This window comes from Cibotium barometz, chromosome 66 (genome assembly GCF_041138505.1).
Source record: "Cibotium barometz isolate CiBa-2024 chromosome 66, ASM4113850v1, whole genome shotgun sequence".
NCBI classification, from domain to species: Eukaryota; Viridiplantae; Streptophyta; class Polypodiopsida; order Cyatheales; family Cibotiaceae; genus Cibotium; species Cibotium barometz.
Window position 1 is genome coordinate 7128775 of NC_141111.1, and position 144179 is coordinate 7272953.

Below are 144179 nucleotides of genomic sequence, written 5' to 3' on the forward strand. Positions count from 1 at the left end.
TGTAAAGAAAGAGAAAAGCATGGAATGGAGCCTATAATTTCTATGTACTTGGTGAAGGCCTAATATGACTCAAATATCATGTGTACTCCATTCAATCTTTATGGAAACCGTCTTTCAAGAATGAGGAAAGCATGTAAAAGGCATCATGCCTCTATTCATCTCTACTTCATTCACTCCTGATGGACAGCGTCCATCATGCAAATTGAGCCTTGAATTTCTATGTACTTGGTGAAGGATTATGCCTTTGTTAATGTAGACTCTATTCACTATTGACCGACACCAAGTCCATCAAGAGTGATGAAATCATGGAGGATTCATGCCTCTATTCATATTTATTTCATCCATGCTTGATGGATATCATCCTATGTTCATGTAAGCTCTATTCACTATTGATGAACATTGTCCGTCAAGAGTGAAGAAATCATGTAGGAGCCATGTCTCTATTCATGTTGATTTCATTCATCCTTGATGGACAACATCCATCAAGAATGAGAAAAGCATGGAGTGGAGCCTATAATTTCTATGTACTTGGTAAAGGACTAATATGACTTAAATGTTATGTGTAACGAATCGAGATGGTAAAGCTCAATCTGCTTAAAAATTGGTATTTCATGCTACTTGTCAAGACACCTACACAGGCATTAAGGGCTATGAACAACACTTCTTGGACAATTAGGGGGATCTCGATGCATTTGATACCGTGGTCAAGCAAGCTCGACAATAATGCTCCTAAGCCTTTCAAAGTTTCAGTTTGGGTGAAACTGCTAGGTCTTCCTTTGGCTTTGCGACCTTTTGTGGGTAGAATTCTATCAGCAAAAATCAGAGAGGTTCTTGCAATAGAGGAAGATAGGTTCCTCACGGTGGTTAGACCATGGCCAAGGCATGCATCATGCTTGACATAAAATCAACTCTTTTGCATCCCATTTTTATTCAACTAGAGGATGGGTTAGGGTATAACCAAGCTCTAGAGTACAGGAACCTCCCTAACCACTGCTTTAAGTGCGGACTAGAAGGACATTTTTCTAGGAACTATGAGGAAAGGGTGACCAAGGATGTTAATGAAAAAAATGAGCCAAAAAATTAGAACAAAGCAGAATCAGCCACTAAAGAGGAAGTAGATAAGGACATGTAGGGGGCCAAGCCTAAGACAGAAGATTTAGAGAGACAGGGTGAAGACAAGGGAGACCTTTTTATGTCTGAAGAAGATTCTTATTACTCGGGCTCCGAGGAGGCAATAGAAAACACTCCGGGCAGGGAAGAAAATGGATGACATAGAATCACTTGGGATAGAGGAGTTGAAAATACAAAAGGAGCACAAAGGTAGATCAATTTTTCATAGTGCAGAGGGTGAGCAGGTGATGGGTACTCCTCTGGATACTGTGGAGATAATCCTTGATTTACGGAGAGGGAAGAAACAAAGAAAATCTTGAGTCCTATAAAGAAAATTCTATTTCAAGAAATAGATGGGTGATTGGAGGTAAATGAAAAGCTGGATATTGGAGAGGCAGGGTTGGACATTTTGGAAGGAGGAGGAGCACCTTTGAAAAGTCCCATCCCCTCTCTATCACCAAAACAAAGTGAGAAAAAGATAGGAAAAAAATAAGCAAGGCTAGCAAATCCACGAGTTCCTCGTTTCAGAAAGGAGGAGTAGTAGAGAAGAAGAAGAAGAAATAATTGAAACATAAGAAATGAAGTACATCATAATTACTTATAACATCATAGGCTTGGTGGATATGGATAGAGCAAGGAGATTTTAAGATTGGATGTTAAAACAAGGAGTAGACTTTTCCTTTGCCTGTAGGAGGTAAAGGAGAGTGGAACTGAATTGATGAGAAGGCTACAAGAGGTGGACAAAAATTGAGATTGGATAATATCAGGGCATCAGAGACCTAGAGGGGCTCTTTAATTCGATTTAAAAAAGGATTAGTTGACCTTATATCCCATAATGGAGATTCTAATGAGAGTTGGGTAAGGGGTCTCTTCAAATTAGGAAAAGAGGAGGTAGAAGTCATATCGGTCTATGCTCCAACTACTTATAGAGAAAGGGCAGAGTTATGGTCTAATATCACAGCAACAAGAGATAATACCATTGTAACAAGAGAATTTAACATGGTTGAGTATGCCAGAGACAGAAGTGTTGGAAGTTTAAAAACTATTGGTGGAAAAGATTTTTTGGAATGGAGCAAGCTGATAATCTTGTTGAAGTCAATCATGCAAGTCAATTCACTTAGATAGGAAGTGGGGGAGAGGAAAGATTAGTTTAGGCCAGACTGGACAGATTCTATATCAACAATGACTTGAAACAGGATAAGACAGTGCAAGTGGTTTATTTTCAGACTATGGTTCTTTCAGATCTTTGCCCAATATTGTTGATAGTCAATGATAGTCCTTAAGTCCAAGAGGATAGAGTTTTCAAGTACATGTTATGCAAGGTGACCTAACTCGAGATAACATGTCGTGGGGACAAGATGCTATGTTGTGGAGGCGCTCAAGGCCTCCGTCAGCTTGCCATAAGTCGACCCTCCGTAGTGCTCCCATCTACGGGTGTCACGCCTGTGGCCTCCGGACTCTCTCTCGCTCGTTGCTCCACAAGAAGGGGAAGGCGGGGAAGGGGACGGGTGTCACGCCTGTGGCCTTCGGACTCTCTCTCGCTCTTTGCTCCACAAGAAGGGGAAGGGAAGGGGGGGGAGAGGATGGGAAGGTACGTGAGAGCATGATGAAGGGGAAGGGGGAATGCATATATGTAGCAACAACGAGGAGGCAAATGAAAGCAAGCACCAAACAACCAAACACACAAGAGGGAGTGGAGGGAAGTAGGGAGCTTGTATTCCTTGCAAATTAGAATGAAGACCAAAGTCAAGAGACTTAGATTTTATACATGACCTTTTCCAAAGAGAGGTCCAACCCTAACCCTAATTTCCCCTACTAGACCTAATTTATGTAGAATGGTCAAAACTGACCCAAACTAAGATCTTATTGGTGCAGCCTCTTCCTAGTAGTATCAGGAACATCATACAAGGCTTCTCTACTTCCTCTACTTTCATTTCAATTAAACGGACTCCGCTATATACAATAAATGATGCATTTTTGTATATGTACAAAAGAGTAGCACAAAATGTAGGTAGGGCCCATTGGCTATGTTAACCCTTCACAAAGTAGTTAATAGTGCAACAATTCACTCATGAGGTACTCATGGCTTAAGATAACCCTATCACAAATATTTGGGCAAGCTCAATCTCAAAACTGATGACACCTGGAGATTTCTGGGGAGCTGCTCTAGAAGACACTAAACAAGCTTTCCTTGCTTGTGGGTGGATGGTAAAAAAGGCAAGACTTAGAAGGATAAAGGAATTATTTGATGAGAGTAGAGGGAGGATAGGTGTCAACTAGAAAGGAACTACTAGAGCTCAAGAGTAGGCTGAGAGTCTTGGCAGTGAGGGAGTTTGTAAAGAAAAAGATGCAACTAAAACATCGGTCATTAGGAAAGTCTGAGAGACCCACCAAAGAGATGTTTAAAGTTCTGAAAAAAAAGAATGTAAAGGCTCAGAGGTCATTGTTGAACACTTCAGGGGATTAATTGGTAAATAGATTCGGGAAAGTGATTAAAAAAGTTTAGTAAGACCTCTGATGCATGATAGCAAGGAAGCATACAGTTCCTAGTGCCCCGGCCATGAAACTGGATAGACCTTTGGAGCTAGATGAGCTTGAGAGTGTAGTTAAGCAAATGAAGAAGGGGAAAACTTTAGGGGTAGATGGATTTTCAGTTGGGTTCTACCAGGAGTTTTTGGATGTGATAGGACCTCACTTGTTGAGAGTTGCCAGGGAATCAATGGAAAGAGGGTTCTTTAATAAGGAACTTAATGTAGGAACAATCAAGCTGATCTTTAAAGGAGGGGGCACTCAAGAAATTGGAAATTGGAGACCTCTGACAATTATTCTGTATCATATAAGATCATAGACAAGGTTCTAGCTATGAGACTTTCACCTTACATGTCAATGATTAGCATGGGAGAAAAAAAGGGTTTTATTAAGGGGAAACACATTCTAGAAGCTATAATCAGTTTATGGGAGGGTCAAGAGTAGGCCAAGGATAGTCAGCAGGATATTTGCTTTCTGAAGGTTGATTTTGAGAAAGCTTATGATAAGATAGAATGGAATTTCATCTTTGACAACATGAAGATTGGCTCCTCCTTCATGATAAGAACTTTGTTAAGGAACTCATCTACTAGGGTTAATGTGAATGCCACTCCCTCGGAACCTATTAACCTTACTTTCTCAATAAGACAAGGTTGCCCAATATCTCCATTACTTTTTGCTATTGCAGCTAATAGCCTTGGCTAGCTCGTCCAAAGAGACATGGACAGTAATAACAGGATCAATGGGATCAAAATTCCAATCGGAGATGGGGAAAATCATGTGGTTAGTGAGCTCTTTGTTGCAGATGACACTAATTTTGTGATCAATAGCAGTGATGGAAGCATCCATGCTCTGTGGAAACAAATTGATGTTTTTTCATTAGCATCTGGCTCTCTCTCTCTCTCTCTCTCCCTCCCTCCCTCCCTCCAAAACTCACTGTCTTGTTCAATCATCATGCACATTTCTCTTCACAGATTAGGGAAAAGGATAAATTGGTGCACCCAAGTATTTTTCATGTCCATTATTGTCCTCCTCACCTCATTGTTCCCACCAATTGTTGAATTTTTAATAAGCATTTGGTTGTAATTAATTGTCTGTTGGCGAGAAGACACGAGACAAAGACACATGTAGAGGTGGAGTGCAACAAAACTTATGCCAACTAGCAAAGTACAAAAGGAGAAAAGGTGCTTATGTGCATCACATATCTAGGGAGGGAATCCCGAAGGGAACAAGGTGGTTTTTAAACAAACCACTAAGTCCCTATAAGGGTGCAAAGTAGCAAAATTGACAATAAAACAAAATCTTCCAACAACATATTAAAGGGAAAGACCATTGAGTAAATTGAGAGTGAAAAAAACAAGTGAAGGTAAAGCACATATGGGAGTAGAAGATGGATGAAAAGGGAGGAGGAGAGAGGATGAACTAGCTTTAATAAAATTTACAATAAAAATTTCCAATAAGTTGTAAAGAAGAAAGAAAAGGTATAATTTAGAAGGAGAGGGAAAGAGAAAAAAGTAAGTGAATGTGGATAAATATGGGGAAAGAGGTGAAAGTAAGGGTGGACCATTAAATAGGAGTGGGGACATGAGAGGAAAGAGTTGAAAGGGGGGAGGGATGGACCATTAAATAGGAGTGACAGGAAAGAGTTGAAAAGGGGGGATGGACCATTAAATAGGAGTGGGGACGTGAGTGAAACCCTCCTCATACAAGACAAAACAAAGCAAGCTACAAGACAAAAGCAAAGAAAGCTACAAGACAAGAGAAAGGATTAAAAGAATTAAGTACTAAAGTAGCTCTAACCTAACATTTAAGTATAGTTAACATTGTCTAAGCCACCCTTAGTAATGGTCAACTTGACCCAATACTCGCGAAAGAGGCTATGACCAATGATTAGCGAAAAACTTGTGCACCTTTCCATAGTCTCCCTTACGGGGACAAAAAGTATGAAAGGAGAGAAGGTGTCTTATGTACACTCGATGTACATCAAATATCCGCGGGGGGGGGGGGGGGGGGGGGGAACCCTAAGAGGAAAAGTACCCTGGTAAGCCCATGGTCACACTAAGCACTATTGCAGTATACATAGGTACTCATATACCTTTAAATCCCCCTCAAACCCCCCCATACTAAGTGTGAACCTATATAGGGTAACATATCACCACCTATAACGAAGCCTAAAGCTTTGCAAAAAAACTTCTCTCAATATAATGCTTTTATAAATAGATACACAACCTTATCTTGTGTAAGAAAATAGGAGAAACTGATCTCCCCAACATATGCAATCTTCTCTTGACTTAATGATAATGTATGTGCATAGGATAAATTGAGCTCCCCAACATATGCAATCTGCCCTTGACATAATGATAATGTATGTGCTTGTTGTGGGCACGAAAGATTAGATTTCATACCACCACCATAGAAATCTGACTATTAGTGAGTCAACACTCGCACAAAGACCAGCCAAGATCAGCCAACAACCTCCTTGGCCATACACAATCTATTGTAGTGGTAGTGAAGGCTGCCCTAGACTCAACCTCACAATAGATGTGGCAACAATGGGTTGCTTTTTAATCAACTAAGACATGCATGAGCTACCAAGAAAAAAATAGTTTCCATTGACCATCGATTGGTGGGTATCATAATGTCCAGCCTAGGGGACGCTACAAAACTTTCACCTCTTTTTGACGTTTTTATCGACTCAATTTACATTATTATTATTATTATTATTATTATTAAAGTTATGACCGTCGATATAAGCGTTGGTATAAGCGTCAAAATGGATGAAAGCATGCACATAGGGTTTAGGGAGGAAGTAGAGATGAAAGCATGCACATAGGGTTTAGGGAGAAAAGCAAGCAGGATCAAGAAAAAGAGCAAAGCAACCAAAGCAAGCGAAGGAGTGCAGGAAAAGCAAGCGAAGGAGCAAAGAAAAGAGCAAAGCATTCCAAGCAAAGCGCAAAATGTATGCTCCTTTTCTCAAATTCAAACTCTTTTTTGCATTCAAACCCATAGTTTTTGGCATGCATGCATGAAAAAGAAGAGGGGCAAGGGAAAAACGGGTAGGAGAATCTTGTTTTGACATTCATGAGTGAATCAAAAGGGGATACAAATGCAAATAGAAGCTTAGCAATGGAGAAAACAGCACAATTATAGCTTACTTGGAAGGGATACGTCCAATAGAGAAGAGGGAAGTGGCCAAAACCTAAAAAGCGAGCAAAAGTCCCACCACGGCTTCAAGCTTCCAACAAGCAGCAAAATGGAAGTCTACCTTGATAGAAAACGAGAGGAGAGGGTGGGAGAGTGATAGGGAAAGGCCGGTGAAGCACTTGACGAGATCGGGAGTGACGAGGATGGGAGAGGAGCAAGGAGAGCCCAAGGGTGGATGCAAGGATGAGCAGCAAAACGTGAATAGGGTTGGGTTTTCTTACTAATAGCATCGATATAAGTGTCATTATTACCGTCAAAAGTAGCTCAGTATTATCAACGCTAATAGCAACTCTTAAAACATCGCTTATATCGACGTTGTCAAGCATTTTTCAAGGGTAAAATAAATTACTTATCTACAAATATATGTTCAATTACAAAATTTAGAAATTCCATCAAATCAGTATATAGTATTTTTTTGCCCTTGAGGGGTTTCCTTTAGGAGCAAGGGCAATAAAAATTACAAATTCAGATATTCCATCAAATCAATTTTATAGTTGTTATTGCCCTTGAGGGGTCCCCTTTAAGGGAAAGGGCAATATGTTTGTCAATATGGCCCTTGCTCCTAAAGGGGACGCCGCAAGGGCAATATTGACAAACATAGTACCGATTAGAGCTAACACTATGACTGATTGGAGCATAGGGATTAGGGTTTTCATATGGTTTATGAAGAATCTTTCATAGGCTCATCGGAACATGATGGTACTTGGTGGGCCTACTCACGTAAATGGTGCAAATGTGTGTACCAACCTTCATTGAAATTGGAATTGTACTTGACCATGCTAGGGTTTAGGGTTTTCATAGGATTTAGGTTGGGCTTTGACTCGCTCACTGGAACATGGTCGTTCTTGGTGGGTGTTGACCCCCTGGTCAGCATGAAGGCGGAGTCCAAGCTTACGAGGGATTCTAAACCTCAGCAATAGTCTAGGAGACAAAGTCCAAGCTTACAAAAGATTATGTACCTCAACAATAGTCTAGGAGTCAGTTCAAAGTTCGAGAAACCGTCAGCCGAGGAGCCAGTAATCGCAAGAGTTCCAGGTTCCCCAAGCAAGCAGGAAGAGTCAAAACAAGTGTCAACCAAGGAGTCAGCAGTCGATCCAAGTGGCAGCAGATTATTGGGCCACTGACCACAACCGAGAATCTCGAGAGGCAACAGCTCTTGGAGCCAATGATCCAAGACCTTTCACGTTTTTATGTCTACTTCTCGCAAAAGCACCAATAGGCGTGAGAAGTGCTCACCGCCACTTTTACCCCTTCTTGGAAGGCGGAAATTGTAACACTGATATATGAAGCATTGTAATTCAGAGAGAGTATCTATGCAGTCTCTCAGTTCTAGTCGCACTTGCTCTGAGCAATAGTTAGTCTCTCATGCGTGATAGAGATAGCTAGTCGCAAGTGTCTTTGATGATAGAAGGTTGAGTAGTTTTGAGTGCATTTATGTGTGTGTTTTCATTCCAAGAGAGTGTGAATAGAGCAAGCCAAGGCGTACCTGGCTTGGTTGTATACAATCATCATTTAATACAAGCATCAGCATCATTCTGCCATTGTTTGTTATTGTCTATTTGACTTCTCTTGTTCTTTCACCCTGTGCACAATACCTTGTTTTCCCACAAAAGTGTCTAGTTCTCTGCGTGTTTTATTGTTGGCACCCGGGTTCTTGTTCACCAAGCACGCTAAGTTCAGTCCCAAGTCTGTCATGTGCCCGAGAACCGAGTTTGTTTTCCAACCCAAGTTTGTTAGTCCTCAAGGTGCGCAAACTAGACCATCAACATTTGGCGATCCTCCTAGGGAAGGTCAGTCAAAATTCTTTGAGTTGACGAGTTAATTAGTGGGGAGTTCTAAAAAGTGAGGTAGAAAGCCTAGTAGATAGATTTTCCAAGTTCAGCAATGGCAGATACTCGATCCGAAAGAAGAAGACGATATGCAGCACGGCGAGAGGAAATTCTGAATCAGAGAGATTGGTTACATCCAACAATGAGATCTAAAGCGGTCTTAGAGCCAAATTTCATTGTCTGAGGTAGATTGGCAGCTACATTGACTATCCAACAGGAGAAGAGACCACGGCAAGAGGAGATCGGCCAGACTACCCAAGGGTTGTAAGTCGAGTACTCTGAAATCAGAAGCGCACAATCCTGGTTTTCGGTTGCGATGCCCTAGATGATGGGAAGCAGGCCTGTCAAGACCAGAGGAAGCTGTAGACTTAGCAGTAGAGAGTCTGAATGTAGAATAGATGGCCATCTCATCTTCAGTATATCAACATCCTCAGAACAATCAAACCAAGAAGTGCCAAACGGAATCTTATTCCACGATCGATTCATATCCCAGCCAAATACGAGTGGGTAGGACCAGAAGATGAGTGAGTCTCAGATAGGGAGAGACATCGTTGAGTATCCGAGGTAGCAAAAGTAGAGCATTTTTAAGAAGTGGCCCGAGCTCCAGCCAGCCCAGCCAGAATTTCAATCGGAGAAGCAGAAGTATAGTGTTTTGCACCACTTCGACTTGAAGATATGTCGGTGCCATGAGTACACGTGAATTCATCATGGGCTCGACCACCGCAAGAAGAAATATATGACAGGAGACCTGTCGAACCAAGGAGACCGGATTATGCCGAGTACCTTGGTGACCCAGTGATCCTGAGCAGAAGACCTCTTCACCCAATTTATGGCGATGAGACTATTTTGCCAAACCGAGTAGCTGTTCGACCCGAGTTTCATGAAGAACGAGTCACAACACCATTGGAACGTGACAGGAAGCTCGGTTCCAGTATCAAAGTTAAATTTCACAATTATAAGGGTATGGATGATGATCCATATAGCCACTTGCAGAGCTTTTTGCAAGTGTGCCACATTAATGGAGCTACCACTGACGAGGAGTATATGGATTAGATAATGAAGGAGATCAAGTGAGGAAGGAAAAAGAAGACTAAAAGAAAGATGAGGGGCTTCATACCAGATGTACTCTTATTAAAAAAGCACAAAGATAGTTTAACTTCCAATTGGCTATTTCTGAGACTGGAGGTCTATGTGGGAAGCATTTCTGGGGAGATTTAGGCAAAAGATAAATGAGGAATATGTTTGCACCAAATTGAGCGAACTCAAGCAACATAAGGGTGAATCAGTGCAAGATTTTGTGCTGCAGATGAGAGCTCTGATAAATCAATCGATGACAATTCAATGCAAGCCTGGTTGATTACTGGATGCATCCAGATTGACCTGTGCAAGCCCGAGATCATGAATGTGACACGATCTTATGAAGAATTACTAAATTGAGCCATTGCTCTCGAGAAGAGTGAAGGCAAGGTCAAACCCAAGAAAAGAGGTGAAACTGAGAGTGACACTGAGGAGCCTACTATTTTAAGGATAAGTTGAAGACCGAGCTACGCAAGGCTCTGAAGGAGATGGATGTTCAAGGCAAACCAAGTAGCACCGAGAAGTGGTGTACCAAATGTTCGAGGAGGGGGCATATGGAAGAATAGTAAAATGAAGTATTGTAATACCTACATGAAGTTTGGGCATGATGACTTCGAGTGCTGGTATAACAAGAAGACTCGCTCAGTATCAACAAACCAGGTGAGTATCAAGACACGACCTCGGAATGAAAGACCACCTCAGCCAGAACCGACAATGAAGGGTAAGGAGAAGACTGAGACTTCTAAAGTCAAATTTTTATGTTGTGGTGAAGCAAATCATGTTCGTTCTGAGTGTTCTACATGGGCTGAGCATGTAAAATTCAAGTCGAACCTGGAAAGGAAAGAGGTGGACAAGCAGTGGCAACTAAGACACCTAAGGAAGTTGACGTAGGTGTGGTAACCCGGTCATGAGGAGCAGTTGATACTCTGGCCGAGGAAAATATACCCGAGAAGCATGCAAGTTGGAAAGATGAGAAGGATATTGCTGCAAAAATTGCTCAAGAACTGAAGGGGAAAGCTCTAATGGTGGAATTAACATGTGATTCATTACCAACTACAATCACCGAGCGATGTGAATCATCTAGGGAAAAGGAGAATGAAGACATTTTGGATACGCATGTTGAGGTTAATCCCGAGATAGCAAATGCATGGGAAACATTTAAGAATATGAAGGTGAGTCTTACTTTTGCTGAATTAATGAGGATTGCTCCCTATTGCCGATAATTTTTTTCTTAGCGAATCAAGGCAACTGCTGTGCAAAAGAGGGAGGTAGAGCTTTATGTTGAACAATTAAATATTGTAAAAGAATTGTTCATGAAGTACAAGGATGTATTTACCTGGAATTACACCAATCTCCGAGAAGTACCCCCAGAGCTTTGTCAGCACCGAATTCCTCTGATTCTATATGCTAAGCCAATTCGTCAATAAAGATGCAAAATGAATCCTAACTATGCCAATAAGGTAAAAGTTGAGTTGGATTAGCTGTGCTGCAAGTGGGATTCATATATGCCCTTGATCGAAGTGATTGGTTGTTTCCAATTGTGGTGGTGCCTAAGAAGAATGGCAAACTGGAATTACACCGATCTTCGAGGAGTACCCCCAGAGCTTTGTCATCACCGAATTCCTTTGATTCCAGATGCTAAGCCAATTCGGCAACAAAGATACAAAATGAATCGTAACTATGCCAAGAAGGTAAAAGCTGAGTTGGATCAGCTGTGCTGCAAGCTGAGTTGGATCAGTTGTGCTGCAAGTGGGATTCATATATGCACTTGATCGAAGTGATTGGCTGTTTCCAATTGTGGTGGTGCCTAGAAGAATGGCAAATTGGGTGTCTGTGTTGACTACATAAAATTGAATGCACATACTGTACCAAATCCATTCCTAGTTCCCTTTACATATGGTATCTTAGATGAGGTAGCTGGTCATGAAATGTATTCTTTTATGAATGGATATAGTGGTTATAATCAAATCACTGTGGCACCAGAAGACCAAACAAAGACGGCTTTTATTACTGATTGCATATGCCCCTCGGGTTATGCCATTTGGATTAAGAAATGCTGCATCTACTTTCCAGGAGTTTATGGTGGAAAATTTCCTAGATTACCTCATCGAATTCATTGCTATCTATCTAGATGATTCCTATGTTTGTTCTTCTGAGAAGAATCATTTATGTTATCTCAAGAAGGTATTTTAGAGATGCCGAAAGGCACATATTTCTCTAAACCTGCTAAGTGTGTCTTCTGTGTCAAGTTGGTATATTTCTTGGTCATGTGATTTCATAGGAGGGAATCAAAACCGAGCTAGGTAAAATTCGAGCAATCAAGAAGATGTCGAAACCCGAGAATCTTACTCAACTCCGATCATTCGTCGGATTTATCAGCTTTTACCAGCGGTTTATCAAAATTTTTGCAAAGATTGCAGCCCCACTGTTACAAGATGACAAAGGACACTAAATTTCTATGGACTTATGAATTGTCCAATGCATTTCATGAATTGAAGAAGCAGACAACATCAACACCGATTTTGAGGCAGCCAAGATGGAATGTGATTTTTCATGTGCATGTAGATGCGTCTAGTTAGGCATTGGGAATAATATTGGCTCAACCTGATGGTCGATTGGATTACCATATTTATTATGCCAGTTGTTTATTGACCCCTACCGAGTCAAACTACAACACAACAAAACGCGAAGCATTGGGGATGATCTTCAACGTTCAAAAGTTGCGGCATTATTTACTTGGGAATGAATTTATGTTTTATTTGGATCATCGAGCCTTGTTGTATCTCATCACTAAAACTATTATTCAAGGTCACTCAGTGAGATGGATGTTGTTATTACAAGAATTTAATTTCAAAATTATCCACAAACCAGAGAATTCTCATGTGGGAGCAGATTGTTTATCTCGGCTTCCTTCACCCGAAGAGTCCCAAGGAGTTCATACAAAGTTACCAGATGCTGATATCTTTGCTGTTGATTATCTTGAGTAAGAATATGTTGATTTGATGAATTATCTATCTTCTAGAACATTTCCTGACAAGATGCCTCGAGACAAAAGAACACAACTCACCCTCAAAGCATGGAAATATACATTGATTGGAGGTTATCTGTACAGACAGTGTGCAGATGGTGTCCTCAAAAGATCCGTGTTGCGACACGAGAGAATTGTTATTTTGCAGGAAGCTCACTCAGGACCTGCAGGAGGTCATTTCCAAGGTGAGCTGACAGCTCGCAAAATTTTACAAGCTGGATTATGGTGGGAAAGTTTGTTTAAGGATGCCCGTGCACAATGTGATGTATGTCAACGCACTGGAATATTGCTACCCCATCAGCCCATGCCTTTAAACCCCACTTGGCCTTGGGAGGCTTTTAAATGTTGGGGTCTTGATTATGTTGGCCCATTCAAACCAGCAAGGTTTACACAGAACAAATATATCTTGGTTGCAACTGATTATGCTACCAAGTGGGCTGAAGCTAAAGAACTCTGAGAAAACTCAGCTCGAAGCACAACAAAATTTATTTTTGAGAATATCATATGCTGATATGTATGTCCAATTGAGTTGGTGAGTGATCAAGGATCACATTTCATGAATGAGTTGATGCAATCACTCACTGCACAATTCAAGATTTTTCATACATTCTCATCCAGTTAGTATCCCCAAGGAAATGGTGAGGACGAGGCAACAAATAAAATTATGAAGACTATTCTGACAAAGATACTGTGGACAAATAAAAGTTATTGGGACACAAAGTTGTTTGTTGCATTATGGGTTTACCAGACTGCCTACAAGGTAACTACCAATCTTACTTCTTTTCGTATGGCTTTTGGTTTGGAGGTAGTCGTCCCACTTGAATTTGTTGTCCCGAGTCTCCGAGTGGCCACCGAGCATCACTTGGGTGAAGAAGAAGCAATCAAGGGACAATTGCACCAATTAAGTCACCTAGATGAGATGCAGCTTCGGGAGTCGCAAAACACGCAGAGAAACTGGGTGTTGCATGTGGGAAAACCGTATGATGATGGGAAAAGCAAACTACGTGTATAAACTTGAAAACACAAGCAAGAGAGAACACCACACAATTATAGACAATTGGTAGAATAGTGTTGATGATTATATCCAACGATGCCTGAATACAACCAAGCCAAGAACGCCCCGGCTTGCTTTGTTCACACTCTCGGAAATGAGATTCCACACACAATGGTACTTGGAACTTCTAACTTAACAGAACAACGGTACAACCATTGAACTGCTAACTAACAATGAACTATCAACAGACCTATCAACCAGCGTATCAACAACAACAGAGCTAACAATAGAGAGACTCTCTTTGAATTACAAGGCTTAAATAGTTGCGAGACAATAACCGCCTTCCTGGAAGGGGCAAGAAGCGATGGTGATCGCCGCTCACACTTATTGGTGTATTTGCATAAAGTAGCTGCCCAAAACATGAAGGGTCTGGGAGTATCGGCTCTCAAAAAGCTCGGGGGGGTCACTCTTCATAAACCCTACATAGCACGTGCGAGCAAGAATGCATTAAAAATACCCCTATTCTTGCATTTTTTGCATTTTTTCATGTAATTGATTAACCCCCTCTTGAATGTATACGTTTTTGAAATTTTAAATTTAGGCACCCCTCTAGAAATTTACACACATAAACTACACTAAGTTGCTATTTTATAAACCCCCTCATGCATGTAAGTCCCCCTATCAAAAAATAATCCCTCCATATCTTTTCCTTTTCCTACTTTGATAGCTTTTTTGGTTTTACCGGAACACAAAATGCTCTGGTTTCATGTACGATTCCTCATTGGGGTACTCGATTTGCACTGGCTCTTGCTCATAGCCATCCCATTCAGGCACCTCCTTGATTGTAAGTTGGTTCATTGGGGTAACACGAGGTGGTGGTGGTTGTGGTGGAAGTATTGGTGGGGGTAATGATGTTTTTGACACTCAGTACGTGCCCCGCCCCTTAGTTGTTGACTAGGGTCAGGATTTGCTCCTTGTCCTTGGGTTGCCACATTTGGTGGTGCGGGCAAAGCTAGGGGAGCTCTAGGAGGGTATGTCATTAGGTGCGGAGGTTTCATAAATCGACACTTTCGTGTCTCATGATTTGTCCCTCTGCCACAATGAGCGTAAAAGTATGGTCTAGCCCTAACCTGATTACATTCATTAGCACGGTAGTTTCCATTGCATATTGGGCACCAAACGTTGTCTCTCCTTGGAAAAATATGAGGATTCACTGGGTTTTCTCTCCCTTGCTTTGGCTGACCTAATAGGATCGTGATTTGAGATGTCAATTCTTCCACTGTAAGTTGACTAATCGGAGTTCCTTCTTTTGAAGATTTTTCCTCTGATGTGCCCGTGGACTTAGAGGCTACGGATGTAGTCGCTGGTGTAGCCTCCGAGTTGTTTTCCATCATATTGTCATCTAAGCGTATTGCATACTTGCAACATAGCTCAAATGACTTTAGATCCTTGCTTAGTAGGAGGTCATGAAGCTTTGTATTTCTCAATCCTAACAAGAATTGAGGTAGCATTTGAGCATCATTAAGGCGCTCAACCGCTTCACATCTGAGGTTCAGTTGCTTCATTTTTGCGATATAATCACGTAACGACTCTCCCTTAGCTTGCTTCACATTGTAAAGCCCGATGGCGGGACTCCATTTGGCACCACTAGGGGCATATACCGTGATAAATTCAGCTTTGAGCTTTTCTACAGGGGTTAAGGATCAGAACCAATCACCGGCCTTCCCACCCATGCATAAGCTAAATGCTTGTACCTTGTTGAAGTCACTGACTTCTCCAAAGGATTCACGTACTTGTTCGAAGTGTTCAATTTATCGGTGTGGATCACCCTCTCCAGTGAATTTGTTCATGAGTTTTAATATGTGGTGCGGTTTGGTCTTAGAAGACCAAGGCTCTTGGCCTGATGTGGGAGCCGTGGCCTTTCCTTCTGCCACTCCCCTTTCTAGTGCTTGCACGTCGCTCTTCATTGTTTCCTAAAGAGTGAGTTGCATGGAATTGAAATTATGATGCAAGTTGACTACTAGGTGGACCTACTTGCGGGTCTTGTGACACCGCAATCCTTCCCTCTTGTGTCTCTGAATTGACTTCAAAGAGTGTCCCTAAGTCATTAAGATAACTTTATGTTGAGACTGTATGGGTAGATGGCACTATTGTCGCTTGGTCTTGGCCATTTGGCACTTGGGTTCGAGGTTGCAGATCCATGCTCTGCGACTCCAGACTCATTGAATCGTCGGTGCTCAACTCCTTAAGAAGGACTTGTCTATGGAAGGAATAAGAGCTTAGGAGGGATTCCCCTAATCTCAGACTTGACACGCTAGGAACGTAGCTAGACAACATGTTTGACTCACTATCCTCAACCTGTAGGCTTTTCTCAATCACTTGTCCTGATCTCAAGTGCATGTTTTTTTTTTCCACAATTTAGGTCACAAAATCAAGGTTATGTCTAGCTTGACGCGAGGTCGAAAAGGCAAATTTATGTGCGCTCCGGATGCAAGTTTCAATGTCTTTTGGGGGCCCATGGGCCAGTTTTCATATTTGAAAAAAATATCTTTTTTTAAAAAAAAATCTGCAGGCAGGAATAAATAAATCCATCATCGCTAGAATAGGCTAATTCAGCGTTGACTTTTCAAAAAAAAATCAAAAATCAAAACCCTAAACCCTAAACCCTAAACCCTAAATCATAAATCCTAAACCCTAAAGCCTTAGCACTGACACGGTCGACCTCTTTTTTCCTAGATCTACTCCTAATGCAAGTTTCTGTCAAAGTTTTGATGGTTTGAAGGGTTCTAAACTACCCGATCTATCTTCTCATTTAAAAAACAACAAAAAACGACATTTTTTGGCAATTTCTGGCCGATCTCCTACTTTTCCACAAAGGTGCCTACTTTGCAGATTTCAGAAATCAACCCAAAAACTCGATTCTAACTAGTTTTTCTTGTCATTTGTCACAGCCACAAGCTTAGAAATTACGTTGCCTTGCTTCTCCTATAATTTCAACACATTCTAACGCTTAAAACACTCTAAAAATGCAAAAAACCAGCCCTTCGGTTCCCTACAACTCCACTTCCAACGGCCGTTCGATAAGCTACTAGGCGTTGAGCAATGGATAGATAACGAGAGAAGCAATCTGAGTGTAAAGCATACCTCTTTTCCTCGGCAACGGTGCCAAAAATGTCAAGGGTCGAGCCTCCAACCTCTCAATGTGTCATGGGGATTTCGAGGTGTTGTCGAAGAAGAGCTCACCTCCTCCTAAATGTCGAGTGAGAGCATACTTTCACACTACCATCCACGGATGTCACGTCCGTAGCTCCCGGATCGCATCTCACGAGTTGCACCACAAGAAAAGAACGCGGGGAAGAGGGGGAGGGGAAGAGGGGAGAGTGTGAGCGGGGTGAATGGGGAAGGGAACATAGGCGTGGCAGCAACAAGGAGGGAGAAGAAACAAGGCACCAAATCTTAAAAGAAAGAGAGCTTGTAACCTCCACATTGCATTATGAGCTCAAAAATCCTAAAAGTTGGGCTTTTATACATGTACCTGTCCAAACCCTAATTTTGCCCTAATTCTCCACTAGCCTCTTTTCTCACTCTTTTAGGCCGATGTGACCCAATGGCTCTATTCTCCGCTATTCCTAATGGCGGGAAAATGTTACATGGCTCCTCTACTCAATTATATTACATGCATTTTCCACAAATCATGAGATTTTACAAGTGTTTTCCACAAAATGCAAGCAAAAGGACATGTTTTTACCCAATCGATTAACACAAGGTGAGTTGACAACTCGCAAAATTTTACAAGCATGATTATGGTGGGAAAGTCTATTTAAAGATGCTCAAACCAAGTGTGCACAATCTGATGTCTGTCAATGCACTGGAAGATTGTTACCCCATCAATCCATGCCTTTAAATCCCACTTGGCCTTGGGAAGCTTTTCAACATTGGAGACTTGATTTTGTTGGCCCATTTAAACTGGCCAAGTTTACACATAATAAATATATCTTGGTTGCAACTGATTATGCCACCAAATGGATTGAAGGTAAAGCACTCCCAGACAACTTGGCTCAGAGCACAGCAAAATTCATTTTTGAGAATATTATTTGTAGATATGGATGTCTGACTGAGTTGGTGAGTGATCAGGGATCACATTGCATGAATGAGGTGATGCAATTACTCACTGTAGAATTCAAGATTTTTCATACATTCTTGACCACATATTATCCCCGAGGAAATGGTGAGGCCGAGGCAACAAATAAACTCTGAAGACTATTCTCACAAAGACGGTGCAAGCAAATAAAATTGATTGGGACCCTAAGTTGTTTGTTGCCTTATGGGGATATCGCACTGCATACAAGGTAACCACCAATATTACCCCCTTTTGTATGGCTTTCGGTTTAGAGGCCTTCATCCCACTTGAATTTATTGTCCCGAGTCTCCGAGTAGCCACCGAGCATCACTTGGGTGAGGAAGAAGCAATCAAGGGACAATTGCACCAGCTTAGTCACCTAGATGAGCTGCGGCTTCGAGCAGCCTGGTCGCAGCAAGTAATTCAGAGGAGAAGAAAATCTTGGCATGACAGGCATATTGTACCCAAGAATCTCGAAAAAGGTATGTTGGTACTGTTGTACAATTCCAAGCTAGGGCCTCTGAAGAAAAATTTTAAACCTGGTTGGATTGGTCCATTCTAATTAGTTGAGGTTTTTCCAAATGGAACAGGGCAACTTGAAGATCTGGAAGGTAATAAATTTTCCGAGTTGTTTAATGGAAGCAAGGTGAAGCCATACCAAGTAGTCGGTGACTCGGTTGGAACAAACTCAGACAAAGGGCACTCGGACAAAGAGCACTCGGTTTTGAGAGTCTCGGATTTGATTGTCTCAGTTTTGGTAAGCTCGGTTTTGGAAGAATGTTTGTTTAGAAATGCTTGGTTTGGAAGAGTGTTGCATGCACGAGAAGTGACTCGAAAGGAGATGCAACAGCAAACGAGGCAAGTGCAGGCAAGTGGATGTTGAACAGTCGTCAAACAGTAGTAGGAGTGCAAAAAGCATGGTGGTGTGACACGTGACAGATTAACGATAGAATCTGCATTTATGATGAGTGACCATGTAGTGTGATTATCCCATACACGTTGATCGAGGCATGCATCATCACAACGGAATGGATATTCTCAGTAATGATGGCGGATGAACTTCGCCATTTTTATCAAACTTCATCGTTCCCACTCCTCATTCTTCATCTACTCTCCTACTTCCTCCATCTCCTCATAGCTCCCATGCTGTTCTCTCCACCTTCTACTCGAACTGCTTTGGAGCCCATTCTCAAAGCCAAACCTCATCGAAAGCTCCAGGCGTTGCACCCCATCGCTTACAATGGCAAAGCGGTAAGGTTGCTGAAATGCAACTTCCTGTCAGCATTTGCATCTCTGCCGTGGAAAGAGGTGTGGAACCCAGAAGTTGCTGAAGATATTATCACCTCGTATTCACTGGCAAGCCACAGGATTGCGGTTGTAGAAAGAAAGGTGAGGGTCGATCGAGAACTGTTGCAGAGTGTGTTTGAAATTGCTCCAACTACAAACCATCCCAGAAAAGGAAGGCACTAGGAATACCATTGCAACAATGCAATGAGTATTTCCTGCCTGGCAGCTTGAGCTCAAGCAAGGGATGTATCATAAACAAGATGGTCGATCCTGAGGTCTGACCCTTTTTCATATTGTTGTCAGAATATGTGGGTTTGAAGAAAAGCATATAGACAATCCCAAGAGCCTAGATTGCGAAGGCTGTAGCAGCTTACAAGAAGCAGAAGGAAGCGGGCTGGCTTGCGATTTTCCATAAAACCTTTGATGACAACTCATAGCAGTCTCGGCGAAAGGCCAAGCGAACTACAAGGTAGCGGGTGACCTTTGCATGATCCATCATTAGCTTAGTAGAGGTGAAGTGCCATGGCCTGAGGCAGGTAGCTCAAAAGCAGGTGCCCACCTGGCGTGGAAAGAAGTGCGGCCACCCAAGAAATCTAGCAAGAAGCAGAAGAAGGAGCCCACCCCACCAGTTTCCAGCTTGTCATCGAAGAGCAGAGATAGCGGTGATGAAGATAAAGGAGGAGGTAAGATCTAGGAGGAGCAAGAACAGTAACAAGGCAATGGGCAGACAGACCAAGCCAAGAAGGATTAGCAGCATTAGGAGGCAGAAGCCGAAGAAGTAACGAAGCGAGAAGCCGAAGCTCGAGAGGAAGCCGCCCGAGAAACTGCCAAACAAGAGGCCACCTGAGAAGCTGCCGAATAGGAAGCAGCCCCAAGAAGCAGCAGAAGCAGCGAAGCAAGCTTGACAGGAGGCCGAGAAGGAGAAGGAGAAAGAAGAAAGAACCAAGTACATTGACCGAGAAGACCGAGGAGACTATACCAAGAAAAAGAAATATCCAAAGTCGCCGCTGCTAGTGGAGAAACTCAGAATGACGAACTGGGATAATATCCCACCACCATCTCTTTGGGAGGCAAGAGATGGGACTGAGAGATAAGAAAGCATTAGTCAGTAGTGGGAGAAGATTTGAGGAGCAGTGTTGCATGCGACCCGTAACCTTCTTCATGTAGAAAAACAATAGATTCCTCCTGAAATAGATAAGTCCAACAAGAAGCAACATATTCGCTACTTGGAGCAACTAGAGGAGTACTATATTGAGCAGCTCAACTAGGAGGAAGACAAGTACACCAGACTGTTTCCTCACTTCAGACAACAAAGTGCATATCTTGCAAGATGCATCAACATGAACGAGCAACAGTTGGTCAATAGCCGCACCCTCAGAGCCGAAGTAGACGAAGCCAGGGTCGAGGCAACTGAGTTACGAGACAAGTTCACCCGTCTATGTGCCCGTCACCAAACTAGAATCTGAGCAACAAGAGCAGACGGAGCTACAACAAGAAAACACACAGATGCGTGATAGGTTACAGAAGTGGGAGCAAATCAATGCACTGCTGCAGTAGCTTAACCCACCAAGCAAGCTTCCTAAGCCATCCACTCAGTAGAAGAAACTAGGAGACGGAGACGACGCTCCACAGGTTGGAGGAAAGGGAAAGGAGATAGCGGGGACACACACCGCTGCAGAGCACAGGTGACATCGAGAGCAAGGACACCGATCACCAAGAAAAGCAAAAGCAGGCACGTCAAGGCAGACAATGCCTGAGACCTATAGCGGCATATAACAATTAAGACTCGGAGGCATCGTACCGGGTTTTTATCCACATGGGAGTGCAGACCTTGCCACTAGGAAGCCCCGTCCGAGCCCTTCCAATTGCCAAGTTAGTTGAAGGACAAGAGGTCCTACCCACGGAAGATACCACCTCGGCCCCAGTTTTGAAGGTAGTGCCACAGTACTCTGATTTTGTGACAAAGTACAAATTTGTTTAGACACAGTATGAAAGTCTAACAGCTCTTTTTGAGTCTTTGGGGAGTACACCTATGCTTGATTCTGGTGAACCCGAGCATCTCTATAGCAAAATATTCATAAGACAATTTTGCAACAGGCCAAGCAACAATAGAGGAGTTTACAAGGAAATTGTAAAATCATTTTGATTCGTATTTAGTAGTTGTCCCCTCTTGCGTCTTCAACTCTTCCCCATTTCTGTGCTACACTAATTCGGTTTTCAGAGCAGTTGCTTTGGAACACTGTCACTGAGGCACAATTTCTTTTCCAGTTGCTCCATCAAGAGTGCACCATTCCCCCCAATCCATTGAGCTACCTGCACCTAGACAAAGACGGCAACTCAAGCTCAGTCCTCTCGGATCGAGAAGTTTGGGTTTTTAGGAGGCTTCCAATCAATGGGAGCCATGAGAAGCCTCGGCCTCGCCATACATATCTGAGCTTCATCCTTCGCCTCACCCCGAGTTCATCCCAAGACTAGAGACAATGTGCCGAGTCCTCTCGGACATGGACCCAGTTGCACCTATACCCCCTCCAACCCAATGCTACAGCAAGAAGAGGAAGAAGGCAAAGCCCTCCTACCCACCTTCATTCGAGGAGCAATTAGTTCCAGAGCCCTCCAAGTGATGAGGAGATGGGATTCTGTCACCAATTGGCCGACCATTTGGTCCATCTCCAGTTTTCGCGTCTCGTTCACTTGAGGCTAGGCCGGTGTCTCATGTGAAGAGGCCAATATTTTGTTGACATGGACGGGAGCCAGACTGGTGCCACCCGTGTATGACCTGGACTATGCTCGACCCATGGGATTGTCACGCCATGGAAGAGCCAGTATTCGTGCCGTGTTTTGCCTATGGGATTGTCACACCATAGGGAGACTCGTGCCTGGAACTGCGTCTTACCTATGGGACTGTCACTCCATAGGAAGACTAGGTTTTTATGTTTTACGTCGTGCCAGTTTTGTGCCGACAGATATTTTGTACTTCTTCCATGAACGGGAGATATGTCCATGTTACTATTTGCACATGCACACATGTTTTGCATGTTTGAAACTGTTTTCGCATGACATGTATTTGTGTGTTTGCCTGCTTGACGTGTTACTTACTGAGCGGGGACGCCTGCCAATGAGTCGTGACGTCTGCTCTGTTTCCAGACGAGTTTTAGTGCATGTGAACAGGTGGTAAGTATATCACACATGTTGTTTTTAATATTTTATTTCTAACCTTTTGTTTTATAAGGTTAAGTGTTCACATTCATTTAAAAGTGGGCACCCCCTTTGGGCACCCACTTAGGGGCCAAGGTGGGGAGCCCCACTTAAGTGAGTGTGGGGGTGGGCATGGTCACCTGCCCACACTAATCACCCCCATGCAAGCGTGGAAATCACTAAAGTGTAACACCACTTCAATTTTTTTATAAAAAAAACCTTCTCCTTCAGCGTAGAAACCACCCAGCGGCCATCTTTTGGCGACCATCTCTTGCGCTCGTACTCCTACAAGCGGCTGCCATCTTCAGCAGACTACGCATGCCTCTTCTGTCCAGTAGGCTGCGCCTGTTTACTGCAGTCGACTAGGCATCTCTTCTCTTTTCAGCAGCCAGGCGTGTGTGTGTGCACTCTCTCTTCATAACAGGCTGCGCATGCACTCCTACAGGTGGCTGGCTGGCAGACAGCAGGCGGTTCCATCAGTAGGCGGTTGCACAAGCACAGGCTGCACTGCCCTATCCTCTGCGCTGGTGTTACCTGCAGGCTGCCCACCCTCTACAGGCTGCGCCTGTTTTACCTGCAGGGCTGCCCACCATCCTCATAGGTGGCTGCCCTTTTCTCTTGCAGGCAGCTGTGTGTCCACTTCCTTCATAACAGGCTGCTCCTCCACGCCATCTTCTTCCCACGCTGCAGCCAAGTATCTTCTCCCTTGCAAGTGGGTACTCCTCCTCTCACAGCAGGCGGCTGTGGTCTTTTGCGGTGGTACTTGTCTTGGTGATTCACCACGAGGTGAGTGTTTCTTCAACAAGGTGTTATATCTTCTAAGGCTGCCTCTCTATTTCCTACTTTGAAAGAGGTTGCTCATCTTCTCCACCGGCGACTACAAGAAGACTTCACATCTCCTGGGTGGCTACTGTTAGAAGTCATCTCCTGTCTAGATTTATACACCAGGGCCTTTGTTGTGGGTGTGCCCGCCCTTATGAGGTGTTTTCCCATTTTTCCCCACTCTCCGTATTTTTCCCCTATTTTTTCCCATTTTTCTGAGGCTTGGGAGGGCTGCCAGAGGGTGCCAGGAGCAGTACAGTGCTGGCCGACTGGATGTTTATCAGTCGTGGGCACTCTTGCTGCTGGCCGACTGGTTTTGATCAGGTTTTGGCACCAGATAGCTGGCCGACTGCATTTATGCAGTCGTGGACTTCTTTTATCAGTCGTGGGCTTCTCTTATGCTGGCCGACTGCCCTCTAGGGGAGTATATATAGGTCCTCAGCCCCCATACCTCACTTGTATCATACCTCGGGATCTTCTTGTGTATATAGAGCAGAGTTACACGCCTACATCTCTCTCTCTCTTGTGCTGTTTTTCTGCCTGCGTTTTTGCTCGTGTTCCCAGATTTGGTCATCATCTCCGCTGCATATTCTGACATGGTATCAGAGCCCTAGGCTCTAGATAGGTCTTGGGATTTGTGTGAGCAAGAGGGGGGCTGTTTTGTGGCTGATTGGTGGACTGTTTTGGGCTGATCGGGAAGAGGAGAAGCAAGAGGAAGGCGGGCTGATTTGCTGGACAGCCACTTGCAAGTATCAGTTCTTCTTTGTTCCCACCCACCCACCCTTTTCAGAGTACATCTCCGCTATGGCAGATCTGTATGAGATGGCCGAGAGACATGTGAAGATCCCGACACTCCCCACGTTCCCGGTGGACCGTCAGTTGGACGGGAGCAACTACAGCATATGGAAGGTGATGATGGAATCCGTTCTGGAGTCCTACGATCTCGCCGATTTCGTCGTTGTTGGTGTTCCACGGCCGGAAGTAGAGGAAGGGGAGTTACCGTCAACCCGAAAGGACCGGGAGGCCCAGACGCAGATGTGGGATCGCGTCAACGCCAGGGTCCGTTCGTTTATTTTCCTCAACTGCACACCACAGGTAATTAATCATGTAAAGCATATGACGCTGGCCAGAGGTATATGGCAGCATTTGGCCTCACTTTACAACAGGGTATCGCCCATGAAGAGGATTTCCTTGGAAGTACAGATGCGGGTTATGAGCCCTGCAAAGTCGTCGACGATGCGGGAGCATATTAACAAGCTGCAGGCTCTTCAGCAGGAAGTTCTCCAGGCTGGGAAGGAGATATCGTCAGAGGACATGGCCATCACGTTGCTGTCACATTTGCCCTCTTCGTACTCAGCATTTTACTCGTCGTTGATTACCAGTGGCAGGCTCAGCACCATCACGTGGGAGGAGCTTGTGCCCATGGTCCTGGACCAGGAGGAACGATTCACGAACCCTCCTCAGGGTGGAGGTTCGGAGGCTTTTACTGGCCAACGGTCGAAAGGCCGTAACTCGGGCAAAGGGAAGGCTTCATCGGAGAAGTCTTCTGAGAAGATGTCCGACGCTCACCGCGAGAAGCTAAAGGCAGAGAGGACCTGTAATGATTGTGGCGAGAAAGGCCACTATTGGAGGCAGTGTCCCAAGCGGAAGACCGAGAAGGGTGAAGACTCCTCAGCAGCAATCATGAAGACTCCGGCTTTTGTGCACCTGGAGGTGATGGACACCGATGCTTCATTTTCTTCAGGCAGGGAGGAGATTGGAGGACTCTCCGCAACGGATACTCGGGAGTGGATTCTCGATAGTGGTGCTTCCAGGCACATGACTCCTTTCCGTTCCGGTTTACAGGATCTTTGCAGGCTTTCTGGTCATATTCTTACTGGGGATACGTCCACTATCCCAGTTCACAGTGAGGGCAGGATGGAGATAGTTCCCGATGGCAGAGGGGGGAAGCATTCCTCCCAGGTGTTGTATGTTCCGGCACTTGGTTTTCATCTGTTGTGTCAGTGCATCAGGTTTGCAAGACTGGCGTACGGGTGGAGTTTGATGAGCATTTTGTTGCTCTCCGGGACAAAGCAACAGGCCAAGTGGTTTGGGAAGGTGGAGTGGAGAATGGAGTCTACAGGCTTTCAGCACTCTCTCTCCCAGGTCCTCAAGATTGTGATGAGTGGCAGTGTGGTAATAGCTACTCAAGTGTGGATACGCTGCAGGTGCGGGCTTTCCGAGACCAGATGGTGGATAGCTTGCCAGTAGATGGCAGCAGTTGGCAGGAACTATCAGTACTGAGGTTGGTAGTTCTTGTGTTCGTGAGTCAGAGGAAGCTGAACAGGTCACTTATGCTCTGATGTCTCGTCGTGTTCGGGACATAGAACTTCCAGTAGTTGAGGATGTTCTTTCCACGGGGACCTTTCGGAAAGCCAGGCAGGTGGCAGGTGTTTACTTGCAGAAGGAGGTGTTTTCTCCGGGCTTTGTGGTTCCGGATTCAGAGGGGGTGGTTGACAGGTTTCAGAAGGCCTTGCATGGTCTTCAGAAGGTTTCCAGGACTTGTATGTGCACCGTAACAGGTGTTGATCCTTGTGAGCAGTGTGATGTCTCTGTGACTCAGAAGCTGTATGGTTCATTGATCTGGTTGATGGACACCGGATTGGACGGGAGCTTCCTGATGAGGCAGTTGAGCTCTTGGTTGCAGATGTCTCCTCGGGAGGCAGGATTGCGTTTCCTGTGGTTTCTGCGACATGCGAAGGATCATGGACTCTTGTACACAGGAGGGGGATTGTTGGATGGAGTCCGACTCCGCGGTTGGAGTGACTCGGTTTGGGGAGGAGATCCGGACACGAGGAGATCTACTTATGGCCCAGGAGCAGTTTTACGAAGCAGGAGGAGGTTACATTGCAGGTTTGGGGTTCCACTGGAGGAACCCATGGTCATCGAGAGGCACTTTGTTCGTGAACAGATTGTTGCTGATGACATCTTGCTGGAGTTCTGTTCGACGGAGGACAGTACGGTGGACCTCTTCACGAAGTCGCTCTCAGGATTTGCTCAGGCGGCACCCCAGTTCCCAGTGGTTGGTTACACAGCCAGGAGCTGAGAGGGGGTGTTAGAACTCATCTCCTGTCTAGATTTATACACCAGGGCCTTTGTTGTGGGTGTGCCCGCCCTTATGAGGTGTTTTCCCATTTTTCCCCACTCTCCGTATTTTTCCCCTATTTTTTCCCATTTTTCTGAGGCTTGGGAGGGCTGCCAGAGGGTGCCAGGAGCAGTACAGTGCTGGCCGACTGGATGTTTATCAGTCGTGGGCACTCTTGCTGCTGGCCGACTGGTTTTGATCAGGTTTTGGCACCAGATAGCTGGCCGACTGCATTTATGCAGTCGTGGACTTCTTTTATCAGTCGTGGGCTTCTCTTATGCTGGCCGACTGCCCTCTAGGGGAGTATATATAGGTCCTCAGCCCCCATACCTCACTTGTATCATACCTCGGGATCTTCTTGTGTATATAGAGCAGAGTTACACGCCTACATCTCTCTCTCTCTTGTGCTGTTTTTCTGCTTGCGTTTTTGCTCGTGTTCCCAGATTTGGTCATCATCTCCGCTGCATATTCTGACAGCTACATCTTCTACACAAATACCACGGGTATTGGTTCTCTATGAGCCATCCACAAGTAAGTGAATTTCACATTTAAGTAAAGTATTTTGTGTTTAAATCTGATAAGGGATTCCCGACTCCCTATACGGCCAACACCCGTTCGGTGCCGGGTTGTCCAAGCTCTATTGGAGAACCTCGGTCCAAAGGTGCTGAGATTGGGAGAGCCAGGCGTTAGTACGAGAGCGCCTGTTTGTGCGTGGTCTCGGAACACCAGTGAGACGCTCTCCGCGGAGTCCAGTGAAAGCACAGGACCGTAGAGATTGGACCACGCTAGTGGTCGTTCTGCTTCGAGCATCTACATCAAATTTCGACTTCGAGCCTATTTGTTTGGTACTGTTTTCATATGTACATGGACATCATCTGGTTCTTGGAACCCATGGAGCATTGTATTCGTTAAATACTCCCAATAAATATATCATATATTGAGGGGGGGTCGGCCCGTTCCGGCCCCAGTGCTGGTGTCCATCTTTCCATTTCATTTCATTTTAAATTCAAGTTGTTTTAAGTTGTCCATTTCAAATTTGTGGTTTTAAAGTTGTGCTATTAGCGTGTGGGAATTACAAGGGATTCTACACCTCAACTTGTGTTAGGAGCCAAAGTTCGCAATCCGAGCCACACCAGTTGCAGGAGTTCCAGGTTTCCCGGGTGAGCAGGAGTGTTAACCAATTGGTTAACACCATGTACTTTTGCTCGCATTTTGTAGAAAACACTTGAAAAATCGCATGAATTATGAAAAAGACATGTAATATCTCTGAATAGAAGAGCCATGTAACTTTTTCCGCTAGTAGGACTAGCAAAGAATAGATCCATTGGGTCACATTGGTCTAAAAGAGTGAGAAAAGAGGCTAGTGCAAAATTAGGGTAGAATTAGGGTTTGGACATGTACATGTATAAAAGCCAACTTTTAGGATTTTGAGCTCATTATGCATTGTGGAGGTTATATTCTCTCTTGCTTCCAAGATTTGATGTCTTGTCTCTACTCCCTCCTTGTTGCTGCCACGCCTATGTTCCCTTTCCTATTCACCTCGGTCACGCTCTTCCCTCTTCCCCCCCTCCTCATTCACGTGTTCTTTTCTTGTGCAGCAACTCATGAGATGCGATCTGGGAGTTGCGAATGTGACATCCGTGGGACGACATTGTGAAAGTATGCTCTCGAGCGAGGGTTAGGAGGAGGTGAGCTATTTTTTGGCGACACCTCGAAGTCCCCATGACACATTGAGAGGTTGGAGGCTCGCCCCTTGACATTTTTGGTGCCGTTGTCGGGGAAAATAGGTATGCTTTACACTCACATTGATTCTCTCATTATCTACCCATTGCCCAACACCTAGTAGCTTAACGAACGGTTGTAGGGATCCAAAGGCTGGTTTTTTGTATTTTTGAAGTGTTTTAGGCATTAGAATGTGTTGAAATCGTAAGAGAAGCAAGGCAACGTAATTGCTACACTCATGGTAGAATCAAACGGCAAGAAAAACTAGTTAGATTCGGAGATCGTCCTTAAAATGCCCAAAAAATGTTGTTTTAATTATTTTTTGTTATGAGAAGATAGCTCGAGTAGTTTAGAACCCCTCCAAAACATCAAAACTTTGACAGATAGTCACATTAGGAGTAGATCTAGAAAAAAGAGATCAGTGACACAGTGTCGATGGTAAAACAACACACACTGTTATAGGCTATGTCGGCATGTTGACATAGGGTGCTAAGTCGACGCGTTGAGGGAAAAAAATATTTTTTTAATTAATTTTTTTTCTTTTTTGATTTTTTTTTAAAATTCAACATTGTTATAGTCTATGTCAACGCATTGACTTTCATTAATTTTTTTTTTAAAAATTAGCTCTATGTCAACGCATTGCAAAAGTTAACTTTGACCAAAAAAGTCAACGTTGTTATAGGCTATGACAACGTGTTGACATAGAGCTAAAATAACACCCTTGGTTTAGGCCACCCCTGCCAAAAATCCAAATCTTCTTTCAAGCCCTAAACTCCAGGAGTCGATTAGAACTTGAAAAATCACCCAAATCACCCACCCTGCTGACATAGCTAAGTCATCAGCACTGAGACAAAAGTCAACCTGGACCTTAGAAAGTGCCACATCATCACTTGGGAAAACATCCTAAAGCGCCAGGACTTGAAAAAATTCAAGAAAACAAGTGTTGTGTACCACCCCACTAACATAGCTAAGTCAACAGCCCTGAGAAAAAGAGTCAATGTTGACCTAGAGAAAAAGGTGAAAATTGAAGTGGAAAAGTGAATTTTTTGAAGAACTTGAACATTTGGACAAAGTGAAAAGTCAACACTGACATAGAAAAATTCAACGTTGTTATATATGTCAACATGTTGACATAGCCCAAAAAAAATAAAAAACAATTGAAAAAAAAAACTTTTTTTTTCCAAATCTGAAAATTGGCCCTTAAGCCCCCAAAAGATCTTGAAACTTGCGTTCGGAGCGCACTGAAATTTGGTTTTTTGACCTCGTGTCAAGCAAGACAAAATCTTGATTTTGTGACCTAAACTTTGTCGAAAACACATACACTTGCGATCAGGACGATTGATTGAGGCGAACCTACAGCATGAGGATAGTGCGTTGAACAACGTGTTGTCTAGCTACGTTCCTAGCGTGTCAACTTTGAGATCAATGGAATCCCTCCTACGCTCTTATTCCTTCCATAGACAAGTCCTTCCTTCAGGACTCGAGCACCGACGATTCAATAAGTCTGGAGTCACAGAGCATGGACCTGCAAACTCGAACCCAAGTGCCAAGACCAACCGGTAGTAGTGACATCTACTCGTATAGTCTCAACATCAAGTCATGTTCATAACTTAGGGACGCTCTTTGAAGTCAATTCAGAGACACAAGAGGGAAGGACTGCGGCATTGCAAGATCTGTAGGTAGGCCTATCTAGTACCCGACCTGCATCGAAATTTCAATTCCATGCAACTTAGTCTTTAGGGACCAATGAAGAGTGACAGAGGTATAACCAGTTCTTGGAATCGACCCAAAGCGGGCATGATGAGCAAGCTCATTAAGTGGAATCCTATTTTCCCACCGTGCCAAAATATACTGCTTTGTCACCGACGCCACCCTATCACAATGTGACAAGAGCTCAACCAAACCGGACCACACACTTTTCAATCGTGTCAAATGAGGAAGAGTCCAGTGGTTTAGCGCAAAATTAAGGAATTAGGCAACCTACATTTCGGGAAGCAAGTGTCGATCTGCCTTAGACGTGGTGGGGAATCATAGATTTTATGTCCGAAACCCTCAGAGAACCACATTTTGGAGTGGGTGATTACACCAGTTCCTCTAGTTCTATATCGTCGATAGGCATGACAGGAGTTAGTATGGCTCCGAGCTTTATGCCTACATTCACAAATCCAAGCACATGTGCAAGGCAAGCAGCTATACCTCCTTCAGGGATTCCATCATCACCGCATCCAATAGTTGCTTATGAACCTAGGGGTCCATATATACCGCCCATAGGGCCGAGACGCCCAGTTCCTATGCCTTTGACCCCACAGGATATATGGATCCCCAATTCACATATGGAAACCCATGTACTATCCTCTACCACCAACCCCTCAATCAGCAGTTACACACGATCTTCTAAGCATGGTGCAAGCACTAGAAAGGGGAGTGGCGGAAGGAAATGCCACTGCTACCACATCGGACCGAGAGCCTTGGTCTTCAAAGACCAAGCCGCACCACATATTAAAGCTCATGAACAAATTCGCTAGAGAGAGTGATCCACACCGATATATTGAACACTTCAAGCAAGTATGTGAGTCCTTTGGAGAAGTCAACGACTTCAACAAGGTACAAGCATTCAGCGTATGTATGTATTTGCAGGTCGGTGATTTATTTCGAGCTTTAACCACTGCAAAAAAGGTAAGCTAGGAGATCCGCAAAGCTGAATTCATCATGGGTAACATAATTCTACAAATTTTTGGCAACAAGCGAATTCCTCACCATAAAACTCCACGAGGAGTAGTTGGTGCCATCCAACTTGTCCTCCTGTGTGCAGAGACCAAGCACATTGCCTTCATTTGCATTTTTGTCTATGCCATTTCTGAAAAATGCACAAAGCTGAACACGGGCTTTCCCTTGCTGGGAAGTGTGTTGCACACAATATAATCCCTTCTTGGGATAAAAGGCAGCTTCACGAAGGTCGCTGCCCACTAGTGCTCCACAAGCAAGATAATCCTTGGCTGAATAGGCATCAACCAATGGCATAACCGAAACTAAATTCTGAACGCACCTGAAAGGCAAACCTAGTGGCACGAGGGCCAACAAATGTGAGCAAAGGAGAAGATAAAGAGCTCCATATGCCCCCAGTGGTGCAAAATGGAGTCCCATCACAAGGCGTTACAATGTGAAGCAAGCTGAAGGAGAGTCGCTACGTGATTATATTGCAAGAATGAAGCAACTAAACCCCAGATGTGAAGCGACTGAGCGACTTAACAATGCTCAAATGTTACCTCGATTCTTATTAGGATTGAGAAATACAAAGCTTCATGACCTCCTAATAAGCAAGGATCCGAAGTCATTCGATCTATGTTGCAAGTATGCAATAAGCTTAGATGACAATATGATGGAAAATGACTCTGAGGCTATACTAGAGACTTGATCTAAAGCCTCTAAGTCCACTAGCGCATCAAAAGGAAAACCTTCAAAAGAAGGAACTCTGATTAGTGGACATACAGTGGAAGAATCGCGAGCTCAAATCGCGAGCCTATTAGGTTAGCCAAATCAAGGAAGAGACAATCTAGTGAATCCTCATATGTTTCCGAGGAGAGACAACATATGGTGCCCAATATGCAATGGAAACCATCCCGCTAATGAATTCAATCATGTTGGGGCTAGACCCTCATACTATTATGCTCATTGTGGCAGATGGACAAATCATGAGACACGACACTGTCAATTTTCGAAACCTTTGGACCTAATGAGATACCCTCCTAGGGCTCCCCTAGCTTTGCCCACCCCACCAAACATGACAACCCAAGGGCAAGGAGAAAATCCTGGTCCTAGTCAACAACTAAGGGGTATGTACCGAGTGTCAGACACACCTTTATCACCACCAGTACGTCCACCACAACCACCACCACCTTGTGTTATCCCAATGAACCAACTTACAATCGAGGAGGTGCCCGAATGGGATGGCTATGAGCAAGATCTAGTGCAAATCGAGTACCCAAGTGAGGACTCATACATGAAACTAGACCATTTAGTTTTCCATAACGACACTTACATTCCAGTCTATCAGACAGCTACTACTCAGCGAAGAGGTTGGGACATAAATAGCCCATCTAGGAGGCCTGCTCCCGCAAGTTGGCAATGCCAAGGACCACATCGCATAGCAGAATGCCCCAACAGGCATCTTCTAGCAACACAACCCACTACTACCATAGAACCATTGTGCAACGGTTGTGGATTTGACCATTTGTATAAGGATTGTCCCTTGAGGCAATCAGAGTCTCCTGCTGAACCCAAAGTCACTAGTTTGAACTTGTTGAGTATTCAACAAGGAAAAATTGCTAGAATACCCTTGAATGCAATTGCAAGGATGCAAGCACGAGCCATGAGTAAAGAGACAAATAAACAAGAAAGAAAGGCTAAGGCTAGCACATCCCAACCCTCAGGGGAAGGAATGCAAAAGGCTAGTAAGACCAAAAAGGTAGTCAAAGTAGGAAAATAAAAAGATAGTGTCATCATACAGAGTGGTTTGGACGAAGATACAGCCACAGTGTCATCATCAGCCTCATCCGAGAAAGAACAAGATATTTGCCCCAACCCACCTACACATGATAGGGGACAAACCATTGCACGACCATCAACTCCTAAGAACTTGGTTAGTATCCAAACCCCCTTGTGGAAAATCAGAGGTTGGTTGATGCAGAAGCTGTGGTTCACGAGAGCCAATTGAAATTCAAACAAAGGCTAAGAGAGAGTAAGGGGCTTGACACAGTTCACCCCAATTATGCACCCCACTCTCAACCAAGAAAGCCACTAGCTGTACCAGAACGAGTGATAGATGATAACTACGTATATGCTAGTGAATCAATGCCTGACTTAATGGCACGAATGTTTGAAGATGATCAAATCATGCAAGGACTAGAAGAGAATGAAGAGGAAGGACAACACACCTTCTATGGCTTCCAAGAGCCAAATCATACCATTATGGGCTATGTCGAAGGTCCAAGAGACATTGCAAGCCTAACTTCCTTCTTGTCCACTGAGATAAAGATGCCCATTGCCACACCTGGTTGCAAGGGAACCCTACCCTTTGGAGGGACCTATCGGATTGGATGAATGGAAGAATTCCCTCTACACCAGCACCGATAGAAACGAGTGAACCACCTCTAGAATAATAGGACCAAAAAAGTATGAATACAGCCACCACAAAAGATAAAATCCCAAAGGTGCCACTGAAAAAATTGGGGCACTACTTTGAGAGTGATGATTCCAACATTGTCCTCCCCATATCCTACCAGGACCATAAAGTCACAGTAATCTCGGATGGGGGAGACGGGGTGAGCATCATCACCAAGCAATGTTGGTAAAAGTGGGGAAAACCTCCTATGGAGACAACCTCACTAGTGGTCAAACTTTTCAATGGGGCAACGGCAAACTTTCCGATGGGGCAATGGCCAAGCCAATTGGAATCCTGAAAAATATAAAGATCAAGACATTCAGCTTGTCCTACAAAGTGTTCTTTGTAGTGATGGATTTCCAAAGACAGACTAATTCATATGAAATCATCTTAGGCAGGCCATTCATGAGAATTTCTCAGCTGGTCCATGATTGGTGCTCCAACAATATTTATTTGAGGAAAGGAGACCAAGTGCTTACAATTGATCTTCAAACATGGAAAGCTCATCCTATGAGCGGACACTTGTTTGCTGCAAAATCCGACACAACTGATAGGACCATACCAGTGGATGCACTCCATATCACTGGTTGTCAAGGCCAAGATCAAAATTTCAAAGATCCTTGGTATGACTCCCTTCCTAAACCTGAATATTCAAAAAAATGGGTGCATCTATTGGCAACACTTTACGTGCCAGTGACTAGAGGAACACATGTCACAATTCTCGAAGAGGAACGATGAAAGGTTTTGTCCCCTCTAAACATGATTACCATCGTAGAACAAAAGGCTCGAGAAAAATATGTTGAGGGAAAGGCAAAATCGAAAGGTAAACCATGCATAAATGTAAATATGGCCAACTCAACCAGGTTAGACAAGGAAGAAATCCCTACATAATAGAACATGCTCACATACTAATCCATCTTGAAGTGCAGGGAAAGAGGAAATTGTACAAGGCTATGCTCGACACAGGTGCCAGCCACAATCTCATACCCTATGAAACATGGGTCGATCTAGACCAGGTAACCCTCATGCCCACATAGTCTCAAGTATGTGCAGTAGATGGACGACTAACACGCCCACTAGGCTGGATAAATTTGTATACATGCTTGCACGATAACTATTGTGTTGCCAAGTTTTTTGTTATGCCAACTGGAATAATGAAGGAAGAAGCCTTGCTTGGACGCTCTTGGATGCAAGGTACCTCTTGCCAGATTGATTGGTGCATGAAGACCGTGAAATTGAGCTTTCCAAAAGAATGGCTCAAGGTGGACTTCTATCGTGATGTCCAAGCTCCTGCTACAACCTCCAAGACCAAAGTATTTCAAGCAACTTCTCAACCTCAAGGTGGACTTCTATCGTGAGGTCCAAGCTCCTGCTACAACCTCCAAGGCCAAAGTACTCCAAGAAACTTCTTAACCTCTGCACCCCTCCCCAAGTGACTTAGCCAAACCTTTTCCGGATCATCAAATGAAAGCCCCACATGGTACCAAACGGCGGGTCCAAAATGACTTGCTTGAGGCCCAGGGTTATTACGACGGTGAACCATGGATCTGGCTTTCCAAGAAGCTGCAAAATCAGAAGAGCAACCATCATCTACAGCGCCGACCTCATCATCGACCACCACCCCGACCCAAAGTGCATTCTCACTGGGTAACCACTCACTTGCTCCGAGCTCAAGGTTATTATGAAGGCAATACTCAAATTTGGGTACCAAAAAAGACAGTCGCAGCATCGCTCGTGCTACCAAGGCCACTCAACGATAATAAAACAGGAAGGCCAAGTACCAGGATGCAGTGGATGCCAAAAAATCAACGATCCGCATCTTTGACAACTTCCCTCAACCCCAATAAGGCAGAACCACAAGAACCTACCATTCACACGGTAGAATCACAAGAACCTGCTTTGATTGACAAGGGTAAAAGTCAGATGCGCATTATCTTTGAAGGGTCCAAATCTTGCATGATTATTGGAGTAGAACCACAAGAACCTATTCCCCAAAAAGGAATAGCTCCACAAGGACCATGGGTCCTTGTTGGAGGTCCATACTTTGGGAATCCAAACTCATGGAATCCTCAAAACTTGAGTTAGCGCTAAAAAAGAGCTCAGTGTCGACTTGGTCGACCTCTAGGTTGTGAAGCTTAGTGCAAAGATGGACAAGGCGTAATTGGAGGCACTATCTTCAGGTTTGAGTTCATCTCCAATAACCTTTCTTGACCTCAAGTGCATGTGAACAAACGGGTTGTGTGAGCGGGATTATGGGATCGATCCAAATGTCACAACACATGTAAAACATGTCTTTTGTTAGATTTGTTGTCATTCGTGTGGGGGTTACTTTCACTTTTAGGTTCCTTGTGGGGGTGGTGGGTTCAAAGCAAGGGTGCCTTATCTGTCAAAAAATAATATGCAAGAAAAATTTCTTGGGGCAAAGTTTCACCCCGTCCCCCCATTTTGCCCCGTACCTCCATTATGCCTCGTGTAGAGCATTACCCCAAGCACAGTATTGCCACGAGCAGAGTATTTCCCCGCGCCGTGGTTTACCACGTGCTAGTTTGGCCCTGAGTTGTTTTTGCCCCTTGGCTCGTTTTGCCCCATCCCCCAATTTTACCCCGTGTTGGGTTTGACCTCATGAACAGTTATGCCGCATCCCCTTGTTATGCCACATCCACATGACACCATTTTGCTCCGTCCCCACAGTTTTCCACAAGTAGATTCAAACTTTTGACATGTTAGAAGTGGTAGGTGGTGATAGTTGTATGTCTGTAATGTTTTCACCTACCTTGTCATCTCAAGGGACAACATTTTATGGTTGACTTGGGGCAAATTTTTGCCTCACGGGGCGGACTAAGTTTTGCCCCATTACAAAATTGTTTTCTTCGGTGGTTTTCGTCCGATGATTGGGTCACTTTTTTTTTATGTTTTTGAGTTTTTCTCAAGGATTTGATAAGTGAGAGAGCTGATGTGACACCTCTAGTGCCTAAGAATCCTAAAAAATGGCAAAGAACAAGCTCCTAACTAAATTTTTAGAGAGTTTTTCAGATTTCTAGAACTATTTTTCCTACCAAAATGCAACAAACATCAATAAGAAATCGGTGACTAACCTCGAAGTTCCGTTGATTTGAACTCGTGAGGAGTTTAGAAATGTTCCTCCGCTCGCCTTGCCTCAATCTCCACACAACCAACTAACCAAATCACCTTAAAAACAACAAATAACTTTCTCCTACACTTCACAACTAGCCACATTTTGCTAGTCTACTCGATGGTGGGCAATGGGTTGATAACCAGAGAGACAATGCTTGGAAAAGTGTACCTCAGTTCCCCACCATATGGCGACACAAATGTTAAGCCTTTTCCTGGACTCAACGTGTCCTAGGGTACTTGGGGGTGTCACCGATGGAACGTCTGCAACCACTCGACCTTTTTGGAAAGCAATCCTCACATATGTTCTCTATGATTGTCAGTCGTAGCTCCCAGATCAACAACTCCTTGTGCATTCATGTATTATAGGTCTTTCCCACAAGGTTATTTTAGCTAATTCTAGAGGTGGGTACAACAATGTATGGATCTTCTACAAATGATATTACATGTCTTTCCCGCAAAGGTACAATGTTACAAGGTTTTATCTGTGCAATTGAGCCATAGGTGTTGGTGTTAACCAAATCGATTAACATCTTATTGACCTTGTCAATTTGAAGGTGACCACAGGTCCTCGATTAATGACTAGCTCCATTGATGCCCTAGTGAACAAGGTCTCAACCAGATTCCCGAAGTTATAATTGAAGCCCATGTTTTGAAGTAGTGCTACAATATAATCCCACTGTACTCTATCATACACCTCCTCAAACTCCATCCTATTAAGATCAAATTAGATTCTTATTGATTTGTCTAGTCAATGCTTATTACCACATTTAGCAATTGGTCTAGAATGCGTCGCCTGTGAATAAGCGCAAACTACTCATTTCTTACCAGACTTGGAACCTTGAATTTGATTCTTATGACCAACGCCTTGGAGATGATCTTGGGTTAATCTTGTAAAATGTATTCATTAGAGAAAATTGCCACTGATCCCTTGATTGGATTGGGACATCTTTCTTTTTAATCAATTGATTAAGAACTTATTTGTAAAGGTGGAGAAACCATCTCCCAGCCAAGCAAAGCTGGCCTTATCTTTGAGATCATCCTTCAACTCCTCCCAAAGCGCTTTGTATACCTTAACGAGCAGTCCATCAACTTCGCATGGTTTCTCTTCCACCATCATTAACATTTCCCTCTCAAGTTTTGAACTAGAAAGGACCACCTAGCCACAAGGCATGCCTGGTCATCACAAAATTGTGAGGCAAATTTAGGACTATGGTCTATACATAACAAATTTTTGGGGTCATTGAAGGATCTTCTCCATTGACTCAACTTAACATCTACAAGTCTCAAAGGATCTCTTGCCACAGTGTTAAGCTTTGTTCACCTGCCTGAAAATCCATGTCTCCCTCAGGTGGCATACTATCTGGAGGGGTTACCATTGGAAAACCAACTGCTACTTGTTTATCCTCTGGATCACCTTCAATTGAGGTGATTGTTCTTTTTCTGAGCCATGGAATCCTTGGATATGACCGCACAAATGATGTTCTCTTTTTGTATGTAGGAGTAGCCAAATCGACCATGGATCGATTTGGAAGCCGAAACTCAATGCAAACATGCACTCAAGAAAATATCATCCTCCAAATGAACCCCCGATTGATTTCAAACAACTAGTCCCATGATCGTACCATATCTTTTACCCACCACCTCCCTAAGACTAGGCAAATCGACCTTGGGTTGATTTCAGATGACCAGACACATGATTGCTCTCTTTTTGTACCATGCACCTAAGAGTAGCCAAATGGAAGTTGGGTCTATTTGGAGGCTGGCACTCAATACAAGCATGCAGCACAATGAATATCATCCCCAGATGGACCATGGGTCAGTTTTAGATGACTATCCATATGGTTGTTCCCTTTTTGAGCCATGGAAGCCTTGGGTCTATTTTAGATAACTAAACAAATCAATGTTGCCTTTCTTTTTCCCACCACCTCCCTAAGACCAGCCAAATTGACCTTGGGGTGATTTCAGCTGACCAAACACATGTTTGTTCTCTCTTATCTCGGGTCTATTTTAGATGACCAGACAAATCAGTGTTCCCTTTCTCTTTTGCCCACTACCTCCCTAAGACCAGCCAAATAGACCTTGGGTCCATTTCAACTGACCAAACACATGTTTGTTCTCTCTTATCTCGGGTCGATTTCAAATGACTGGATAAGTCATGTTCTCTTTTTGTACCTAGGAGCATTCAAATCGACCTTGGGTTGATTTGGAAGTTGGGACTCATGATTGTTCTCTTTTTGTACCATGCACCTAGGAGCAGCCAAATGGAACTTGGTTCCATTTGGAGGCTAGCACTCAATACAAACATGCAACATAGTGAATATCTTCCCCCATAGGTCAGTTTCATATGACTAGCCATATGATTGTTCTCTTTCTGAGCCATGGAAGCCTTGGGTCTATTTCCGATGACCGGACAAGTGGTGTTCTCTTCTTGTACCTAGGAGTAGCCAAATCGACCTTGGGTCGATTTGGAAGCTAGTACTCAATACAAACATGCACTCAATAGAATATCCTCCAAATGGACCCCCGGTTGATTTGAAATGACCAGTCCCATGATTGTACCATATCTTTTACCCACCACCTCCCTAAGACTAGCCAAATCGACCTTGGGTCGATTTGGGATGACCAGACAAATGGCATTCTCTTTTTGTACCATGCAACTAGGAGCAGCCAAATGGAACTTGGATCCATTTGGAGGCTGGCATTCAATACAAACATGCAGCACAGTGAATACCCCTAGATGGACCATAGGTAAGTTTCAGATGACTAGCCATATGGTTATTCTCTTTCTGATCCATGGAATCCTTGGGTCTATTTCATATGATCGAACAAATGGTATTCTCTTCTTGTACCTAGGAGCAGCCAAATGATTCATTTGGAAGCTATCACTCAATACAAACATGCACTCAAGAGAATATCATCCTCCAAATGGACCCAAGGTCAATTTCAAATGAGTAGTACCATGATTATACCACCTCTTTTTCCCACCACCTCCCTAAGACTAGCATATCGACCTTGGGTTGATTTGAGATGACCAAACACATGATTGTTCTCTTTTTTTACCATGAACCTAGGAGCACCCAAATGGACCTTGGGTCCATTTGGAGGCTAGCACTCAATACAAGCATGTAGCACAGTGAATATCATCCCCCAGATGGACCATAGGTCAGTTTTAGATGACTAGCCATATGATTGTTCTCTTTCTGATCCATGGAAGCATTGGGTCAGATGTCTGGACAATTTATGTTATCTTCTTATACCTAGGAGTAGCCAAATCGACTTGGGTCGATTTGGAAGCTAGAACTCAATACAAACATGCACTCAAGAGGGTTTCATCCCCCAAATCGCCTCAAGGTGGATTTCAAATGACCAGTCCCATGATTGTACCATATCTTTTAGCCACCACCTTTCTAAGACTAGCCAAATGGACGCTGGGTCGATTTGGGATGACCAGGTGTTCTCTTTCTGTACCATGCACCTACGAGCAGCAAATGGACCTTGAGTTCATTTGGAGGATGTCACTCAATACAAACATGTAGCACAATGAATATCATCCCCCATAGGTCAGTTTCAGATGACTAGCCATATGATTTTTCTCTTTCTGAGCCATGGAAGCCTTGGGTCTATTTTGGATAACCGGACAAATAGTGTTCTCTTCTTATACCTAGGAGTAGCCAAATCGACCTTGGGTCAATTTGGAAGATACAAACATGCACTCAAGCGGCTATCATACCCCAAATGGATCCTCGGTCAACTTCAAATGACCAATCCCATGATTGTACCATATCTTTTGCCCTCCACCTCCCTAAGACTAGCCAAATTGAACTTGGGTCGATTTCAGATGTCAAGACACATGATTTTTATCTTTTTGTACCATGCACCTAGGAGCAGCCAAATGGACCTTGGGTCCATTTGGAGGCTGGCACTCAATACAAACATGCAGCACAGTGAATATTGTCCCCCAGATGGACCATAGGTCAGTTTCAGATGACTAGCCATATGGTTGTTCTCTTTCTAAGCCATGGAAGCCTTGGGTATATTTTAGATGACCGGACAATTGGTGTTCTCTTCTTGTACGTAGGAGTAGCCAAATCGACATTGGGTCGATTTGGAAGTTGGCACTCAATACAAACATGCACTCAAGAGGATATCATTCCCCAAATCGACTCAAGGTCCATTTCAAATGACCAGTCCCATGATTGTACCATATCTTTTACCCACCACCTCTCTAAGACTAGCCAAGTCGACCTAAGGTCGATTTGGGATGACCAGACAAATGGTGCTTTCTTTTTGTACCATGCACCTAGGAGCAGCAAATGGACCTTGGGTCCATTTGGAGGATGGCACTCAATAGAAACATGCAGCTTAAAGAATATCATCCCCCAGATTGACCATAGGTCAGTTTCAAATGACTAGCCATATGGTTGCTCTCTTTCTAAGCATGGATGCCTTGGGTCTATTTAAGATGACCGAACAATTGGTGTTCTCTTCTTGTACCTAGGAGTTTCCAAATCGACCTTGGGTCGATTTGGAAGTTGGTACTCAATACAAACATGCACTCAAGAGGATATCATCCCCCAAATGGACCCCCGATCGATTTCAAATGACTAGTCCCATGATTGTACCATATCTTTTACCCTCCACCTCCCTAAGACTAGCCATTCAGATGACAAGACACATGATTGTTCTCTTTTTGTACCATGCACCTAGGAGCAGCCAAATGGACCTTGGGTCCCTTTGGAGGCTGGCACTCAATGCAACACAATGAATATCATCCCCCAGATGGACCATAGGTCCCCCAAATCGACCTTGGGTTGATTTCAGCTGACCAAACACATGTTTGTTCTCTTTCTTATCTTGGGTCTATTTCGGATGACTAGACAAATGGTGTTCTCTTCTTTTACCTAGGAGTAGCCAAATCGACCCAAGGGTCGATTTGGAAGCTGGCACTCAATACAAACATGCACTCAAGAGAATATCGTCCTCCAAATGGACCCCCGATTGATTTCAAATGACGAGTCCCATGATTGTACCATATCTTTTACCCACCACCTCCCTAAGACTAGCCAAATCGACCTCGGGTCTATTTCAGATGACCAGATACATGATTGTTCTCTTTTTTTACCATGCACCTAGGAGCAGCTAAATGGACCTTGGGTCCATTTGGAGGTTGGCACTCAATACAAATATGCAGCCCATAGAATACCATCCCCTAGAGGGACCCAAGGTTAGTTTCAGATGACCAATCCCATGATTGCTCATTAGCCAAATCAACCTTGGGTCGATTTAAGAGAATTAGACGCATAATTTTTCTATACCATCGCAGACCGGCCAAATTGACCCTGGGTCATTTTCAATAACCAGACACATGATTGTTCTCCTTTATTGTACCATGCATGCACCTAAGATGAACCAAATGGACCCAAGTTCCATTTTAGTTTTAGGGTTTCAAGTTTTGAATTCAAATATCAAGGTTCGGAAATTAATGAACGATTCAAATTTCAAATTTTGTTGACATCATCTTAGGAGATTCAAATACCCAAAAACTATGTTTTGGAGACCAACCAAATGGACCGAAGTTCCATTTCATTTTTAGGGTTTTACATTTTGAATTTCAAATATCTAGGGTTCCAAAAGTAATGAAAGATTCAAATTTCAAATTCTATTGACATCATCTTAGGAGATTCAACTATGTTTTGGAGACCAATTTTCAGACTTCATTGAAAGAAATTCAAGCAAGGGAGAGCTTGAAAGAGATAAAGATAGAGAGACAACAAAAAGAGATCAAGCTAGAGTACCTAGCAAGATTGGGCCTACTCGTAGAATCAACTCCAAGAACTTGCTCCGCGGATAGCTCGAGGAACCACTGGAACAAGAACCGCTCCTAAACTTGCTGTAACTACTGGTATGTCATACTTATGAATTGTTCTTCTTCGATTGTTGAAGTGAGAGATGCAGTATGGAGCAGAGGGTGATAGGAGAAGGTCATGTTTGAACAGAGGGCTGGTGGAGGGATGTTGAAGAGAAGAGGGTGAGGAGGGTGAGGAGGCACGTGGAGGAGGGAGGTCGAGAGGGAGGTCGAGAGGGCAGGGAGGAGAACAGGTGGAGAGGGATGTTGTCATGAGGGATGTAGGTGGAGAGGGAGTTGATCAGAGTAGAGTCAATTCGATTGAATCACGAGAGAAAGGTGATGAAGAGAGGTCGGAGAGATCCTCGGGGGGGTCACTCTTAATAAACCCCGCATAGCACGTGCGGCAAGAGAGCGACACTGGTGTTGTTCATTAGTGATGCCCAATGTGATGCATTGTTAGTGAATTTGAAATCTTCATTGTTCAGAGGAGTGATTGGAAATGTGATGCATGGAGTGGTGCTATGGGATGATCACAATCGTGTAGGTGACTTTGCCATGCAGGTCCTACAGCCCTTCATGCTTGTATTTGTGCATAGGGGTGATGAGACTTTGCTACACATTCCAAATAGAATAGTCACCCTGTTATTTGAAGAGCAAGAAAAGGCGAAAACAGATTTGGCAAAGCTACAATATCAAAGACCAAAGCATCCGTTGGTGATCGAGGATATGGTGGAAGCATACCACATGATGGGTTGAGGAGTAGCCTTATACGGAATGGGATTAGCTTCAGAGATTGTGTTGCGTAATGGCGTGGATGTCATTATCATCGATGATCCTCATCGAATCAGGTTCTTTGATGCATATTTCAGCTGCCTGCATCAATTTGAGGGTGCCAATGAAGGGGAAGCGGAGGAAGGAGAAGGAACGGAGGAGTCAGAAATGGAGGGATCAAGAATAGAGGGGTCAGGAAGTGGATCCGAGGATGCATAAGAGGAAGGACATTTGGAACACCGTACAAAAAGTAAAATGGATCAGAGTTCACACAGGCAAATAGAGAAGGGCATAACCATAAGGGAAGCTGGGAGTGAAGGATAAGGAAAGGTTGTGGAAGGCAAAGGAAAGGCATTGGAGGTTCCAGAAGTGTGCAAGAAGCCCGAAAAGGTGTTCCTGTTCAAAGGAGATGCAAGTGGAGAGGGTGGCATGGATGGCATGACATTGGAAGGAGAAGAAGTCGGAGGTGTAGAGGGTGACACAAGATTGGAAGGAGGCATAGATGGAATTGGAGAGGGAGGGTCCACATTGGAAGGGATTGTACAAGTAGAAGCTGATGTCCTCGATGACGGGACCACCAACAAATGAGCCTATGACAAAGAGTTGAATAGCTGAGCTACGGACCCATCAAAGTGAAGGAGGAGATGAGAATAAATAGTAGAGTGATGTGCAGTTGTAAATGCACTTTTATAATAAATAGTTGATTTCTATTTTTCGGTGATTAATCCACTTTTATAATAAAGAGTTGATTTTTTTTTCCAGCGATGAGTTTGCAATTTTCTTGAAGTGTTTGTTTAAAATAACAAAAGTTGTATATTGACACATGAATGGTGTATATGTACACCATCTATCCTAGAGAACAATCACTTAGTACGGTGTATTGAGAGCTACTAGCTGAAACATCAAACACTGGAGCATGGTCCAACTTTTCTTTTTCGTTGGGTGATACCTGCACAACACTATCAGGACTGCCATATGACGATTCACTAGATCTCAATCTTCCTATCAATGCATTAGATCCACTAGTAGAGGACTCTCCAGGTCCACTCAAGGCTTGACATTGATGTTTTGCATTTGCTGCAGCATTACCATTTCCTGCATCTGCATTTGCTAACTCTATAGTTGGCGCATACCAACTGCTCATTTCATCAGAAACAACATCTCTGCTCACTTGCATTTTGTGAGTGGAAGGGTTATAACAACGATACCCTTTGTGATGCAGAGTATATCCAATAAAGATGCATTTTTTAACCTTTGGATCCAGCTTTGTTCTTTTCTCATTAGGAACATGAACATAAGCTATGCAACCAAATACCTTCAAGTGAGAAATATCTGGTTTCTTACGTGTATACATTTCTTCAAGCATCATGCCATGGACAACTGCAGTGGTGGGGGTTCTGTTTATAATTTAAATAGCAGTCGCTATTACTTCAACCCAAATAGGCAGGCATATTTTTCTCATTTAGGATCGCTCGTCCTACTTCTGCAATGTGCGTGCTCTTCCTTTATGCAACCCCATTCTACTGACGGGCAGGCCTGCATGAGTACTTCCTTTGAATTCCCTATTCTTTTAGATATTCATTCAATTCTTCTGAAAAATACTCTCCCCTTCCATCGGATCTTAGCTTCTTAATATCACACCTTTCTCTTTTTCAACCATGGCCTTAAAAGCCTTGAAGTGGCTGGACACTTCACTTTTGTGCTTCGTAAAATAAATCCACACCTTCCTAGTGTAGTCATCAATAAAGGTCACAAAGAAATGGCATCCACCAATAGAAGCGGCTTTGGTTGTCCACACATCCGAGTGGATCACTTCCAAAGGGCTTCTGCTCACCTGAGCATTTTTCGAAAATGCATGTCTGGCCTGCTTGCCCATTTGGCATGCTTCACATACCTTTTGCATTCCCTCAACTTTGAATTTAGGCAAACCTGCAACAATGTTTTTTGTTTGCATAGATTTCAGCCTTTGTATATTCACGTGCCCAATGCGCTTGTGCCATATCTCAATATCTGCAATGACACCTCTCCCATGCGCAAACATAGCAGCTTTCACCTCAGACATATCTACATCCAAGGTAATCATTCTACCATTTTTGTTGCATTTTGCAACCAAGCGGCACTTATTTTTCAAGTCCTCAACAAAGCATCCATCAAGATTAAATTTGATTTGCAGACCTTGCTCAACCATTTGGCCAATTGAAACTAGGTTCTTGGTGATGTTTGGAAAATGAAGTACATCTGCCAAGTACTTCGTTTTGCCATCCTGCCAATGGCACTTTACCAACCTACGTAATTGGATGCGCAGTCAGTATCATCACCTGTTTCAACATAACCTAGCTTATTCAAATTTTTAACATCACGAAACCACTCACTATGACTGGTCATGTGGTTAGAAGCACCTGAATCAACATATCAAACATCACTGCAAGTTGCAGCATCTCTTGTCATGGAGTTAACCATATGCTGCATCACAAAAAGGTGCTCATTTCTATCATCACCATGCCTGCTTGATGACGCATAGTTGCTTTGCTGCAATTTCCCACTTTTGATGTCACTCTGCTTTTTATAAAAGGTCTTCTCCTTGTGTCCAGGTTCTCCACAATAATAGCATTCTGTGCTGCTATTTACTTTCTGGTTCCTTTTCCATGAACCACGGCCTCTTTAGCTCTCCCTTCCTCTAGAACTACCATGTCCTCCTCCGTAGGACTAGATTTTTTGTTGTTGCTGTTGGTTCTAATTTCCTGTGTGGCCACCAAAACGGCCTCTTCCTCTACCCCTGCCTCTACCTGTATTCGAGTGGAAGGCAGACTCTTGAGAAGTTGATGTGGTTGAACCACCATTCCTTTGCTCTTCACTCAGCAAGAGAGCAATAAGTTCCTGAAAATCAAGAAATGTTTCATGGACTCCAATCGATGTCCGGAACTGTGCATAATCCTTCCCAAGACCATTCAAAGTCACGGACTTTAAGTCCTCATCATCAAGTGCTCCAATTGAGACAAGAGAATCTGCAAGACCTTTCATCTTCAAGGAATACTCATTTATACTCAGATTTTTCCTCTGCACATTATGCAACTCCTGCTTAAGTTGCATCTTTCGTGCATTTGTATTTGTGCTATACAGCTTCACCAATGTATCCCATGCCTCCTTAGGCATCTTTACATCTTGTATATGCACAATCATGGAATCTAAAATACTCACAAACAATCAATACAAGCATTTCCTGGCTTTTTCATGCCATTCTTTAAAGGCCTTTACCTCAGTAGGAGTGGAAGCACCTCCCAAGACGGGTTCTACACTTTCCCCGCTGATGTACTCCCAAACTCCCTTTTCCATGAGGAAGTTTGTCATCCTGAACTTACATGCTTGGAAGTTATTCTTGTCAAGCTTTTCACTGACAATGGTAGATAGATTCTCAGACATTTTACAAATCAGCAAACTGAAACAACAACCTGTAAACCCAGCAAATGCCTCACAAGGGAAAACAACAAGAATTCTGCAATCAGCCTCAAAGGGGCAGTGGCAAGCAACCACGAGTCACTCCAAGTGACGAATATGCATAAACACAGGAACCCAAACTGGCCTCTATTTCTCAGAATCTCTGCATCGGTGTCACACAACAACCTCTCTGTTACAAATTGCGCACAGGTCAAAATACGGCATACATAGTCAAGAACATCCACTTCTCCCGAGTGCATGTGGAAACTTTGCGATGCCAAAACGAACCTCGAAACAGTCCCGAATCGCATTTTTAATGCGTCAAAAATTGCTTCGCAATCAATTTTTCTCAAGATAATGCACCCGAGCTTCATATCAGAGGGCGTTTGAATCAGTGACAATGCACCTTGCACTTACGATTGTGTGCCTACAGAGATATGCTTCCTAGCATCCAAAATGAAAGGAGGCGCAGATCCTCTTACCAGGGTATCACGACCTCTACTTGCTGCTTGAGCTCCTCACCATGAACCAAGCTCTGATACCATGTAAAGATTATAGGAGAGAGGGAGGAGACTCGATTGTAGCTTCTTCACAACATACACAAGAGAGGGGACACAAGGTGTGGAGGCTGAAGCTTATCTTCACTTACTTGAAAATAGCACGCAACAACAATATAATAGGAGAGGGGTATACCCTATACGTCAAACTCTAGAATACGTGGTTCATATGTGAACCCAAGCCAAAACATACGTGGCAGTATAACTACGCCACCAGTACAACCAACATAGGCAGTGACATAAATGATAGTCACCCAGGAGATACATCGGGGCTAGAGCTTGATATCTCAACACTCCTCGAAAGTTGGAGCATGTGTAGGGGTGTGGAGAGGCTTCTAGACGATGTGCACACCATTCTTAGATGTAGGAAGGCTAAACCAGCCGGAGAGGGAGAAGCCGTATAGGTAGGCGCCTAGTTTAGGAGGCTACAGGATGCAAGAAAAAGCATTCAAGTTGATGCTCAAGGCAAGAAAAAGCATTCGAGTTGATGCTCAAGGCTAAGGGTGATGTGAGGGAGGAGGAACACAAGCAATAGTTGCTATTTTTCGAGAGCAGTGGGCAGCAAGTTTTCATCATCTCCTTCGAATGTGTCGTGAAGATTTGCTGTCAGGAGAGCCCAGGTGTGCAGGAGAGTAGGCGAGTTTCGAAATGGGCTTTTTTGGCTAGCAGAGAAGGGGGATAGGAAAGAGAGAGAGAGAGAGAGAAGGATACATGAGCATGGTGAATGGTGAATGGGAACATAGACGTAGCAACAACGAGGAGGCAGGAAAACAAAGATCACAACCACATAAGACAAGAGTGGAGGAAAAGTAGTGAGCTTGTATTCCTTGCAATTGAGTATGAAGACCAAAGTCAACCCTTTGGCTTTATACAAGACCTTTTTTAGGGTTGGTCTAACCCTAACGTTCGACTACTAGACCTAGTGTCACTCAATCGGCCATTATAGTTCCGAATTGAGTTCCCATCGAAGCGGCCCTTTCCTAGTAGCATCATGAATAATATACAAGGCTCCACTACTTTCCCTACCCTTTCAATTAAATTGATTCCGCTATTTACAAAAGAATTATGCTATTCCGCATATGTATAAGGAATAGATCAAAATTGTGGCGGGATCCACTTCTTCCACTATTAACCGGGTTAATATGCTTCCCTTCCTGTTGTAGATCCAGTCCCTTGGATCTATGCAAAGAAGAGAAGGCTGTTCTGTTTGATCCAATTGAGGAGTCATCTATGTGCCAAGGGGTTTGGATCGCGTCGGCAGAACATGTTGTTAATGTCATCAAGTGGTAGTGTTCTATTTGTCATTGTGTGTTTACCTTTAGACAGGTTCTTGGTGGACACAAGAGATGTTATTGGACTACTTGTCTCTCTCTTGTCACATGTTCTCTTGCTACTTTTCATGTGTTCATCTTGTCTCAATGGCCTCAGAATCCATGCTTCTCATTTCAGAAGACATCACCAAGAACAAGAAGAAACCAACAACAATGAGGTTAGTTAAAAAAGAGGGAGTACAAGGAGAGAATTGATCTTATGGACGATGCTTTGGTGAAGCCCTGCAAGGACCTGATAGGTCAACATTCCTCACAACAAAAGCACTAGAATCATTTTGTTCATATTTGGAGTACCCAAACTATTGTTTTTGTCATACTTTTGCCGTGACATAACACCTAGATTTGTATTATGTTGCCATTTTCATAAAGAAAACTGTGCTTAGGGTCAAAGCCATTGAATCTAAGGAAATAAGTGCCACTTTTACAGAGCTTGATGAGGAAGTATGTTGTTGCGTTTGGCCCATCTATTTGACAAAGACCCAGAACTATCTACACTTGCCTCGGTCAACTTGCATATGGTTTTTCCATCTTGTAAGATACATTCATCACTTACATGCAAGAAATAGTTTTTTTTTTTTTTTGGTGGGGGGATTGTTTGGGGAATACGTTGCAACATTTAGAGCATTAGCATTGAAAGTGCTCAAAATTTAATAATCACATAGGAGGACAATCTCGGGCCAAAAAAAGTTTTGGCAACGTTATATTGACTACAAGACTTTGGTAAAAAAACGCAACAGATCAAAAAGCATGTGAAGACATTTCAAGGGGCCAAAGCATCTCCACAGTTCTCCTCATAGTGTTCTTCCAAAGGATCGTCTAGGTGAATCAAGCCCTCTAATTGTCTGAGTCACTGCACAGTTCGTTGACCAAGAACGGGTGCTCTTTCCTTTGATGTGAGAATCCTGAGGACAACAATGTAAGGTCCTATAGCTTGGTTTCTTCAAGTTTCACTTGGATGCAAGGTAGTGCGGGAGGGCGTGCAGTGGCTTGAAAAGGCTACCGAGGAGGAATTTGAAGAAGAGGGTGAAGAAGCCTTCTCCATTGAGTCTAAGGCTAGTGTCATCAATAGAGATGACATAATCAACCTTCAGAAGGATGTTATCCATAAGAGGAACGTGGTGCTCTGATTTTTATCCTACAAGCTTACCTTTCTCCTTGCTATGCACTCTTCTTGGTTTATACCTCGCTTTGCTCTTCCTGGCTATGGTTGTGCTCATAGTCCACCTATGCACCTCTCTTCCTACTACCCCCTCCTCTTTTTGCTGCTGCTTTTCCAGCTCCAATTTGTGACCAAGAATCACATGCCCATTTTCCAGTCGATGCCTCCCATAATTGCTTGCGAGGTGAGGTGAATTCACATGCTCGCCTTCTCCTCTCATCTCTATCTCCTTTGGGTCATGGAATCACCGCCTAGTTTTTGGCAGTGAAACCGCCCTCTTTTCTTTTTCCCTCCCACTTCTCCCTCGTGCGTTCAAGCGCCGATCGCCTTTCCCTGGTCTCTATCTCGTTTGGGTCATGGAATCACCGCCTACTTTTTGGCAGTGAAATCGCCCTCTTTTCTTTTGCCCCTCCCCTTCTCCCTTCTCCCTCCTTTTGGTCATGGAATCATTGCCTACTTTTTGGCAATGAAACCACCCTATTTTCTTTTGACCTCCCCCTTCTCCCTCATGCGTTCAAGCGATCGATTTTTAAAGCTACCCACGTGTTGTTAGATATCTGACGTGCACATTATGCTACGTGGCTTCAGGTGTTGGGAGGCTTCCTTAGGTGGGCTTGTAGTCTTTGTGACCATTTTGTTGCCATGGCATTGCTTAGGGACCCAAATATACGAATTGCCATCATAAAACCCTTGGACCCTAAGGATGAGAGGTTTTGTGTGGTCCCCTCTCGTGTTGCATTCGTTGCATCAATTAGCCCATGGGGGGGGAGGGGGGGGTGGTGGTTGATGGCAAGGTTTCATGGGTACCCAAAGCCGAACTTCTTTCCCTTTATTACTTGTCGATGGCAAGAAGTCCTTGTGGACCCATTATTGTGTGATGCTCTAGGGAGGTGGTGGGGTTACCTTAGCTTTCGGGATGATGGGGGCTTTGGGCATAGAGGGTGGAACCGGAACTCATTCTTTTAGGCTTGGGTACCTCCATACCCTTGGTGACCTCTCCACATAGGTGCAATGTAGATGTTCCATTGGGGAAGCACATGGTGGCCGTCCTCTCCAACCAATTGACTTTGAAAGAGGTGGGCATGACCCATGGCCTTCCTAGGCTGTATTGTACCTATGAGAGTCACAAAAACTTGCATGGCAATAAGTGGTTATGAACCAATGTAGGTATATGAATTGAACCTACCATGCTAGCATTTTGTCTATTGATTGAAATCATTGTCAAAGGGGTAGGGATAAGGGATACCTAGTGGAAGTATTTGCAAAATACCTCGATGGACAGCAGGTTGTAGCTTGCTCCCGTATTGATCAATGCTTGTGTTTGCACCTTCTATCCCTATACCTACAATCCTACCATAGTTCTAGAAGGGGAAATGCTTTGGTCTTTTTTTCCTCCTGGATCCATGAGTTTGGCCATGTTAATCACTATGTTGGTCCCTTGTCGTGATTTAAAATTTTGTTTAAGCTCCTTTTCTTTTTCTTTTTAGCTATGTAGGGCTCTTAAACTATCCTCGGTAAGTGATATGTAATACCGCTTGAGTTTACTGCCATTTATATAGCCTACCTTCTCGACACCATCGAAGGTCTTGATGTGCACTATCCCCTAGTAACTTGATAAGGCCCTAGCCCTAGATACTTTAGCTTCCACTTGGTGTTACACATGCAGGGCTAGATCTCTTCTAAGAGTTTCTCAAAGGCCAAAAGCGAAGCGCATATCCATGTACTTATTGAATCTTACCATTTCGGAATTCTTTCTTCGTAGTCATCAGCTTTCCTGGTTTCACTCAAGCACATCCTTAGAGATATAATTGTTGCTGATTTTCTTTATTGGCAATGGGCAATGCTAGAAGGGTTATTTAACCCAAGTGCCTGCATCATTTTAAAGTTCAACTTTCAAATTACGACATCATCATCATTTTATATAAATTCACTTCAGTTTTTTTTTTTCTTGAATTGGAGTTTGTCTTATTTTAGACAATTCACAGGTCGATTGTTTTACATCTATCGAGCTACAGCCTTTAAATTTTGAGCTGAGTGTTTCCCTGCAATGTAAGGAAAATAGCAGCCTTTCTTTGTCTATTTCGGATCCGAGGATTTTGTATCTTCAGCTTTTCTAGGTTTAACACGCTACGTCCTTATCTTACGGTAGGCGGCCAATTTTGCACCCTAACAAACAACAGTTCCAGCATCTTGTTATTAGCACAATTAGGTCCTTTGTGAATTTCCACGTGTAATTTTTTTGAAAATTTAATTGAGTGATGTGGTTGTAATTTAATTAAAATTTAATTGAGTTGCTAGTCATCTTGCAAATTAAGCTAAAATTGCTTTTTAACTTTCTCTTGCATCCAATACTAAGAGGCAGTGCTTTCGGGCACTTGTGCACTCGTCTTATACTGCTTCATAGTGAGGCAAGTATTCGCACAACGAACTAGCAGATCCTTAGTGTCTTGAACTCGGAATTTTGATCTCGTTCGGGTGTCTTTGAACTCAGATTCTTGTTTTGCATCGATTTCTTCATTGTGATGCACACTTTATGTGGTTTGCCAACCACATTCTCTCTTCGTGCGGAATAATTTCTAATTGAATAGACCCAGTGGTATTCCTTACATCGCATGCCTACGGTTGTGTCAGGATGATGTTTTAGAATACAATCAAGTGTAATAAACATAGTGCTAGGGCTATTCAGCTGATCTTCCTTGTTTGTGCACAGGTGTGGATTAGGAGGCACTGTTGTGCACAGGAGGCATTGTTGTGGAGAGAAGCCCGCCTTGATATGAACATGCCTAACCGCAAAACGAAGAGAGGTTAGGTCTGCCTTTTGCCCTCTGGTGCAGGTGACGCGCCTGGTGCAAGTGACGCACCAGGTGACTTCCCTAGGAATTCTAAGGATGCTCCGGATGAAAAGAAGAATACATTGAAGCTGGCTCCAATCTCTGATGAACAAAAGATTAATCCATTCACTACTGCTCCAAATGCAATTAATGAAAATACGTTCAAGATGAAAAATCCTTTCGTTTTTCTCCGGAACTGTCTTCCCCTATTTGACGAAATAGGGAATCCCAAGATGAATGAAGATGCATTGTATGCTGCAGTTGGGAAGACGATGATGCATGCACAAGAATGCTACGGGTTAGTGGCATGGATCACTTTCATTTGCATCATGGAATTATACTTTCAATCTTCATTTTCCTTTTTCAGGACGATCAAAAAGCCTTCTAATAAAGAGCTGTTTGCTTTGGAAATTCGCTAGTGAATGTTTGGTATAATATTTATGTTACGTTTTGTTTTTCATAACTTTCGAAAAGCCAAAAACAGAATCCAATGGTCGGATATTCCATGCAAGTTTCTTGATGGGTCTTCGGTGCCTTACACGACCCTCTTATGATCCAACTATTGGCAATGATGTGTTAGATGTACAGGTTAATATTGGAGAGGATAAGACTGTAGAGGATGGAAACAGAACTTCAACCTCATCTAATGAAAGCCTTGATATAACGCATGAGCAGAATGATGAAGCTCCAAAAGGCAGGGCTGGGGCAGGAAGATCGGATTTCAAGGTGTTCGTAAATGATCATGTTTTAAGAAAGAGAAAGAGAGATGTTGATGATGATATGGATTCATGGTGTAGTGTGTTGGTCATAGAGGTGAAGTGGAACCCAGATGATGATGATTCCATGTTTCAGGCTGCAGAATATGCTGTGAGGGCTGCACGCAAAAACTTCAAAAAGGGTAGGGTTGCTCCGATTTATCTTCAGGTTTGGAGTAGGAAAACGTGGACCTATGCTATCCTTGACGTCTATAGATAAATGCTGGTAATATTACTTCAAAATCTTTTGATAGTTTTGAAGAGGAGGAGAAAGAAAGATGGAAGAGAGTAGTAGGACATGAACAATTTCAGAAAAGTAGTTTCACCAAAGAGTACTTACAATTGAGGCTTGAGACTACTATAGAGAGGTTAAAAAGAAACAGCTACTTTCAGTCGTCTCCAAATGAGAAGTACCTTGATTGCTTCTTTGCATAGAAGCAATCAAGAGTACCTCTTACCCAGTTTCAAAGAAGAGAGTGCAGGGTGGACTATGGGAGCGAGACTATTCTATGAGGGTTTGTTGAGGATAGTTATAGGAGATAGGGTTGCGTCATGGACCGTGGATGATGTCACACGGGCATATGACATGAGGAAGAGAATGGTAGCTTATGAATGGAAGAGAGTTTTTGGGAAAGACATTCCAGTGTAGAGATGTTGAGAGTTTTTTTTTGGGTTGCAAAATGAAGTACTTACACTAATAAAAGAGATAGAACAGGCTTGAACTAGGACTCAGCAGTTTACCTTTTTGTAAAGAGACGTTGAAAGTTTCCATGTTCCCATGTTGTTGAAGTTAAAGATCACATACTGCAGAACGCTCATGTAATAGCAATAACATACTGATGTTTGGAATGAAAGTAGGCAAGTCAAACTTTGTGATCAACATCTTCTTTTCTATGTGGAATATTAACAAAGCCAAAAGTTTGGATAATGTGTTTGATGCCATCCTAGGTTCTTATCTTACTTTAAAAATGAGCCCCTTTAAGCTTATCCAACAGATCATCATTTTTGGGATGGGGAACATGTTCTTTATTGTAGGCCTTATTGAGATCCCAACAGTCAATGCACATGTAGAAAAGAACTGCATTAAAAAAAAAAAACCAAAAGCATAGTTGAAGCAGATGGTGAAGTTCCTCTCAAACAATTACTTCATGTGTTTTGCTACTTCTTCCTGCTCTACCTTAGAGAGTCCATATTCCGTTTTTTTAATTGGCTGACTACCTACTAACAAGGGCATGGTGAACATCTCTTTAAGCTGATGAGGCATACCAACAAAATACTGAGATAAATCTTAAAGCATTTGTTGCGTATCAACATCCTTATCAGCTGGGATATTGCTAGTAGTAATTGCAAGGCAAATAAAGGGTGGGGCTTCTTGAGATCTATGGCAACTAATTTGCTGTAATCAATTCCACTTACCATTTCAGTCAGCCAGCTGGTTTAGGTTTTTGATCGATTTCTTCTGTGTACCCATGAGTACTACCCATGCTAGGATTGAAACGATTGGCAAATTTTGGTAAATTTTGGCTCAATACCTCAGCAAGTGTGGCATCTTTCTCAATTGTCTGAGATGACGTGCTTTTGTGTGATTGAATGTAATGTAACTTTCCTTTTTCAGATACTTGCGCGGACAATGAAAGTCAAAAAATCTGTTGCATGTACTTTTTAACCATGTGATTGTGGACATAAAAATCAGCTAGGTATTGTTTCAGTATCAGTGGGAAGACAATGGTGTGACCATCAAATTCTTGAACTGGCCTGACGTAATAGCTGTGGGAATAATCCTGCAAATGCAGACCAATGTGGAAAATTTTATTCTCATCAACCTTAAGATAGAAGTAAGCTTTTGGTTTCACCTCAAGTTTGTTTTGGGTGCAGTGTTCCCTTTGAACTTGTGGACAGAGATCTTGTCTTTCATATCCTTACAAGGATGGTCTCTTTCCTTGGCCACCTGCATGCCCACCTGCATCATTTTGTTTCTACATGTCATACTCATGGATGGTTCTCTCACAGAAATCCTCAGGTTGAGCACAGTAGGATCTCATGGTCTCAATGAGCTTGTCATCAGTGAGCTCAAAATCAAATGTATTCAAATGTATGTGAGAATTGTGATCCAAAAAGGGAACAAGAGGGTTGACCTGTCCCACTAGTGAGAGTCAATCCCTGAGACCAGAGCATCATCCTTTGGCAATGGACACGAACAGTGCACCTCATGGAAAGTGCTCTCCCAACAATTGACCTCGAATAGAGGGCTCACCCAATGGAGCACCAGCCATGAATCCACCCCACTGAGGGCTCGAGAACGCATATCGACCACTGACTGCTCCTCGTGTTGGGGCATGGACTGATTGTGCTTATCCTAAATTGCCATGGATATGGCATGGCCAATCTGTTGGTTGATTTGCCAGCCCAACTGCTGCAAAGCGCCTGTGACAGTGTGTATTACCATGTCATCCCTTGTAGTACCACTGCTAATACATCCTTAAACTACACTTGTTATCAAATGATGGGGAGTCAGGATGGGCAGGCATACTCGTGCCATTAGCAAATGATTCCATAGTGGCATGCAAGGCTCAGCAACGTCTCTCTGATCATCAATGTTGGGAATCACATCGGATTCTTTGTTATTGTAATAATTATCCAACCACAGTGCCAAGAGTAATGACTGTAATAAAGGTACCTTTAGGACAAATTTCCTAACTAGTGGATGCTATTGCTCCACTGAAATGAAGAAGGTTGCAAAAAATAATTCGAAGGAGTCAGGTTACTTGCTCGAACGGGGTGGTTTGTACTCTTTTTTGTTTGGGGGAGTACTCGTTGCATCAAATTTGTGTCACTCAATTACTGCCCTCGCCGTTCTCTCCTGAACATTGAAAATTCAGGAATATGCATCTGAATCAAAAGCCCGAAGAGGTCTCTTGATTTGGTTTCAACCCAGTTGCAAACGTTGTAATGAAAAAGTGCTCTCAATTTTGGTTGGAAGTCATTACTACAGTGGTGTGTGAAATGCCCGAAATTTTGCTTGTAACACAATGCTGTGTCTACAACTTTACGCCACCATTTCACACGACACTTTGCCTAAGCTTGTTTGAGGTGACAGGCTCTGTAGAGATAGAAGTGAAGGAGGTGGTGGTAAGGGTAGAGGCAGGAGGTGACAGCATTGCCAGAAGGAGAGGCCCACTGTGGATTGATAGAGGTGACAAAAGAACAGAGGATGAAAGGTGATGGACAGGGGTGCCAGAAGGAGACAAGTTTTGGAAGAAGAGATGCCTTGTGTGATGTATTAGGACAGCCATCTTTTGTATTTACTTAGCACACACTAACTTGTATTGCAAATAACCTTGAATACTCTCATCTTACATGAAGAAACCCTTTGGTTCTTACACATGATGGAACCCTACCCTAATGCAAGAAGAAACCTTTGTTTCTTACGCAGAATTTTTAGAGTTCACTTCTCTTGTGCTAGATAGTACCAAACCTTAAAATTTAAGATTTGCGGTTCATCACAGTTTTTGTTCCCATGTCGAACCATGATATTTCATCTTTCCATGCATTACCACATCAGACGACAACTTGAAATGTTCTTACTGAGAGGGGAGAGTAAGAGAGTAAGGGAGATAGAGACAATAGAAAATGCGACATGAGATTGGGTCCCTTTACCCAGTGAGGGCTCCCTCCTGCAATGTACAGGAGTATTTGCTTTCTTAAGAGAACTGGGGTTACAAGTGCCGACAAACACTCTGATGAGATGCTGCGTGTATGCACGAGATGAAGGGGTAAAATTGAAGCAAACAAACAACACCCGGACTGATGGCTGCTGTAGCTAAGAACTCCACGCTGCTGTAGGAAACTATGCAAGGCTGAAGCTGAAGCCCCATTGTTGTCCACGTCCGTGCTGAGGTGTGAGTAAGTACGAGAACATAAAAGAGAAGAGAGACTGCTGTAGCTTTGTCTTGGAAGCAACCAGCCTGTTGCTGTGCTGTAATTCCAGCAATAGGACTCCGTAGGCACTCCGTCTGGACGCTGCCCTGCTGCGGGAGATGGCTGGAAACTGAGATCTGAACTGGGTGACTGCGGGCTACAATGGAACTGCTGGAGGAGGCTGCAGGAGCAGGGCTGGAGGCTGGAGCTGAAGACAGAAGATGCCAGAAAGAGTGAGGGGGGGGGCAGACTTTATAGGTTGCAGGGTAGGCAGCGGCCAGAGGAGGCAACTAACTGTAGGGGGTTGACCGCTCCTAGTCGGCCACCTGGTCGGCCTACCAGTTGCTAGCTGGGCCGACTAACTGTAGGGTAGGCAGCGGCCAGAGTAGGCAACTAATGCTTCCAAGACAGATCTACAGCAATCTCTCTTTATCTTCTCATACTTACTCACACCTCAGCACGGACGTGGACAACAATGAGGCTTCAATTTCAGCCTTGCATAGTTTCCTACAGCAGCGTGGAGTTCTTAGCTACTGCAGCCATCCGTCCGGGTGTTGTTTGTTTGCTTCAATTTTACCCCTTCATCTCGTGCATACACACAGCATCTCATCAGAGTGTTTGTCGGCACTTGTAACCCTAGTTCTCTTAAGAAAGCAAATACTCCTGTACATTGCAGGAGGGAGCCCTCACTAGGTAAAGGGACCCAATCTCATGTCGCATTCTCTATTGTCTCTATCTCCCTTACTCTCTTACTCTCCCCTCTTCGTGGTTTGCACAGCTCCGCACGGTTTAAAGAAGGTTCTGCTGCGTATCACCTAAGTACTAATACGAGCATACTACAACCATTGTGGTTTGCAAGAACTTTTATTTGCCTTTCAGCAAGTACAATGCAAGGAAACCATGTGTACTCGTGGAATGACCTATAGTCATTTTACTACATGCATTATGAGGAAAACAAAGAGACATAGGAATCTTGACTCAGTAAGAACATTTCAAGTTGTCGTCTGATGTGGTAATGCATGGAAAGATGAAATATCATGGTTCGACTTGGGAACAAAAACTGTGATGAACTGCAAATCTTAAATTTTAAGGTTTGGTACTATCTAGCACAAGAGAAGTGAACTCTAAAAATTCTGCGTAAGAAACAAAGGTTTCTTCTTGCATTAGGGTAGGGTTCCATCATGTGTAAGAACCAAACGGTTTCTTCATGTAAGATGAGAGTGTTCAAGGTTATTTGCAATACAAGTTAGTGTGTGCTAAGTAAATACAAAAGATGGCTGTCCTAATACATCACACAAGGCATCTCTTCTTCCAAAACCTGTCTCCTTCTGGCACCCCTGTCCATCACCTTTCATCCTCTGTTCTTTTGTCACCTCTATCAATCCACAGTGGGCCTCTCCTTCTGGCAATGCTATCACCTCCCGCCTCTACCCTTACCACCACCTCCTTCACTTCTATCTCTACAGAGCCTGTCACCTCAAACAAGCTTAGGCAAAGTGTCGTGTGAATGGTGGCGTAAAGTTGTAGACACAGCATTGTGTTACAAGCAAAATTTCGGACATTTCACACACCACTGCAGCAATGACTTCCAGCCAAAATTGAGAGCACTTTTTCATTACAACCTTTTCAACTGGGTTGAAACCAAATCAAGAGACCTCTTCGGGCTTTTGATTCAGATGCATATTCCTGAATTTTCAATGTTCAGGAGAGAACGGCGAGGGCAGTAATTGAGTGACACAAATTTGATGCAACGAGTACTCCCCCAAACAAAAAAGAGTACAAACCACCCCGTTCGAGCAAGTAACCTGACTCCTTCGAATTATTTTTTGCAACCTTCTTCATTTCAGTGGAGCAATAGCATCCACTAGTTAGGAAATTTGTCCTAAAGGTACCTTTATTACAGTCATTACTCTTGGCACTGTGGTTGGATAATTATTACAATAACAAAGAATCCGATGTGATTCCCAACATTGATGATCGGAGAGACGTTGCTGAGCCTTGCATGCCACTATGGAATCATTTGCTAATGGCACGAGTATGCCTGTCCATCCTGACTCCCCATCATTTGATAACAAGTGTAGTTTAAGGATGTATTAGCAGTGGTACTACAAGGGATGACATGGTAATACACACTGTCATAGGCGCTTTGCAGCAATTGGGCTGGCAAATCAACCAACAGATTGGCCATGCCATATCCATGGCAATTTAGGATAAGCACAATCAGTCCATGCCCCAACAGGAGGAGCAGTCAGTGGTCGATATGCGTTCTCGAGCCCTCAGTGGGGTGGATTCATGGCTGGTGCTCCATTGGGTGAGCCCTCTATTCGAGGTCAATTGTTGGGAGAGCACTTTCCATGAGGTGCACTGTTCGTGTCCATTGCCAAAGGATGATGCTCTGGTCTCAGGGATTGACTCTCACTAGTGGGACAGGTCAACCCTCGTGTTCCCTTTTTGGATCACAATTCTCACATACTTATGTTTTTGGGCAAGTGCTTCATGTGAATACATTTGATTTTGAGCTCACTGATGACAGGCTCATTGAGACCATGAGATCCTACTGTGCTCAACCTGAGGATTTCTGTGAGAGAACCATCCATGAGTATGACATGTAGAAACAAAATGATGCAGGTGGGCATGCAGGTGGCCAAGGAAAGAGACCATCCTTGTAAGGATATGAAAGACAAGATCTCTGTCCACAAGTTCAAAGGGAACACTGCACCCAAAACAAACTTGAGGTGAAACCAAAAGATTACTTCTATCTTAAGGTTGATGAGAATAAAATTTTCCACATTGGTCTGCATTTGCAGGATTATTCCCACAGCTATTACGTCAGGCCAGTTGAAGAATTTGATGGTCACACCATTGTCTTCCCACTGATACTGGAACAATACCTAGCTGATTTTTATGTCCACAATCACATGGTTAAAAAGTACATGCAACAGATTTTTTGACTTTCATTGTCCGTGCAAGTATCTGAAAAAGGAAAGTTACATTATATTCAATCACACAAAAGCACGTCATCTTAGACAATTGAGAAAGATGCCACACTTGCTGAGGTATTGAGCCAAAATTTACCAAAATTTGCCAATCGTTTCAATCCTACCATGGGTAGTACTCATGGGTACACAGAAGAAATCGATCAAAAACCTAAACCAGCTGGCTGACTGAAATGGTAAGTGGAATTGATTACAGCAAATTAGTTGCCATAGATCTCAAGAAGCCCCACCCTTTATTTGCCTTGCAATTACTACTAGCAATATCCTAGCTGATAAGGATGTTGATATGCAACAAATGCTTTAAGATTTATCTCAGTATTTGCTCGTATGCCTCATCAGCTTAAAGAGATGTTTACCATGCCCTTGTTAGTAGGTAGTCAGCCAATTAAAAAAACGGAATATGGACTCTCTAAGATAGAGCAGGAAGAAGTAGCACAACACATGAAGTAATTGTTTGAGAGGAACTTCACCATCTGCTTCAACTATGCTACTGGTTTTTTTTTTAATGCAGTACTTTTCTACATGTGCATTGACTGTTGGGATCTGAATAAGGCCCACAATAAAGAACATGTTCCCCATCCCAAAAATGATGATGTGTTGGATGAGCTTAAAGGGGCTCATTTTTAAAGTAAGATAAGAACCTAGGATGGCATCAAACACATCATCCAAACTTTTGGCTTTGTTAATATTTCACATAGAAAAGAAGATGTTGATCACAAAGTTTGACTTCCCTACTTTCATTCCAAACATCAGTATGTTATTGCTATCACATCAAATCACAAAATTCAAACTTACATGAGCGTTCTGCAGTATGTGATCTTTAACTTCAACAACATGGGAACATGGAAACTTTCAACGTCTCTTTACAAAAAGGTAAACTGCTGAGTCCTAGTTCAAGCTTGTTCTATCTCTTTTATTAGTGTAAGTACTTCATTTTGCAGCCCAAAAAAAAAACTCTCAACATCTCTACACTGGAATGTCCTTCCCAAAACCTCTCTTCCATTCATAAGCTGCCATTCTCTTCCTCATGTCATATGCCCGTGTGACATCATCCACGGTCCATGACGCAACCCTATCTCCTATAACTATCGTCGACAAACCCTCATAGAATAATCTCGCTCCCATAGTCCACCCTGCACTCTCTTCTTTGAAACTGGGTAAGAGGTACTCTTGATTGCTTCTATGCAAAGAAGCAACAAGGTACTTCCCATTTGGATACGACTGAAAGTAGCTGTTTCTTTTTAACCTCTCTATAGTAGTCTCAAGCCTCAATTGTAAGTACTCTTTGGTGAAACTACTTTTCTGAAATTGTTCATGTCCTACTACTCTCTTCCATCTTTCTTTCTCCTCCTCTTCAAAACTATCAAAAGATTTTGAAGTAATATTACCAGCATTTATCTATAGATGTCAAGGATAGCATAGGTCCACGTTTTCCTACTCCAAACCTGAAGATAAATCGGAGCAACCCTACCCTTTTTGAAGTTTTTGGGTGCAGCCCTCACTGCATATTCTGCAGCCTGAAACATGGCATCATCATCATCTGGGTTCCACTTCACCTCTATGACCAACACACTACACCATGAATCCATATCATCATCAACATCTCTCTTTCTCTTTCTTAAAACATGATCATTTACGAACACCTTGAAATCCGATCTTCCTGCCCCAGCCCTGCCTTTTGGAGCTTCATCATTCTGCTCATGCGTTATATCAAGGCTTTCATTAGATGAGGTTGAAGTTCTGTTTCCATCCTCTACAGTCTTATCCTCTCCAATATTAACCTGTACATCTAACACATCATTGCCAATAGTTGGATCATAAGAGGGTCGTGTAAGGCACCGAAGACCCATCAAGAAACTTGCATGGAATATCCGACCATTGGATTCTGTTTTTGGCTTTTCGAAAGTTATGAAAAACAAAACGTAACATAAATATTATACCAAACATTCACTAGCGAATTTCCAAAGCAAACAGCTCTTTATTAGAAGGCTTTTTGATCGTCCTGAAAAAGGAAAATGAAGCTTGAAAGTATAATTCCATGATGCAAATGAAAGTGATCCATGCCACTAACCCGTAGCATTCTTGTGCATGCATCATCGTCTTCCCAACTGCAGCATACAATGCATCTTCATTCATCTTGGGATTCCCTATTTCGTCAAATAGGGGAAGACAGTTCCGGAGAAAAACGAAAGGATTTTTCATCTTGAACGTATTTTCATTAATTGCATTTGGAGCAGTAGTGAATGGATTAATCTTTTGTTCATCAGAGATTGGAGCCAGCTTCAATGTATTCTTCTTTTCATCCGGAGCATCCTTAGAATTCCTAGGGAAGTCACCTGGTGCGTCACTTGCACCAGGCGCGTCACCTGCACCAGAGGGCAAAAGGCAGACCCAACCTCTCTTCGTTTTGCGGTTAGGCATGTTCAAATCAAGGCGGGCTTCTCTCCACAACAGTGCCTCCTGTGCACAACAGTGCCTCCTAATCCACACCTGTGCACAAACAAGGAAGATCAGCTGAATAGCCCTAGCACTATGTTTATTACACTTGATTGTATTCTAAAACATCATCCTGACACAACCGTAGGCATGCGATGTAAGGAATACCACTGGGTCTATTCAATTAGAAATTATTCCGCACGAAGAGAGAATGTGGTTGGCAAACCACATAAAGTGTGCATCACAATGAAGAAATCGATGCAAAACAAGAATCTGAGTTCAAAGACACCCGAACGAGATCAAAATTCCGAGTTCAAGACACTAAGGATCTGCTAGTTCGTTGTGCGAATACTTGCCTCACTATGAAGCAGTATAAGACGAGTGCACAAGTGCCCGAAAGCATTGCCTCTTAGTATTGGATGCAAGAGAAAGTTAAAAAGCAATTTTAGCTTAATTTGCAAGATGACTAGCAACTCAATTAAATTTTAATTAAATTACAACCACATCACTCAATTAAATTTTCAAAAAAATTACACGTGGAAATTCACAAAGGACCTAATTGTGCTAATAACAAGATGCTGGAACTGTTGTTTGTTAGGGTGCAAAATTGGCCGCCTACCGTAAGATAAGGACGTAGCGTGTTAAACCTAGAAAAGCTGAAGATACAAAATCCTCGGATCCGAAATAGACAGAGAAAGGCTGCTATTTTCCTTACATTGCAGGGAAACACTCAGCTCAAAATTTGAAGGCTGTAGCTCGATAGATGTAAAACAATCGACCTGTGAGTTGTCTAAAATAAGACAAACTCCAATTCAAGAAAAAAAAAACTGAAGTGAATTTATATAAAATGATGATGATGTCGTAATTTGAAAGTTAAACTTTAAAATGATGCAGGCACTTGGGTTAAATAACCCTTCTAGCATTGCCCATTGCCAATAAAGAAAATCAGCAACAATTATATCTCTAAGGATGTGCTTGAGTGAAACCAAGAAAGCTGATGACTACGAAGAAAGAATTCCGAAATGGTAAGATTCAATAAGTACATGGATATGCGCTTCGCTTTTGGCCTTTGAGAAACTCTTAGAAGAGATCTAGCCCTGCATGTGTAACACGAAGTGGAAGCTAAAGTATCTAGGGCTAGGGCCTTATCAAGTTACTAGGGGATAGTGCACATCAAGACCTTCGATGGTGTCGAGAAGGTAGGCTTTATAAATGGCAGTAAACTCAAGCGGTATTACATATCACTTACCGAGGATAGTTTAAGAGCCCTACATAGCTAAAAAGAAAAAGAAAAGGAGCTTAAACAAAATTTTAAATCACGACAAGGGACCAACATAGTGATTAACATGGCCAAACTCATGGATCCAGGAGGAAAAAAAGACCAAAGCATTTCCCCTTCTAGAACTATGGTAGGATTGTAGGTATAGGGATAGAAGGTGCAAACACAAGCATTGATCAATACGGGAGCAAGCTACAACCTGCTGTCCATCGAGGTATTTTGCAAATACTTCCACTAGGTATCCCTTATCCCTACCCCTTTGACAATGATTTCAATCAATAGACAAAATGCTAGCATGGTAGGTTCAATTCATATACCTACATTGGTTCATAACCACTTATTGCCATGCAAGTTTTTGTGACTCTCATAGGTACAATACAGCCTAGGAAGGCCATGGGTCATGCCCACCTCTTTCAAAGTCAATTGGTTGGAGAGGACGGCCACCATGTGCTTCCCCAATGGAACATCTACATTGCACCTATGTGGAGAGGTCACCAAGGGTATGGAGGTACCCAAGCCTAAAAGAATGAGTTCCGGTTCCACCCTCTATGCCCAAAGCCCCCATCATCCCGAAAGCTAAGGTAACCCCACCACCTCCCTAGAGCATCACACAATAATGGGTCCACAAGGACTTCTTGCCATCGACAAGTAATAAAGGGAAAGAAGTTCGGCTTTGGGTACCCATGAAACCTTGCCATCAACCACCACCCCCCCCTCCCCCCCCATGGGCTAATTGATGCAACGAATGCAACACGAGAGGGGACCATACAAAACCTCTCATCCTTAGGGTCCAAGGGTTTTATGATGGCAATTCGTATATTTGGGTCCCTAAGCAATGCCATGGCAACAAAATGGTCACAAAGACTACAAGCCCACCTAAGGAAGCCTCCAACACCTGAAGCCACGTAGCATAATGTGCACGTCAGATATCTAACAACACGTGGGTAGCTTTAAAAATCGATCGCCTGAACGCACGAGGGAGAAGGGGGAGGTCAAAAGAAAATAGGGTGGTTTCATTGCCAAAAAGTAGGCAATGATTCCATGACCAAAAGGAGGGAGAAGGGAGAAGGGGAGGGGCAAAAGAAAAGAGGGCGATTTCACTGCCAAAAAGTAGGCGGTGATTCCATGACCCAAACGAGATAGAGACCAGGGAAAGGCGATCGGCGCTTGAACGCACGAGGGAGAAGTGGGAGGGAAAAAGAAAAGAGGGCGGTTTCACTGCCAAAAACTAGGCGGTGATTCCATGACCCAAAGGAGATAGAGATGAGAGGAGAAGGCGAGCATGTGAATTCACCTCACCTCGCAAGCAATTATGGGAGGCATCGACTGGAAAATGGGCATGTGATTCTTGGTCACAAATTGGAGCTGGAAAAGCAGCAGCAAAAAGAGGAGGGGGTAGTAGGAAGAGAGGTGCATAGGTGGACTTTGAGCACAGCCATAGCCAGGAAGAGCAAAGCGAGGTATAAACCAAGAAGAGTGCATAGCAAGGAGAAAGGTCTATTGATGACACTAGCCTTAGACTCAATGGAGAAGGCTTCTTCACCCTCTTCTTCAAATTCCTCCTCGGTAGCCTTTTCAAGCCACTGCACGCCCTCCCGCACTACCTTGCATCCAAGTGAAACTTGAAGAAACCAAGCTATAGGATCTTACATTGTTGTCCTCAGGATTCTCACATCAAAGGAAAGAGCACCCGTTCTTGGTCAACGAACTGTGCAGTGACTCAGACAATTAGAGGGCTTGATTCACCTAGACGATCCTTTGGAAGAACACTATGAGGAGAACTGTGGAGATGCTTTGGCCCCTTGAAATGTCTTCACATGCTTTTTGATCTGTTGCGTTTTTTTACCAAAGTCTTGTAGTCAATATAACGTTGCCAAAACTTTTTTTGGCTCGAGATTGTCCTCCTATGTGATTATTAAATTTTGAGCACTTTCAATGCTAATGCTCTAAATGTTGCAGCGTATTCCCCAAACAATCCCCCCACCAAAAAAAAAAAACTATTTCTTGCATGTAAGTGATGAATGTATCTTACAAGATGGAAAAACCATATGCAAGTTGACCGAGGCAAGTGTAGATAGTTCTGGGTCTTTGTCAAATAGATGGGCCAAACGCAACAACATACTTCCTCATCAAGCTCTCTAAAAGTGGCACTTATTTCCTTAGATTCAATGGCTTTGACCCTAAGCATAGTTTTCTTTATGAAAATGTCAACATAATACAAATCTAGGTGTTATGTCACGGCAAAAGTATGACAAAAACAACAGTTTGAGTACTCCAAATATGAACAAAATGATTCTAGTGCTTTTGTTGTGAGGAATGTTGACCTATCAGGTCCTTGCAGGGCTTCACCAAAGCATCGTCCATAAGATCAATTCTCTCCCTATACTCCCTCTTTTTTAACTAACCTCATTGTTGTTGGTTTCTTCTTGTTCTTGGTGATGTCTTCTGAAATGAGAAGCATGGATTCTGAGACCATTGAGACAAGATGAACACATGAAAAGTCGCAAGAGAACATGTGACAAGAGAGAGACAAGTAGTCCAATAACATCTCTTGTGTCCACCAAGAACCTGTCTAAAGGTAAACACGCAATGACAAATAGAACACTACCGCTTGATGACATTAACAACATGTTCTGCCGACGCGATCCAAACCCCTTGGCACATAGATGACTCCTCAATTGGATCAAACAGAATAGCCTTCTCTTCTTTGCATAGATCCAAGGGACTGGATCTACAACAGGAAGGGAAGCATATTAACCCGGTTAATAGTGGAAGAAGTGGGTCCCGCCACAATTTTGATCTATTCCTTATACATATGCGGAATAGCATAATTCTTTTGTAAATAGCGGAATCAATTTAATTGAAAGGGTAGGGAAAGTAGTGGAGCCTTGTATATTATTCATGATGCTACTAGGAAAGGGCCGCTTCGATGGGAACTCAATTCGGAACTATAATGGCCGATTGAGTGACACTAGGTCTAGTAGTCGAACGTTAGGGTTAGACCAACCCTGAAAAAGGTCTTGTATAAAGCCAAAGGGTTGACTTTGGTCTTCATACTCAATTGCAAGGAATACAAGCTCACTACTTTTCCTCCACTCGTCTTATGTGGTTGTGATCTTTGTTTTCCTGCCTCCTCGTTGTTGCTACGTCTATGTTCCCATTCACCATTCACCATGCTCATGTATCCTTCTCTCTCTCTCTCTCTCTCTCTCTTTCCTATCCCCCTTCTCTTCATGTGGCGAAACTTGGAGCGAGAACCCGGAGGCCATGTTTCGTGACACCCGTGGACCCGAGAGTACCGATGGCTTGCGACATATGGCAAGAGACACGTGACTGATGACCACCCCTTCAGCATAGCACTTTGTCCCACAACAATTGAGGTTGGAGGTAGTTCGGTGCTTCCATAACATGGTGTCATTCTCATCTTTCAATATTTTGAATTTAGTTGTTTCTTATCTCTTGGATCTTCTTATATTTTTGGTTGTTACTTATCTAGTGCCATCATAGGTGGTCTTTGATAGCCAAATGTCCCAAGAAAAGCCATTTGTAGAAAAAGTTTGAAACTCAAGAAGTGAGAGGCCAAGTGACGTAACATTTGAGTATGGCCATCTCAATCCTCTGGAATGATTTTAAGATACGAAATACATTAGCTTGAATGGACTCCAATTGTTTCATTGTAGGACAAAAATTGCAATAGCTTGAATGGATTTAAATTAGCTTGAAACAGTTCCGTGACACAGCCTCCTGAGTAACCAGGTGATCGATTCCAAGAGATGTGCAAATAAGGTAGGGAATTATCCCATGCTTTGCAATATTGAAGTCATCGTCATCTTTCCATATTTTGATTTTAGGTATTTGTTATCTCTTGGATCTTCTTGCAGTCTTGGCTACTATTTATTTCGTTCCATCAATAGGTGGTATTTGATAGCAAAATGTCCCAAGAAAATCCATTCATAGAAAAAGTTTAAAACACAAGAAGTCATACGCCAAGTGAAGTAAAGTCTGAGTATGGACATCTCAATCCTCTGGAATGGTTGCGGGACATAAATTGCATTAGCTTTAATGGATTTAAATTTTTGTTTCATTTTGTAGACAAGAACTACATTATCTTGAGTGGATTTAAATTGGTTTAAAACAATTCCATGACAGCCTCCTGAACCCTCGGCCCTCCATCTAGGATCCACTGCCACCATGGCAACCATGTGGACTAGGTGTCGTAGATCCTCGTAGGTCTTAGTTCCAACCCTTGGTAAAAAACAAGCATCCATTTGAAAAAACCCATGCTTGTTTGAAAGCTAGTATTCATGTTCACTTTGTGTTGTAGCTTCACGAAATCATCCAATTCTATCATTGAGCAAAATACTATCTCAAAAGGCATGACTTTTCAAATGGTCTGTTTTGATCATCCTTGACGATGTGTGCACACACTACTTAATCTATTCGAAAGTAAACTTTGTGGCCACACGTGTGAAATTTTGCTATCCTAGTTCAATTTTGAACCATCCAACTCAATTCCCACTTCCAATCCATCTAACCAACGTTGCAATTTTGATCATGATTTAGGCTCCATCGAATCTTGTGCATGTCATCACTCCAACGACACAAGCAAACTATTCCCATGAAAGGAAGTAGGCTAGAAGGATTAACAAAGGCAATTTTGGAGTGGCAAGCCAACGTGCTAAAGAAAAACCTTCATGATCAGGATGAATTCGGTATAGGCAGCAAACACAAAGCTACACACAAGGTTGTTGGGACTGAATTCAAACTTGATATCCAATCACCATACTACTACATGCTATAAATGCTTTTGGTTCTATAGCTATTAATGCAGTATCAAAATTAGAGCCAAGTCACACTATGTCCCAGATTCACTAAAGTGGTTCAAGTCGTCATGTTCACGCTGTTAAGGTGAAAACTCGAAACACATGCCCTGAAGTCACAATTGTTTAAGAAACTGGAAGAGGACAAGAAGATGAAATCAAGGTGTGCACATGCATCTCTCAAAGCAAGGGCTAAAACAGCCAAGATTACTGAATAAACCCGACAACTAGAACTAGCACTTACCAATGCAAAGGATGAAGCTTCTCAATGAGGCAAAGCGTAAGGCATTGGAATTAGATGCGCAAAGATCAAAATTCTCCATAGAGGAGAAATCAAAGCTTGTGAGAATGGTACTGCCTGTAGCGGTTATATCTATAGGAATGCTCATATTTGTAGGGAAGCTATCCTATATTTAAGGATGGAAAGATAAATAACCTAGTGTGTTGGTAATTCCCATTCTAAATTTGAGGTCCTTATCTTCACAGTGCTACTATTCTATCTTGGGATTAATTGGAAAGGAAAATATAATTAGCAAAAGTGACTTTGTTCATGTTACAGTACTTTTGTCAATGGGTTCATAGCCTAGTGGTTAAGGCGAGTGTGATTATGTTAGCATGCATGATTTCAACCCCTATTAGACTCTAATGGCACAGCCAATACAAAAACATTATAGTATTTTCTAACTTGGTGTGCTCACATCCTATATTCAATCTTATTGCACACATGACAATGTGTTCATGTCATTTTTCTCATAGTTAGTCAATACCATTAAACTCTTATGTAGACCTAGAATTTGGCACATATACTAAGAAAGTTTGCTCTTCTCATGTAGCTAAGACTATCTCTCATTACATAACCACTTTTTCACTCTTAACACAAGAGTATCATGGGTAGTGGAATGCATATTGCAAAATTCTTGTGCATATGCCAACTAGCACGGTCTTATGTCAAGTTAGAAAGCCATATGGCTAAGAGTTAGCAAAGAGAGAGGATATCTATCCACCCCACACGCTCTCTGAACCCTAGGAAGCTCATAGTCATGCTAAATCGACTTGCTAGGCCTCCAACCCTCTGAGGACAAACACCATATCATCCAAGGGGGGAACTCCATATCTAAAGAGGACTCAAAGGTAGTTGGGCTTGCTATGAATAATGAATCTAGAATGTGTCTATAAAAAAGAGAATTGGCATTTTTACCCAGTATTTATAAACCAAATAACATTCACTTTTTAAAACAATAGTAAGAAACAATATCAAATATCTACCCGCAAAAGCTTGACATTTCCAACTGATCCACTAACATGCGTGCAACCACGGTAGTTGCCCAGCCATAGGGATCTACATATCTTTTAAATGTTAGCAACTATATGTCATTGAAAACAAATGGGTTGCCTACTTGGCTATTAAACAACTATAAGTACGTGCAATTTTAGCACCAGAGCTGGTAGTAAAAGTGAACGATGCTGACATCCTTTTTACATGTAAGATACACACATGTCAATTGTGTGGAAAGACAAAAAAGAATGCTTTGCAAAATTCAAATCATAAAAATTTCAAAGACCTAAAGTATTACATAATCAACAATGTGAACATAAAAAATTGGCATGAACTCAGATTTATTTATTGTCATTCCAAATGCCAACCGAATAGGAAACTGTCTCCTTCTCATATCAAATGGAAGATGCAAGCTACTCGGAATGAAAGTGATCCTTGGAATAAACACCCTATCTCCAATATTTGTACCAATAATGATTTTAGCATCTAACACTTTTGTGTGAAACTCTTTGCATATCAACCGAGTCCCATTACATAATTCTTTCCGAGGATTCAGATTACGTAGCAAAATTATCGAAGCATTCCTTTTCAACAATCGATAAGGTGGGCATCCACCACTAAGGTCCAAGTTGTTAAGATACTCTACTGTGTATATAAAAGAGTCTTCACCTAAGCTGTTCACTAAATCTGCATTTAGAAACTCCTTTTCCTCCCCAGGCATTGCATTTAGTGCAGTAGTATTGATTGCATCAATACTACTGCACTTAGAAACTCCTTGTCCTCCCCAGGCATTGCATTTAGTGCAGTAGTATTGATTGCATCAACCTCAAGATTCTGAGGTGCAAGAATAGCACGCTCTCGAAAGTATGGTGCATACTCCACAACCCTTGCAACTCCTTTATACAACCATTCAATCAGCCCTTCGATGAAATTTGTCTCCAATAGCATTTTCGGTGGAATTACAATGGTATCTTCTTTCATATATTTGTTCACTCCATTTCCAATATCTAGAACCCATTGTACAAACTCTTGCTTTGTCGAGTTTCTAGCATTTTGGATACACTCGCATATTCTGTGTAAGATTCAATACTTTAATGTATCTCTAGATTTTGGAGTGACACAATGCATCATTAACAATTTCATCTCGCCCTGCCTAAATGGAACCACTCGCAAAACCTGTCTAAAATCTCCTCCTAATAGCACCACCTTTCCACCAAAAAGTTAGTCATTGCACATGATATCTTTAGCGTCCTATCCAATGCTTCAAATGCATAACACTGAGTCATAGGTACCTCATACCATATTATCAACTTACTTAACCTCAAGACATCTGCGAGATGACCCTTCACATTGCAAGTGCTAGTGGCATCCAGATCTAATGGTATTTTGAATCGCGAGTGTGTCATACGTCTATTGGCTAGTAACAATGCTGCAATGCTAGAAGATGCACATGCCAAAGCAATGTGTCCCTCCCCACACAACGGAGAAAGTAAACAATTATAAAGAAAAGTCTTTCCAGATCCTCCTGGACCATCAAGAAAAAAAACATGACCAACATCTGCATAGACCATTGCTAAAATGCGATCGAAGGCAGTCCACTGACAATCAGTCAGAGTCCTCTCCATCTGACAACCGATTTGTGCATGTTGCTCAACATAAAACATAATTTCTTCTTGCCATTGGTAGGTAATGGCAAACATGTTATGTCCACAGTAGGCAATCCATCAAAGTCTTTCAACCTTCGTCCATGTTGTTGAAGAATGTGCTCCAAATGCAATAGAGCCTCCTTCATTGCCACTACTCGACAATGAATTAAATTCTCCATTCTAGTACATGGAAAAAATCATCTGAAAGATCCGAGGAAAATCTCTCCCATAATTGACCAAGAGATGCAGGCTCACAAAAAACCAAAATTGTAACAAATAGGTGTCTCAACTGTGCACTATTTTGATAAGAGGCATCCTCTTGCATACACATAAATCACTCATTCATCGTTTTCTAACAAACCTCTAGCTACACATGTTGCCTTGAAGGTAGGATATATCAGTCCATCAAAAGTGCACAGTTCATCGAAAGACTAACAACCCTTGAAAATGTTAAGTAGCATATGCATAAAGTATTGTTCACCAACAAGTGGAGAAATATTGTACATTCGTCCAATGCAATTGCCAAACTTTCTTCTACTCCACTTCTTACTACTTTTATTACAAACCCATTTTCATGGGAAATCGCCATATAGTAAATCATTTGCATCATGCTCCAACTGATTGCATCTGAACTATTCTGTGAGAGTTGTTTTTCTATTTTGTTCCCTATCCACCACATTTTGCAAATCATCATTATCTTGAGGCATGTGTGTGTGTGATCCAACTAGACTATGAACTGCAAAGGTCTGCGTCCTACACATGGTCTTTCTAGCAATCTCGATGTCAATCATCTATGGAGACCAAATCTCACTCCCATGAGAGCAAAACCCCCTTGAGGTGAATGAAAAAGTTGACGCTATAACTGTGGGAGATCTAATCCCTCTCTTGGAGTAAGAAGATGCTCACGGTCCTGCAATGAGATATCACCCGTTTGAGGGCTGAAGTTGTCACACTCAATCTCAGCTACAAGGTACTCCCACTCATCCAATTTGTATGGATACTCTGCCCCAATGTGAGTATGGTATCTCACTCCAACTGGAGATAGCAGAGGAATAGAAAAGGTCTACAACGACAAAGTTGATGGAGTACCCTGCAAAACACTCCTCATGCGCTAGCTTGACACAGGGTAGGGAACTTATGGGAGCATCTAACCATCCCTTCTGTAAATCCTAATCATGGCAAAAAGGGTATGCCTCCCATTAGTCTTGCTAGCATGCGTGGGACACAACTGTGATTCTAATCTACGCCAGTCCTCCTAGTCATTGATCGACTACCCTAATCATGGCAAAAAGGGTATGACTCCCATTAGTCCTGCTAGCGTGCATGGGACCTCAACCGTGATTCTAATTTATGCCAGTCCTCCTAGTCATTGATCGACTACCCTAATCATGGCAAAAAGGGTATGACTATCTAAGTATGGAGCAACTAATAGTAAAAACTTCGTGCAAGTGCTTCCACATAGGCATTTTTGCAGCTCAAAACCTTCATAGTAGCTCGATTCTTGGGCACAGTGAGGCATGGAATTGGTTATCAAGTTTACATTGGACATGAAATCGATTAGCAGGCTATGACTTGCATTCATCACAGCGTGGGATAGAGCTCTAATCAACCTCTTATAAATTTGTGTGGTGTGGCACGCTCAAACACTTTGTCATATTTAGGCCCCTTCCCAAGCAACGCTTAACCATGCCAAGGTCACTAAACAACTTAGTGAATGGCACACGTAGAGTTTTGTGTACAAGCATGTTTACGGTAGGCACCCTAGAGGAAAGGTTTTGTTTTTTGAGCTCCCGTGAGACCATGTGTCACAATTGTATAGGTTGAGCTTTAAAGAAAAGCCTCTACAAAAAGCACTAACTTTTTCCCTAAATAGTGATAGTGTTGTGGCATGGCAAGACCAAACACTTCATTGGTGATTCGTATTGCGATTTGTGGATGGAGCGTGCTACAAGTTCTCTACAAAAAGCACTAACTTTTCCCCTCTAAATAGCGATAGTGTTGTGCATAATTTCAGGCATGGGCAAGACCTAACACTTCGTTGGTGATTCGTATCGTGATTTGTGGATGGAGGGAGGGTGCTACAAGTTCTGAACTTGAAATTGAACAATTCATCATCGTCCAGAATCGATCAAACCAGATGCTTACTTATCTAGATTCATGGATCAATGGATGGCCAACGAAATTGCAAAATCACAATTCCATAGCGACAACCTAATGGATTTGGACAGAATGATTACTCCAAAGCTAAAGATTGACATGGAATCTCTCCCCGGAAGTCGATTTGATCGATCACAATGGATTGGATGAGTCGACGTGAATCGATTGAAAGTTATTCTTGCATAGATCAAGTGCACTACAGCTACAACTATGAATCTTCTGAGTAGGCTTGAACAACAAAATGGCTCAGTTAAACTCGACATTTGTAACAATCTCAAGGGTTTCAATGATTCCACACTTGGCAAGTATAATCTTGCATCTAAAAGTCTCGAGACATGCTGTGTGAGGAATCCATGAACGCAAGTTGACTATGTGAGCTTGAGCCCTCCGTTGCTCCTTAGTCTCTTTCTACGGCGAGTGTCGGATGTTGCATTCTTGATGACTAGAGGGTTCTTACCATGTAAAAACTGCTTCACCTTGTTGAGGATCCATTACTTGCACCGCTTTGGTGTAGCTTCAATTGAGGATGTACACTGTTAGGTTACATGCTTCAACCCAAAAGGTGTTCGGCAGACCCTTCCCTAAGCCCTTCGATCATACTCCTTGCCATTTGGCAAAGGACACAATTTTTACTTTCTGCTACTCCATTATGTTGTGGGGTATGGGGAGGCAGCTTCTGCCACTTAAATCCATGTGCTTGCACACTATGTGGGATAAAGCCTCTGACATGTGGCATCATGCTCTTGCTTCGTACTATACTCATACCTTGCCTCAATAGTGTGCTCATGGCAGCATATGTCTCAACACCACCCCTTGGTACCACGATGTATAGGCTACTGCAAGATGGTAGGGTGTGAGTTATAAAACAAAGGTCCATCACCTCCCCTTAGTGCATACATTGCTACCTAAGGTGGTAGAGTGTGGTATTACAACAAATCAATACCTCCCATGGGTGCTTGAATCACTACTCTCAGGTGATCAAGTTTGATAAAAGGAACTTGGTGACCCTTTTTTACAATTCATTGGATAAGGTGGTAAGGTTTGTTGATTGCTGCTTTGCTCTAGAGAAGTAAGTTACTGGAGGCCTTCTCTTTCTCGATAAGGACTCCTTGGTGCTGGCTGCATTTTTCTTTTTTTTTCTTTGTTGATGTCCTTGTCTTGCCTTTTGTTTCTTTGATCTTCTTGTGGGCTGCTTCTTGGCACTTGATCTTTGCTCCTCGGCTTGACTCTCAGCTCTTTCGTAGTTCCTTTGCCAGACATCGCCAAAATATCAGAGCCAAAGCTCAAGGAGAGAGACAGACGTGCACAACACTTGATGGTTGTATTCTTAGCTCAAGGAGAGAGAGAGAGAGAGAGAGAGAGAGAGAGAGAGAGAGAGAAATGAAATGTTAGATTAACGTCTTCAAAAGGCCATAATGACCTATGAGACCAAAAGTTACATAATGGCATATGGGACAAAGTGCACTGAAATGGAGTGACTCATACAAGCCTCATAGGGCTGAAAGCAGAAAACAGAAACAAAAAGGCAGAGGGCATGCTAACTCCCCTGCCAAGCACTATAAATATAAACTATAGTACTAAAGAGCTATAAAAGGAAATACAGAGTACATCTCAAGGATCATGTATTGGGATCTGGTGCCATGCTGGCCTGGTGGGCTGCGAGAATCTCTTGGAGAGAGAGAGAGAGAGAGAGAGAGAGAGAGAGAGTGGTGCCATGCTGGCCTGCTGGGCTGCAAGAATCTCGTGGAGAGAGAGAGAGAGAGAGAGAGAGAGAGAGAGAGAGAGAGTTGATGGTGCAGTCTTGAATCTTTCCTTTATCTTTTTGCTGTGCTCTCAGGGTGTGGAGAATCAAGAAGCATCATGAGTGAGCTCTGAAGGTCTATAGAAGCGGATAATGATTTGTATCCTTTGATACAATTACGGGTTATTTATGTTAACCTAGATAAAGATCTAGGATTCACTCTCTCTGGAAAAAGAAGATCTCTAAAACTGACACTCTACCGGCATGCAGTTCCTTACAGATATAAAGGGAAAGTTAAGGTGCAGAACATTTTAGCGGGTATTCGCCATGGGATCTCTCTCTCTTCTGTAGATTTACCTTTTAGAAGCTTAGATTCATTCTCAGAATTGGAAAATTTCATGGAATCCACAGATAAGACTGTTATCCTCTTTGATTTTTGTACCTGGGCCCAAAGGTTAGGTCAGAAGAAGCAGCTGAAAGTGCCTGAAGAGCACACAATTTGTAAGGATGCAGCTTGTTTGTTGACTCCAAGGGATAATGTGGAAGATGAGGTTGACATTATGTCTGGGTCATTATGTCAGGATGATAGTCAAGGAGATGTGAAGAAACTCGGAGCTGCATCTGGAATCGACCTGGGACGGGGTGAAGTTGCACAAGAAGGGGCTCTAAAGGTGGAAGAATGTGGAATTTTATCTCTTTGTGGAGATGATGGTACATATCTAATTTCTGTGGATTTTTTTGCTGCTCTTTCCATTGCAAATCAGTGCCTATACATGACTGTTTGGTTGTAGAGGCTACAGTTGAGCTGATTTGGTTGCAAATACTTTATCGAAATTTGACAAAGATTGCCAGAGCCCATGTTCTCACTCCTGAGCGTGCAAAATTTGGGATTATTAGAGACAAGGCTCTTCTTTCAGACTTGGGATTATCCAGGATGCAAAACTTTTCGTGGTTTCTCATGGTGAAGGTGTCTGAACGACCCCATGCTCCAGAGTTCTACTTTGGAGATGAAGAGGCCGATTTGGTCATCTCCGGTTCTGTGCAGTTGGTGTCTGAGGTAAAGCTCTTTTCTCTTGCAATTATAGGCTTTTAAATGTCTAGCTCATCAGCAGCAAGAAAAGGTTGCAATGAAACATATGGAAAAGTTTGAGACATTTTGTTGAGCCATTTTTGAGGACGAGCCGCCTGCAATTACGGTATGGACTTGTCATGCCTATGGACTAAACAAAAGGTGTAGCGACAGCTTTAAACGTGTGCCAGTCAACAAACAAGAGAACACTGGTGCTAAAAGCTAGGAGAATGGAACTAATAGGTCTGGGGTTATGGGCTATTAAACAGATGTGGGGAGGACTATTCCCGAAGCTGCCTTGAAGCACGTGCTAGTGAGAAAATGCCTTTTGTTGGAAGCTGGATGAGCTGTTTACGGCTACGGACTTGCGCCTTGGTGGAACAAGCCGTGGACCCTCGCTAGAAGGTGAAAGTCTATTTCACTTAACTCACAAACATGTTGAATGATGGCAGGATTCGCATGCATGAGAGGACTCTTGAGTGTTGATACCACTTGAGTGAATCATAATCTGGAAAGAGGCTGCCACATCAGCACATATCTTTTGAAAAAAAGTGGATTCAAAGCCTATGTAGGCTAACCTTAAAATTGACGAGGTGGTACGTTAATGAGGTGGTACATTATCATTAACATTGTCCAGGGAGCTTAGCTTGGAACAAAGTATGGCTATACAAACTAGGTCATGGACAGAAGTGCCCTTGCATGTAGCTACACTAATGAATACAACCACAAAATATTACATCCCGAGACAAACCCATGGCTATTTTCTTGTCTTCATGGTCTCTGTCTTAAACATAATCAGTCCTTGCTCTCCCTCATCGGGTCACTCCTCTTGTTGCTTGTTTCTTCATCTCAGGAGTATTTGTGCCTTAGATTCTTGTTTGGTGACCTTGGTCTGGACAATGGGACTGCTTTGGGGCAGTAAACATCCAAGAGTGATCAAGGAAAATTCTGTGATAGTGAGAAGGTAGAAATTAGAGGGTAGAAACTAGAAGGTAGAAATTAGCGGGTACCCAACAGAACTGCAATACAAATCATACCAGTTTGGTCCTTGGCTGTAACACCGTTCACGGTCGTGAGAGGGCAATACTGTCCCCTGCTACTTGCCACATGGTCTCCTACACTGGCTGCCTGCACACACATGTAATTGTGAGCTCTTTGCTGCCCAGAAGACACAATGCATTTATATATTTTCTGTTTAATGTGATTATAACATGCAGTATCCTTCATAGTACTTGCATTTCTCCCATATGTCTGACCTATGAATCTTTTTGATACCTTTCTGCCTGTTTTTCCTCAGGTACAATTATTCATCCTTCTCAAACATGTTATGTTGTCATAAAATATGTCTTCCTCCCAATATGGCACAGCAGCGAGAGAGAGGCCCACAGGACGTGTTTGCCAACCTGCTTCTCTCGCACAATATGGGTCCAATCTCAGGAAAAACATCAAGTGCAATTTAGAATGCTGTTACGCAACCCATTGCGGCATAAATCAGCCACTTTTGACTGATATACAGCCAAGGCATATGCCCATTGGCATGAATATGGATGAGGCAAGTGTTGAGGATGCAGTTGAGGATGAAACAGCAGCAACTCAATCATCCAAACGGGTGCCTAGATGGCTGTTGGATACGTTATGTGATAGTAGGATGGACAATATCATGCCTACCAAGAAGACACGTACGGAATCTTGTCATGCATATGGGTTACTAATTGATTCTGCTTGTGCAGGGAGTACATGCACTGAGGAGGAGCCACTCTCTTTTGAAGAAGCAGTGGAGGATGAAAATTGGATGTGTGCCATGCAGGATGAGTATGATTCGATTATGAAGAATGACATGTGGTATTTGATTGACTTGCATTGCCTCAAGAAGGCTATTGGCACAAAGTGGGTTTACAAGCTCAAAAAATTGGAATGCAGATGGCACTGTTGACCGCTTCAAGGCGAGGCCTGTCGCAAAAGGACAGCTCAGGAGAAGGGTATTGACTTTGGAGAGACTTTTGCTCCTTCTTCTCACATGACCACTATGCAGTAGAAGGGGACCGGGCAGATTTGGAGGAGGGGATAGAATAGCAGGTAGAGGGGAGTGAGGTACGGGGGGGGGGGGGGGGGGGGGGGGGGGGGAGAAATGAAATGAAATGAAATGTTATATTAACGTCTTCAAAAGGCCATAATGACCTATGAGACCAAAAGTTACATCATGGTGGATCTGATACAATGTCTGGAGAGAGAGAGAGAGAGAGAGGGAGAGAGAGAGAGAAGTAAGTAGAAGTAGAATTTATTAGCGTCCACGGAGAGTCAAAAACCCATGGGACCTGCCATGCAAAATACAATAATCTCCCCTCCCCAGATGTGATAGAGGGGGTGGTACCAAAGTACAAAAAGTACGAAGAAGTACAAAAATGTAATCACTCTGTAGCTGTCCGGGTCATATCATCATGGTGGTGGAAGAGTTGAGTGATGAAGGCTCCGATGACTGCTGGAGTAGAGGAAGTAAAAACCTGGGGCAGATGAGTGTGGTCTCTCAGTAGGGACTGGAAGTCGGCTCGGATGTGTGCATAGCTCGGGCATCGTAGGGCGACCTGCTCTTCAGTCTCAATGCTGTGAGAGTCACATAGTGTGCACAGTCTCGCATGCTGCGGAAAACCCCTGTCAAGCTCCTCTCTCGATATTGAAAGAGTGTGAGCGGGTGCGGAAACGGGCTATGTTCCTCCTGTAGTGTAGCGACACTGCATTGCTATTGTATGGCTGTACTGGAGCTTCCTTTTGTGTGTAGTCCTCCCAACAGTCTGGGTTGATATGTGCCTGATAGTACTCCAGTTTGGATTTCTTTTCTGCCGACCACCATCTGTTATGGAGTGTCTGCTGAAAAATATCCATGTCAATGTCCGCCATTGACCTATCCAAGAAGGCATGTACACTCCACCGTGTAAACTAGCCTCGAATGTCTAGAGCCCATCCTGAAGATAACACCTTGCTCTTGTGATTCTTTTGTAACCGCAAGCTGGCCTCCTAAGCCTTTTTGGGTAGCCTGATATCAGGCATCTTCCATACTTTATAGAGGTAACGGAATACTTTGAGCAGTGCCTGCATTTCAATAGGTTGGCAACCTGTTTCCATTAACAATATGGAGTACGGAGTGGTAGGTTTGACACCCAGGCGTCTCCGGATAAAAGCCTTTTGCATCTTTTCTACGTCGTTCCAGGTGGAGGCTGAAATGCTGCCCCCCCAAACTTCAACCCCATAGAGGACTGTTTGTATGACATACGCATCAAAAAGCATGCATCTGACCTGCCAATTTTTGGTTTCGCTATGTGTGCAAATATTCTCAAATTGATAGTATTTCCCCCATCTGGCATCCAGCCTCCGTGTGATGCAATTACCCCATCGATGATCAACTGGTATGTCAATTCCAAGATATTTGAATGTATGGACCTGTTCTATGGGCTGTCCGTCATAGAAGATTGTGGGGAGCTCTTTTGGTTGCTGCATACGGACTGTCATGAGCTTGGTTTTCCCTAAATTCATTGTCATTCCACCTTCCAGACAAAAAATTTGAAGAACACCCATAAACTTTTGCATGCTAGCAGCCTCATAGGTGAAAAATACAACGTCATCTGCATATAAAAGAAGTATGACAGCAAACAGCCCGATTTGTGGCCCGTAGTAGCCTTATGCATCTGCCAATTCCTGTATCATCTCCTCCAGTTTATCAATGCACAGCCCGAAGAGTGTGGGATAGAGGGGACATCCTTGTTTTACTCCCATGTTACTCTGAAAAGGTTGAGACAGCCCATTCTTCCCTTTGAGTCTACAGATCACTTTCTTGTAAATCCGATACACTCCCTTTCGGAGTTCAGGTGGGACTCCTAGGTGTCGCATACGCTCCCATAGACCAGCCCGTGGTATGGTGTCAAATGCCTTCCAGAAATCAACAAAGCAATAGAAAAGAGTCTCCCCTTTCAAGCGGCTCTCGTCCATGAGTACTCGGAGTGTGACCAAATGATCAATGGTGCAATAGTTTGTGCGAAAGCCTGCTTGTCCAATCGCTCTTTTCCCAGCTGTCTCTGCCCAGGTACTCAATTTCATCTCCATGATAGTGCCAAATAGTTTGGCCATTGTTGAGCCTACCATGATGGTGTGGTAGTTTGTGAGGAGCCGCCTTTATAGAGTGGCTGAATCCAATTCTCTTGCCATTCACACGGGAAGCCATGTCTGAGGGCATGATCAAGGATTTGGGATAGGCATATTCGCTCATTCTCTTCAGTCCATTTGAGCATTTCAGCACACATGTTGATAGTGTCAGAGGTTTCCGTTTGCCATTTTCTTCAGGCTTGTGTCAATATCCCCAACAATGAAAAATGTGGTAGGCTGTCCATCCATGTCTTCATTAGGCATTGGGCATGCATCTTTATGTGTGTACAGTTGAATGGCATAAGATAGCATATCATCGTCCGTAAAATCGCCTATGACATGTTTCCGTCTTTGTTGCAGCCCTTCCCAAGCTTTCTTGGGGTGTTTTACAAATTCCTGAGCTTGTATGAGCTCTCTGGCCTGAATGTATTGTCTTCTTTTCCTTTGTGTTAGCATACAGTACTGTTTCTCAGCCTCGCTGCGTGATGGACCATGAGGTAACTGTTTGGCTTTCTTTTGTGCTTGTTTGCATTCCTCATCAAACCATTTTTTATGTGGTAGCCCTCTGGTATGAGGGTGCCGCGATCCATGCTTCTTAAAAACTGTTGTGGCTGCCCCTAAAATAGCATCTCTGAGAGTGTCCCATGTGATAGTCATATGCTCGGCCAAGCTGGTTTCTAAAAGCTAAACATAGGCATCTTTTTTATCAGTCTACCTGGAATCTTGTGGTTCCAGGGGCGTGTCTCTCCTCCTCACCTGAGTGCCATATATTGAGTGTAATCCAGAGGGGTATGTGATCTGATTCTGGGTTTTTATCTCCCAACCGGAGGCTGCGAATCAAGCATAAGGTATCCAAGTGTGCTAGGGCATACTCTAAAACACTAGATCCTCCTCCTGCCGAGTAGCAGGTTGTCCCACTCGTGCCAGGAAAAAGTTGCATCCCATTGAGGATGGGCATGTGAAGGCCATTCACCATACATCTGAGGGCCCGTCCATGTGTATTCACCATGTCATCTGTGGAGCATCTGAGCCATCTTGGGTCAAGGTCAATTTCCTCATCTTTATTGAGATCATCATGCATGACGGGCTGAAATTGGAGGGATCCCACTTGTGCATTCATATCACCAAGTATGAGGACATGGCCTGTTTGCATAAAGTTTTCGGCATCAATATTGAGGTCTATATATGGGCTGCCTGGGTCTATTCCGTACCTTGCATAAAAAGGAGAGTCATGGTGCGGAATGTAACATCCCACTATATACGTAGGGGGGCCATCCCTTTGTATTTTTTTCCATAAAATGCATTTGTGTGCATCCACCTTGTGTAACTCAACTCCTCGCTGCCTTCCTCTCCCCTCTGCACGGCTCCTCCCCCCCTTGCCGGCTGTTTCCTCTCCTCGCCATCTCCTCCCCCCTCCTGTCTCCTTCCCCTCCTCGCTGCTCTCCTGCTGCTGACCAGCGCTGTACGGCTGCAGCCCCCTCTCGATCTCCCCCTCCACCCCGTCTTCTTCCCCTCCTCGCTGCCTCCTGCAGCTGGCCGACGGTGAGCGGCTGCTTGCCCCACCTCCTCGCTGGCCTCCTGCGCAGCCCTGCTGCTGCCCAGCCTCCTCTCCCCTCCTGCGCAGCCCCTAGGCTGGTGCGCCCGCCTCCCCTCCTTCCCCCACATTCTCCTCTTCGCCCTCAGTCCGCTCTGTTCCCCTCCCTTCGTTTCCCCCCTTGGCTGCGCAACATTCCAGCCCGTGGCCTCAATCCCCCTCCCCCCCATTTCCCCCTTCCGGTTTCTTCACTGCACTTCAGTTCCCCCCCCCCCCCCCTCGCCTTTCGATTCTCTCTCCTTTTTCCCGGGCATCGTTCTAGGAGCCTCTTGGTATGGCGGCCTCTGGTCCGGATCTGGGATCCCCTTCTGGCATCCCCACTCCATCAGCCTACCAGGTCCTTCTCACGGAGCAGAAGCTGGCTCTGGTAAAAGAGAAAGTGACGGACTACTCGCGCATGGCGGTCTACGGGCGCATAGTTGGCCACTCTCCATCGGGGGCGGAACTCAGAGACTGGCTTCAAGCCAGTCTGTATCTCGAGGACAGCCACACCACGGAGGCCGCTCTCTTGGGTCGAGGAATCTTCCTATTGAAGCTTTCTGAGTCTATGGGGGAGACCCAACTGATGGCCCGTTCTCCTATCTTGATGGGCGCGACGATGATCTCCATGGTTCCTTGGTTTCGTGGCTTCAGCGCATCGGATTTCGACACCCAACATTGCATTCCTCAGCATCCTGTCACGCTCCTGTTTCCAGGTCTGGCGGCATAGCTGAGGCCTTGCGTTGGTGACTTTGGTGCTCTATTTGGCACAATTCTCTCGGATTTGTTTGCCGACGCGGTGGTCAGTGCAGGTGTTCCTAGGGTTCAGGTTGCGGTGGAGGACCCCTCGGGGCTTCCCCTAGTGTTGGACATTGTCACAGATGTAGGAGTGGTTTCTCAGAGGATGATCGTGAAAGGCCAACCCAACCAGTGCTTTAGGTGCCATGAGTTCGGGCATCAGGCTCGAGGCTGCCCTCGTTTTGGACGGAAGGAAGAGGTAGCACCGGCCCCAGCCTAGCCAGGCCCCCAACCCAGGTCTACTCAGGGGGAGGATGGGTGGACGAAGGTGGTGGGCAAGAAAAAGAGGAGGATGAAAGGTAACAAGGAGAGCGAAAGAGAGCAAGCCGCGAAGCCCAGAACCACGGTGACTACCCAGTGAGGCAAGGGTAGAGAGCCGTTGTCGTAGCCAGTGGCAAAGGTGACGGCTCAGAAGGAAATTCAGCCCTCAGAGCTGGCTCAGGCAGTTCTGCAGTTAGAGTCGTCATCCCCGCCCCAACAGCTAGCTCACGCCTCCCAGTCAGGGGGGTCCAACAGTCAGAGTGACCGCAGTGAGGCCAGAGCGCAGGCGAGACCCCTTCCCCTAGAGCTCTTTCGGTGTGGCCGGTGAAACTATCTTGATGTAGCAGGGGTGGGAACCTTCCCCGCCAAGTTGTCAGTCTCTCTTTTGGTGCTCAAGAGAGTTGTAGACTCGCGGCTGGCCCTTCTCGCTCCCCGGATGGCCCGTCCGCCTTGTTCGTCCTTCACAGCAAGGGGGAGGAGTGGACAGGCCAGATGGTGGAGTTGTTATTGGGGCAGGCTTCGGCTCACATGGAGGAGTGGATTGGCCCATCAGGGAGGGAGCTTCTCAGTGCCCAGTGGGCAGAGTGCGGGATGGGACTTCGTTGGCGGAAGTCTTCTCGGCGTTTCCACCTTCATATTTTCGTCCACGCGCAACCACGTTGGGACCTTCCTTCACGTGCGTGCTTGGACGGCGGCGGACATAGCAGCATTCTACAGGTGGCCGCAGGTAGAGATGGCAGCATGGTTACAGAGTGCTCATTCAGTGAGTTAGACCTTGACCCCCCTGATCCGTCTACGAGGACTTGAGGATGACACTAGCTTGCCCTCGAAACCCGCAGCTAAACGTTTCCGCGAGTACGCTCATAGCCACTCTTCAGCTTCCTCTTTTACTCCAAACAGGCAACTGTTCGAAGGCCAGACACATTCATCATGAGCTTACGCCTTATCTCGTGGAACGTGAACTGGTTTCACTCATCAGGGGCCCGTGGACCACGGAAGATGGTGCTGCGTCAGGAACTTCAGCCAGCACTTGTTGGCGGTATCGATATTTGTCTTCTCCAAGAGCACATCTCCGTGCAGCAGGCAGCCAGGTGTGGGAAGGTGCTCCCAGGAAGGTTACACACTTACTGGGATCCCTCTATAGGCGACCATGGGTGCAGCGGAGGGGTTTGTATCTCCATTGGAGCTTCTCTTGTAGCCAGTGTGGCTAGCCATGGCTCACTCGTCCCCGGCAGGGTGTTGTGGGTTTGCATGGATTTTGGGGGAGCCAAGATTGGCATCCTCAACATCTACGCACCGACAGAGATGCGAGCGAGAGCGGCTTTCTGGCAGATTGTGGCTATTTCTCTTCCAGAGGTAGACTCATGGATTGTTGGAGGCGACTTCAACAATCTGGAAATGTTGGAGGACCAGCAGGGCAGGGACCGTGGCTTCGAGGGCATTGCGCGAGGGGAGCAGGCAGCATGGGAGGCCTTCCTCTTCGCCACTGGAGGCAGAGACAGCTGGCGCGACCCGGTTTTCAGCCAAATGCCTGGTAGCTTGGCTTTTTCCTAGGGCTTCCGGAGGGAGGGAGGCCGGATACTGGAGCCGTTGGACAAGATCTACATCAGAGACTGGGCAGCCTCTCGTGGAGGGCATGTAGGGATTGTGGTAGGCACCACCCTCTCAGATAACTCTCCTGTGACTCTTTCCTTGGATCCTCTCCCTCAGTCTACGTCCACCCGTATGTGCCGCATCCCAGACTCGTATTCTTCAGGTCACATGGGCCACGATCAGCAGGGGAGCAGGTCAGATGTCTTTGAGATTCAGCAGGCCAGGTTTGCACGGGACCAGAGGAGGTGATGGCCACAGCGACAGACTTCTACAGAGACTTGTTTCGGGAGGATCCCCTCTCGGCGAGAGCTCACAGATGCAGGGAGCAGATTTGGGAGTGCGTCCCTTCAGCAGTTACTGGAGCCATGGGGGACATGCTTCTGTCTCCCTTCACGGAGGAGGAGCTTCAAGACGCTTTCAGAGACCAGGACGGGCAGAAATGCCCAGGCGAGGATGGCTTGTCTCGCGCTTTCTTCCTCTCATTCTGGGAGGTAGTCAAACCGTCCTCGCGGCCTTCCAGCACATCTTCACCACACGTCACATGCCAGGTTCCCTCTCATCAGGTTTGATCAGTCTCCTTCCGAAAGGAGGGGACAGGCAGGAGGTTTGTCACTGGCCCCCGACCACCCTGCTTCCCACGACCTACAAAGCCCTGGCGAAGATGATCAGCTCCCGGGTGCGCACGATCCTTCCAGATATCATCCATGACACCCAGACAGGTTTTGTACAGGATCGTAGTATCGTGGACAACGTATTCACCTTTTCAGAGGCGATGGAGTGGGCTCAGCACAGTGGCAGCACTTAGCAGTACTACTCCTAAACTTCGAGAAGGCGTATGTCATGGTGGACTGGTCCTTCCTGGAGGGCACCATGCAGAGGATGGGTTTCCCGGAGCAGTGGATTGTAGGGGTGTCGACGCTTTACCGGTCAGCCTCCATCAGGGTCATTATTGGGGGCAGGATGGGGGAGCGCTTCTCCCTGGAGCATTTGGTGCGGCAGGGGTGTCCTTTGGCTCCGTTCCTCTTCTTGTTCTTCGCAGAGGCCATGGCTCTCTTCCTCTAGGGTCGCAGTGCGGGTTTGCGAGGGGTCCGACTTTCGATCAGGGCAAAGGCGGAGCTCCTAGACTCGAAGTATGCAGGACGACACAACGCTGTACGTGCAGGACGACATCGAGTCGCTAGAGTGGGTGCGCCTAGCCTTGGAGACTTTTTGTATAGCGGCAGGAGCGAAAATCAACTGGCACAAGTCAGTTGGTTTTCTCACCGACACCGAAGCGTCATTGGAGTGGGGTATTTTCCTCGGTTTTCGCTGGATCCCTCGTGGGCAGACCTTCCGATACCTAGGATTCCAGGTGGGATTGGATATTACCCCCGCTCAGCAGTTTGTTCCGGTGCTAGACTCCATCCGTAGGAAGCTAGCCTTCTGGAGCAGAGCTCGGCTTTCTCTTGCTGGGCGCGCCCTGGTGGTCAACCAGGTCCTCCTAGCCACAACTTGGTATGTGGCCTCTTGCTGGTGCTTCTCTTGGGCCTGCGTGACCCAGCTCAGGAAATTAGTCCGCAACTTCTTGTGGGCGGGTTCAGATGGCTCACGAGATACTAGGGTCTGTGTGGCTTGGCAGACGATCATTCAACCGCAAGCAGCAGGGGGTCTCGGTATCATTGACATGGAGCTTCAGAGTCAGGCCCTGTTGGGCAAGCTGGTGGTCAGGGGCCTTACTCTAGGGGGCAGACCTGGAAGCTGTTGATCCGGGATAGCCTCAGTTTCTGCCGCCTGCGCTTGGGAGGGCAGTGGCGACAGTCTCTGAGATGGATCTTCTCTACTGCCCCGGGAACCAGACCTTGCCCCCCTTTCCTTCGGAGCCTTGTCAATGTATGGTACAGACTTCGCAGCAGTCTCATTCAAGTCCTCCTGAGTTGCCAGGAGGAGCGAGACAGACAACCCATTATCTGGAACCCGGCAGTCACTGACAGAGCAAGTAGACAGTTGGGTGAGAGGACGCATATCCCTTGGGCCCGATGGGATAACGCTCCTGCTCGTTCAGTTAGGGCTTGGAGAGACTCCTTTCGGCATGCAGACACTGAGATGCTCGCAGCAGCGGTGGGTTCAGCGTGGGCGCTGGTCCACCTGCGTACAGAGATAAAGGTTTCCATCCCTGCTGAGTGGCTTGCTCCACCGGTACCGCAGTTGTTTGCCCCTGGGGACAGCCGATGGTTAGGTTAGTTCTCCCCTCTCGGGGGCCCCCTCAGGATCGCGGGGAGACCAGAGACTTCTCAGTCATTTTCTTCATGATTGGCACAGGGGAGAGACTGGTTCAGGAGATCGGCGCAGCCGACGCCCCCCCCTCCCATGGCAGCGGGTTCGCACCATTGGCCTGCGAGGTAAGGAGTGGCAAGTGGACCTGGCTGACCATGTGCAGTCATGGTGGCTTTGGCTGGGGGAAGGGAGGGCTTTGGCAGAGCTGGACTGGGACCCAGGAGAGTGGAGATGGCCCCCCTTGGATGTAGCAGATGAGGACGTCCCGTTCTTCTCCTACAACACAAGGATTGGGCGGAGAGCGCTGGGTAGACACATGTGCCCCCGCCCAGACCAGACAGTACCATTAGGGCATTTCCCGCATATTTCTTCGAGCCTTCTAGAAGGCCTTGTGGAACAGCTGGCGACCATGCCGCATTACCCTATTTGTGTGGCTTCTGGCCCAGAAGGGCCTACCGGTGGGGAGTTGGCTCATGCAGATGCAACAGAGCGGTGAGTGCCAGAGGTGTGTTGATCAGCAGATTGAGACCCCGAAGCACTGGCTATGGGAGTGCTCTCAGGCAGGTAGGATATGGCAGACAACACTCAGGATCCTAGCGAGGGTGGTGCCTGATCTCAGCTACGTCACATGGGGTTCATTCTGCTGGCTCACCACCAGCCCTGGCTGGCACCTAGCCTTCGAGGCCGCCCCACAGGACATCTACCATCTGGAGCAGGGCGCGTGGGCACAGGTCAACGCAGTACCACTGGCACTGGTGGACATGGATGCAGGGCAGTTCGAGCGTCAGGAAGAGTGGGAGATCGTGAAAAGTATTACGGGTTGGCAGATCTGGAAAGCCCGGTGCTCTGCCATTCTTGGAGGGGAGGAGCCCTCTGATGCACAGGTCATGATATAATCAGACATACCTTTTTTTGGGAAAAAAAAAAACCTTGTGTAATTCAATGATGCTCTGTAGGTGCTCCTTATAAAAGCATGCAACTCCCCCTTGTCCTCTTTTACTAGAGTGTGGCTGAAAAGCGGAGTGTATCACATATCTGGGCATGTCCTGAATGCGGCATGTGTCTCTTTCCCAAGTTTCAGCTAAAAAAATCACGTCTGCATCCTGAATGATTGCATTCAGCCCAATGCCTTTGTGCCATGGGAACCCTCTGCAATTCCAAAACATAACTTTCAGTGGTATGTGGGTCCCATGGCAGCGCATCCCTATTTATCAGAAGCCTGGTCATCCTCTTGCTTCTTCTTACGGGCCTCGTATTGTTTCTTGTGTCCCTCTTGTTGTTGTGGAGTGCGATCTGCAAAAACATAGAAAGGGGTGCCATGGAGGTAGATCCTACTGTTGTCCAATATGATCTCTCGTTTGCAGGCATCCATCAATGTGCATACAAGACCGCGAGGGCTCTCACTGTCCTCTTTGCGTTTCTGGCTGTCCTCTTTGTGTTTCCCAATACAGTGAGCATCAAACACTGCAATATCTGGCATCGCAAAGTGTTCCATAAAGAATTCACTAACCTGTTTGGCTAGTGAAAGAGGTGTCTTGTCAGCTTTCTCAGAGAGTCCTCTTATCATGAGATTCTTAGCTCTTTTAGCACGTTCTTGGCATTCACGATTGTCAATTTGTTGTGCTTGGTGCACATTCTTGCCCAAGGCATTCCCACTTCTTGCATTTTTGGCATCCTCAGTGGCATGATTTAGACCTGCTACAGCAGTTGCCCATGTTTTGACATCCTCTTTGTGTGCATGTTCAGTTGTATTGCTTTGCAAAGAAGCAATCGTAGTCTCCAGAGAAGTAATCTTTTATGCTTGTAATTCAGCCCATTCAGCTTGTGTTGCAATTGTCTGCTCAAGGTGTACATTCTTGAGCTCCAGGCTTTGATACTTGTGTGTAAGGGACAATATGTCGTGCTGTTGAGTTGCAATCATGGACTATAGTGTGCTCAAGAAACTCCAAATATCACCTGTAGGCAACAAAGATTCCGTTGCACCCGAGTCTTTAGGATGTGGAGAGCCCTTGTTAGCTTGACCAGCAGACCCCATTGGCTTCACAGGATGTGGATTGCAAGAGATTCCACTTCTGAGTGCGCGTAAAAAGAGGTTGCCCTCTTCCAGCGTGATGCAGTAGTCAACTCAAGGGGTATGCATGAAAACCAAATATCTGACCTGTTCGGGATCAATTAGCATCAACAACAAAAAGAGGTTTCCCTCTTCCACACACGTTCGAAACAGCAAGCGGGAGAGGCGACACGGAGGGAGGCGACACACGTTCGAAACAGCAAGCAGGAGAGGGAGGCGACAGAGGTCAGCAGGCAGGAGGGAGGTGACACACGTTCGACAGAGGTCAGCGGGAGAGGGAGGCGACAGAGGTCAGCAGGCGGGGGGGGGAGAGAGAGAGAGAGAGAGAGAGAGAGAGAGAGAGAGAGAGAGAGGCTTTTTCTTGGCTTTTTCCGCTTAGCCCTTCTTCTTCACTCTTTTTCGTTTCTAGGGTTTCCGGCTCTAGGGTCTCAGGCAGCAGTGGAAGAAGATTAAAAAAAATAAAAAAAATAAAAAAAAATTCAGGTTTGCAGGTTTTCTCAAGGGTGCAGCAATGGTTCAAGCAACTATTTAAGAGTTTGCAGGTGCTGAATTAGGGTTTGAGAGAAAGGGTTTTCTTTGCTTTTGTACATGGATTTGGATGACCCGGCTGCTGCTGTTGGTGGCATGGCTGCCAATAGCCTTAACATGGATCTTATTGAGGAGATGATCGAGAAGGATGTGGGTTATGCTTCAGATGCCTCGGAGCAACAAAAACGTCAAAGGCTTGATGTTGATGCAAGCTACACTCTGGTGAATGTTGGAGAGAATGCAGAGGAAAGTTCTCAGGTACCTTCTCCGGAGTTTGCACGTTTGCTGCAGATCACTGGTGAGCTTCTGCAAGAATATGTGAAGGCAAATAGCGTGCAAATGGCTACAGTAGATAATGATGGTGTGGCTGATGTATGCATGGAGACTCCTTTGTTGCTACAACAGCTAGCAGATTTTCATGATCGTGCTGCTATCTTCTTCTTTACTGGGCGTATTCCGTTGTTGCCTTGTCTTAGAGCATGGTTGGGCCGCTTGGTGTCGCCTGAGGCACTTGAGGAGATTTATGATGGTCCGAGAGGCTTTTATGAAATACTTTTTCACACTTCGGAGGCCTGTAGGGCTGTCTTGGAGCAGATGCCACTCTTTTTGGATGGGTAGTTGGTTCATGTGGTTCCGTGGAAGCCTATGGCAGAGTACCAAGATATGTTGCGCCAGGCTTGCCCAGTTTGGGTTGAAGTGAAACAATTCCCACCAATGTTTTGGCGTGTTTTACCGGATCTCATGCGAGGTATCGGTGATGTCTTGGTGGTGCCTCGAATGGCATCTAGAAACCGAAATCGTCTATGCATGTTATGGAGACCTAGGCCGACACATTTGCGTGTCAATATGGCTGGGCTGCAACCTTTAATGTATGAATTGAGGTGGGATACATTTGCTGGCCACTGTTTCAAATGTGGTAAGATGGGCCACTTTGTCTCCGAATGTCCTAAGAAAGAACAAGTTGTTGCTACCAAGGATATCGTTGATGGGCAGTTGCCCGTCGAAGATGAGCATGATGCTCCTTTACATGATGCCCAGCACATGGATGTACATGTGGATGTTCAGAATGAGGTTGAGCAGCCATGGGTGGAAGTACGTGGTAAAAAGACAGGATTTTCTTAGATGCTGTTTGGCGGGGGCCTTTGTGTACTCATCAGGGGCCCTTACATACATATGCTCGTCGCCCTTTGGGTTCAGGTGCCCAGCAACAGACCAGGATTGAGAGGCCGGGAGGCCAACTTGCTCAGGGTTTAGGGGCTCTTGGGGTGGATAGAGTAGAACGCTATCCTATTAGAAGTCGCCTAACAAAGAAGCACAACAACAATTGCCTCTTATGTTTGGTTCGAAGGGTGAGGTCATCTCGCCATGGGATGGTCATTACTCTTTGGCACGTGCTCGGGAACTCCAAGGGCAGTCTGAGATCACAAATACCATGTCTAAAAATGCAATGCTTCAAAAGGTTCGTGATTTGGCAGATTGTCTTGGGCCTTGTTGATTCCTTTTCTGGGAAGGATTATGAAAATTGTACAATGGAATGTAAAGGGTATTTCTTCGCGCCAAAAGCAGTTCAGGCTTTGGCGTACAACTTTTTATCATGGTTGGGATGTTTTGTGTGCAGTTGAACATAAGTAGCATAAGTTGGCTGGCAAAGCCTATGTATATAAGGGGTTTCATGTTTTCTACAGCGGACATCCTGCTTCGCAGTCTGGTGTTATGTTTGCTGTTCGTTCGTAGTTTCAGCCTTCTCTTGTGATTCAAGATGTTCATGGAAGATTTCTAGTGATACAGATTGTTTGGGATGATACGCCTTTATGGTTATGTTTGCTGTTCGTTCGCAGTTTCAGCCTTCTCTTGTGATTCAAGATGTTCATGGAAGATTTCTAGTGATACAGATTGTTTGGGATGATACGCCTTTATGGTTATTAGGGGTGTATGCTCCAAATACTGCTCGTGCACGCCGTTTGCTGTGGAATGACTTGTGTGCTCTTTCAATCTCTCATCCTGGCTTTGTGATGGGAGACTTTAATGTGTGTGTCTCCGGGGAGCAAGCCACGTCGCCTCATTCTGTAATGGATGGCCCGGAGAGAATGGCGTGGGAAGCTTTTGCAGCAAGGTCGCTAAAACAAGACATGTGGTCTTGGTTGCATCCAAATGAAAGGGGTTACACTTATGCCTCACAACAGTTTCGGGGCACTTATGCTAGATTGGATAGGATGTATATTTTACATCAAGATCTCTTTTTGCCAGAGGTTCTTACTATGATGGTTGATCAGCAACAGGTTTTGTCGCATCATTGGCCGCTTGTGTTTGAAATGGTCTATCATCCTGTGGATGCATATAAAGGCTTGTTGGGACGCTTGCCTTTGTGCTTAAATCACACTTTTTTGGAGCATGAAGTTTTTGATGTTTATATGCGTCAGTTGATATGACATCTCTCCATGAGAGTGTCCATGACTGATTATCATGCTTGGCAAGTGTTCCTTATCAACACTCGGAAATTGGTGCGGCATTATGGTCTTGCTAATGTCTCTATACAAAAACAGCATGTGGCTCTTCTTGAGTTGCTTTTAAAGGGCTTGCAGGCGTTCATGTTTACTGACTCTATGGATGCTGAAGTTGTGGATGCCATAGAATGGCTGAAAAAGGAGCTATCTAGGGTGCAGGAAGCACAATATGTTCGCTTTAAACTACTTGCACGTCTTGATGCTTTGCGGGATGCTAACTATCGCTTCTATGATAAGTTGCATCAAAAACATATGCGTGAGAATATTGTTAGGCTGATGGATGTCCAAGGCAACCTTGTTACTCAACCTTCTGAGGTTATTCAGCATTGCATCAGGTTTTATGAAGATTTGCTTGCTCCTCGAGAGGATGTCTCGCCGGCTGTCCTGGCTGCAAGGGAGTCATTGTTTGCTGAAGTACGATATCAAGTTGACCCTGATGTGGCGATTTAGCTTGATGCTTCTGTTACTCAAGGGGAAGTGGAAGCTGTTCTCTCCAAACTTCCCATGGGAAAGAGCCCTGGATGGGATGGTTTGACAAATGAGTTTTTTCGAAAATATGCTGATCAGCTTGCAGAGCCTTTGATGCTTATTTGTCAAAGGGTTTGGGATGAGGGATATATGCCTGCCGATTGGAAGTTGGGCATACTTCGTTTGTTGCCCAAAGTCCCTTCGCCTACTTCTTTGGCTCAATGGCGCCCAATCTCACTTATGGGTATTATGTATAAAATCTTTACAAAGATTTTTGCCAATCGCTTGCAGAAAGTGCTTCGTACTCTTATTCATCCATATCAATATGGATTTGTGCATGGCAGAAATATTTTGCATAATATTCTTAATGTTCAAATTGGAGTGGATTATGCCAAGGCAAAGAAGCAAGAGATTGTGATGGTGCAGTTGGATCTTGAAAAAGCTTTTGATCATGTCAGTTGGTCTTTCCTTTCTCAGTTAATGATAGCCATGGGCTTTGGTCCCAAAATGGCTAATTTGGTGCATTTACTTGGCTGTGGCTCTATCACGCGGATTATGCTCAATGGAGGACTTTCGGATGGTATTTCTCTCACCCGTTCTCTCCGGCAGGGCTATCCTCTTAGCCCTCTTTTCTTTGCCATTGCCACTCATCCTATGTTATCTCGCCTAGATGCTATGGCATCGCATGGTGAAGTGGTTGGTTTGCATCTCCCTCATGGCAAGCAATTGGTTGCTCAAGCCCTTGCGGATGACACTTTTATGTTTCTCAGGGCCGAAAAAGCCAATATAGATCGAGCAATGGAAGCTTGGAATAATTTTGCATTGGCTTCTAGGCTGAAAATAAATTCAACAAAATCAGCCCTCATTGTATGCACAGAATTTGATCTTGAGGCATTAGGGTGGCAAGGCCGTGTGGTGCATACAGGAGACATTGTTCGTCATCTTGGATATCCGGTGGGTGTGGATGTGGATCCCCAAGCGCTTCTTGCTTGGATTTCTGCTCGGATCTCGGATAAATTTGTGTATTGGAAAGCTCAAGGGTGGCCTATGCACGTGAGGGTTAAGGTAGCTCAGGTTATTATGCTTAGCATGATTTCCTATTTTTTGCCTTTGCTACCTTGGACGCACAAATCTCTTCGTCGTTTGGTTGCTTCCATTCGGTTTATGCTGTGGAAGAGGCAAGGAAATATTATGGGTCAAACATGGATAGCTTGGAATCACATTACGACACCCAAAAGAATGGGTGGGGCTGCTTTACTGGATGTCTGCTTGCATATGGTGGCGCGTAGGTGGGCGCTTTTTCAGGATATGTGTTTGCAGGAGCAGCCTCGTGTATTCATGGCTCGTGACTTGATTGAGTTGGAGGGATTGTCACATGGACGGACACGTGTGCAGGCTTCATGGTGGGACATTGTGAATGCGGCTCATCCTATCCGTATTCGCTCATCTCACATTTTATCGCATATTCTCCTTTCTTGGCATGAAGTTCTACTATTGGCTCGGTGGGATCCTGGTCATGAAAGACTGCTTTTGAACTCTTTGCAGTTCGAAACATTTGTGGAGTCGCGTGTCATTAATTGGCCAGACAGAGATGCTTCACGCATGCGACTCAACCGCATGGTCAGGTTAGGCTTGGTTAGAATCCGAGATGCTGTGATACCTGGTCGTGACAGGCCATATTCGTTTCGTCGTATTCGGCAGCAGTTTAGGGTTCCTCGGACATTTCAGCCACTATGGGTTGACATCATGCATGCAGTTGAGCCTTTTACTCCATTGCCTCGGCCATCTGCAGATCAGCCTTGGCTTGATTGGGCACTATGTAAATCTGGTGACTTGATATCACTTTCAGCTAACCAGGTCTATCATAAGCTCGTATCAGAGAAAGATTGGGTTTCACCCAAGGCCAATAAGGTGTGGGGATTGCACAAGTCTAAATCATGGTGGCAGAAAACTCTTATGCGTGGTTGGCAGTCTAAACTCCCTTACCAAGGTAAGGTTTTCATTTGGAGGATGTTGGTGGGAGGGTTACCTACATGGGATCAGCTCAGCCGTCATAAAATTACATTGGCCTCTTGCTTCTTCTGCACGACATGCACTGAAACAGTTATGCATTTGTTCATGAGTTGTCCAGTGGCCCGTCAGATTTGGTCTTTTGTCTCTCGCGTTTGGGAGGCAGTAGAGGTGTCTACTGTTTCGGCTTATCAGTGGATATTTGGGATTTGTCCTCAAGTCATTACTTCGGACAGTCACCTTGTGATATTCCATTTCCTTAGATGGACAGGACTTTGGCATATTTGGACTACACGGAATGGGTTCATCTTTGATTCCTTGTCTGGAATACATGGGCACATTCTACGTATCCGCGGTTTGCCGCTTTGGCAGTTTTCTTCTCTTCTCTCAGCTCAGCTACTGGATGCAGATGTTATTTCGTTATGGTCTACGGCGGCTCGGCTGGCTCATCTTTGATGCTTTTATCTGGGATGCTTATTTGGCTAGGAGGCTTTCTTATTAGTGTACAGGTTTGCATGGTCATGATCCTTTAGAGGATCTTTTGTGGGGGGTTTTTTGGGGCCATAGGTTCTGTGTGAGCCATGTGGCTGATGTACATTTTTACATATAATATAAAACACCATTTCACGAAAAAAAAGAGAGATTATTAAAGTCTTTGGGAGACCGTAAAGGTCTATGAGACTGAAGAAAACCAAGTACAATGAGCTGGACGCGCGTGGTCTCTGATCATCATACCCAAAATACATGAGATGAAATAATAAGTAAAGAACTGATACAAGAGTCGTGAATGCTCTAATGTGGCAGATCATGGAGGGGGATCCAATGGTGTGCAAGGAAGTAGAAACCCTGTGATGGAGGACTGGCCATGGTCAATAGTCCGCTGTGATCTCCTAGTCGTAGCTCTGCGCGCCGGACAAGCGCCACTGTCACTGTAACTTTTGTCGGTGTGCCACTGGATGGGTGAGTATGGAAGGAATGTCTCGAATCTCGATCTGTGAGTCAGTCAGTTGATGAGTCTGTTGAGGCTCACACTCCATGCCACGGCATTGACGTCTACCTGTGGTCGGATGGTCCATGTCTTGGGCCTGGAAGAAATCGGTGAGCACGCTTTGGGTAGTGTCCGGTTGTATCTCCTGGTCTCGTCGTCGAAGCCTCAGTAGGTGGTCGTGATGTCGAGTCATCTCATAAAGAAAGGATGCAAGGCACCTCTGGTCGGGATATGCGAGGAGGCGCGAGAGAGGACCAAAGCCATCTCTGAATAGGCAGTGGTACCGGCCGCAGATAGCATAGTAGATCGGGCATCTGAAAACAAAGTGCTCCTCCGACTTGACCTCGTGCTGGTCACATAAGGTACAGATACGTCCTTCTCGTGGAATGCCTTCTACTTGCCCACTCTCAATGCGGAGTCGGTGTGATGATACATGGAACTGGCCCAACGATACCCGTAGAGAGTGGAGTAAGTAAATCTGCGTATATCTTGGTGGCACGATGAAACCCTCCACTGAGATCTGGAGGCAGTGATCCCGATAGATACGGAGCTTCACTGGAACCTCGGGTGGTGCCAACGAGGTCCTGAAAGTGTGCAGCTGTAGTAGGTCCTCTCGTATAGCGTGGTTGGTCTCACGGTTAGTAAGAGGGGTAGATGGGGCATCAAGGCTATACTGGAAGGGAGGTAGTCGATCAATGTGGAGGCCGAGGCTCAAGAACCATATGCATACGCGAGCATCACTGTATGAAGCAGGACCTTCCACAACACCCCAAGACAAAGCCTTTTCTACTGCAATTTTTGGTTTATCTCTTGCTGAAGAGATAGACGATGATTGGGCTTTCTGAGTCATGTGTGTGTCAGGTTCTCTGCCTTGGGTAGTCCCCCTAAAATGGTGTAATAATCTGAGTGTGTTTTATGTGTGCCTTGTTTCATAAAAGGCTCCACTGTATCCATCTACCCAATTAGGAGACATGGGGGTGTTTATCTTTCCTATATCAGGCGTAGCCGAGTTCCAAGATGTTGGTGTAATCCCTAGACCTATGAGCTGGTCATGCATCCATGCTTAGACATGATCCTTTGATCATGTTGATACCTAAGCCATGAGAGTGCTTGGTTCAACTTCTGAATCATGCTCAGACTTTAGCCTCTGAGATTGCATCGGATGCACAATCTGGATGATGTCATTCTCGCTCACCTTAGCTCCGAAGGGGGGTTTGTTGGATATTAGAGTCCTAGTGTGAGTGTGCTAGAGTGTCCTAGAGGGTTTGTTGGATATTAGAGTCCTAGTGTGAGTGTGCTAGAGTTGTGTGGGTGTGGAGAAGTCCTTAGGCCACTTGTCTAGTGGACCTAGTCATAGATTAGATTTGATATGATTCTGTGACATCACCCTAGTGACATCATGGGTGAGGTGTGTGGGAGAAGATAAGGCCTAGCCCAGCCTATAAATGAGACCATGTACTTGGCAAAGATTAACCCATCTATCACATCGGTCCATTGCCTCCATCTTTGTGCCCAATCATGTGAGTGCTTGTCTCCATCCCCCTTTCACCATGCACTTCAACAATCTCCACTTGCTAAATGCAACAATCTCTGCAGCAGAGGGTGACAGCCAACTAGATGGGAGAAAGGGGCAGCCAAAGAGGAAGGGATTGGGGGCCGTAAGTGGCTCTGATACCACTGATGGGAGCTGGGATAGCTGAAGATACGAAAGTGTATTGCAGTAGAATGTAGTGACAAATGAAAGCACAATCAATATGACAAAACCCTAGGTAGTTGTCCTAGGTGTCCTAACTGAACTAACGAATAAATGACTTAACTGTACTAAGTGTACTAAATGTATAGGAAATCCTACAAGCATCGTTTGTGGTTTCCATATTCGTAGGGTGGTTTGGGCTTCAAGTTTCGCTGAGCCCTTTACTTTGATTTTGGGAGTAGCTCTTTGAGGCAGAGTATCTCGTACCTTTGCGCTGTATGAGGTAGAGGTAGGCGATTGTGCCTTCTTTATGCAGCGACGTCACAGATGTGGCCCCACACACCATAGCACCATTGAGACTCATGACTTGTTCTTGCTTCCTATTCCTGCTCAGTGCCCACTGCCCTCTTCACAAGCGGGCTCGGCTTGGGAGGTGGTATCTAGTAGTACTTTATGGTGGATATGGTGCTCACGATGTGCTCACATCTTTTGTGAACAAGCATCCACATCAGCTGATATACTGGCTTCCATATGGGCTGATCTCATTTTTACCATTTGGAGTCAGTGGGAGAGATGTATAGGGGCATCTACAGTTGCTTGTGAGAGATTAGTAGCATTCACGAGGACTTGAGGTTGTTCCTTGTTCTTTTCTGTTACTCCACTTGGGATAATGTGGCATTATAGACCACCCCCATGTATTTTTGTTCATATTGTAGAGGCTAGACATAGAGTTCTCACCCTCCCACCTCTTGTATAAGTATGGTTCAATGGGAATATATTACTTTTTACTGTAGAAACACTCCCATAAACATTGACCTGCATGCTCAACCTTTCATACCATGAGTGGGCCTCATCATTGTTATTCATGAATGGTAGAAGGCAAATTTTGATTAGGAATGCTGGGCAAAATAAGGCACAGGAAGAAAGGTCCTTCGACACAACAGAGATCCAAATGGCTTATTGTATAAAAGAGTGGATGACTATGGAGAGGCCTTTGAATCCTGTTTAGAGTTAGTGGAACAATGCGTCTCCGTTTTGCCTATGTTGATGTAAAAGTCTCTTTCTAAGGTTTTGTGCTTTGGATTTTGCTTTGTAGGTGTATCTTTCTACCCTATTAGTGGACATGCAAATTTGAATTTGTGAAATTTTCATCCAAGTTGCGGCCAACTGATATAGTGACAATCCTTTCTTTCTTTAGTGGTGCGTATGCCCTATCAGCTACCCTTTTTTAAAAAAATAGTCCTTTCTATCTGGTTATGAATTTCATTTGCGAGAGACTAAAATGAAATGATTATTTAACTTTACAAGCTGTTGTAGCTGACTATTCCCAAAGTGCTAGGATTCATTATAGCTGAGTTTTCCCTGCTTCTCTGGAGCTTTGACCATATCGAGACCTTTGTATGAGTGAAGCTTTGACCATATCGAGACCTTTGTATGAGTGTATGCTCTTCTATGCACGTGTGTGTGAGAGCATATATTGATACAAATTTCTACACCACTATTGGGTGCTGATGACGTTAGTGGGGATGTCATAGTAGCTAGTCCGTACTATGCATGATGGAGTTGATAGCTTATTGTCTTGTGTATTACTACCATGAGTCATAAACTACACTTTCTTATATGGTGAATTTGGGCATGTTGTTGGATTCATCTGGGTTTATCTTTCGGCCGTATTAGCGGATATACAAACTTTACTTCGTAAAATTTATCCAAGTTGTGGCCAGCTGATATTGTGACAATTCGTTCTATCTTTAGTAATGCGTATGCCCTATCAGCTCCCCTATTTGTTGTAATAATTATTTCTATCTTTTATGAATTTTATTTGGGAGAGACTAAAATGGAATGACTATTTAACTTTTTCATCACAAGCCATTGTAGCTTGTATTAGAACCAAAGGGAGACTACATGATAGAGAGACACGTGTGAGGCAAGATCCATTGATTTGATTGACGTGACTAGCAAGTACAAGGGGCCTCGTTTTTATAGGCTGAGGTAGCCTTATCTTCACTCTCACACACACACACACATCATAGGTGATGTCATGTGAGAGAATCTCACTGACATCACATGTGATGACACACTCAACTAGCACAAGTGGCTCACCTACCAACTTAGGGACATTCACACCACAGCTTTAGGGACACACACACAAACCACTCTCTAGGCCTAATTCCCTCGCACCTTGGCTACGATATTACCCCAACAAACCCCCCTTCGGAGCAAAGGTGGTGAGACCCAACATGCAAAGAGTAGACCGAACTCACACCCCACTGCAATATTGCAAAGAGCAGGCCTTACTATCCAACACCTCCTGTGTGATAGTATTCCCCTCAGTCAGCTCGCGTCTGGCAGTTGAGAACATCTCTTAGTCACTATCCAACACCTCCCGTGTGATAATATTCCCCTCGGTCAACTCGCGACCGACGGTTGAGAACATCTCTCAGTCACCCCCCTTACTCTCAACTGGGTACAAGGGAAAAATTAGCCTCATGATACCTCCTCGAACTAAGGCTTACACACAATCAAAGAAAAAATACAATCTTTTTTTTTGGGGGACTACCAAGGGCAGAGTACCCCTATTGACTCAATAGACACAAAGATGACTAGAAGGCCCACTCTTCATCATAGGGATCAAGACCCTCAAGATGAATAGTGCAAGCATGAACCTCTTCAGATTCTTCTTCGGTTGCTGGTTCGTGTTCCTCAATCAAGTTGGCATGGTGCTCCTCTTGTTCCTTGTCTTTCTTTTTGAAGCAATGAGCTTCCTTATGTTCAAATCTCTTGCAATATTGGCATTGGATCCGCTTTCCAGCTTTCCATTTGGAGGAGGATACAAAGGCAGTGTCGGTGGAATCAATGAATTTTTCTTCTTTATTCCTTCGATCCTTTTCCAACAGTAATGCAACCATATCCTCAAAAGTGGTGGTTGCAACTTGAAGAACTTCAAGAGAAGACTTAGAGCGTGATATGTTTTTCATACTCTTCATGAGAATAACCATCTTGTCCTCATCATCTGGCTCACTTTTAAGGCTAGTGAGTTGACTAATGATGGAGTCCATAGTGGCAAGATGGTCACTTAGCTCATCAGTGGCAGACATTTTTAATTCATAAAATCTGAGCTTCAAAAATACATTCTTTCGAGATTTCTCCGAAATCTGATGTGCTGTTGACTTGAAATCAATATTATGCACAAGCAAATCAGCCAAAGAAAGACCAATGATCGCGATAGCTCGTTGATTTCTTTGCTTCCAAGCTTTAGATGCAGCAAGTTAATTGGTGCCTCATCATCTCCTGAGACAATTTCCCATAGGCCTTCCCGCATCAAGAAGAGTTGTATTTTAGTTTGCAATGTCGGGAAACTAGTTCCTGAGAACTTCTCGGAAGTGGGGAGAATAAACGGAGAGAAGGAGGTCAAGGGGAGAGATGACGAGGATGAAGCCGCCATGGATCACTCGAATGTTGACTGATTTAGTTTTGAGCAGCCACGCATTCTGATAAGAGGAGGTGGCGATACAGGTTGCTATAGTTCTCCGGAAAGATAAGGAGATCAATCACAAATCTGATTCTGAACAGATGCGTCGTCATTCTAGAAGATCTCCATAGGCGGCAGATAGAGATTCTCCTCCAATTGACGAAGGATGCTATCCTTCAAATGGAGTTTTAGGACAAATTGTCTCAGCAGCAGTGTTTCTCCTTGTTGCAATGTGGCGCATGTTTAGTACAGAAACTCCTCTACCAATAAATCATTACAGGGTGGGCATTTGGTCTAAACAGAAAGCATGATAGCAATAGCGTCGTTCGACCTTGGTACTTCCATGGCGATGACTTTCAACAATATGGCGGGCAAGTTTCGTCAAGAAAAACAGGTGGCGGGCAGCCTCACGTCGTACTTAGGAAAAGTCAAAGGATGAAAATCCCACACATCATCTACCCGTTCATAAGATAACTTTGAATTCATCGCCAGGCGCATGGGGCTCGGAATTCCACATTGATTTTGGGGGAAGCAAATCAAATTGATGCTGATTTAGAGGCAGAAGATGACGATCAACAAGGCGTGTAGAGGACAAAGCAAGGAAGGGATTTTTGCTCGACGTATAGGCAAGTCGGTAGCTAAAAAAAAGAGAGAAGTCAGAACCGTGTCATTTGAGAAGCGCAGAATATAGGCGGAATAGCAGCATCTGGCGGCGACTCTGAGCTTTTGATTGTGGGCAGATCCTTCTCAAATGTGGCGACACAGTCTGAGATAATCAAGCGATCAACAAAACAGTAGCATCAAGAAACCGCCTCTACTTTTGCGCCGCCATATACAGCAGGAGATGACTTCACCAGATCTGGAATTGCCCTTGGGTTTCTGGCTGAAGGGAACAGAGCAGATGAGGGTGCCAGTTCCGGCTCTGATACCATATTAGAACCAAAGGAAAGAGAGACACGTGATCCACTGATTTGGTTGACGTGATTGGAAAGTACAAGGGGCCTCATTTTTATAGGCTGAGGTAGCCTTACCTTCTCAAACACACACACATCATAGGTGATGTCATGTGAGAGAATCTCACTGACATCACATGTGATGACACACACTCAACTAGCACAAGTGGCTCACCTACCAACTTAGGGACATTCACACCACAGCTTTAGGGAGACACACAAACCACTCTCTAGGCCTAGTTCCCTCGCACCCTTGGCTACGATATTACCCCAACAGCTTGGATAACGAGTTTGCGGACTATTGTTTGATTAGCCTTCTCCCTAAGTGGTAGTCTGATGGCTTACATTTCCCTACGTCTCTGGAGCTTTGACAAAGACTTAGCACGCAGACCTTTGTATGAATGTATGCTCTTGTGTGTGTGTGTGTGTGTGTGGGATGTATTACTGTGAGCGTACAAAGTTCTACACCCACTATCGTGCGCTGATGATGTTAGTGAGGATGTCATAGTAGCCAGTCCGACTATGCATGATCGAGTTGATAGTTTAATGTTTTGTGGATGACTATCATGACGTTATAAACTGCAATATCTTATATGGTGGATTGAATTCATCTAGATATATATAATTCTTGTGAAAAATGTCTCCAATGTTTTTGAAGCTACCCATGGCTATCTAAAATTCTACAAGAGTCACTGATTTTCCTTCATTCCATTGACTACTTGCAGTATCTTGGGAAAAGCAAGCCTGATCACTTAATTGAAGTTAAAAGGTCGATAGCAGAGCTCTCTAAAATAGCAAATCGATTATACAGCCCGTTTACTTGTTGGATCTATTATGCATCATCCTTAAACAATCAGCATCCCAATACTATTTGCCTGTCTGTACGTTCCCAGGTGCAAAATTCGTTAGTATTGAACAAATTGCATTAAGCATCCAGCCCTTGAATCTGAATTACTATTTTGAAAAGCCTTGGTTGATAATGCTCTGATATTGGGCTGAAATCTGATGTTTTCTATTTGCACACTTTCTACAGCTGAATGCTGAGCTGCCGAACTATCATTTTCCATTTTCAAATGTCACTCCTTCAGTAGTACTTTTTATTGATAGGGCATCCCCATCACTTGAGGTGCAGAGAAAGAGTTGGGTTGCTCTAAGAGCGATGCAAAAGGTAGCCATGGGATATGCTGGGCTTGAAAATTTGGAGGCAGAGCATGTTGCAAGTGGTGACAGAAATCAAAAGCAAAAACCATTGATAGAGGATGGGATGGATTTGATCAAGGCTAAATTTCAGACACAAGCACAGGATTCTCAGTTTGATTTAAAGGACTTATTGAGGCTTGCAAATTCCGACCTAGATCTCAGCAACGTAAAAAGCTCAGCAAAAGATCCAAAGGCAAGTGAAAGTGAGAGGATCATTGGAAAGGAATAGATCTCAATTTCAGGAGCAAATAAAGAAGATACTGAGATAATTTTGCAGATTTTGCTAGGAGGCGATGGTGGAAATATGCAAATAAAATCCAGCCTAACAGACTTGCTATCTGGAAATCTGCTTGCTCCAGATGCTTCTAAGAAAATGATATCTTGAAATAATGCTGTCATTGAAATGCGTCAGGATCTTACTCTGGAGGACAAGGGAAATGTCCTTGGAAAAGCCGATACAGAGTCTGAGGACACAAAGAAATCTGAGGATGAAGATTCTTCAGGGGAAAGTACAGAAGGTAGACCATCTGAGATTAATTTTAGTTCCCATGGTATTGATAGATTGCAAGGGTCAATTGGTATATACATGCTTACTACAGATGGGAAAGTTGGGAGGAATGGCAAGCTGATAGCGGAGAATCGGGCTGTCGACTCAGAGGAAGGGTTTCGACACTCAGGGTTAGAATCCAGAATAACCCTAGAGAATGTGAAACTGACAAATGATATGCATATTGCAGCAATGAGATTGCTCCCAGGAAATAACAGACTAAATCCTAATTCTGGACAACCAGAGCAGATTCTGTCATTTTTTTTTGCAGATGGAGATGACCGATTGAAAGACATGATTGAACATAGTCTCTCCTATCCATCTCTTGTCATCCTTGATCCTTTTCGAGGCGGTCAATTTGTATTCCCCAGTAACCAGTCTATTAGTCAGTATTCCTTAAAAGAATTTCTAGAGAGGTTTGCAAACAATTCTCTTCAGCAGACTTACCATTCTGAGTCTATATTACAAGCTTCTAAAAAGCAGCTGCAGCCACAATTTGTAAATCGAGACTTCCATGAAGTCAATGGTGTGCCTCGTGTCACTGTTGATACTTTCACAAAAATGGTGCTAGGTTGTCAGGTGAACTTGGACTCACACTTACAGGAGGCTTTGAACAGCTGCAAGGACGAGATGGGTTTGGCTTGGAAGAAGGATGTCCTTGTGCACTTTACAGCCCCGTGGTGTGGTTTTTGCAAGAGGATGGAGCTGGTCTTTCGTGAACTGCATCGGTTGGTAATGCAGCATCTGGATGGTATTGTTGGAGACAGAACCACGGGACATACTTTAAGGAAAGTGCAGACCAGGACCGAAGTAACGATGCCGGATCAGGATGGGAAATTGCTGGAAGGTATTGATAATCATTTTGAAGGTTGTAGATGCTATGTTGGCTGTGTGGTTATGTTCTACTCTCGTTTGTTTCTCAATAAGTGTACTCTCTTAACATTCCCTGCCTACTTTATAATGCAAATATTTTTTCCTGTGCTTACCTGAACCTTCTGGTTCTTGCATGTTCCTCTTTGTTAATGCGCGCAGGGCTTTGACTGTCTAGTTTGGCTAAGTCTCCGCTGCTGCTCCCAAGTTGTGACAAACTCAAGTTGATAGAAATTTGTATGATGTATGCGCATGAATATGTATTTTTGAGAGCATATGTTGATACAAGTTCCACACCCACTTCTAGGCAGATGGTGTTGGTGGGGTGTCGTGGTAACTAGTCCCTGCTATGCATGATGCAGTTGATGGCTTACAATCTAGTGGATGACTATGAGATGATACACTGCAGGTCTTGTTTTTCTTTTAAGTGATGACTTTGGGCATGTTCCTAGATCCATCTAGGTCTACATACATACATACATACAAACAAACAAACAAACAAACAAACAAACAAATGTATGTATGCATGCACACATGTATGTATGTATGTTTATGCATGTATGTATGTATGTATGGTATGTGTGCACATATATGCATGTATGTATGTAAATATATACATACATGCATGCATTTGTGCATGCGTGCATGTGTGTGTTTTGTATGAAAACATGGACTTGTAATATGAAAATGTTAAGCATTGGAAAAACTTCCTTGTTTTGTCCTCTCTCTCTGTCTCTCTCTGTCTCTCTCTTTCCTTTTACTTTTTTTTTTTGCAAGAAAAGGTAGGGCTGATTATATTACTTGAAAACAAGAAGAATACATCCAAGAAACACGACAAATGTCGTGTGAAAAAGTGGGGTACTACCCCGCTCAATGAAAATACAATGCCTCTCAGGGTGGGTGGAGAATATTAGCGGCAAACAGCCACAGAGGAGGTGTGAAATGCCATCGAAGTCCATGAGAGGACGAATGGAAGAATAGATCCTACTTGTCCCAATTGTGGAGGAATTTCTTCCTCTTATCGCGATTGGCTTGCAAGCTGCCTTGGATGTGGTCCCACTGGCCCTTCATCATTCACATCCCTTATCATTCATTCACATCCCGATTCACATACTAACACATTCATGCACATTGAAGGTATAGGTGATCTCGCTCCAGATGTCCGCCATGATTTGCGCATCTGAGACCAGCTCCCCCTTCCTTGCTCCTTTCCCCTCTCCCCTTCACTCCCCAGATCGCCCCCTTCCCCCAAAGATTCAAGGATTCCATCCCTGGAGATTATGTGACCGAGTAGCACACCAACCCTCGTGCAAAACATACTCTTTACAGGACTCATGGATATATCGGCTTCCGTGCACTTGGCAAATACTTTCTCTAAGTATTGTAGGTGTTTCTTCTCAGAAGAGTAAACACGGAAATCGACAAGATAGATTGCAATGAACTTGATCAAGAATCCTCGAAATGTCGCTACCATGAATCTCTTAAATATCGAAGACGCATTCCTCAACCCAAACAGCATGACCCGAGTTGCATATGCACCCCACTCGGTAATGAAAGCCGTCTTGGATTGATCCTTAGGTGCCAATGACATCTGGTTATACCCACTGTACCCGTCCATAAATGAGTACATCTCAAGGCCTGCAACCTGATCAAGAATTCCATCTGTGAATGGAATCGAAAATGGATTTGACACTGTTTGCACATTCAGCTTCCGATAATCCACATAGACTCGGAGTTTTCCGTTCTTCTTTGGTACCACCACAATTAAGAAGAGCCAGTCGCTTTGATCAATAACATAATCAACCTTGCTTCTATCAGTTTATCCAGCTCAATTTTTACCTGTTTGGCGTAGTTCGGATTCGTCTGGCAACGCTGATGTCGAACTGGTTTTGCATCTAACACCGTATAATTTAGAATTTTTGGACTTTAGTGAAGTCTAATTTCAAAACTAGACAAAATAAAGTCGAAACATTCTGAATTCTTTATTCATATGATTTTTTTCTCTAACTTTGAAACAAAATTTGTCCTATTTTTTATAATACTTTCTTTTTGCACCCACTTGCATGGTTGCATTTTCATATCATCTTTAGTAAAAAAGGTTGCAAGCAATATTAACTCTATTACCTCACACATCCATATGAAAATATGACTTTTGTCGTGGACAAGTAGTGTACATATACATTGTGCTAATATGAGGCACATAAGAAGGAAAGTGTTCTTTAGGACAAGTGGTGTACATATACACCGTCTTGGTGTTAACATACACCATTTAAAAAATAACCCCGAGACTTTGTGGTGGTGTGCCTACTAAGTGGCCTGCGCACCACTTAGACGCGATACAAAAGATGCCTAATCCACAAACGCTGACACAACTAAGGTCGTTCATCAGATTCATCAGCTTTTATAGGACATTGATACGAGATTTTGCCAAGATTGCTACTCCACTCTATGAGCTAACCAAGAAAGATGTGAAGTTCATGTGGACCAAAGAGTTGTCTCGGGTATTCCGAACATTGAACGATCGTGCCTTGGAAACTCCGATACTGAGGCTGCTTCGGTGGGATGTGGTCTTCCACGTGCATGTGGATGCGTCCAGTTTCGCAATCGGCATTATCCTGGAACAACCTAACGGGAGAATGGACTATCTTGTGTATTATGCCAGCCGGTTGATGACCCCAGTAGAGTCCAACTACAGCACGACTGAACGAGAGGCCCTCGGAATGATATACAACATACATAAATTATGCCAGTACCTTCTGGGTAACCCTTTCGTGTTCTATGTTGATCATCAGGCTTTGCTCTATCTGATAATCAAAACAGTCATCCAAGGCAGACTGGTCCACTGGATGCTGTTCTTGCAAGAATTTAACTTCCAAATCATCCAAAAACTGGAAAAAACGCATGTTGGTGCAGATTGTCTATCTTGATTACCGGCGAAAGAAGCCGAGCAAGCAACACATGGAGCCGAGGACCGAGGAGTACATACTGAGCTCCCCGATGCTAAATTGTCTACAATTGAGATTGCTGAAGAAGTTGAATATGCTGAATCAGTGCAATATTTATCGATTGGCACTTTCTCGAATGCAATGCCTTCGTCTAAGAGGAAGAAATTAGCTATCAAGGCATGGAAGTATACGCTAATTGATAGACTACTGTATAGATAGGGAGTAGATGGGATTCTGCGCGCAGACTCATCCTTCCACATGAACGAGGGGTTGTTTTAGAAGAGGCGCATGTAGGCCTCACAAGTGGAATAGGAGGAACAAAAGATAGTGGTTGCCAGAAACGCTTTTCAACTCGCTCGAAAAACTCGCTTCTTGCCTATCCCTGCTTCTAACCACATGACCAAACATGGTGAGTGGTTTCGTGATGTCAAAAATTTAAATAAGCTAGGTTATGTTGACACAGGTTATGATACTACGCATCCAATTATGCAGGTTGGTAAAGTGCCATTGGCTATGCAGGATGGCAAAACAAAGTACTTGGCAGATGTACTTCATGTTTCAAATATCACCAAGAACTTGGTTTCAGTGGGCCAGATGGTTGAGCAAGGTCTGCAAGTCAGATTTAATCTTGATGGATGCTTTGTTGAGGACTTGAAAATAAAGTGCCGCTTGGTCGCAAAAGGCAACAAAAATGGCAGAATGTTTACCTTGGATGTAGGCATGCCTAAGGTGAAAGCTGCTACGTTTGCGCATGGGAGACGTGTCAATGCATATTTTGAGATATGGCACAAGCGCATTGGGCATGTGAATATACAAAGGCTGAAATCTCTGCAAACAAAAAAATATTATTGCAAGTTTGCCTAAATTCAGAGTTGAGGGAATGCAAAAGGTATTTGTAGCATGCCACATGGGTAAGCAAGCCAGACATGCATTTTCAAAAAATGCTCAGGTGAGTAAAAGACCTTTGGAAGTGAGTAAAAAATGCTCAGGTGAGTAAAAGACCTTTGGAAGTGATCCACTTAGATGTGTGGAAAACCAAAGCCACTTATATTGGTGGATGCCACTACTGTGTGAATTTTATTTATGACTACACTAGAAAGGGGTGGATTTACATTATGAAGCACAAAAATGAAGTGTTCAGCCACTTCAAGGCTTTTAAGGCCATGGTTGAAAAAGAGAAAGGTGTGCATATTAAGGTACTAAGATCTAATGGAGGGGGAGAGTACTTTTCAGAAGAGTTCAGTGAATATCTGAAAGAATAGGGAATTCAAAGGAAGTACTCATGTAGGTCTACCCCTTAGCAGAATGGGATCGTAGAAAGAAAGAACAAGCATATTGCAGAAGTAGGACGAGCGATCCTAAATGAGAAAAATATGTATGACTATGTTTTGGCTGAAGCAGTAGAAACTACTGTTTATATTATGAATAGAACCCCCACTGCAACTGTCCATGGCATGACGCCTGAAGAAATGTATACAGGCAAGAAACCAAATATTTCTCACTTGAAGGTATTTGGTTGCATAGCTTATGTTCATGTTCATGATGAGAAAAAAAGAAAGCTGGATCCAAAGGCAAAAAAATGCATCTTTATTGGATATTCTCTGCAGCAGAAAGGGTATTGTTATTATAACCCTTTCACTTGCAAAATGCAAGTGAGCAGAGATGTTGTTTTTGATGAAATGAGCATTTGATATGCATTGAAAGTTGTGTTTAAAGATGCAGATGCATGAAATGGTAATGCTGCAGCAAATGTAGAGCAACAATCTCAAGCCTTGAGTGGACCTAGAGAGTCTTCTACTAGTGGATCTAATGCATGGACAGGGAGACTAAGATCTAGTGAATCGTCACATGGTAGTGTAGGTATCACGCAAGGGAAAAGAAAAGGTGGACCATGCTCCAGTGTTTGATCAAGTGGCTTTGAAACGAGCCTTGATGAGGAACTTGGGATTCCCTCTGTTGCACCTGGTGCAAGAAAAAGCAGGCATGCTTTAAAGACTCTTGCAACAAGTGATCCAGTTGTACCTAGGTCCACACGTGTTAAGTATCCAGTTGATAGGCTATGATGGGTATACAGCACATCACTATGCTTATATGGTCAAGGTTATAGAGGAACAAGATCCCACATGTTTTGAGGATACAGCAGGACATAAAAATTGGGAAGCAGCTATGGACGAAGAGCTGGCTGCCTTGGATGCAAACCACACTTGGGATTTGATGCCTTTGCCTCAAGGCAAGAAGGCTATTGGCTGCAAGTGGGTTTACAAAGTAAAGCACAATACTGATGGGTCTGTGAGAAGGTACAATACTGATGGGTCTGTGAGAAGATACAAGGCAAGATTGGTTGCCAAGGGTTTTGCACAGACATATGGAATTGATTATGAGGAAGCCTTCAGCCCGGTTGCACGGATGGCGACCGTGAGAGCAGTAATTGCTATGGCTGTTGCAAAAGGATGGTCTTTGCATCCGATGGATGTGAAGAATGTTTTCTTGCATGGTGATTTGAAAGAAGAGGTGTATATCGTGCAGTCAGAAGGTTATGAGGATGATGCACACCCCAAATTTGTATGCAGGTTGCGCAAAGCCTTGTATCGCTTAAAATAGGTGCCCAGGGCATGGTCGGACAAGATAGGGCAATATCTTGTCACCATTGGATTTCATATTTCCAATGTATATTTTTCACTTTATGTGAAAAGGACATACACGGGGATTGTGCTTGTAGTCATCTATGTTGATGACTTGATTATTACAGGTGATAGTGATGTAGACATCAGTGAAGTGAAGCTGCTTTTGAAGCAGAAATTTGAGATGAAGGATTTGGAAGAGCTGCGTTACTTGTTGGGCATTGAGGTTATTAGATCCCCTAGTGGGATATAGTTGTTGCAGAGGCAATATGGCTTGGACATGCTATCCAAATATGGGATGACAGGCTGTAAGCGTATTGGGAGCATGTTCCACTAAGGCATAAAAGAGTAGTCCGAAACCCTGAACAATAATCAATAGGAATATAAAGACATTTTATATTTAATTCCTAGGAGGTTAGAATAACCGTTTTGGAATGCAAGCGGCATTTCTTAGAAATTGAATCAAACTCTATGTCGCATAGTTGTTTTAGAAGGAGACATATTTCGGACTATTCCTGTGTTCTGAATGTAGTCTTAGTTTTGTACTTTCAATGATGTTCAAACCTTTTGATCTCTATTCTATAATAAACTCTGGAATGATACCCTGCCTTCATCTAGATTATATGTGTACATCATTCCTACAACCAGCGTACGATGTTCCCATAATGAGAGTGGTCATCAAGAAATACCCAGAAAAAGGTTTCTCTCTAAGACAAATGGTTAGACAGGAATGCGAGTGTGCTTGTGTGTGTGTGTGTGTGTGTTTGTGTGCGTGCGTGGGTGCGTGCGGGAGGGGGAGAGAGAGAGAGATAGAGAGGGGGGGGGGGAGGACTTCATAGCCACATGCCAATACCGAGGTGCCTTCCAAAGACCACATGGCCACATCAAAAAGCCCCTAAAAAACATCTCTCGTGAGAAAGTGCATCTCTGTGAAGATTATAAACAGTAAATGAGAAAGTATATCTCTATGAAAGTATCTCTCTCCTGAGAAAGTACGTCTCTATGAAGCTTATAAACAGTAAATGAGAAAGTGCATCTTTGTGAAAATACATCTCTCCTACAGACTAGGAGGAATAGGAGGAGGGTTTGGAGGCCGAGGAGGAGTAGTCCTGTGATGCATCTCTTACCTTGAATTCTTTTAGGATTTTGTAAGGCAGTAACCAAGGAACTTAGGTAAGGAAGGGTTGAAAACTGTTAGGATTTCAAGCCCTCACGATCTTTCAACCTACTCTAGTTGCAACTAAAAATTTTGGAGTCATAAAGCGGTTGCCTTCACCCCTGAAATATCCAAAGTCTCCATCTTGTGTCCTCTGTGGTGACGGTCAATCGGGAAGGATCAAGAGCCCACTCCTTCCCCAAGCAACCAATCACTCTGACTCTGCCAGTATAGGTCCTGCTGATCCAAAGGCTGCATGGGGTACAACCTTTTGTATCTTTATGATTTGGCGCTTAATCACTTCACTGAATCTAATCCACTCAAACTTCTGCTCCATCTCTTGTGTAATTGCATCCATACCTAGACAAATTGCTATGAAAGCTGGTAACTGACGCCCATCGATTCTTTCCATTTTTCCATGGAAGATCACCTAGAATCTCCTCTACCCCATTGTGCTCATCACTCAAATCAGCACACTCTCGAGCTGCTGGTCCACATTCAGTTTGGAGATGCTGCCTCGTATACTAGATTCTCCCACTCAACAGTGTGCTGCTGTCGCAAAAAATTGCCATCTTCCTTAGGGGAACATGGCTTCCTTAGGGGAACATGGCTTCCTTTGTAAGTATCTGTGTCGCTTGAACTTTAGGGCCTAGGCATTACTATTATACTTGTCACTACCTTTCGCCATTTCTATTAGGTCGCCTCCCCCTGCTGGTGTGCCAAACTTGGACGACATTACCTCAGGAAATCGACATTACCTCAGGAAATCGCTGCCTAAGTAACCACTTCAGACCTGAGGTAAATCTTCCGCCAAGCTTAGCCACGATTCGGCTAGTCAACCCTATCCTCAAACAGGTGAACGGAATCAGATTTGAGTGTCCCCAACTACAGAGGTCATGGCCTTTAAACAGATCATCCTGCCCCAAAATCGTCGTTAACTAAGCCTAACCCACATGAAATGTTATATAAGTGTAACATATTAGTATTTATATATCCATGTGTAATTAAAATTTTGTCTCTTTTCCAGCCTTGAAAATGACTATGGATCCAAAGAAACGTGGTCGAAATCCTTCAAAGGCTGAGACTATGCTACATGGATAAGTTCCAAAAAGTGGAGATGTAACATTTGCCATGAAGAGTATACAAGGTCAAGCATAAGAATGCACAAGCATTTCATACATGATCCTTAGAAGAAAATTGGGAAGTGTAAAGGACCAAGAGTTGAAAGAGTTGTTGCCATTCTAGCTAGAGGTCTACCTAGAAGTGTAGATAGTCAGATGGATGTATAGTATCATGTCAACAAACCCAAACTATGACCAGTGAGGGAATTGCACATGTGGAATCGTAAGATGTGCAGTCTACTGCAGTAGACGATTCTTCGCAAAATGTGCCAGCTTGAAGTAGTGTTGTAGGTTCAATGACGTAAACAACAAGTTTCTAGAATGTGTACATGGAAGATGGACAGTTCAACAATGTGTCTTGTCTTGAACCACATCACAAGTGAAGCAACAATCATTGGAAATGTTATTTAAAGCACAACACATAGAGAAAGCACAACATGATAGTTTCTCGATAGTTTCGAAACAATTTGTCACACCAAGTATTCTTTGAACATGGTGCAAAAGCCTACATTGGAAGAGGTAAATGGATTCCATAGCAAGGGGTCTTGAGTTTACTATGCCAAGTTAGCATGCCATTTGTAACATCTTGGATGCCTACTATGAGAAGATGAGAGAGGAGATGCAACAAGTTGTATATGATGGTATCGAGAAGACATCTTGTACTATTGTCAGTGATGGATGGGAAAATGTTTCCAAGAGTCCTCTAATCAATATCATGGTTGTAACATTTAAAGGTGAGGCATTTTGCCACTCTATTGACACAAGTGGCCATGCCAAGACCAATGTCTATATCGTTGAATAGTTAGAGAGAGAAGTTGAGGATGTGGGGCTGAGAACGTCATCCAGATAATCATTGATAATGCAAAGAACTATCAAAAGGATGGAAAAATATTAAATAAAAAATATCCGACTATTCGGGCCTCTCCATGCTCTTGTCGTTGTCTTGACCTTGTCCTCAAAAACTGGTACAAATCATCAGAGACTCGTTTCTTCAAATCAATTGTGGATAAGGGTTGGAGAGAGTGGTTTTGTATTTCGGAACAAATTATATAATGCTAGAGTGTTTTCTCAAGCTACAAGGGGTTATAACCAAAACATTGTTCAATGTAGTGGTAGTGGAGTGGATACATGAGCCACACGCGAGCGGGTTTTGAGTAGAATTCACTGAATTGAAGACTCTCTATAACAATGCTAACTTTTGGAAGAAAATATTGAATGTGGTGGATGGAATTAGACCCATATGGTTTGCTGTCCACAAACTAGATGTGAGAGGCCATGGGGAGCACGTACATGGCTTGGTGGACTGTTGAGCGGGATGTCTTGAGGGCATTTGCAAGGCCTGGTGAGGGTGGATATAGTGCGAATCGCCGCACTCTATTGCAAACAATGGTGAGAAAGCGATGGAACCATGCCCATAACTCTCTTCACTATGCTGGCCATATTTCATATCCTGCATGGTGGGAATATCGACCCAAATAGATGTGCAGATTATGCAACCTTGGCATGAGCTCTTGGGATGATTCTTTGAAGATAATACAAAATATGCCCTTAACTCTCTTCACTAATATTTTGAGACAACTTGAAATTATGTACTATGCTCCATATGTGAAATACTTATCAAGAAAATAGCGGCCCAGACCAATCAAGAAAATATCGGCCTTGTCTAGATGGCAAACTACAGCAAAAAGAGACTTCTAGAAAATAGCTAAATGTAAGTCCTAGACGAGTATGGCATAGGTTTACTTTGAAGGAGAGCAGAAATACATGCAAACTACTGCAAGAGATGAGAAGCTTCAGATATAAGCCTTCCGAAAAATATTGAACCAAAAGATAATCCTCCCATCAACCTATAGATAGCCCCTTGGTGGCAGCTGATGACAATAGCCTTCGAGATCCTTCTAGTAGCGGGTGCCTTCAGAAAAACATAATACCTTTCTTGGAGAGACATTGTCGAAAGTACTGCAAAACCTCCTTCAAAGTAATTGCCGCTTGCTGTATAGATAGTCTTCATTCAATAAAGGGATGTGCGAGAACCAGCGAGCCAAAAAGAAACTTCTTTGGAAACGTGATTGCAGCTTAGAAAGCTTCGAAAGGCTTGTATCTTTAGGAGGTTTGTCACCCTAAAAAAGCAGCAGTTATGAGGTCAACAATGGAAGGAGACACGGGGAGAAGAGCAACTCGGGCTCTGATACCATGTTGAGGAAATTAGAGTGCTCAAGATGGAGGAGAAAGCTCACAGGATAGGGAAGTAGAGAAGATGGAGGAGAAAGCTCACAGGATAGGGAAGTAGAGAAGACGATGGAGAACCACATAAGTGGAGTTAACATATCAAGGTCATGTTAACTATCATCCTTAACCAATGGAAGGCTATAAGTGATCCATGCAATACAAGGGCATGTCCACCTACTAAATAGAGACCAAGTTCTCATCCTCTACATCCAACCTTTATCCAATACCTACATCTTCCAATCAAACTGAAGTAGATTAAACCACTCCTATCATCCTGATGTGCAAATATCAACAATTCACTCTTCGATGATGCTTTACTTGCTTCCTATGGAAAGCCTTAAAAAATCTTAGTCTTGAAGACTGGACCGCAGTCGAGTCAGATAATGAACTGCTCCTAGACGGCTTCATCGCTTCTGATTCAGATGCCCGTGATGCAAGAGATGAAGAAATGGGAAGATGCTTCCCATCCATAAGGAAGAGAACATAGTAGCGTGCCACTCATGAAGATGGTAAAAAAGTAAGAAGACAAGTATAAGAAGATTTGCCCTCCAGGCGATGAGAAGTGGATTGTGCGTTACACTATAAGCTTTCATGGAATTGTTACCATATTATAGTAGTGATGTGTGTGAACACACTTAGGACCGCCGGGGCACTTTTTCCCTCACTAGGAGGTTTTTTCCCCCGTGCATTGTATATACGCCCATTATCTTCTAGGGCTTGTTATCTTTCATTTTTGGCACTCATAATACACTACTGTGTTGTGCTCAAGCTTCCTCATCTTCTTGAAGTTGTGTGTGCATTCCTGCAACCCTATTTCCAACAATTGGTATCAGAGCAGGCTTCCTCCTCCCGGGCAGCATCACCGGCACCTGCCGCTTCATCTCCTCCGATTGCAACGAGGTTTCACGAGCGTCTGCAGGTTAGTATATGCCGTGGGAGAGCCCGTAGGGCATGGTCGTTTCAGAATTTTGATCTGAAGTCATTTCGCCCTCCGTTTTTGCATTCCAAGTACTGCGCAGGCAAAATCGTCCTACTATGCAGATTTTCTGTCAAGATTAAAATATGCAGGACAGGTGCCCATTCGTCTGTTTTGGGCTGTGCTATATAGCACAGGTCGATTTTATACAGGTTTACCTCTTGCAGACAGCATTTACATCTAGTAGTACAGTCATTGGCCATGGCTGACAACAATGATGTATTTCGCATGTTGGCTGCTGAGGATAAGTTGGATGGCACCAACTATCCATTGTGGGCATATATGATGCGACATGTATTGGTAGCAAAGGGGTTATGGAATATTGTGCAGGGTATTGATGCACGTCCTATTGTGGCTGGGAATGCTGCAAACACATCAGAAACAGGTACTGTTGATGATGGTGCAGGCACAAGTGCTGTAGCAGCTGTTCGAGAACCACCACTTTCAGCAGAGCAGATTCGTTGGGATGGTAGAGATGCGCAGGCTCATGCCTTGATTGCGCTGTCTGTCAAACGTACCATTATCCCACATATTCGCTCCTGCAGGACTTCTAAGGATGCTTGGGATGTACTTGCCACATTGTATCAGGCAAGAAATGAGGCTCGTGTTGCTTATCTCCGAAAACAGTTGGAGAATGAGCATATGAACGAAGGTGATTCTATGGATAGCTTTTTGACAAAGATCAAGGATTTCAAAGAGCAGCTCATTTCTGCAGATGAAATCCTGTCAGACAGTTCACTTGTGCAGACTGTTTTGAATTGTCTACCAGATTCTTATCAGGGTTTTGCTTCCACTCTTCGCTTGATGATGAAAGGCAATCCCAATGCCTTATCATTTGAGGAGTTAGTTTCTGTTTTGCTGCAAGAAGACCAGTCAAGGCAAAACAGGAATAATATGCGTGTCGCAGATCAAGCTTTCGTTGCTAGTCAGAGAAGCGGGAAAGGTAAAGCTGGCTTTTCTTCTAGTAAGCAGAAATCTGCAAATGCTGCGCAACCAAAGAAGGAAGACAAAGATGAGAAGAAGGGTGACAAACAGAAGACATTTTGCAAGTACTGTAAGAGAAATGATCATGTCATCAAAGCGTGTCCTAAGCTGGCTGCGAAAGAGGCTAAGAAGAAAGAGGCTGGTATGGCTGTTGCAGATGCCTCTCCTTCTAACAATGAATCTGCTAATGTTGTGCTAGATACAGAATGGGCATTCAATGCGCAGTGCAGTTATGACCCATCTTTGCATGACACATGTATGTCTGCAGTAGATTCAGATGTATGGTACTTTGACAGTGGTGCCACTAAGCATATCACCTCGCAGCGCAGTTTATTCACTTTCCTTGAGTCTGCTCCCACAGGGAATACTGTCACTTGTGCCAATAACTCCTCTTATCCCGTTAAAGGAGTTGGACAGATTGTGCTGAATGTTGCAAATGGCAACACCTTTACACTTTTTGATGCATTGTATGTGCCAGGGATCAAAAAGAATCTGCTGTCAGTCTCCGCATTTGCCAAAACAGGTTTGGTTGTAAAATTTGTGGATGACAGATGTACTGTTCATGATCTCTCTTGTGGTGACATCATTGTAGCATCTGGTTCACTATGTCGAGGGCTGTATAAGCTCAATATGGATGGCAAATGTGTAGAGGATTCAGCATGTGCTATTATGGATACGCAGGCTATTTCAAATGCAAAACTGTGGCATGCACGTTTTGGTCATCTGAATTTTGCAAGTTTGCTGCGCCTGCAGAAATCTGAAATGGTGTCTTCTTTGCCTAAGCTTGAGGCACCTGTCAAGCATGTTTGTGAGGGCTGCATATTGGGTAAAATGCAGCGTGCTTCCTTTCCCAAAGATGGATCAGTGAGAGCTGAACGCAGATTGCAGCTTGTTCACAGTGATGTTTGTGGACCCATGCAAACTCCATCATTTGGAAACTACCTTTACTTCGTGACTTTCATTGATGATTTTACCAGGCATGCATGGGTATATCCTTTGAAGGCAAAGTCCGAAGTGTTTTTGTGCTTCAAACAGTTTTTGGTTATGGCTGAAAATGTGTCAGAAAGTAAGATGGGCACCCTCCGTTCAGATCGAGGGGGGGAGTATATGTCTTCAGAATTTAATGCATTTCTGGCTGAGCGTGGGATAAAACACCAATGTACAGTGCCGTATACACCACAGCAAAATGGTGTGGCTGAGAGAAAAAACAGGTCTCTCATGGAAATGGCAAGATGTATGGTTAAGAGTCAAAGTCTACCACATGGTTTTTGGCTTGAGGCTGTCATGTGTGCCACTTATGTACTAAACAGGTGTCCCACCAAAGCATTACAGGTTGTCACTCCATATGAGGCTTGGCATGGCCGCAAGCCATCTGTTGGCCATTTACGTGTTTTTGGTTGCCTGGCATATGCATTAGTGCCTGTGCAACATCGCAGAAAATTGGATGACAAAGCTGTCAAATGTATTTTTGTTGGATATAGTGCTGAGAGCAAAGGCTATCGTTTGTATCATCCACAGACAAAGCGCATTTTGGTTAGCCGTGATGTTGTATTTGTGGAAGATGCAGTTCAGCCCTTGGTTTCATGTACTAAGGAGACAGATATCAGCTCACGTGATGTCTATGATACATTGTTGCCTCTTTTCAGTGGTGCACAGTCAAGTGCAATACCTCATGAGGCAGTTTTTCAGCCTATGCAGGTTTTAAATGATGGCACAGATCAGCCTATATCTGATGCAGATGTGCATGATGCACTTGAGGATGAGAGACAAGAGATTGAGGGCTCTAGGAATATGCCTAGATGGCTGGTGCAGACTTTGCGTGACAGCAAGTTGGATGCCCCTTTGTCTAGTCGCACTCGTTCTGGCTCTCATGGTGCCTCTTATGCGTCAGATTGTTATGCATTGGCTGTTTCTAGTATGTGCGATGAAAGTGAGCCTGTTTCATTTGATGAGGCACAAAGTTCAGAAAATTGGATGGCTGCTATGCAAGCAGAATACGATGCTATTATGAAGAATGGTACATGGTCTTTATGTGACTTGCCTCCTGGCAAGAAGGCCATTGGCACTAAGTGGGTATACAAATTGAAGCGTAAGCCTGATGGCACAGTGGATCGCCATAAGGCTAGGCTTGTTGCAAAAGGTTATGCTCAAGAGAAGGGCATTGATTTTGATGAGACTTTTGCTCCCACATGTCGTATGACCACTGTTCGTAGCATCTGTGCATTAGCAGCTCATAATGGTTGGAATGTACATCAGCTGGACATAAAGACTGCGTTCTTAAATGGAGATTTGCATGAGGAGGTGTATGTATCGCAGCCTCGTGGTTTTGTTCAAAGAGGGCAGGAAAACAAAGTGTGCAGGTTAAAAAAGGCTTTATATGGTTTAAAGCAAGCTCCACGAGCTTGGTATGAAAAAATACATGCATATTTGACTGCACATGGGTTTCAGAATAGTCCAACAGAAAGCACTTTGTATGTTAAACGTGTGGATGGTGTACATCTAATCATTGCTCTCTATGTCGATGACATGCTGCTCACAGGACCAAATGAGAGCCATATTGCTGATTTTAAGGCTGATTTGAATGCCTCTTTTGAGATGTCAGATTTGGGGCATTTGCATCATTATTTGGGGATACAATTTAAGCAGTGTGATGGAGGTATTGCTTTGTGTCAGACAAAGTATATTGAAACATTGTTGCGGAGATTTGGCCTTGAAGACTGCAAGCCTATTGCTACTCCAATGGAGACAGGTTTGAAGTTGAGTCTTCATGATGCTGGAGATCACTTTGATGTCACACTCTATCAGACAGCTGTTGGTTGCCTCATTTATGTATGCATTACGAGGCCAGACATTCAGTTTGCAGTCTCACAGGTGAGCAGATTTATGCATAGCCCAGGCATTAAGCATTGGCAGGCAGTGAAGCGTATCTTTCGCTATTTGAGTGGTACTCGGCATCTTGGGTTGTTTTATCCCAAGGGGGGATCATTGCCGCCAGATTTACATGTTTTTTCAGATTCTGACTGGGCTGGTTGTTATGACACACGCGTGTCCACGAGTGGTTTTTGCTTCATGCTTGGAAGCTCATGCATATCATGGTTGAGCAAGAAGCAGCCTACTGTGGCCACTTCTAGTTGTGAAGCTGAGTACAGGGCAGCTTTCACAGCTACGGTTGAGTGTGTGTGGCTCAGACGCCTTATGGCTGATTTGGGTGTTGGGCAGCCATCTGCCACCACCATCTTCACTGACAGTCAGAGCGCATTGGCAGTTGCGCGGAACCCAGTGTTCCATGCTCGTACGAAGCACATTGAGGTGCACTACCATTATGTCAGGGAGAGACTCTCTGCAGGAGAGATCAGTTTGGCTTATGTGCCAACACAGGATAACCTTGCAGACCTTTTCACAAAGGCTTTGCCTCGTGAGAAGTTCGAAGCTTTTCGCAAAGCTTTGGGCTTACTCCCTTTTGTGGATTCGTCCACATAGCTAGACACTTCCCTATACATGAGTGCTAGCTCTTGTTCACCGCATCACTCCAGGGGGGATTTGTTACCATATTATAGTAGTGATGTGTGTGAATACACTTAGGACCGCCGGGGCACTTTTTCCCTCACTAGGAGGTTTTTTCCCCCGTGCATTGTATATACGCCCATTATCTTCTAGGGCTTGTTATCTTTCATTTTTGGCACTCATAATACACTACTGTGTTGTGCTCAAGCTTCCTCATCTTCTTGAAGTTGTGTGTGCATTCCTGCAACCCTATTTCCAACAGGAATAAGGCCCCGATTGTAACCCCCTTTATCACGTGCGTTCAAAAAAAAGCATTTGAAGTACCCCTTATACCCCCTTTGTATTTGTATTTTCTGTAACTCCACAAGAAAATAAAACCCCTTTTGTTGAACTCACGTGCTATCTTACATATTGTCTATGAACTCCCCAGGGAATAAGGAAGACGTTCAAGGATTGCAATAGTCTGAGGGTAGGGCTACAAACCTTCTGCATTAACATTAATGAGAGGGACGTGTCGATGCATCATGATTTCAGAAAGGAGCTAAGGGAGATGCTGGGGAAACAAGTGGCAGTGCCAAGGCTATAGGTGGAACAGAGTAGGCCTTGAGCTCCATCAAGGAGAACAGCTGGCAGAATTGTTAGAGGAGAAGCCCAAGGACAAAGCTATAGGAAAGGTGTGTGATGGCTAAAAAGGTTGGAGGGAACTTTGCTTTGGGAACACTTTCCTTGGAGGGAAGCCCCAAAAAGCGATGAGCGCCCGACAGGATGCGAACCGTATTTTTCGACAGCTTCCCGATCAAGAAAAGTGAGACTAAGGTGCTTTCTTGACCGTCAAGAGCCACCGACTAGTGGGCGACGCGTTTTTATGGTGTTTGACTATGGGTGGCGGCAAGATTAATCATAATGCAAGCAATGGGGGGCAGATGGGACCCATGCTAGCATGGATGCACTGACAGAGGAGCAACATGCAGTTATAGCACACTATCCACCCATAGTTGTGGCCATCCTTTTGCTCCACTACTTAGCATCTTATGGACTCCATTGTACCCACCAAGTCACCATCCTGCTTGTGTGTTACTACCTCAATGGCAGATATCAACTTTCTTGCAGACCTGCCCAAGATGGCAAATAATATAACTTAGCATGTGCATTGCATAGGATACATAACGTGGAAATTAACAACACACTAAGTGTACACTTATTGTATCACACTCCCATGATAGCCTGCCATTGAATTGCCAAAAGAACATCGCTTGACTTGCAAGTCCAAAATTAGCATACATGGAAAAATAGCATGAAAGTTACACACATTGCTTAGCAATAGGAAGGCAAACAACATGGAAGCTTACCTGGGAGAGGATAAAGGGAAGGGTGAGCTCCACAAGCTCCGAAATGCCCTCACAAGATGGAGCAGCTTCAAACTCCAAAACTTGAAATGGAGGATGCTGGAGAAGGAATCCACTAACGGGGAGGGTGTAGATGCGTAGGGGAGTGTGGGGGGATGTTCCTAGGGGCTGGGGTGAGGGGGTGACAGTGAGAGATGGAGACTAGGAGAGGCTAAATAGCAAGACGACGCGCCCTCGAGTTTGAAATTCCACAAAGAGGAGCGCCGATATAACCACCGCTACAAGCGTCGAAAATGCATAGACATTTCTGTCGCTACTATAAGCCTCGGTTACCGGCACTAATACTGTGGTTTCATGCGTGGATTATACCGATGGATTGACTTTGACCGACTAGGTACCGGTGCTTATACCGTGTCTTATTCCGGCGCTTTTGCCTGTGCATTTTTGACGGTTATACCGTGGCTCCTCTATGTTTTTCAATTTACCATGACACAAATGCTTCATTGATTAGTGTTATGATTTTTGGGCAGATGGACACCTCTTCCCCCGTCGGTGGCTCAGTGCCTGAAGACCCCGTATGTCCGGTCGGGAAGGCCAAATGCCCCAAATTCCGTGTGCATGGTATGTACGTGAAGGAAAAATACGCATCGGCCATTGGTATGTGCACTTGTCTGATTGGTACCGAACTTGGCAAGGGTCTTAAGGGAAGTGGTTTCCATGATCTTGTCAAGTATGAAGTGCATCCGACCCCATATGTCTGGTCGGGAAGGCCAAATGCCCCAAATTCCATGTGCATTGTACGTACAGGAAGGAAAATGTGAACTTGTCCGATGGGGACCAAACTTGATGGGGGTCTTAAGGAAAGGGGTTTCCATGATATTTCAAAGTATTAAGTGCATCAGACCCCGTATGTCTGGTCAGGAAGGTCAAATGCCCCAAATTCCATGTGCATGGTACGTACGTGAAGGAAAAATACACGTCGGCCTACGACATTGGCATGTGAACTTCTTCGATTAATACCAAACTTGATGGGGATCTTAGGGCAAGGGCTTTACATGATCTTTCCAAGTATGAAGTGCATCCAACACTGTATGTCCAGTCGAGAAGGCCAAATGCCCCAAATTCCATGTGCATAGTACCTAAGTGTAGGGAAAATACCCGTCGGCCAACGACATTGGTATGTGCACTTGTCCGATTGGTAACAAACTTGGCAGAGGTCTTAAAGAAAGTGGTTTCCATGGTCTTTCCAAGTATGAAGTGCATCGGACCCCATATGTCCGGTCAGGAAGGCCAAATGCCCCAAATTCCATGTGCATGGTACGTAAGTGAAGGAAAAATATGGGTCGTCCAATGACATTGGTATGTGCACTTGTTCGATTGAAACCAAACTTGGCAGACGTCTTAAGGAAAGTGGTTTCCATGATCTTTCCAAGTATCAAGTGCATCCGACCCCATATGTCCGGTCGGGGAGACCAAATGCCCCAAATTCCATGTGCATGGTATGTACGTGAAGGAAAAATACATGTTGGCCTACGTCATTCGTGCATGAACTTGTCCGATGGGAACCAAACTTGACAGGGGTCTTAAGGAAAGTGGTTTCCATGATCTTGCCAAGTATGAAATGCATCGGACCCTGTATGTCCGGTCGGAAAGGCCATATGCCCCAAATTCCATGTGCATGGTACGTACGTGAAGGAAAAATACGCATCGGCCTATGACATTGGTATTTGAACTTGTAGGATTGGTACCAAACTTGACGGGGGTCTTTAGGCAAGGGTTTTCCATGATATTGCCAAGTTTGAAGTGCATCCGACACTGTATGTTTGGTCGGGAAGGCCAAATGCCCCAAATTCCATGTGCATGGTACGTAAGTGAAGGAAAAATACGGGTCGGCCAACAACATTGGTATGTGCACTTATCCGATTGGTACCAAACTTTGCATGGGTATTAAGGGAATTTTTTTCCTTGATCTTGCCAAGTATGAAGTGCATCAGACCCCGTATGTCCGGTCAAGAAGGCCAAATATCCCAAATTCCATGTGCATGGTACGCACGCGAAGGAAAAATACGCATCGACCAACGACATTGGTATGTGCACTTGTTCGATTGGAACCTCTGATTTTATATTCACGTGATCACAAAACTTTTTTTGTTAATAACATGTGTTAACATGTTATTAACATGTTTACATGTTAACATGTTCTCAAAAAAGCCGGTGGCAAGCGACCTGGTAACCGGGAAAAATCCCGCCGGGATTTTGCTATACCCGGCGGGCCCGCCGGGATAAAGCAAAGCCCGGCGGGTCCCTGCGGGGTCGTCATATAGCCCGGCGGGGTACAATTTTCTATATATATGGGCCCGGGGGGCCCTTTGGGATTTCATTGCTGACAGCATACACAGGTAATGAAAACTTGTGTGTGTGTGTGTGTATGTGGGTGTGTTCGTGCGGGCAGCCGCCCACTGTCGCAATGCGCGGCAGGATGTGGGTGGTCCGCCACACGAGGGATGTGTGTGTGGGTGAGTTCGTGCGGGCAGCCGCCCATTGTCGCAATGCGCGGCAGGATTTGGGTGGCCCGCCACACGACTGGTGTGTGTGTAAGGCCATTCTTCGGAGTGGTGCTTACCCTGGGGCACTTAGTCGGTAACGCGGCTAGTCTGTGTTCTATGGTAAGTATGGCACGCCGTAGCGGTACTAGTCGGTAACGCGGCAAGCATAGTATCGTTATGGCGATGTCACCTTCCCTTCCCTTCCCTTTGTCAAATGCGGACATATGGTCGGTAACGCGGCCAGTGTATGTTCGTATCCTATTGGTATTCCCATAGAATCGGGCGGCATTTTGTTGTTAACACGGCAAGTTGGTGTCGTCCGCTAGTGCATAAAATGTTTTTTGCATATTGCGGCATTTGATCGTTAACGCGGTCGAAAAAGTGTCGTAAATTTGCTTGCGTATTTTGGCATATGATCGTTAACGCGGTCGAATAAATGTCGTAAATTTGTTTGATTTGACTTGTATTGTTTTTATTGTGTTTGATCCATGCGATACTTGGTTGCTAACGCGGCATTAGTATTTCATGGATCAAAGTTTACATCATATTGTCTAAACGTTTTATTTTATAATATCGTGATTCGTAACTCGAAAAATATGAATCTCTCTCTTCTTACCCCCCTCTCTCTCTCATGATACACTTCACAACTCTTTCTCTATCTCTCTCATGATTCACTTCACAACACGATAGATGTGTAGATAATGATTTTTTTTATTTCTCTTAAAATATACATAATTTTTAATAATTTCTTTTTTCTCCCTCTATTTACTTAAAAATTAAAACAATACAAGACTTTTCTCTTAAGGAACTCACAAAAACATTAAAAATGTCATCTAATGTTTCTTCTCTCTATCTGTCACAACTCTCTCTTCCTCCCCTCTCTCTCTCTCTCTCTCTCTCTCATGATACACTTCACAATTCTCTCTCTCTCTCTCGCAATGATACACTTCAGAACTCTTTCTCTCTCTCTCTCTCTCATGATACACTTCACATCTCTCTCTCTATCACGATAGGTATGTAGATGAAGAGTGCTTTAGGATTACAAAACATTATTTTTCTCTCTTTAGGAACTCACAAAACTATAAAAAATGTCATTTAATTTTTCCTCTCTCTATCTGTCACACCTCTCTCTCTTCCTCCCCCTCTCTCTCTCTCTCTCATTCGATAATGTATACACTTCGTAAGTAATAATGCGCTTGTTGCGGTTGTCTCACGTTCGATAATGTATTGCATGATGTTGAGTTCAGTAATATTGTTTGATATATTCTGTTTTTGTTTGATCATTGATAAGTAATGATACACTTGTTGCTGTTTTCTCACGTTTGATGATGTATTGGATGATGTTGAGTTCATTAAAATTATTTGATATTCCGTTTTTGTATGAACATTGACGATATTGATATACTTGCTGCTGTTTGCTTGATGTTTATTTCAGTAATGTTTGATATTCTGTTTTTTGTGTTTAGTGATATTTGCTAGATTTACGAAGACGATCAACATGCTTTCCCCCGAAGAGCGCAAAATCGTTCTGCGAGCAATTCACATTGAAGCGGTCATCACAGTGTCACAATGTACTGATGATGTTGTCAAAAAGATCAATGAGTCTGAGATACTCATGCGAGATCTAATAGACCAAATATGGGAAAATGCACAGTGTCGGCTTCGAAGCGGAGGCAACGCTGAGTTGCTAGATAGACAGAAGATAGCAGATTTCAACCATCAGCACATAACACGAACCATTTTGGGGAGCATGCGTGTAGCATGCAGTGATCTTAGAGATGCTGCCCCGCCTGAAGCCAATATGCAACGTCTACAGTTATGGGACGTTGTATAGAGCGAGCAAAGAGCCAAGAGCAAGCGCATGAAGGCGTTGGATGCAGAGTCCCTCCCCAAAAGAGTGCGCATTGCCCAGGACGTCGCTGCAACATCCAGTCAGGCAGATGCAAGTGGTACAGGTGTCATTAATCGTACCATCTACAATTCTATGTGCACACATCTTATTGGCATCCCGCACGAGGCTTTGTTCGAAGGGCGAACAATAGGCTCCGGTGTCTTTGGAACAGTAAAAGAGTATGCAATTAAAGGTATATCATTTTTACCGGAGCACATCACTTAGGGGCACAGCTAGCAGAGAAGGAGAAAGAAGCTGACCGATTAACTCAAGCGTCAACTCCTCCCCCGGCCAATAGAGGGATTCAAGAGCAGCTAACAAAGATCAGCCAAGATGTGCAGAGCATCTCTTCACGTATTGCTCCTGTGCGCCAAGGAAACCACATCTCTCATTTTTTGATACATCCTGATCTTGTGGGAGTTTCTGCTGAGGCTACAAGTTCCTCCACCCCCCAATGTCCTGTATGTTACAAAGTATTCGATGGGTGGAGCGGCCAATATATACTACCATGTGGACACTACTACCACTTAATATGTTTAGTGAGACAAATGCAAAATACTTCCACATGTGCATTGTGCAATGTCCTAATAAATCAAGGTATTTATACAGTGTTCGGCATGGCTAGCGAATATAAACCACCAGGACCTTTAGATGCAACTCCTAGTGCAATTCGCAATTTATTTCAAGATGAGAGCTAAGAAAAATAAATTCTACTTTTGTATTGATAATTTCTCCAAATATGATTATTTGTACAAGTACTTTTTATTAAATTAATGAAGTGACTTCTTCCTCTATGTCAGTATCTTGCTCCAAAATTCTTTCACCGTTTACTCTCTCGTCTACTAAATTAAGCTCATCTAAGTCAATGTCTAAATTGTCTTCTATCTCAAGGGTGGTGCACAACGTACGTCCAACATCAAAGTTCTTGTCTACTACATCATCACAATTGTACATCCATCTGGGCATATCTTCTTCATACTCTTTGCTTTCAATGTCTCGCAAGATCTTTTCATTGCAGTACATGTAAACAAGTTTATCTGCTCGATCTGCAAGAAGTCGATTGCGAATAGTACTATGAATATATTTATACATGCTCCAGTTTCTTTCTGAGCCTGAGTTTGAAGAGCACTGACTTAGAACCTTCATCGCAAGGTTGCGCAATAAAGCATAATGCTCACCACCATTCATCATCCACCACTTCCATGCAGGTTGCTCTTTAGCCATTTGTTGAACAAGGGAGTTGGAAAATAAACCCTCTTTCAACCGAAATGAGGTCATCTCCTTTATGCACTGTACACGATCATCATCATTATTATAGAAAGTGTTTACCACTTTATAAAAATCTTGCACCACCTCAACGTTGGACATCAAATCCATATTCCAATATTCAGGATCTAACATGTAAGCAGCACTGTGCAGTGGTGAATGCGCTCCAATCCATCTAGCATGAAAGTACTTCAACAAAACTTTTCTTTGTCTACTGGAGAATGGTACACGCCATTGCTTTTCCACCACTGAATGCTCTAATTTCTCAGGACACTCCAAACTCCGCTGGACAGTCCACCATTGCATCCATGCTTTTCCGAGATTAGGTGCTCTTTGATCAAGACTTCGTACAGCATACATAACAGGCATCATTACATGGTATGCATCCATCACACTGTTCCACCAACTTCTTCTCGTAAGCGCTCCCTTCAAGACTTTGATTTTCTCTTTCACTTTTTCAAGTTGAGTGTTCTCCCCCAGTCATGAAATGCCATGCATGTAAATGTTTCACAAACTGCATCTTTATTTCTAAGAAGAGACTCAAAAGTGTAAAAGTGAGTGCAAAACCTAGTCTCCGCTGGAAGCTTTAACATAACTGACATGCGAGGTCGAAACATATCTAAAACTCTCTGTCTCTTGAGCATGAATTTCACAAGCTGGCGAGCAGTGTCGACGATTGAGGCAAACCATTTGGTATCATCAGATTTATACCAATCTTTTAATACAAGATTCAAACTATGAGTATTACAGCCTACCGGAAAAATATGTGGATATTGTCGCTGTAGGATTCTGGATGCATTTTTACAATTTTTTGCATTGTCCATGACGACTTGGACTACATTTTTGGCACCCACTTCCTCTATCACAGAGCTAATGACTTGAGCAATGTAAGCCCCAGTTTTGATTGAACCAGCTGAATCCACGGCACGGATGAAAGTCTCACCTCTAGGTGAAATAACCATTACATTAATTAATGGTTTTCTTTGCACATTAGACCATCCATCACTTACTATACTACATCCAGAAAGCTCTATATTGCTGCAACCGGAATCTTATTCTAGGAATTGATTGTGAAAAAGTAGAGAATTAATTCAATCATAAAAACCATTGCTTGTAAGCTTCAACTAAATCAAAAGCAATTGAAAAATTAAACACTTGAACAAAAATACTTAGCTCCAAAAAGACCATATTGGGTGCAATCTTCCCCCCTCTTGTGCGTGGCCTCTCCCCACACAAGAGTATTTCTTTATTAGCTTTCCTTTTCACCAAAATTAGGCCATAGCCCCCAAAATACAAGATGTGCTTTTTAGAGAGCACGGCACTCTTCTTTAACAAAAATAGAGTGTCAAATTGGGACTAGGGTAAAGCCATAGGCTTTAATAAATTCCACAAAAATAAATGTATCTTTCCTAAAGTTCAAAATGGAAAAATCATTTAATAAGGTTACAAGCTACTATGCTTGTCAAAAATGAAATGTGATGATCCAAGACATTTCTTCCAAAGTAAACTCTTCAATTCCCATAGTCTTCATCACCTGAAAATATAAGCCCAATTAATTATTAAATTAATCCCACAAATATTAAACAGGCACAAATCATCACCAACTCATGACTACCAGGCGTAAGTACCCCAGGAATCACCCTGCCATACAAACCTAACTGAAATAATCATAGGTGGCCTCAAACATACGTCATATACCGCACGTATTAATATTTATAGTGGTATCACCCACGATATTAACCTAGCCGGCATGACGCAAGAGTAATCTAGGCGTCCCCAAATTACTCAAGAGGGGATGAATAATATTTTTCTAGAGGACTTAAAATATATTCTCATGACATCCCTCTTGCTTGAGTTTGCAATTGTCCTCAATTGCGGATTTGCTGGGTTTGAAAAGAATGAAGAATTTCAGGGTAAACTCGAAAAAATTTCTCAGGCATCCATTTAGCATCTTCTTGAGGATGATTCTTAAAAGTCAAAAGATACTTGAAGTATTGATTACCTGTCCTTGTTGTTGTTATCTCTTGGTCAATGATTGCATCAGGAACTAGTACTTCTTCCTCTCCTTCAATAAGAGGTGGTTCCTCATATGTTGGGTGAGTAGGAAGTGTTCCTCGAAAAGGTTTCAAGAGATGGATATGAAAAGAATTGTGGATATTCCAATTAGATGGAAGCTCTAGTCTATAGGCCACATCATTAATCTTTTGAAGGATTTTAAATGGCCCATAATATCTAGGCGCTAGCTTCACTGCAGGGAATTTTTCCACACTCTTTAATCGACGCTTTTCAATTCTCAAAAGCACATAATCACCATCACGCACTTCAGATAGAATGCGATCAAAGTCTCTAACATATTGGTCGGCTGCTTCAATCTTATGAGAGAGTCTAGTAGCCAGAATAGGCAATGCTCTTCCATAGATAATCTCAAATGGTGCTCGACCAGTAGCAGTATGAGGAGTATTATTATAAGCAAATTGGAGTAGGTGTATGTACTTATCCCATGCACTAGGTTGCTGGGAAACATAGGCTCTAAGCATATCTAAGATAGTGCTATTTGTAACTTCGGTTTGTCCATTCGATTCCGGATGGAAAGCCGTGGAAAAATCTAACTTAGTGCCTAAGTTTGAGAAAAGAGCAACCCAAAAGTGACTACAAAATTTAGAATCTTTATCAGAAACTATCACTTTGGGTAGACCATGATGAATAAAAATTTGCTTAACAAATATGTTCGCGGCTTGCTGAGAAGTTAGTGTCTTTTTGCATGGAATGAAATAGGCTTGCTTACTAAATCGGTCCACTATTGTCCAAATCATGTCATGGTGATTGGAAGTAGTAGGGAAGCCAGTAATAAAGTCCATAGACACTTGTTCCCATGGTCTATCAGGAATAGGTAGAGGCATAAGCAATCCTAAAGCTTTGCCTTTGTAGCTTTTGATTGTTTGGCAGATGTTACATTCAGCTACAAACTTAGCTACATCATTCTTCAAATGGGGCCAATAAAATTCTCGAGAAACTACTTGAAGTGTTGCGGAAACTCCTCTATGTCCCACAAATGGTGGTTGGTGCATCTCTTCCAAGACAAGCTGTCTGTAAGGTTGAGTAACACACAATCTCTTCTCAAAGAAAAGATAGCCATCATTATGTGAATAACTTTCGTGAGGTGTCCAATTGTTTTCACGCAATTTGATCCATATTTGAGAAAAATCTGGATCAACTTCATAAGTTTCTTTCATGAGAGCGAATGGTTCACTTTCAATTATAGAAATGTTGTTGATATTTGGTCTTCGACTCAAAGCATCGGCAACAACATTTTCTTTTCCAGGTTGATATTGAATCATAGGTTGGAAACTTTGAATGAAACCTGCCCATTTGATATGCCTATCTGAAATAAGAGGTTGCGTAAGCAAATGCCTAATGCTCTGTTGGTCTGTCTTGATAAGAAATTCAGAGCCCATTAGGTAATGCTTCCAGATTTTCAAAGCATGCACTACTGCTGCTAATTCCTTGTCATAAGTGCTATAATTTTGCTCTGCAGGCTTAAGCTTTCTACTTTGATATGCAATAGGATGGTTGTCTTGCATAAGAACAGCTCCAAATCCTTTGCCACTAGCATCAGTCACTACTATAAAGAATGGTCTTTGGAAATCAGGTAGTGTAAGAACTGGTGCTTGTGTTAAAGCATTCTTGAGTGTTGCAAAAGATTTATCTTGCTTTTCAGTCCAATTGAAATTTGCAGCTTTCTTAAGGAGTTCAGTCAAAGGATTGGCAATACAAGCAAAATTCTTGACGAACTTCCTATAATAACTACATAAGCCAAGAAAAGATCTAAGATCATGTATGTTTCTAGGCGTAGGCCAAGAAGCAATACACTCAATTTTCTTAGGATCTGCACGAATCCCTTCGGCCGATACTATATGTCCTAAGTATTCAATCTCCTCTTGAAAGAAAGAACTCTTTTCAGGATTGACATACAATTCATTTTCTCTCAAAAGATTGAACACTTTTTCCAAGTGTTGTTCATGCTCTTGTCGATCCTTGCTAAAAACAAGAATGTCATCAAAGAACACTATAACAAAACTTTGAAACTTAAGGAATATGCGATTCATCATACGGCTGAAAGTAGCTGGAGCATTGGTCAAACCAAATGGCATAACCAAAAACTCATAATGACCAGTTTGGGTTCTAAAAGCTGTCTTGAAAATGTCAGATTGAGTCATACGGACTTGATGATACCCAGACTTTAGGTCAATCTTGCTAAAGACCTTTGATCCTCTAAGCTTATCAAGAAGATCATCTACCCTAGGAATAGGATATCTGTTCTTGACAGTAATCTTATTCAATGCACGATAGTCTACACACATTCGGTAAGTTCCGTTCTTCTTCTTAACAAGAAGTACTGGAGCTCCAAAAGGTGAACTACTAGGTCGAATAAGGCCTCTCTCTAGCAAGTCTTCTATTTGGCTTTGGATTTCTCTTTGCTCTAAATTGTTGACTCTATAGGGAGCTTTACAAGGCGGGAAATTTCCAGGCAATAAGTCAATACTATGATCCTCAGGCCTAGACTTAGGTAATCCTGGAGGCAGATCTTCCATGAAACAGTCACTAAATTTGGAGATAAATGAATCAAACTTTGGTCTTTTGGATGTGTCCAACTTAGCATCAAGCTGGTTAACCCATACCATATAAGTCTTGTCTCTTTTTCTTAGAGCTCTCTTTGCTTGAGTGTGACTCAACAAAGGACTCATTTCTCCTTTGACTTAACACTGGAGGATAATATTTTCATTGTCCTTCCTTAGAGAAATACTATGAGTGTCATAGTCTATAATAGGATTGTATTTGTGTCTCCAAGGCATACCCAAAATTATATCTACCCCTTGTAAAGGTGCAACTAAGAAATCCCTCTTTTCTGTTAAAGGTTTGATGCCTAAATCCAAATCTTTCACTACTTGCATGCAATTGTACTTTGTTCCAGTAAATGCTGCTTTGACTTTATAGTGCGTAGGTAAAGAATGAAGATTTAATGCTCTAAGTACCTTTTCAGAAATGAAATCATGTGTACTACCATCATCATGCAAAATAAGAACTTCATGTCCATTTATCGTTCCTTTTATTTTAAGCAAAGAATGAACATGAGGTTTACCTTCTTGTTCTGAGTAATCTGGATCGGAATTACCCTCTTGCTCGAATGATTCTTCTTCATTGTCGTCTTCTTCAATCATGTTGACTCGAGCTGCTGGTGTTGAATTCTTGGTACGCTCCGGACAATTCGGTGCTATGTGACCTTCTTTGTGGCACTTGAAACATTTGATAGGCGATGTCTTCGGTTTGCCACCATTGACTTTCTTATTGGTACTCATGTTGCCTTTAGCCTCGTCCTTGCCCTTGTCATAACCTGGTTTATACATCTTCTTTGAAGCATAAAAAGATTTAGTAAATGGTTTAGACGAATTACCCTCATGTGCTTTATACTCTTTAGGAAAAACGCTGTTCAATGGCTGAATTTGAGTTCTTGTCACCTCAAACAAATCCCGAACGATTCCGCGTGATTCAAGAGTCTTGGGCTAGTCGAATTGTTGATGAAATAATTTTTCTGCACTTTGAAACCTGCTGAAACAGTCCTGTAAACCTTGCCCAAACTCTGTAATATTTTTCTGAAATTTTTAGAATTTTTCAGAAGTGATTTCGGAATTTTCTAGCCTTTTCTAGGCAATTTCCAAGCTTTTTAAAACCTGTAAATCACTTTTCTGCACCCAGAAATTTTCAGAATTGAAAAACCTTTGAATTTCTCCTCAAATTTGGAAATTGGGAAAAGTAGAGGTTGAAAAAGGAGTGATGTGACTTGCATAGGGATTGGGAAAAGTAAGAGAAGGATTAGAGAGATTAAGATTATGGAGAGATTAGGCTTTGGAATTAAACCCTTTTTTTTTATCACTTCTCCACGCCGTTTTGCGCCGGCAGGATGCGCCGTGCGCTTCTTCTTTGTTTTTCTTTTTGGAGAATTTTTTTTAATGGCTTTTACATGCTGAATCTGCTCCATCCATTATAGGTTTGCTCAACCTTGAAGCTTTCTGATTTCTGAGAGTTACCCGTGAGGTTTTTGGCTATGAGGATTTCATCCATACGGTCAGATTCTGATTTCACAGAGTATTTGGAAAAACCGCTTTTTGATAGAGAGGTTTGGTTTTGCAGGGTGCTGAGTGGGTTTGAGAGTAGATCTAGTTTTGAATCTTTGACCTTTGGATAAAGACCTGCAAAACACCCTTCTGTCCACTGGATAAATTCCTGCACTTTCTTGATTTTTGAGAAGTTGAAGCCCTTTCCTACCTTCTCCACAAATCTCCTAACCCAAGCTCTGATACCACTGCAATCGGAATCTTATTCTAGGAATTGATTGTGGAAAAGTAGAGAATTAATTCAATCATAAAAACCATTGCTTGTAAGCTTCAACTAAATCAAAAGCAATTGAAAAATTAAACACTTGAACAAAAATACTTAGCTCCAAAAAGACCATATTGGGTGCAATCTTCCCCCCTCTTGTGCGTGGTCTCTCCCCACACAAGAGTATTTCTTTATTAGCTTTCCTTTTCACCAAAATTAGGCCATAGCTCCCAAAATACAAGATGTGCTTTTTAGAGAGCACGGCACTCTTCTTTAACAAAAATAGAGTGTCAAATTGGGACTAGGGTAAAGCCATAGGCTTTAATAAATTCCACAAAAATAAATGTATCTTTCCTAAAGTTCAAAATGGAAAAATCATTTAATAAGGTTACAAGCTACTATGCTTGTCAAAAATGAAATGTGATGATCCAAGACATTTCTTCCAAAGTAAACTCTTCAATTCCCATAGTCTTCATCACCTGAAAATATAAGCCCAATTAATTATTAAATTAATCCCACAAATATTAAACAGGCACAAATCATCACCAACTCATGACTACCAGGCCTAAGTACCCCAGGAATCACCCTGCCATACAAACCTAACTGAAATAATCATAGGTGGCCTCAAACATACGTCATATACCGCACGTATTAATATTTATAGTGGTATCACCCACGATATTAACCTAGCCGGCATGACGCAAGAGTAATCTAGGCGTCCCCAAATTACTCAAGAGGGGATGAATAATATTTTTCTAGAGGACTTAAAATATATTCTCATGACATAAAAGAAAAATATTATTCTCATGACAATTGCTAAGAATTATTCTTTGTACACGTTCTTTTACCTGCGCATAACATTTCTCTAATAGATCATTTCGCATAGCATGGTACGTAGGCGGTGAAAACCCTGGTCCAAACTCACCAATTTTTTTCCATGCTCTCTTCCAATGCTCACTGTCCACCATCATTATAGCACTCCCAGAAAAGTAAATCGCTTCAGCAAGGACGAGTTGTGCATCATCGAGTCGACCTTGACGTAGGCTTTCTTGCAATGAAGTTTGACGCATGGGTATATTTTCTACGTCAAAGTTTCGCTTGCAAGAAGATGCACTGGGTAGATTACTTTCTGGTTGCACATTGCCGTTCGGGGTACAAGTAGGCGATGTAGCGGGAGTTTGATGATTAGAACAACAGTGTTCTTGCTGCCTTGATACATTAACGGTAGGAGTGTCATGTTTTCTTGAATCTTTCTTTTGAATTTCTTCTCTTATGCGTTTGGCCACTATAGGTGCAGAGGGGTGGGTACATGACTTTTTCTTCGGTCCGCCTAAAAAGTGTTCTCTTAGTCGAGGCGCCCCACCTGATTTTACTGCATGGCATAGCTTACACTCCCAATCTATGAATCGATCACCAATGTTAATTGCATATTGCCACTCTATCCCAGGTGCCTTTTTTTTCCTGCTATTTGAAATTTGGACTCTATTGGAGGTATCACTGGATCCAACATTGTCCTCCATCTCAACAAATAACCTATTCAACCAAGCATATAACAATGAATACACAAATGAAAAAACAACAAATCACTCACGTATAACAAAACATACATCTGCAGACAAAGTACTTCGAAACTATCTTGACAAATACAAAAGATCATCACATAACACAAAACTACTTCAAACTATCTTGCAAGGTCTTACTACAAAACTACTTCGAAACTATCATGCACATTGCACCCCCAATGAAGGATGCCTTTTGTACCCAATTAAGGATACTTTACACAATCAAAGATCTATGCTTGCCCAATACTCTAGTATAGGACAATAGACCTTCTCTAACATTCACAAAAAAAATCAAAGATCTATGCTTGCCCAATACTCTAGTATAGGACAATAGACCCTTGTCTACTCTAAACTATATCAAGTATCAAGAACCAATACAAGCCCCTAAGCAGGACTCTTGGCTCCATCAAACCATTCATAAAGCAGAATGAGGTAGATTACGTACGTGGCTCAAATGCAAAGCTGAATGACTCCAAATTTGTCCCTAAATCTCCGCAAGTATTAGCTACGAACCACACCCTGCCCCCAGTTCAAAGAACTAAGGACGAGTGGCTCAATAGCCTTAGAAGTGCCTACAAGGAAAGACGACAGCCCCTAAAATAAGGACGTTCTTCCCAAGAGGACACTTCTAGCAACTCGAGAGCTCTACAAGTACTTTGAGGAGAGATATCACGCCCCCAAAACAAGGACTATCTTCCCTAAAGTTGTACGATGGGTGTCGGGCAGTGTTTATATACAGAATAATACCCCGCCGGTGTTCCTTGTTTTTCTCGGCGGGCCCGCCGGGCTTCTATCTTTCCCGGCGGGCCCGCCGGGAAAACTCTGTTCCCCGGCGGGCCCGCCGGGAAAGATAGAAGCCCGGAGGTGTTACTGGACTAGTGGGTTCCGGCAGGTCATTTCTCAGGTCATGTGAATATACAATGTGATCACAAGTTTTAATATGTTAACACTAGGTTTTGTTAACGTGATCACGAAATTATGAAGACGTTAATGAAATCCCTGATTGGAACCAAACTTGGAAAGGGTCTTAAGGGAAGTAGTTTACATGATCTTTCCAAGTATGAAGTGCATCCGACCCCGTATGTCCGGTCGAGAAGGCCAAATGTCCCAAATTCCATGTGCGTGGTACGTATGTGAAGGAAAAATACGTGTCGGCCAACGACATTGGTATGTGAACTTGTCGGATGGGTACCAAACTTGACGGAGGTATTAAGGGAAGTGTTTCCATGATCTTTCCAAGTATGAAGTGCATCTGACCCCGTATGTCCGGTTGGGAAGGCCAAATGCCCCAAATTCCATGTGCATGGTACGCACGTGAAGGAAAAATATCGGTCGGCGTGTGACATTGATATGTGAACTTGTCTGATTGGTACCAAAATTGACGAGGGTATTAAGGCAATGGGTTTTCATTCTCTTTCCAAGTATGAAGTGCATTCAACACCATATGTCGGGTCGGGAAGGCCAAATACCCCAAATTACATGTGCATGGTACGTAAGTGAAGGAAAAATACGGGTCGACCAACGACATTGGTATGTGCACTTGTCGGATTGGTACCAAACTTGGCAGACATCTTAAGGGAAGGGTTTCCATGATCTTTCCAATTATGAAGTGCATCCAACCTCGTATGTCTGGTCGGGAAGGCCAAATGCCCGAAATTCCATGTGCATGGTACATACATGAAGGAAAAATACGCGTCGGCCTACGACATTGGTATGTGAACTTGTACGATGGGTACCAAACTTGATGACGGTCTTAAGGGAAGTGGTTTCCATGATCTTGACAAGTATGAAGTGCATCGGACCTCGTATGTCTTGTCGGGAAAGCCAAATGCCCCAAATTCCATGTGCATGGTGTGTTACGTACGTGAAGGAAAAATACACATCGGCCTATGACATTGATATGTGAACTTTTTCGATGGGTATAAAACTTGACGGGGGTCTTAAGGCAAGGGGTTTCCATGATCTTGCCAAGTATGAAGTGAACCCGACACTGTATGTTCGGTGGGGAAGGCAAAATGCCTGAAATTCCATGTGCGTGGTACGCACTTGAAGGAAAAATACGGGTCGGCCTACAACATTGATATGTGAACTTGTTCGATTGGTACCAAACTTGACGGGGGTCTTAAGGCAAGCGGTTTCCATGATCTTGCCAAGTATAAAGTGCATCCAGGAAGGCCAAATGCCCCAAATTCCATATGCATGGTACGTAAGTGAAGGAAAAATATGCATCAGCCAACAACATTGGTATGTGCACTTTTTCGATTGGTATCAAACTTGGCAGGGGTCTTAAGGAAAGTGGTTTCCATGATCTTGCCAAGTATGAGGTGCATCTGACTATGTATGTCCAGTCGGGAAGGCCAAATGCCCCAAACTCCATGTGCATGGTACGTACGTGAAGGAAAAATACGTGTCAGCCTCCGACATTGGTATGTGAACTTGTCCGATGGATACCAAACTTGACGGGGGTCTTAAGGGAAGTGGTTTCCATGATCTTGAAAAGTATGAAGTTTATTCAACCCCGTATGTCCGGTTGGGAAGGCCAAAATGCTCCAAATTCCATGTTCATGGTACGTAAGTGAAGGAAAAATACGAGTCAGCCAACGACATTGGTATGTGCACTTGTTTGATTGGTACCAAAATTGGCAGGGGTCTTAAGGAAAGTGGTTTCCATGATCTTGCCAAGTATGAAGTGCCTCGAACCCTATATGTCCATTCGGGAAGGCCAAATGTCCCAAATTCCATGTGCATGGTATGTATGTGAAGGAAAAATACGCGTCAGCTATGACATTGGTATGTAAACTTGTCCGATGGGTACCAAACTTGACGAGGGTCTTAAGGCAAGGGGTTTCCATGACCTTGCCAAGTATGAAGTGCATCGGACCCTGTATGTTCAGTCGGGAAGGACAAATGCCCCAAATTCCATGTGCATGGTACACATGTGAAGGAAAAATACGGGTCGGCCAATGATATTGTTATGTGCACTTGTCCAATTTTGGTACCAAACTTGGCAGAGGTCTTAAGGAAAGTGGTTTCCATGATCTTGCCAAGTATGAAGTGCATATGACCCTGTATGTCTTGCTTCTTTTTTAATCATTTGTCAGTTCATTTACCACCAACAATTGTTGATCATGTGTATAATGCATGTATGTTTCAAGTCAAATCCAAATGTTGATGAAACATTTTTCAAAAATGGTCAAATTTTGACTCTATTTGTAATTCCTTTGCAGAGAGTCGGTATAAATGCCGGTATTTGCGACGGTATATGTGCTGCTTATAATGGCGTATATATCGACGGTTATTACTGTTGCTTATACCAACGGTTATATCAGTGCGTATACCTACGCGGGTATATCGACTCTTTTTAGCAATGGTTTCTCCCCATCCCCCAAATTTTGGCTTTCTCTTTGAAAAGCGTTGCTAGAAAGCACCGATTTACACCGTTATTTGTAGTAGTGAAGGAATCCCAATTGAACCATGTCAAAGACTCCCCTTGCTACAAGCAAGGAAAGAAATCGAAACACATATCTGTTTGTATTCTCCGATTTGCAATTGTCAAGTTGAAGCATTAACACTTTTGGCAAGCGTTTAAAGGTTTGAGTATTTGGATCCACATATTTCACACAGCCACCATCATCTTGAAAATGAATAGGTATAGTTGAACCCACCTCTTGGTTGCATCCCATATTGTCACTTTGCCCTTGACATTGCATTGCGAAATTGACATTTTCACTAGAATTGATATTGTTTTGCAGAGTCAGTATGTATGGATTATCTTTTTTTAAAAGCCTCATGCTATTATCCAATGCCACCCTCAATGTCAGTGCTTCAAAAATATTAGATGGGGATCCTAGATCTTGTCTAATCATCAAGTCTCCATCAACATGTTCGTTATTTCTCTCCAAATTCCGTAAACACATTGCCAAGGATCCCAATGTGAAGTTGGGGTCTCTCGGCCAAAGACCAATAGCAAAGTGGCCATATGCCTTCTGCCCATGACCATGGATTATAGCTCCGGTCAATGACATTGGTAATTGCATTGCATGACCTAATGATTTTGGGATAGGTTGCGGCCGTGGAATGCATGTCTTCTGTTGATCCATCTTATCATGAATGATGTACAAATATTGATTTGGATCTAGCTCTGAGCATAATCTCCAACCATAGTAAACATTTATGTAGCTCATTTGTTGAAGCATGTGTGCTCTTCTTCTCATTATATGTTTTGCACGCTTCTGTCGACTTTTGGTGCATTGCAATTCCAATTTTATGGATGTGCAAGTACCACATTTGGAAAATGTGCTTGTTTTCGACACACACAGTTTTGAACCTCGTTCGCCAAACTCTACCAAAGGTAGACTTGGACATGTTCTTCTTGCTCAATGCATTTAGTGTCATGTTCGTCGCTTGCAAGATATCTATTTACTTGTAGATTGATGGAATGACAACATGTGTCTCCCGAGAACTATCAAAGTATGACATGCGACTCTGATGTGGCATTGTATCTTGATTCTTATTTACAAACTCTTGTATAGCTGCTTTCCCATTTTCAACATGCTTCCATCCTTTCCGAATGATTCCTTTGTTTCCATGCATAACTTTCTTTTCCCCTAGCATGTGTTGTTGCTTGTACTTGAAAAAGGATGTCATGGAAATTCCAAGTATAGTGTACCATGTAGTGTAACAAATGTCGTAGCCCACCCGTCTTGCATTGCTTCTCTACGAGGGTAGCTGGAGGTGAGCTCTCCAAGGCATTCCGAGAAGATCCCTATGACACGTGAGTCATCGTCGAGGGGACACACAAAAGATTGGAAAATGTGGATGACTAAGGTCTGCTTTCCCAAAGTGAAGGACAAGTGGAAGAAACTTGCCCCCTTTGATCAACTGCAGATCTGGAAATCTCGAGTCACTTCAGCTTGGAAGGCAACCCACTCCCCCAAGCTAAATTTCCTATTATGGAGGATCATACATGACAATCTCCCTCTCAGAGATAGAATTTTGAGATGGATTGTTGTGTCACACTTATGCCCATTGTGCAAATAGGATGCTGAAACTACCTTTCATGTTTCTGGGCTTGCCCCACTGTTCGGCCCATTTGGTCTTCAAGTACAACATGGAATCTCTCTCTCTCTCTCTCTCTCTTGCCCCCCCCCCCACACACACAAAATCTCGAACACTTACACTCTCTCTAGCACTCGTGCATATCAGTCTCTGCCTTATGCACATGCATGAACTATGTGTGTCTGCATTTGTGTGTGTGACATACGCACGTAGACACACATGCATGCACACACAAACACATGCTCGTGTCATATGTGAAAATATGTGGAACTTTGAATACGTGAGTATGATCTCGTGTTTGCACACAAAATTTCAGGTCGTGTGTGATATGCACAAATACACATAGGCTCACACACATGCATGCACACACAAACACATACCCACGATGTGGCTCCCCTCTCCTTCCTCTCCTGGCCCTCTCCCTCCTCTTCTTTGCCCATGTGGAGGGGGCCTTCTTCTCCTTAATATTTGTCTTTTCTTATGTGTATACACGTGTGTATATTTGTTGTGTATGAACTATGTGTGTCTGTGTTTGTGTGTGTTTGATATACACACGTAGACACACATGCATGCACACACAAACACATGCTCGTGTTACATGTGTAAATATGTGGAACCTTGAATACCTGAGTATGATCTCGTCGATCCCCTTTGCCCACCAAGTGGCTGCCCTCTCCTGCCTCTCGTGGACGGTCGTTTGCCCACGAGATAGATAGATAGATGTGACAAACCCAACAATTCAAAAGGCCACCGTAGATGCAGGTCGGAGAAAGTGAATGGGACGGTGTACCAAACCCAAACTATTTAAGGCATCTCACTATAGTCCCGAGTCCAGCTCATCCTTTCCTAACGCAGTCCAGACTCCACTCGAGGAAAAGCTCGCATTCGTACAGCCAGCACAAAAAGCGATGGTGATTTCTTGATGTTCGCGCCTGCACTATCGAGGGTGTAGGTAAGTATTCATTGATCAATCCTGCAGGTACGTATTCATTGAAGTTGCTAACAGGTTTTGGGGATCTTCTGCACAAGTTTTCAACCTCTATCCCTACACATTGGAACGGTGGATCGAGTTGTAGAGCGACAGGAAGCCTCTCAAGGATTGCTAGCTCAGTTCGTGCAACATGGCTGTCTTCATAACTATACTATCTGTGCTGGTTGCGGCTGCTTTACGAGTTGGTCAGTGTACAGCTGGTATGCCGCAGCTATGTCTTCAGTCCATTCTCCAAAGCGCATTTGCTGATTTCACATTTGGATACTCGTTTAATGAACGAACCTTCGTAATCGTCGGATGCTGCTGCCGCATTCAACTGGCTAGAGCAGACTCTAAACTGTCTCCATGTTGAATCGTCGCCTGTGCAGGTATCTCGAGCTTTTCCTTTGTAAAAAACGCATCTTTCTCGTCCCCGAGTTCGGAATACGATTTCGTCATCGTGGGCGGAGGCACAGCTGGATGCCCTTTAGCTGCCACGCTATCACAACGTTTCAAGGTCCTGCTTTTAGAACGTGGGGGCTTCTCGGACCCCTTTCTTACCAAGCAAAGCAATTTTTTTTTGCAGATCATTGACAATAACTCAAGCACCTCCCCGGTTCAAGCTTTTGCATCCGAGGAAGGAGTGGTCAATCATCGAGCAAGAGTATTGGGAGGTGGAAGCAGTATAAACGTTGGGTTCTACACGCGGGCTAGCGCATCATACATTGAGGAAGTTGGGTGGGACGAGCGCCTTGTCAAGGAATCTTACGAGTGGGTGGAGAAGGCGCTCGTCAGCTTTCCCTCGGAGCTTCCTGATTGGCAGGCCACTGCGCGCGTGGGGCTTCTGCAGGCCGGAGTGCTGCCAGATAACGGAGTTACGTTGGATGATAGGTATGGGACCAAGACCAGTGGCAGCATTTTCGATAGCAATGGCAATCGGCGGTCGGCTCAGGAATTGCTAGCTTATGCGAAGCCTGAAAACATCGACGTTCTGCTGTTTGCAGAAGTCGGCAAGATCTTGTTCCATCCAGGTGCGTAGGTGTTCATCCCTGCGATCAGTGATTTACTGGCTGACTTGGTTCTGTTGAAATCGACAGTTTCCGTGACCGGCCATCTTTGTCTCTTTCCGTGTTAGGCAATGGGCCTCCGGAAACGTCCGGAGTAGAGTACGTTGATGAACAAGGAGGTGTGCATCGGGCCTCTTTATCTCAAGGTGGCGAAGTGATAGTCTCTGCAGGTGCACTCGGGAGTCCCCAGCTGCTTCTCCTGAGCGGGATCGGTCCAAGGAAGTATCTTCGTTCTCTAAATATCGACCCGATACTAGACCTTCCGAACGTCGGAGAAGGCATGGCAGACAATCCTATCGTGCCTACGTTACTGCCCTTCCGCCAACCGCTTCCGCCGTCGCTCGTCGATGTAGTAGGAAAAACAGCATTCGACACGTTCATCGAGACGCTAAGCGGGGGTGATGCAAACTACATCCGAGCGTTAGTAGGGATCTGGAGCGTATTGGTACCGCGAGAAAGGATCGATCCACATGCAGTGAGCTCGGTATATGAGCATTTTATGAGCTTACGGCCTGAAATCTTCGAAGAGTTAAGGGACAGGGTGGGGTTTTTGTTGGTGAAGGTGAGCGGGCCTGCGTCGAGGGGGAGGCTAAGGCTGAAAGCAAGAGCGTGAGAGACAATCCCGCAGTGAGCATCAACTACTTTAAGGAGAAGGAAGACATGGAGAAGTGCATTATGGGGATGAAGGTGGTGAGATCGAAGGCCGTGAGGAATGTCTCATACCTGTGGTGGGAGGAAAAGTTACCCAAGGGGATTAGCGCTGGGCTGTCTGTTGTGGGCAATCTGGTCCCCCGCAACACCGCTGACCCGACTGCCATGGCTCTCTTCTGCAACAACAAGGTGGCCACCATCTGGCACTACCACGGCGGCTGCCAGCTCGGCAAGGTCGTGGACTGGCCCACTTATCGTGTCACCGGCGTCACGGGGCTCAGAGTCGTGGACGGTTCCACTTTCCTCACCTCCCCTGGAGCCAATCCACAAGCCACTGTCATGATGCTCGGCAGGTACTCCTCCTTTTACATCCAAATCCCATTCACTTTCTAAGTTTTGTCGACTAATAAAGGGTTTGGCTGGCGTCATTGGGAGGCTCTATGGCCAATCCTAGCACCTTTCAATGACTCAGGATAGTGATGCAAATGTCTTTATGGACATTAGTCACTGTCGACCAAAAGATTGTTCTTTCTGGCTATCATGCAGCCCATGTACACATATAACCTAAGTTAGTTAGCCTTTTCGTACAGTTGCATGAGTAAATTGTTCTTGAATATAACGTTCAGCACTCCTTGCAGATATGTGGGGGTGCAAATTCTACAACAGCGAACAACCTAATGGAGAATCCAACCAAGAACTTTGAATTAGCTATTGTAGTTATGTATTCACAAAGAGAAACAACATATCTCAAGACAAGATCCACATATATCAACTATTGTCTCACCATTCAAAATTTGTGAGCTCTCATGTATCTTGCAACAATAATGTGCTAGACAAGATTATCATGTTGTTCAAAATTGAATCATCACGTGATCCTTTGTGTTTCTTTGCTAGGTTAAGTCTTGATGTACTTGACTGCCAAATTCTTCACCTTTACTCAATTCTTTTGCTTTTAAAATCATTCTCCAAATTTATGTGACTCCAAAATTTATTGGCCATGCTTGTGATCATTCTAGTCTTATGGAGGAAAGAGTTGAAATATACATGGAACTATCAATCAAGATGTTTCTACTAATTAGTAATATCCAAAACTCCCCCCTAAGACCTTTGATAGAATCTAAATGATGAACCTCAAGCTAAACAAAAGTTGCAAAGTAGTACTATCTTTATTGCATTACAATAGTTTATACAAAGGTTGAACTAAATACGAATTCTAAAGGGCAACTGCAAGTACATTTAGAAAAGCAAATTTGCACACTTTGGATGGGCTATCTAACCAAGATACTAATGCATTACTCTATAGCCTTAGAAGGGATGACCAATGGGAGGACACTCATACGAGGAATAATGAATTATTGACTATTGTAGAAGTTAGAAGCTATGAGTTTTGAGGAAGGAGTACCAACTCTTGGAGATTTTCAATGAGAGGACGGCATGCCATTAACTTTGGGAAGCTATAGCTTCTCTTTTCTCCCACATAGATTTTTTTCAAAAAAATTAAAGCAAATGGTAGCCAACATATTCAACAATTATACAAAGAAAAGTTATATGCCTTTTTGCATAAGGAATCTTTTTAGCACCTTAAATATTTGGTCATTTCTAGTAGGCTGTACCACCTTCGTTAGAAGCACAA

At 43.7% G+C, this 144179-nt stretch overlaps 5 protein-coding genes across 18 annotated transcripts; 3 read left to right on the plus strand and 2 right to left on the minus strand.

Moving 5' to 3' along the window:
• The first annotated feature begins 42053 nt into the window (after positions 1 to 42053).
• On the plus strand, positions 42054 to 104981 carry LOC147602709 (uncharacterized). 12 transcript variants are annotated; one of them, XM_086797639.1, is made up of 6 exons: positions 42057 to 42236; positions 78090 to 78338; positions 98330 to 98433; positions 102384 to 102551; positions 102692 to 104252; positions 104438 to 104981. In XM_086797639.1, exons 5-6 carry the CDS (start codon positions 103262 to 103264, stop codon positions 104443 to 104445), a joined length of 999 nt encoding a protein of 332 aa, XP_086653765.1. In that variant the 5' UTR covers positions 42057 to 42236; positions 78090 to 78338; positions 98330 to 98433; positions 102384 to 102551; positions 102692 to 103261; the 3' UTR covers positions 104446 to 104981. The 12 variants fall into 12 exon arrangements, with proteins under 12 accessions (XP_086653756.1, XP_086653757.1, XP_086653760.1 ...); XM_086797630.1 differs by lacking the exons at positions 78090 to 78338; positions 104438 to 104981 and adding an exon at positions 77657 to 78038 and having other exon boundaries at positions 42054 to 42236; positions 102692 to 104431; XM_086797631.1 differs by lacking the exon at positions 104438 to 104981 and having other exon boundaries at positions 42054 to 42236; positions 78090 to 78171; positions 102692 to 104431.
• On the minus strand, positions 70473 to 71371 carry LOC147602710 (uncharacterized). The gene is made up of 2 exons (XM_086797596.1): positions 71067 to 71371; positions 70473 to 70818 (listed from the first exon to the last, which is right to left on the minus strand). Exons 1-2 carry the CDS (start codon positions 71369 to 71371, stop codon positions 70473 to 70475), a joined length of 651 nt encoding a protein of 216 aa, XP_086653722.1.
• Positions 75324 to 77101, plus strand: LOC147602711 (uncharacterized). 3 transcript variants are annotated; one of them, XM_086797642.1, is made up of 3 exons: positions 75324 to 76001; positions 76082 to 76347; positions 76629 to 77101. In XM_086797642.1, the coding sequence occupies exons 1-3, from the start codon at positions 75689 to 75691 to the stop codon at positions 76659 to 76661; spliced, it is 612 nt and encodes a 203-aa protein (XP_086653768.1). In that variant the 5' UTR covers positions 75324 to 75688; the 3' UTR covers positions 76662 to 77101. The 3 variants fall into 3 exon arrangements, with proteins under 3 accessions (XP_086653768.1, XP_086653769.1, XP_086653767.1); XM_086797643.1 differs by having other exon boundaries at positions 76812 to 77101; XM_086797641.1 differs by having other exon boundaries at positions 76082 to 77101.
• On the minus strand, positions 79372 to 80478 carry LOC147602712 (uncharacterized). The gene is made up of 2 exons (XM_086797597.1): positions 80133 to 80478; positions 79372 to 79976 (listed from the first exon to the last, which is right to left on the minus strand). The coding sequence occupies exons 1-2, from the start codon at positions 80476 to 80478 to the stop codon at positions 79372 to 79374; spliced, it is 951 nt and encodes a 316-aa protein (XP_086653723.1).
• Positions 104982 to 140838: 35857 nt separating the features above from the next.
• On the plus strand, positions 140839 to 143403 carry LOC147602713 (protein HOTHEAD-like). Its single transcript, XM_086797598.1, has 5 exons — positions 140839 to 141049; positions 141218 to 141859; positions 141964 to 142496; positions 142583 to 142899; positions 143185 to 143403. Exons 1-5 carry the CDS (start codon positions 140980 to 140982, stop codon positions 143222 to 143224), a joined length of 1602 nt encoding a protein of 533 aa, XP_086653724.1. The 5' UTR covers positions 140839 to 140979; the 3' UTR covers positions 143225 to 143403.
• Positions 143404 to 144179: the final 776 nt, after the last annotated feature.

Coding starts and splice junctions, on each gene's coding strand:
- LOC147602711 (XM_086797641.1), top strand. CDS start 75,689: ATGGAATCCACAGATAAGACTGTTATCCTCTTTGATTTTTGTACCTGG. Junction 76,002..76,081: donor ATCTCTTTGTGGAGATGATG/GTACATATCTAA, acceptor GTTTGGTTGTAG/AGGCTACAGTTGAGCTGATT.
- LOC147602713 (XM_086797598.1), top strand. CDS start 140,980: ATGGCTGTCTTCATAACTATACTATCTGTGCTGGTTGCGGCTGCTTTA. Junction 141,860..141,963: donor CAAGATCTTGTTCCATCCAG/GTGCGTAGGTGT, acceptor TTTCCGTGTTAG/GCAATGGGCCTCCGGAAACG. Junction 142,900..143,184: donor ACTGTCATGATGCTCGGCAG/GTACTCCTCCTT, acceptor CACTCCTTGCAG/ATATGTGGGGGTGCAAATTC.
- LOC147602709 (XM_086797630.1), top strand. CDS start 103,262: ATGCGTCAGGATCTTACTCTGGAGGACAAGGGAAATGTCCTTGGAAAA.
- LOC147602710 (XM_086797596.1), bottom strand. CDS start 71,371: ATGGAGAGGACTCTGACTGATTGTCAGTGGACTGCCTTCGATCGCATT. Junction 70,819..71,066: donor CATCTCGCAGATGTCTTGAG/GTTAAGTAAGTT, acceptor AATCTTACACAG/AATATGCGAGTGTATCCAAA.
- LOC147602712 (XM_086797597.1), bottom strand. CDS start 80,478: ATGGCCAAACTATTTGGCACTATCATGGAGATGAAATTGAGTACCTGG. Junction 79,977..80,132: donor GCTGTCTCAACCTTTTCAGA/GTAACATGGGAG, acceptor TTTTATATGCAG/ATGACGTTGTATTTTTCACC.